Source organism: Pezoporus flaviventris, unplaced genomic scaffold (genome assembly GCF_033815535.1).
Source record: "Pezoporus flaviventris isolate CSIRO_AGI_PZ_B2104156 unplaced genomic scaffold, CSIRO_AGI_Pfla_v1 ptg000037l, whole genome shotgun sequence".
In the NCBI taxonomy this organism is placed as follows: domain Eukaryota; kingdom Metazoa; phylum Chordata; class Aves; order Psittaciformes; family Psittacidae; genus Pezoporus; species Pezoporus flaviventris.
The window spans coordinates 5,805,345-5,949,523 of NW_026892585.1; the positions used below are offsets into that span (position 1 = coordinate 5,805,345).

At 38.8% G+C, this 144,179-nt stretch overlaps 2 long non-coding RNA genes across 2 annotated transcripts; both read left to right on the top strand.

The window, feature by feature from the left end:
* The first annotated feature begins 19,320 nt into the window (after window positions 1-19,320).
* LOC133274960 (uncharacterized) lies at window positions 19,321-104,383 on the top strand. The gene is made up of 3 exons (XR_009745342.1): window positions 19,321-19,374; window positions 99,968-100,051; window positions 102,653-104,383. It is a non-coding gene; the product is annotated as an uncharacterized LOC133274960 (long non-coding RNA).
* Window positions 53,557-81,861, top strand: LOC133274961 (uncharacterized). Its single transcript, XR_009745343.1, has 2 exons — window positions 53,557-53,736; window positions 79,571-81,861. It is a non-coding gene; the product is annotated as an uncharacterized LOC133274961 (long non-coding RNA).
* Window positions 104,384-144,179: the final 39,796 nt, after the last annotated feature.

Consider the following 144,179-nt stretch of genomic DNA (forward strand, 5'->3'; position numbering starts at 1 on the left):
ACAGAAGAGGTCTACTTTTACTTTATAAGAGCATCAAATTAATTCCTCCAGTGGTAAAGCAAGACCCATGTGCATACAGAGCTATCATGAAGTCAGCCACGTTACATAGCCAGCCACGTGCTTACCACCAACTCACTGGTGGTTCCACCCAAACACGCACCCACAGTGACATTATTGAACGCACATGTTCCCCGTAAGCCTCCACAAAACGAACAGGTGCATTAAACCAACAAACAATACCATCTGTGATGCAAGTTACAAGACAGAAAGAGACATAATGATAGAAAAATTAAGGGAAGAGGTTTGAACAAGAAAGAAACTCATGTGCTGATCAGTTTCTGAGCTACTCTTCTGCTTGCCACAACATTTCTGTCAAAGATTTGCTTCCAAGTGTGGTGGTTGACTCCACACAGCTGCCAAACATGCACCCAGCTGCTCTCACTCCTCCTCAGGAGGCCAGGGGGAGAAAGTAAAGTTAAGCAACCTGTGGGTCTAGGTGAAACCAGGGCTATCACTTACCAACCACCATCACTGGCAAAACAGACTACACTTGTGGATTATTAATTTAATTTATCTCCTATTAATAAATAGATGGGGAAACAAAACCTAAACCACCTTTTTCGCACCCACGCCACCTCTTCAATTCCCGATTCCTTTACCTGTCCCCCCCCGTTCCGAGGGGTGCCAGAACATGGCGGCTGTGGTGTTCCCCGATGCCTCCTGTCCTCTCCCGCCGCTCCATCGCGGGCTCCGCGCAGGCCGCAGCTCCCTCGGGAGCTCTCCACCCGTTCCCTCCGGCAGGGAATCTCCGCAGAGCCCGTCCTGCCGCTCTGCCCTCGGGGCTGGCCGGGCCGTTCCTCACCCTTGTCCCCTCAGCGCCTACCCGTCTTCAGCCGCGGGCGAACGCCTCGAGCGCAGCGCCCTTGGCTGAGGGGCTAGGCGGTGCCCCGCTGAGGGGCCGTTGGAGCCGTTAGAGCCGGCTGGAGCCAGCTGGGACCGGACTGGGGCAGGCCGGATTCGACCTGCCTCGCCTTAGGGGGATAGGGCTCACGGACGCTGAGGACGGCATCTGAGCAGCGGCTTCGGGTACAACAATAACAGGTACATGATGGTATAATTAAGAATGATAAAGACATGTTAAAATGACAACTGTTAAGCGTCGTGTACCTTAGCTTTTGTTCTGTTTGTACGCCTAATCTAAACGTTTGTGAAGCTTCCATGAATGTTAAATTCCAGGAGCCTTCACTGGAGATTAAAAGTAAACGAGCTAAACTGTGTGTTTAATTTCTGGTAGGGCTGGTGAAACATTTCTTAACAGTTTTTAATCAGAAAATGTCTGACACATTTTTCACAGTAAATGTTACAGAAATGCTTTTGATAACATTAGAATGAACTTGAAATCCTGTCTTGTAGTAATGTTACTTTTACCTTCCTGAAGTAATGGTTTATGATTTGTGAGATCTTTTTACTTTTGATTTTGACTAAAAGAAAAAAATTTAGAGGAGAAATTCAGAGTTTCACTTTGCTCTACCTTCCACCATCAGTCTTTAGGGTAAGTCAGGACAGCAGCTCCAGGTTCACAAAAGTCTTGGGTGTACTGACCACATTGCAAATCATATGGCTTAGAAGTCAACCCTTCTGACCTTGTGCAAGGTTCATAGTAGAAGAAAACTGGCTCATTTGATTTAATAAATGCCAACATGTAGCCCTTTGCCGTGAACGTTCATAATCTGTGTAGTATGGAGTACTCCAACTCTTGAGATCCACAAGGCTTTTTTTCTGAGTTGGCTTCTGTGCACTATGTGCAGCACCAGCAGATTGGCCCTGCTTGTAGCCTAACACCTATGTTCTATCTGAACAGTTCCTCAGTCACAGCTTTGTTCTGTGAATTGCTTGTACTCACACCAGCATATGTGGTAGGTGAATTTAGTTACCTCACAGGAGTACAATATGAAAATGGCAATTTGCCCCCCAGTGTTTTATTCAGGTGTTATAACTGATGGAATTCCTATCAGAACCTTACAGAATTTCCAGTTTGCAAGCATTCCTTTACCCACTGTGTTTGGTTAGATACCTAATATTAGGCAGCTAGTTGAATCACTAGATAAAAGTAGAACTGTAACTTATACCTGCTGATTTAAATGCATAATTATTGTACGTGGTTACTAATTACATAGTTTTAGTGCTAGTTTTATCAGTGCCAAGTTACCTCTCATGAAGAAAATGTGATGTAAATAGTCTTTATATAATTCTAGAATATTATAATATTAAAAATCTGCTGAAAAAATCAATTTTGCAATGAAGATTTACAAGCTGTAGAGAAAATCTTCTTAATATACATACGCTTCAACAGAGATGGACATGGAGTTAACTCTAAAAATAACAATTTCTTAGAGGAAATACCTTTCTCATATTAGTGTTTATATGTGTGAGCATTACTTAAAGTAGATTTTAGCACAGATTCGGGTACAATACTTCTGTCTAGAATTCTGTTCATAAATACAGATGCAGACCTTGACCGTTGCTCTCCTCAGAGAACAGATGTACAGCTCTTTGCAGTACTACTGCAATGCCTATGGAGAACAGATGTCTAGATGTTAAGGATTATGATAGAAAGCAAATCACTGCATTCTAGTGCAACATTATGAATCAAATACTGAAACTGGCAGGAAAAAATAAAATAAAGGATCTTCCAAAGTAGGGTGGTTTTGTGTTATATGAATCGGTTTTTATGTACAGTGTCACACTGGCCTACCAGGAATGTTTAGTAACCTCAACAAAACTGGAAAATTAATCACATTTTTTATAACTAACCATGATAAAACTGAGGTCACAAGACCATTGTACACTTTGAAGGGGCCAAGAATTAGTGTTATATAAAACAGTAATTTTTAGAAATGGGAGTACACATAAGCTTCCAGCTGCTTCATGTTGGGAAGATCGTATTTTTGTGCCTTATTGTGCTTAATGATTTCTCTGGACACTTTAAACTAGTTAATCGGCTTACTCATGTTACTTTTTACCAATTCCACCTGTGCCACTGAGATACAAAAATCCTTGTAAACCTAATTCTGGTGTAGAAAATTCAATTTCTAGCCACTCCTTGTAGGCTAAATCTTTGCAGATAGTACATACTGCAAGAAGAATTAAGAGCAAAAGGCATGTTGCAAAGAGGGGAAGGGAACATGGACCAAAGATCTGGGAGGATTGCCAGAAGTTAAAACAGCTGCTATACAACAAAGGTTCACTGCAGCATTGTGTTCTGCATATATTGAAGGCATGGCCACAATGCCATGAAACTAATCCTGTAACTCAATCTGCAGTTAATCCATGTAACTCATTTGCATTTGTTGGCTACATTTATACTAGCAAATTAAAGATCTGTGGACTGTTTTCTGAGGTTAGGGCTCATGCCTGTATTACAAGAATCTTAGCTTCCAAAACAGGCTGTCTGTATACAAACTATCCATTGGGAATACTTCTTGTCTGCTAAATGGTAGATTGGATTTGTTTGAGAGAGTGCTAGTTGGCATAAAATCATGCAAATGATTTTTCTAACAATAAGTAATTAATAATTAGCAGCCTGTCTTGATGTTTTATTTGTGGAGATTTAGTGAGTTTAAATGATGTTTGAATTAGTGAGCTTTAGAAAGGTAGTAAGATGAATATACATTAAACAAACTCAAGGGCCTCAGTCTTCAAAGGGGCTAGGTTCCTTTGAAGTATGATTCCTTAGCTGCAATTTAGCAATGGAAATGCCTAATTTGTAACTAGTTGAGTCACTTAAGTACCTGTGTTCCAGTTGTGAGAGAACTGAAAACCACCAAATTGGTCAGTGATGGTACTAAATTGCTGTACATAAAAAAATCTTCAACATTCTTGGTTTGACATCCGTGTACTATTCTTTCTGTAAGAAAGTCAAAATCTTGAGACTGTCATGGGAATAGCCTAGCAGCTGTGTTATACATTCATTTTAATTTGCGTTATAGATTAAGAAGTACATGATTATTTGATATAAACTTGAATTGCTTCAGTAACAAGAGTTTATAAAAGTCCTGTAGCTGTCACATATTTGTGACCAGTGAAGAGTCAAGATGACAGAAGGATTTTAGATAATATGTATTGTGTTTCATTTGGGTATGTTAAGCGCTGGGACACTGGCTGTAAAGCAGCAGGCACCCGAGTTGCTCTTTTCAGGCTGTTTGGTTTCTTCAGCTAGGCTAGGTATAGTTTTAACACATCTCAAGTAGATGTTTGAGATTGTGTATTCTGCGCATATGAATCTGAAGTGATTGAGGTTGTGGGTTAGTTCAGGTGACTTTGCACTTTGTGTACTGGGCTTTGTGAATCCCATTCTCACATGTTCTTACACGTTTTGTAGAGAATCTGGACATCTGACTTGGAGTTTTATTTTCCATTATAACAGATCAATTACAAGTTAGGCGTCACAATGCTGAAAATAATTTCTACTTTACTAATTTAATCCCAGATCACAGAAACCACTATTTTCAACTATTACAAGTGCAACTTAATGTAAATCAGTAATATTTGCACTTCCTCATATTTCTATGTTGGTATTGTAATCACCTTGAGCTTTATAGTTATTTACAATTTAGCATTTTCTAATCCTTAAGGGCTTTCATGCCAAGCTATGCTAGGAGTTAACATGAGCATACTCTAATGGAAGTTGTAGAAGTATTTGAAAATACCCCTTAATACTAACTTTGCAAGATTACAGCACAGCCATTATGTTGATACATGCATTTTATATGTCTGAAACCCATTTTATAAAATGTATTGCTAACCTATTTTAGGTACTAGAATATCTATGACTTTGTTAATACAAAATGTAAAGAAAGCAGATGGTAGAATTATTTTAAGAACATATTGTAAGAACATTTAGATAATGACCACCAATATTTACAGAAAAGTTAAATGTAAGCAGAAGATCATAGATACTGATGATATAATTTTACTTGTTGCATCCATTGTCCTGTGAAGTGACGATTTTAAGTCTCGTATGTTGTCCTTGTAATCATCACACATATAGGGGTGTATAAATGTATTACAAATGCAGTAAACAAGATAAAAATAGTGGACTTATGTATGTTCATTCTGAGGAAGCTGTATTGATAGCATATGAATTTAACTCAAGGCTTAATTTGAAATATTTTGAAAGCCACTGCAGTAAACGTATGGTAGAGTATTTTGTGTGCACACAGTTTATTGGACTTGGATGAGGATTATTTTTTCCTTAGAAGCCTTTGGAAACAGACATCATTTCGTATGACAGTAGTTTTATTAAACCTCTGGCATCCAGCACAAAATACTTGTAACTTCTAGTTAAAAAATAACAAAATACAAGGTTTCATAGGGAGTTGCAGACTCAAAAGTGTTTATTCACTAATCAAAATGTATTTTTAACACATTGCTTTTCTCTTTTCCCCTAGTTATGATAATGACCCATTTCATATCTGCCTACTGTAGTGTAATATTTGATTATCAACTTTCAAAGACCACAGCAAGTACTATTTTTGTCTTGTCTGTAGGCTGCTTGGTGGCTCTGGAGGTCACTGCAACTTAGTAAAGGTTTTTCTCAGACACCACCTGCTAGATCAAGTGGTAAATCCATAGAGGGATCAAAGATCCACAAATGGTTTGTCAGTGTTTTTGAAGCTCCTGTCATAAACTGGGTACTGCAGGAATAGAAAATTCTTCTGGTTTGTCTCAGAGATCATACAGCAGTTTGCTCATTTCAGCTATCACAGATGCTTTTTGGAGGTGAATACTTGTGAATGATCCTCCATCTCTGATGCTGTCTGTCTTAAACCTTGCTACTTTGTAGAGTGTGCATAAATGGTAGCTGATAATTAAGGTGTTCTAAATGTCTTGAACAATAGTAGGATTTTAAAATTTAGATTCAAGCTGTGACCATCCAGATTTGTAAGCATCTTTGAATTCCAAGAAGGAATACTAGTAAAAGCAATGAGAATGTTTTGTTGTGTTTGGATTTTATTTTTTTATTAGTCATATTTTAATCTAATCCACCATCCCAGTATTACTCAACCTAATATAGCCTCATGTCATTTCATGTTATCTCCTAACATAATGTGAATCTAATTGCATCAGTGTGTCTTCACTATGTAAGTGCTGGGACGTTGCTGAAAAGTAACGAAATAGAAACATAACGGAATTCATCATAAGGCTTTGTCACCAAGACTAAATGGTGAAAATCTTAGTTTCACCCTGAAAACTCAGGGTTACCAAGACCCTGAGCCAGACAGGGAACAAATAAGTGTTTGTGAAAGAAGTAACCAAGAAACACCCAGCATCTAAGCAAAACTGTTGAGGCATTTTTTACAGAGCAGGAATGCAGTGAGAAGGTTTGTACATTTTTCTGCCAGATTTCTTGCCTCATTAAAATAAACGGTTTGCCAGTATGTGCTCTAGCAGTAGATCTTGTTGTGAAGAGGCATATACCACAAAACACGAGCAGTCTGATTTTCATCATGGGCACACTACTGTTGAAAAGCACTCTTTACATGTGGCAGAAATTAACATTGCAGAGTGTAGGTGCTTCTGGTAGCTTTAAACAGATCCACTAATGTACTGGAAAAGACTAGCCTATCTATGCTGTGCTTCTTAATGGCTTTCACTTAAGAAACACAGTAACATAGCACCGCTATATCAGCTAAGCCTATTTCTGAAATTGGCTCAGATAGCCTTATATTTACAACACAGTTCTGTCTAGCTGTATTGCCTGGCTGTTGCAGGAATGCTGGTGGGAGTGCTGTTGTTACTGAATTTGTATTTAATGTTTTCACCAGTGAGAAATCACACTAAGTTTTGGTTTAGGGTTGTTCTGGGTTTTTTGTTTTGGTTTTTTTTTGCTTTTAATAATTTTCTCATATTCTAATCTCTTCTTCGTACCTTGAAGCTTTGTCTACATGCAGTAATATTTGGTATACATTTCTTTAGGAGTGTGACCTGTGCACCAGATTTGATATACTGATTTCAGTACTGTGGTTACAGTTGTCCTTGTCTGTAATGTGATCAGTGACTCACAGCACTGAAAGTGCTGGCTCATGATGGTTAATCTTGATCTCATTGTAGGAGTGTGCAGTCAGTGTGAGCCAGACTTTTGACAGGGAGGAGGAATTATTTTTGAAAATAAAGCTTGTGCCTGGAGGCTTCTAGAAGATTGTTACTGTTATCTTCTGTGGAGTGCTGTGAGGTTGTGTACTTTGTCACACATGCTTTTTCTAAATAAAGCCAGTTAATGGCGTTGATTTAATGCAGTTTCAGACCTTATGCAATTTTTCCAGTTGTTTTTTTTTGCTTCTGGCGTTTTATCAGTTTTAAATACAGAAATATATGTGAATATTTTTTAGTCTCTAATGGTACAGAATATGCACTATTTAAACACGGACATGTAATTTTGAGTATATATTTAGTTGACTTTAGGACTAATGGAAAAAATTATTTGATGGTTTTCCATTAGGAAAATTTGTTTTCTCTATCCAGAATTGTCTTTCTCTGGGGTCTCTTTCAGGAGCTGTCTGCCTCTGCTGCTTCTGTTGGAGATCTTCTGTTAGGGCTATTTGATCGCTTTCACTGCGGGCTATAATTATGAAAATCTGGCTGTTCCATGTTTTTTTGTGCACAAAAAAAAGAGTAAAGCAACCCACAGTGCATCATCTTTCCCAACAGTGAAAGAAGAACGTCTGGTGCCTCATGAGAGACAGTGTGTTCCAGCTTGTGTCTGTAGCACAAAGGGGGGGTCACCTGGCATATAAACTACTAATACAGTGTGAAAAAATGCAGTGCTGTGGTAGAAATGTATGGTTTTAAATCAAAGGGGTTTGGGGTATTTTTAGTTAAAAAATACAAATGTGATGATGTGATGAAAATATTCCCTTGCCCTGTTCATTCTTGTGCTGACACAGTTCTGAGGAAAACAAAAAATATATCTCCTCACTGGGGTGAGGCAACTGCTGTCTGCTGTTATGATGGGGGTTGGAAAGAAAGAGTGGTCTGTGAGATTGACACACCTGTAAAGCTGTCAGGCTGCTCCATGGTGTAAACAAAGTGCCCCAAGATGGGACTGATAAGACTAGCTTCAGAAAAACACTCCTGATCCACTTGTGAGTGTAACAAAATAAATTCAGGGAATCAAAGTTCTTATAAATTTGGGTAAAAGAGCTGTGTGTGGTATAGAGTGTATTACTTTTCAGTGTAATGTCTCTGCCAAAGACTTAAAACAGTATGAAGCAGTTATGTGCTTTACCAGGATTTTGGTTGTGGCATTGCAGCTCTGCTATGTTTGAAGTTAGGAACAGAATCAAGGTGTGACAAATTAATGTCCCAGTTCTGGAACAGGACTTGGTGTGCTTAAATGCTTAAAACATGCTAAGTGCAAGGTCCTACATCTGGGTTGGAGCAATCCCAGGCACAGCTACAGGTTGGGCAGAGAAGAGATTCAGAGCAGCCCTGTGGAGAAGGACTTCGGGGTGTTGGTCGACGAGAAACTTAACATGAGCTGGCAGTGTGCACTCGCGGCCCAGAAAGCCAACCGTGTCCTGGGCTGCATCGAAAAAAGTGTGACCAGCAAGTTGAATGTCCTGCCCCTCTACTCTGCTCTCATGAGACCTCACTTGGAGTATTGTGTATAGTTCTGGTGTCCTCAACATAAAAAGGACATGGAACTGTTGGAACAAGTCCAGAGAAGAGCCACGAGGATGATCAGGGGACTGGAGCACCTCCCGTATGAAGACAGGCTGAGGAAGTTGGGGCTGTTCAGCCTGGAGAAGAGAAGGCTGCGTGGAAAACTCATAGCAGCCTTCCAGTATCTGCAGGGGGCTTGTAAGGATGCTGGGGAGGGACTCTTCATTAGGGACTATAGTGAGGTAATGGGTTAAAACTTAAACAGGGGAAGTTTAGATTGGATTTAAGGAAAAAGTTCTTTACTGTAAGGGTGGTGAGGCACTGGAATGGGTTGCCCAGGGAAGTTGTGAATGCTCCATCCCTGGATATTTTCAAGGTCAGGTTGAACAGAGCCTTGGGTGAGATGGTTTAGTGTGAGGTGTCCCTGCCCATGGCAGGGGGGTTGGAACTGCATGATCTTAAGGTCCTTTCCAACCCTAACTATTTTAGGATTCTATGATTCTAAGTATCTTGGAAGGCTCTGTGCAGTGCCCTTTGCAAGACTGGGGCATGTGGGGAGACATTGCATGATATTGCTTGTCATTTAGAGATGTTCTTCTTTTCCAGTAAGCACACCAGTGCAGGGTATGACATGTATTTTGACTGTAGTAGCAACTTGATCATAAATAGCATTTATTGTAAGAATAGAAACAAACTATGAAGAGAAATGATTCATCTAGTGAATGACTCATAATATAGTCTTCCTCTACAGATTTATGGTTGAAAATATGTTGAAATAAGTTATAAAAAGAAAAAGGTTGCTTATAGCCCTGCAAGTCACAACATGAAACATTGTAGGTATTAAGGTTAAAGCAGTTCATGATCTGATCCTTCTTCTGTTTGAAGCATAAGATTGCTTCATCAATATTAAATGCATGCTAAAATGGCGAAAGTCAATATGATAATGATTTAGCACACAGTAAGTCATAAAAGCTCTGATCCAGGTAAAATATGGCTGCTTGCAGGTTGAAACTTATCAAGATCTTCATATTTTGCTTTTGGTTGGAAGAGACTGCTGGAGGCCACCTAGTCCAACCTCCTGCTCAAAGAAAGGCCCATGTAAACTGTTTCATCTTGCTCAGAGTCTTGTCTGGTTGAGTTTCGAAAATATGCAAGGGTGAACATTCCATATCTTTGAGCTTAGTCACTGTCTCTCCTTGTGTCACGTACTACAGGTCCTGACTGTCTTGTTGAACTTGATGTAGTTGTTCAGGGACTTTCTTGTGCTTGAGAGTTGCAAACTATACATTGCATTCACATGAGACTTGGTGACGAATAAAGGGGCTTAATCAGTTCCCTTCATCCAATGGTTACACTCTTGTTAATATGCATAATCTTCATTGCAACAATGGCACATTGCTTGTATATGTCCATTGGGAGTGCCCATCAGGACCATCAAGTTCTTTTCTGCAAAGTTGCTTTGTAGCCAGTCAGTCATCTGCTGATACTGTTACACGGGATTTTTTGAGCCTTTGCGTCTATCTGTTCAGCTTCAGTAATTTCCTTTTGGCTCACTACTAGAAGCCTGTCTCCTGGATGGCAGCTTTGCACTCCAGGGTACGAAGCACCTCTTCAAATTTGGTATCATTCATAAACTTTCTGAGGATTCATTCTGAATCTTGTTGATTTCAGTCAGTTTTGAATTAATCCTAATCTGCAGATGGTCTTGGATGTTATTTAGAAAATGCAGTAGTTAGTATAGAAGACTTAGTAGCTAGTATTTATTTATAAAGTGTAACTCCTGGAGAGATTCTGTATTCCTCAGCACCTGTAGTTTTAATGAAGTACTTGTACTACCTTCAATGGATAAGTAATGTCAAAAAACCCAAACAAGTGTGCCTTTATGCAAGATGAGTAAAGCCTGGTCAAATAACAGATACAGCAGAAGTAAAATAAGTTGTCTTACCTGTTGGTCTTCCTGAATAAGGCTTCTACAGATGCTAAATTCAAGTAAACTTTCATTAATATTGTTCTCAGACATGGAAACTTTATTAACTAAAGTTACACATGTGTTTCAGACATATCTTTTCTGATAGAAAACCAAAGTGAAGTCATTGATCTTAAGGCCCTTTCCAACCCTAACCATCAAATTATAGGATTTTGTTTGAGGTTTGTTTGCAGTTTCCCACATTTCCTGCAGTAGTTTGCAAAGCTGCATGAAGTTGGGAAAAAATATATATAGGTTTCTTGTAGAAAATGTAATCTTAGAAATGCTAGTAAGAAAACAGTAAAAATTCAGTGCTAAAAGAAAAATCATCCTTGCAACAATTCATGACAGGTGATAGGAGAAACAGCGCAAAGTATTAGTTAAACCTTTAAACGTGTAAGATGCAGAGATAAAAATGTTGTATATTGGTTATGTAATTAAGAAATAAAAAGGAAATGTGGCAAGAATCCTGTGGGTAGGAAAATACTCTTCCTCCAAGAGAAAAAAACTCAATATGTAAAATTTACCATTGTGTCGTTTATGCCTCTGTATCCCTTTAGTAATTGGTGAAATTCTTGGCCCTATAGATTTTAAAACATGAAGACCTGTGGTTAATAAACTCACAAGCTGAGTTAGATTCACATACCCTTCGGAGACAAAAGCATGAGTTGCACAAACAGGTTTAAGTAGTTACTTCTTAGAAGTGCAAATGTACGTTAGCCATTAAAATGTTTTCCAGAGTAGTCCTGTTACTTAGGAGTTGAAATCTCAATTTCAGAAGTGGTCACAATTCTTTTTAAGTCTTTATGAATTATAAAATTTGGATTCCTGCGAGTGAAATCTTCAAGCATACTTTATAGTTGTAATGCATAAATTTATGGTGGCTGCTTTCAGAAACAGTAGACTAGTTTCTCTGGAAAATGAGGATCTCTCTTCACTGTTTTCTCACTCCAGAATGTAAGGGGATAGTTTTTAATCTCAAAACTTCGTAGGTCAGGAAAGGTGTTCCTAGATCTTCTAGTAACATCAATGAATTTCTCTAACCTGCTGCCCAACGCAAATGTGTGTTTACTCTGGCAATCAGTTTTAAAATCTTTTGCTTTGGACTAGCTCTGTTTAAACTTCATTAGTTTATGACTGTGGAAGTTTTGTGAGAAGGGTCTACTTGATGGTTCAAGTATGATAGTTAAAGGATCTGTGACTTGAGATTAGACCACAAAGGTGATTTGAAATGCCTGGTGTTAAACTTGATTGATGTGGAAGAGACTGGGGGAAAGAATTCTTGGCTGTGTGTTTTTCTAAGAAATATTAAATCATTGTTGTAGATCAAGTTAGGAAAGAAAAATACCACTATGGTTGCACAGTGTGTCTAAGAAGCAGACCCCAAAAAAAGTCCAGCTGAGATAAATGTGAATTTTACTCCAGGACTAAGGTCTACTAGGAAAAGCTGTCTTCTATACTGGGTGTGTCTTCCGTTTATCCTAGCCTTAAAACCAGATATTCCCAGAGATCTTTCTACTTTTCATTTGTCTGCCTTTCCCTCCCCATATGTGACTTAACAGAATGATCTCACTGTGGGTGGTCTCACCAACTCAAAGGAATTATTAATGGGGAAAGGAAAAACATACTATAGCCATACAAATTATCCAGGTTTGTGAATATCTGTTTTAGCTTTTATGTTGAATTATTAGCTGACTTGAGCAGTTCCTCGGCAACCCCACAAAAATGTGTTTGCTGACCATTTTGTTGATCAAAAATAAGCATTTAAAATTCTAGGTGCTTTATTATGAGCTTTCCCATAAAATATTGTGACTTTTTTTCCTGTACCAGGACAGAGATTTCAGCTGCAGTGTTTGAAGTAGTGATATGTTTAAAGGTTATTTAGTTCTTTTCCATTTCCATTGGAAAGGAATATATGGCAATGATTTAACAGTGATTTTTGCTTTTTAAATGAAAAGGTTGCAGTTAGCATCCTCAAAGAACTACACCTATTTAGTCACTGTGAGAGTCAGATCCCTAACTGATGTAAATTAGCATTGAATTGAGTAAAATGCTGCATATTTATACCATCTGAGAATGTCTTTCTACTTTCTGTAGACACCAAATAATTCATAAATAGCAAAACTAAACTACTCACTTGAGAGGATAGTCTCCATATTATATTCACCATAATCATAAATTCTAGCTCCATTGTTAAATATTTTCTAATTTTGTTTTGTTACTTTTTAAAACCTACAAAACTCTACTCCTAAAGAAAAAAATACCCCAACAAACCATTTCTTAAGATATCTTTCCAAATGCAGCTAATTTTGTCAACAGAAGAGATGAGCAGATTTTCTCTTGTATCATAATTTTTTATAGGGGATTCTTATTTATAGAGAAATAGAAGTATCTATCTTGCTTTTCTAATTACTGGGTAATTTATTTTGATTACATAATTATTTTTAATTTAATTTGGACATTCTGAAATACCAGTGTGTATTTCAGGATTTTATATTCCTTTCATTTTGAAAAAAAATAATCTTGCAGCAGTCTCTGTTTTCCTCATGTGAAGTACATGCATAAACTTTCATACATGTATTCTTCCAATACCTAAAGGGGACCTACATGAAATCTGGAGAGGGACTTTTTACAAGAACATGTAGTGATAGGACAAGGGGGAATGGGTTTAAACTGAAACGGGGGAGATATCAATTAGGTATAAGTAAGAGATTCTTTACTGTGAGGGTCGTGGTATGGGCACAGGTTGCCCAGAGAAGCTGTGGCTGCCCCATCCCTGGCAGTGTTCAAGGCCAGGTTGGACAGGGCTTGGAGCAACCTGGTTTAGTGGAAGGTGTCCCTGCCTGTGCCAGGGGGGTGGAACTGCATGTCTTTAGAGTCCCTTCCAACTCTAATGATTCAATGATTACCTGAAGGGGATTTGCACTAAGTAATTGTATTTTGCTACTTATATTCATTTTGTACCTGATCTAACTAAAGCTGAGGTTGCACCATATATAACTACTGGAAGTATTTTTCAGACTACTTGTGTGAGAAAATAACAGATAATCTCTTCAGCATTGTCAAAGGAAAAGAAAGTGTATAGTTTGAGTTTGAACTTTGGTAAGCCCTGCCAGTACAGGTTGTGAAAGGACTGGAAGAAATCTGAGTTAACAGATATACTAAACTGCCCAGATGTCTTTGCTTAAAAAGCAAAATACTTGGGAGTTTTGCTAATAAAGGGTGAAATGTTTAACTTATGCAGGATTGTCTACCACCAGTAGGACAAACCATCCACAGCGTATTACAAGATAAGTCTTAAAGAAACTTAGAACCTGTTGAAAAAACAATTTCTAATCTTGCTTTCTATGTTAAGGTTATCAAGCAGCAGCAACTCAATGCCTTTTCACTTGGTTTCAGACCTCTTTATAGTGTAAGAGGCAGCGGCCATTGTGCTGATGGATAGCAAGCTGGTGAGAGGGTTCAGCTTGCGAGATTAATGCTATTACATCCATCTGTAACTAGTCTGCAGTCTTTGGCTATGGTGATGTTAAGACTTCAAAGAAAAGCTGATAACTTAATATTTGCATAGTTAAAGACAATTGTTTACATTAAATAAACTCTTTTGAAGTTAGAGAATAAATAGATAATTTAACAAATTTACCCTCAAGCTATGGCTGTACTTTTTGTATCAATGGAATTATCAGAGCAAATAAATATTTATATCAGAAATATCCTATTGACCTTAGAAAAAAGTAGTATGTAGTTCTATTTGAAATACCTATCTAGATGACAGAGATATCCAACTGCTATTATGACATGCACAGAATGTTGTAGAAGTATGACCAAAGATGAATGTCCTGTTTCAAATAACAGGAGACGCAGGCCAAAATTTCCATGAAAACTAAACAAAGTTCTTTATTGAGTCCCAGAATCTTTCACATTTGTTATTTTTTCAGTGCCATTGCACCTTGTTTGGCATATGGTAGGGAGCATGTGGCAAGAGAGGAAAAAATCTGTTAATTCTACGTCATCCAAGAGTTTATTTTTATATTGCTTTGCTGTAGGTTTGTAGACAGTGGGTTGAAACAAATTCTGATTACTAAGTTGAACTACTACTAGGCTAATGTTTTTAAGGTTTTAAGGTTTGTCTGACAAATTCTGAAGAAAAAAATCGCTGGTAGTAAAACAAGGGTAGAAAATCAAAATATTCTGAGTACTAATAGGATAGAGCATGTTGAAAATGTAATTCTTTTAACATCCCTATCCTTAAACATGGCTTCACACTTTCAATCTGTACTCATTTTAGACATTGAGGCATCTGATCCATATCATGACATCAATGCGAGTTTAGCCACCTATGCATCTTCAGAGCTTTTTACAATCAGCATCTTGTAGGAAGATACAAGAATCTTACACTGTTTGCTGTACATTGTTAGCCATTCCTAAAAAAGTTTCTTTGCCACAGTTTAGATTTTGCCCTTCTAAATAGCACTGAATAAATTTTTTTAGGTTTGTTAGGAGTAGCATAACCCCATTCATAAAAAAGTTCTCCTTGGTTTCTTCATTGACCTTGAGTTTGATGTTTTTATAAAAATCAGGAACAGATTAGGACCCTATTCTTAAACTATCTCAGCTCTTTTAAAACAATCAGACTACACACAATTTTTCTGCTTGTCTTTATGTAGGGGATATAATTTATCTGGAGATCATTGGCCAAGTGACAACTCAAGTCACTTGAATTGGTAGCCATAGCTGTGTTGAACTAGAGAATTATAACCAAATTAAACTGTCCTAAGGTTTTTAATAGACTTATACATTATAAACACTGAATTTAAAATAATAAAAAAATCAAGGAAACTTTAACAACACTTAGGACAGTTTGGACCAGATGAGTATAATCTGTAGACTAAGGCACTGTTAGTATATTTTGGAGGATGGATATTACTGTGAATCATGTATGTAACCGCCAGTCTGAACTTCACACAAAATATGGAACATTGTTCCTGATAACAGTTTGAAGGAAATTGTCTGGGCTAATATTGCTCTATATCATGGCTTGGCTTAGGTTTTATTCTTCTTAACTGTAATTTTCTTTGTGAACACTAGATGAAGCCCTGATGCTTCCACACAATAGGAAGAAGAGAGCTCAATGATCTGTTCTGGGTTGTGGATCCCGAAGTCCTGACTTCAGCTAAGCCAAAACAAGTAGAGGGATTTTCTTTTGTGGTCTCTTGTTCTGTTCCACAGGCAAATCCCTCTAAGCTGAGAGTATTCCCTGTCAGGGTAGCTGAACAACCAGATAAGGTAAAACAGGCCTTATGCTTCCTTTAACTTTCACACTGTTCTTTAAAAGGTATTTCCTTAATCTGTTTTTTGCTTGTCTGTTTTTACAAGTGGTGTAAGTACTTTTCATAGTCTACCTTCAAAATGGTGTTTAAACTTCTGTTCTAAAAAAGCATCCATGTTGTTTCCTGACCCTTGTGTCTCCAAACCTTGTCTCATTTCAGTGTCTGAAAGCAGCTGAGATGCTGAATGTTCTTTTCTGCTGTTTTCTCTTCTCCTGCATGGCTAAGATCAAAGAGAAAACAAGGCACAAAAAGAACAGAGGGACTAATGGGGAGCCAGAGGCAGAACCCACATTGTAGTCCCACAGGTGTTAAGGAAAAGGAATCAAAGTGATGGGGATGTAGGAAATGACCGTTGGGTTTGGGTTTGGTTTTTATTTTTCATTAATAAAAGCTTTACCACCTGTGTTGTGATGCTCTGAGGAGCATTAATAGAATAAAGCTGTTTGGTTGGCCTTGAACTTGGGAAAAAAATCACAGCCTGAAGAGAACATATTTCCATTAAGAGAACTTGTCCTCAGTCGATTGCATGTGTTGTGAGAACATACATGAATGAGTAACATATAACTTAAAATTCCTCTTGGCTACAGTTTATGGCTAACCTGTAGGAGTTTCTGCACAGTTCATTGGATTCACTCTAAATATGTAAATTCTTTTCTGGCTGCAGATCCAAGATTAATTGTAACAAGCTCCTAGTCTGTTCCGAAGCTGTGTTATGGGACAGCAGGACAGCACTAAAATGGTAAAACATTGCCTCAAAGATCTTTGAACTCAAAGAGCTCAAGGCTACCTCTCCGCAACATGCGAATGTGTCTTTGAGAGTTGGTAGAAGTCTGAGGAAGCAGACTGAATCTGCCATGTAGGACCAGCTTCTTGCTCTTTCTGTAACAAAGTATTTAGTTACTGGTTTCCTGACCCACTGCCGTGACACTAGTGCCTGTCACTAGAATTAATCACAGTGGTGTTAAATTTTTTCATGAATCTCAACAACTTATTCAGCTGTTTGGATCATAGATTCTGCAAAGTGCTTAACAGAGGTATTTTTCTGCCTAAATTTGATTGAATACTACTAGTAAAATTAACCACCAGGTGACAGTATTGTTCCACTCCAATACAGAGCATGGTATATTTTATCAGGCAGAAAAGGAGTATAAACTCTCAGAGGGGGAAGTTTAACAAAATTAAAAATTCAGTTTTCACACTTACGCTCTGTCTGGCTTTGTTCATTTTTTCCCCTAGTCCCATCTTGAGGCTCAAGTAACTTGTTGCAACAAAGCTTAGATATATCAGTTTTAAAAGTGTATTACCTCATTTTAACCCTTCAAAGCAAACTGCCAACAGTTTTCCTCTCCTCTTAGAAAGAATTTCTCTCAGCAGCTTGCCTTTTAGTTTTCTATTAGGCATGATCTCTGGTTTTCTAGTGACATGCAATTTTATATATGAATGTTCGGTAAATAATATTCTTCCTGAGGGGAGAGAGGAAGATGGGTGAGTAATTGATATTAGATCTGTGTCATTCCCTCAAGCAAAGCAATACAAACTATTCTATGCCACACTGCAAGAAAAAAAAAGAACATAAAATGTGCAAATTGTACCACTTCCTCTCCCTATGTAGAATTTTGTCTAAGAAACATCAAATATCTCGAGTTGAAAGGAACTCGTAAGGATCAAGTCCAATTCCCTGTTCCTCACAGGACTACCTAAAACTAAACCAATATGACTAAGAGCTTCTTGAACTCTGATAGTCTTGGTTCCATTACCCTTCTCTGGGGAGCCCATTCCAGGGACCAACCACCCTCTCGGTGAAAAACCTTTTCCTAATGTCCAGTTAGAACTTCTCCTGATGCAGCTTCATTCCATTTGCTCATGTCCTGTCCCTGGTCACTAGACAGAGACCATACACCTCCCTCTCTGCAACCCCCATAAGCAAGTTACAGACTCCATCAGAGTCACCCCTCAGCCTTCTCTAAACTGAACAAACCCAGTTAACTCACCTGCTTCTTGCCCTTGAGACCCTTCACCATCTTGGCCACCCTCCTGTGGACCTGCTCTAATAGTTCGATATCTTTCTTATACTGAGGTGCCCAAGGCTGAACATGGTTGAGGTGGGGTTGCACCGGTGCAGTGTAGAGTGGGCCCTCAACCAGCTAGTTATGTTGTGCTTGATGCACCCTGATCATAGCAGTTAAAATAATTGCTGACCTTGTTAAGCAGCTGGATGGGCAGTAAAACTTCCTTAAATTGGAATCAATAAACCTTTACCTAAAGATACAACAATGAACACATTTATGTGTAATGAATATTTCTATGACTGATACTTATATTCATAGCTCCAATGCAATGGAAATATACATACCTTGCATGTATTTCATGGTGGTAATTGTTCTGTAGAAAGTTATTCCATGAGCTTCATGATGTAAGTCTGGGTTCAGAGAGTTAGCTCGTTTGTCCTAATTTTCACTTATGCATTACAAATGTGGCTTCTGCATGTATTTCATTCTGCATCCAAGTGCCAGCAAGATAAGTGGATGCAAATGGTAATGAAAAGCAAGCAGCAAGAAAAGCCAGTGGGAGCTGAATTCCAAACATGCAGTAGTATATATTGCTTTGAAGCAGTGTACTGCAGACATCTTCATTTGGGAATACAATTACTGGATTATATACATGTATATCTCAATCCTTGTACATGTGTAAAATGAGAATAATAGTGCTCTCTTTCACTGCAGAAGTTCAGAAGATTAATGCTGGAAAAGTACTCAGCTGTTACAACAAGGCACTGTATAAAATTTCTAAGAGGAGTTCTGTTAGATTCAAATATTCTCTTCCAGTTCCAGTGTTCAGTAAATAATGTCTGGAGATGTCCTGGATAAGAAAGAGGACAGAAAGAAATAGCTTCTCACCCAAGAAATACTGGCTAGCCTTATACCCTGAATGAGTCAAGGATCCTTAATGGTAAATTGTATGTTATCATACAAGTAATGATTGTCTCTTCCTGCATGTGCACATCCAAGGGCAAATTACACTGTGTAAGCCTTTGTTCTCAGAAATAACTGAACCAGTCTAGTTGAAAAGTTCATCCTGAGGCAGGGGAATTTCAGCCAAGGTGATAGATATTTGGCATAGTTATAAATAACTGAAAAAAAACCCAGTAATGAATGATGGAAACTTGGGAGTAATTGTAATAGATGTTGCTACTTCTAACTACCTGAAAATATCAGGCTTTATTGCAATGTTAATTTGAGGAGTTTTATTTAAACAATTCTCAGAAGTAAAGAATTTCATCATTAAATGGGAAATATATATTTTTTTTGTTTATACTATCTTTTTAACTGATTTTGACATATAATTCTGAAATTTCTTGTAGGAGAAAGAAAAGTATTTTGGAATTGGCCTGGAATACAGGAGACCTTTGTTCAGGTAAGCTACAGTTTTCCTTTGTTACTTTGATGAATTCATACTTTGATGAATGTTCAGTGCATTCTTATGTTATGCTGTGGTGTTGGCAATGAGGAAGTATGAAGCTGCTATGCATCATAGGTTTTGGGGAGAGGTTGGTTTGATTATTTACCAAGTTCTGTCAATTTGCTGTATGTAGCTAGACACAACTACATCATTTAACTCACACTGGGTTCATTGTAATCATATATTGTAGAATAAACAGTAAGGGTTAGCCATAAGTACATGCCACCAGAGGAAAACTTTAATTAGGAAAGATTGAGGTTGACCGGTAATTACAGAGGTAACAGTTCACGCCTCTATAGTTAAAGGTTGAGTCAGTGTTTCCAATATAAACCATTATTTTCTGGGGTTTCTACTCGCTTATTCAGAAACTATGTGGTCACATCCTAAGGACTTTTTTTTTTATAGGCTGTAGGTAAATTCCAGTTGCAGCAACGAAAAGAAATATACATTCAACAAAACAATAATCTTTCAGAAACTGAAAAGATTCCTTAACTGATTGGTGTGAAATGTTTGGGCTCAGATGCAAAAACAGTGTTGCATGAGAAAATCTGTGTGAAGATATCGAAGTATTCAAAATAAATGTGTTCTTGTGGTATCCTAGAATGTGAGTTAGGCTGATTAGTCCCAGCTCACCTGACTTTATTGCGTTACCTTTGATGTACTAATAGCATTCCAGTAACTCCTACTCTTAACTAGATTACAGTAATTAATATACTATGGGTGATGTAGTTTGAAAATATGTCCCTAACACAGCAGAATGTTTCAGGATGAAGTGGTTGCCTTGATTTTTAGCTAAATTATTCCATTCGAAAGTTGCTCCCATAAATTACATTTTCAATTATTATGACTTTATGTATTAATTTTAAAGCAGTGGTAAGGAAGGCTGGAGTATTTGAAATCTTACTCAGGCTCAAAAAATGGTCTGAAAGTTGGTATTTATTTGATTTGTGTGCATAGTGTACTCTTCACAAGTGTGTGATTCTATGATCATTGAACCTCTGTTCTGCTTGGTGGAGTGCTGAAGTAGGAATCACATATATTAAGCGTATTTTAGTACCAACAGTTTCTTATCCTGATAATAAAAAATAAAGCAGTATCTTCTATGTGTGTAAGACAAACAAGTGGAAGAAACTAGCTCTGGGGAGCGTGGGGTGGTAGCAATAACATGAACAAACTAAACTCAAAAAGTTTAATTTATACACAGACAGTGGGATTTTTTTACTTTAAAAGCTTCATGGGATTTAGTGGAAAGGATTATCACAGAAGTGAATTAGGAAAAGAGTTACCAGGTTTGTATATTGTTCACTACTTTATAGCATTTGTTGTGTTAATTCAATTTTTTATACTTCTCAGAACTGTTTTAGGCCCATTATGGAATGGAGGAAATAAATTACCCATACCTTAAAGAGCTTCTAATTTTATATATGACACAATGAAAGGATAATAAACTGTGCAGAGATGGGGAAGTTGAAGAGAACAAGGCTTGCAGCAATATGTTCAGGCAATGATTTGGTTTTGGCATTGAGAGACACGGTGACTCAGTTTCAGATTGGTGAAGTGTTTATTGTTGCACATTAGTTTAAGAAGGGAGTGCTCGGAGATGCTTGAATGAAAAGTAGAGATTTTGCAAGCCAGAAGTTGAAGTGAGCTGATGCTCCTGGATGCCAATAGACATGGAGAGGCTGTGGGAGAAACAGGAGATTAAAACACTGGTATAACTGCCACTCAGGCTGACAAGACCCTGAAATAGGAGTATATTTATTTGTGTTCATCACTCTGTATTAAAGGTGTAAGCCTATAAAATGCAAAACATTTTCAGCCAATTTACCAGTGTATGTAAGTGTAGTTAAGCATGTACTTTAGTATTAAGGGTATGCTATTATAGATCAATTTATCTTATGTGCTTGATTTTTGTCTTGGCAAATGTTAGCTGTTGGTTTTTCCTGTAAGCTCTAAACATGTTATTTCATTTACTCTGGCTTTGTCTCCCTTTCCTCTTCTTTGTGCTCAAGTGTTCGAGGCCAGGTTGAAAGGGCTTTGAGCAACCTGGTCTAATGCAAGGTGTCCCTGCCTGTGGCAGGGGGTTATAGCTAGATGACCTTGAAGGCTATTTCCAACCCAAACCAGTCTATGGTTCTGCAATTTTTCTTACTGTATTTACATTTTTCATGACTGTTACTCTATGGTAAATTTGCTTATTAAAGAGCAACACATGAATTTTATCTGATACGGTGCTAGCTGTATATGCATGTTTGTTATCTCTTTGAACTGCTCTCCCTTCTGCATTAAAATGGTTATTAGAATAGGAACACTGTTGTTTAATTGTCAGCTCTTCTCCTTTAACCAAGTGACCAACTCTCACTTCCAATTGAGAATGCCATAAGCATGCACATACTGACTAGTGTGGGAAATGCCCCCTTAGTAAAGCCAACAGAAACTTTGCAAGGGGTGTGGAAAAGATGCTAATGCTCAAAGCCCCTGCGGAGCAGTTTAGGATGAATCAGATGGTATCCGCTAAGGCTGTGCCCTCCAGAACAGCAACCTCAGTGACCTTGGAGGAAAGGTGCAGCCTAGTTCCTCATCCAGGCTGTGGCACCTGCACAGTGAAGCAGGCATGGAGGATACGGGCCAACACTCACCTCACCCACTTCAAAGCCCTGCAGAAGGGGTATTTGATCCCCTAAAGGAGTCTTACTAAAAAAAGCAAAGACCTTTCATATATATATATATATATATATATAGTTGTAATAGTTATAGATATAATGAACTGTGTGTGGCTACAATCCATCCATAAGGGAGTGCAGTGTTCTGTGGGTGTTACATTTCTTGTGGATTATCATCCTTAATACAAGGCAGGGATATAGGTATCGGTGCTGTGGCTCTATTGAATAACTTACTAGAAAAAGGTGAATCTGTGTACAGGCTAAGAATTGGAATTTAGACATCTAAAAGGCATATGTAAGGGAAGGGATTACAGACTAGAATCATCCTGCATCTCTCATTTATTATGCTGCACAACTCTCAACATGTCACTAGAAAAGAGAACTCTCTCAACACTGGCTTATATAACAGAGCCCAGTTAAAGACCATAAAAATGACATTCTCACAGGCAGTAAACTGTAACTGATAAAATTTCAGAGGAGGCCATCACTTTAACAAAATCAAGTAGAAAACAAATCTCTGCTACTGCATTGAATCTAATGAGTGTGAGGGATGAACATGCAGTAAAGCTGGCAGGAACACTTAGTGGGCTCTAATCAACTAAAAATTTGGAAATGATTCAGGCGCCAGGGAGGCATGTAAAGAGGAATTTCAACATTTAGCTTCACATAATAGCATGCAAGACCCAACTGTAACTAACATATCTTTCTTTATGATGAAAAAAATCAAATGTGCTGTGTGAGGGATTTTTTTTTTTTTAATACAGGTAATATTAAGCCCAAAGATAATTCAGAAACCTCTTATTCTATGAAAAGCAATAGTCTTAACTTGGTCTGAGTTACTGGGTGGCTTCTGCCAACTCCGTTGTCTCGGAAGTCATTGAGACCCTACGTTTTCACATCAAGACAATTACAGTGCAGAAGTCTGTTGGGTTTTATTCCGTAGCTTATGGCTAGAGTTTCATCTATCTGGGGTATGGAGAGTTTGCACAACAACTCCACCATCTTAGATTATGTCATTATTTTCAGGCTGATGGGTCAATACAGAAATTTGTTTTACTGGTGTACAGAAGGATGAGGAAGATTATCAAGTTACATCTGAGCCTATAAGATTTGCCTCAAATATTTGATCGCTGTTTTCAGTAAAAATAAAAATCATGTGAAAAGCTCATAGGAGCAGTGAAGCATATATTTGTGAGTCCCGAGTTTGTAAGGTGAACATAGTTTACTTAAAAACTGCTGAAGTTTAGGTTTTACTAGTGGTTTTAGAAACAAAATTTAAATAAATTTGTTAATCACCCTGGTGATTTTATAGATCCTAATAAATTGCCATAGAGAAATCGGAAACCCTACCTGAACTGAGATCTCCCCAATGAACTTTCAGAACAGATCAGTTCTTTTTGAGACTCTTTTCTTCCCATTGTTGTGTAAGTGCATCCTTTTTCTTTACACATTAACTGCATGAGTTTATAAATAGCTGTGGCAATTCTAATTTAATGCAAGAACCTTTTCCTTCTAGAGAAGCGAGTACTGGTTTGGCCTGGGCAATTAGGAACTGAGGGGTACGTTGGAGAAATGTAGAATCTCAGGCTGGTCAAAATGGAAGGGCATAAACCAGTTCCGTGTCTAAGTCGCTGTTTGCTGCTGGAAAAAGCTTTGGTCGACTTTACCCCAGTGTAAACAGACTACAGGCACTTAAGGCTGTGGACATAAGTCAATGTTTGTATGATCAGAATTTACTGTTTGGACACTCAGCAAAATTTACCTGATCCAGTTAACTAACATCAGAATTGTATTAAGTATTTCATAAAATGCAAGGCCTTTTTCATCACAAAGGCTGCAATAATTGCTGTAAAATGATAACTGTAAGAAAAAACTTGTAATAGAAATTTGAAGTTTTACTGACAGTTCTAGTTTATATCAACTAGTGTTTGCATATTAATATATAGTGATATATATATCTAAAATATCAATTATCATAGTGAGAACTGCAGTATCAAAATCTGCTTTTATAAGATAACACTCTCATTTCTATCCATGTCACAAACTGCCTTCCAGCCAGCAGCTACCTGGACTGTGCCTTTTCACCTGATTTGTGGCTTCCACAGTTCTCAAACTCTGCCTCTGCTGTACTTTGTTTTAGAATAATGTTGGTGTAAGCAGCTCTCATAGTCTCAGGTTTTAAAGGACAAATTTTCGAGGGAGACATAGTATTTGTGTTAGATCTTGTGATTGCACCTGCGGAAACAAGCACAACTACTTTTTGAGCCTCCTTGGTTTTATTGTTTTGGTTTGGTTTTTTTTTAAACTAAATTGCTAGACAGCTTCTTCAGTTGTACAGGAAGGAATCTGTGCAAAAAAAAAAGGAGGTATTTTCTCCATTTAATTCTTGCAGCACCTTCTGTGGTACCACAAGCAGCGTTCACAGAATGCTGTTTGTGTTCCTTTTGAGTTTCCTCCTTGAGACCCATAACTTGCATTAATGAGCTGATGATATTAAGCTGGTAGGGAAATGGGGAGGCTCCAGCTTATATTATCTATTTGTATGCTTGCATAAGATATAAATCTGGTACATATGTTGTGTGTAACATAGACCCCAAGTGTCTGTGTTCTTTCTTTTGTTTCTTCCTTTTCAGACTGTCACATTAGGACAGGATGCCTTGGCTAGAACATCAGCTGGGCTTTGCTGCTTCTTTTCTTTCTCCATTCTGTTTCATTCCAAGATGCTTTTGTATATGAATTGCAGTATCCAATCTCTACAAACATCACTGTAGTTTGTAAAGAATTTTCTGGCATAATCCAAACTGTAGGAAAGTCTGTTGTTTATATCAAGAAATAGTATTTAGTGGATATAGGAAAGTGAGAAGTGCCACAAGTAAAATCTGTCTTCACACTAACATAGTTTACTACAAAATTAGTTATAATGAACTACAGTTTTGCAATACAATAACAAAGAGAAATTCCAAATTCAGTTGCCAGTATGGATTCATAGACAGGCATGGATGCATGCACTCAGCATCATGAAGTGCAAGCCAAGGAGGCATGTAAATGTTTGGTTCACTGCTGTGATACAGAGCAGAAGGCAGACTTCAAAGACATCATACACTATGTTGAAATTGGTTCCCTGCTGACTTTCCTAAAAGTGATTCATCCAGAAATGGAACAAAAAATATTTCATGTATAACAAAGAGCAAACAGCAGGAACTGGCTGTCCTTTCTTCACCATGTGACTGGCAAATAAAGTTTGGAAGAGTTTATAAGTTATATCCATAACTCCTAGACATGGCCAATAGCCCTTCTATCTGGAAAAAACTGTATTGGTAATAGAAAACATTTCAGTTCTTGCTGACATGGAAAAGTTCTCTACTTGCTTTGCTTGTCAAATTAGGTCAGGTGGAGTTGGGGAGGGTCAGTGCTTTATGAATGCAATGCCGAAAAAGAACTAATTGCACATTAACATTTAATTGCCTACATGAAGTGATTTAGAGTATAGAGGGCATGTTATGTTGTTTTTTTTTCTCAGTACCGATTTTCTCAATATATACCATAGTTACTTCACAGGCTTTCAGATTTAAAGGCCAGAAGAAGTGTTTAAAGAATTTGCTACTTCTTCCTTTTAGGCATCTAAATGACATGGCTGAATTTTCACAGCTCTTGGTTAGAGAAGAATCCACAGAGCTTCAGGGTGCTGAACCCATCTAAAGACTTTGATTTGTATTCCTAAAGGGACTTGGACTCATGAAAATTTGCTTGTTAAGGGTATTTTCTTTTTAAGTCATCATCTTATCACAGGAAAACAAGGTCTTTCTGACAGAGTTTGTCAAATTTCAGTTTCTAATGGCAAATTGTGCAATGTAGCTTCAGCATTAACCTTCAGAAGAGGTGCAGTCCTCATTTAACTCTTTTGAGAATGATTTCCAAAGATGCAAGGACGTGAGGTGCATAACTCATATTGAGTTGGGAGGAAATAATAAACACAAGGCTCTAATAGGAGGCTTGTTTAATTACTCCAGATTACATTGAGATTTTTCAGATGAAAGGTACTGTAATGTATCTGTTAGCAAATTAACTGCTCTCTGTTCTCTGAGAGAAACGGTTACGTTTTGGTTGTTTGTTTACAAGATTTGGGTAAATGTAACCAACAGGCAGACAAAACTGTGTTGAAACTTGCTGCCTGTGATAAAGAGTTCTGTTATGTAATAAATATTGACACAGGTTGTATCCTGTTTATTGTTTGTTTCTATTTTATTTACTTTGAGTGAGTTTTGTGATGCAGCATTTTGATCCAGGAGCCCATCCCTATTCAAGTATATGCCATAGTGTGAAAAGATTTGCTGATACCTTGGCAGGATGTTTCACACAGCTGTGAAGGTGCTCTGCCCAGAGACAGCCAGTTTTCAGCTCACTCTTTACAGTTCTCTCTGCATGCCAGCACTGGTCTACAAAGGAAATTTTAAAGTCTTTATGAAAATCAAAGAACAGAAACATCTAAGAACGGCGTATAATCTCAGTGTGATTGAGAGCAATGATGTAAGCTCATGCCTGTTGCTTTCAGTTGTTTCTTCTCTAAAAGACTTGGTGCAAAGTACCTAAGAGGAATTCTGTTTTATTGCTCATTATCAGGCACTTTAGTTTTAAATATTAGACAGAATGATATTCTATAAAGCAGTCATAGCCTAAAAAGGACAAAACAACCATGTCTGGTTCTTGGTGGAGGCACACTCAAGGCTGGAATTCACCAGTTTTAGGAAAGGCTCACTTGGCCTCTATCCCTTTCTGTGCAGACCCTCTGTTATTTAGAGATGTTGCTGTATACTGCTCATCATTAGGAAATTAAGAGCTCAACCCCTTAAGGAAATTTATTTCTTCTCATCTTCATATCCTGGACTTTTCAAGACTCAACTGCAATCATGACACTAAGACTTTGTTCACAGTGACAGGCTTTATTGTAGCACTGTGCTGGGTTTATATTTTCCTCCTGGTTTACCATCACCAGACCTGTAAGTAAATATGTATGTTGTGATTTAAATGAGAAGTGAGATATAATGAAGCAGGCTAATTTTGCTTGCTCATATATGTAATCTTATTGCTTTCATTGTGATTAAAGACTGCACAGTGAGGCTCCTCATGAGGCTTATTGCATAGGAACTGGAGACAATAGTTTAGAAATGATGTCTGCTTGTTTATAAGTGATTTAACCTTTCAGGTGAAGCAGGGAAAACAGGAATCAAAATGATATACAACTTCATACAGAAGTATATGTATTCAATGGTTCTCTCAGCTACACTTTGGAATATTTTAAAGCAGAAGATATGGTAGCTCTGCTGCTCTCAAATTCTTCAAATGCCTAAACACTCCAAAACCCCATTCAGCTCTTCTGTGGAGGTAGGTATGAATGGTGCACAATAGTCTTCCAGGCTTGTTTCAAAAAACCTTCTACATGTTATTCCAAGCAGTGGAATAAGCCTCACTTATGTGATTATTATTATGCTTTAGAAAATTTAGAGTTTGGGTTGTAACCAAATAACCAGCATTATGCCATGTTTATGCTTTCCCTTGACTCTGTGGCATGCTTCTAGATGCTAACAAATGGCGGTTCTATCCATTTGTGTAGATTTACACATTTTAAATCCCCTGCTGACGCAGTTGTCTTCCTTGAGTGAGCAAAACTACCAAAGCCAAAAGTCCTTCCCAGCATTTTATTGGCATATCATAATTTATGATGATTCATTACACATTAAGTGCTGTGTTTTCCAGCCTTTTGGGCATATGGTGTGGCACAGTCAAGTATCAACAATATTATGATTCTTTTGTGATTAAAGATCTGGCAAGAAATTTGAGCCACTTGATAGTTTGCTTATTAGCTAGATAGTGCCATAGGGGCACCTCACTCTTTACACTCGTTAGTTGCTAAAGATGTGGTGGGAAGACAGGTTGTTAACTAAGATTCTCATAATAAAAAAATTTGCATAAAGGATTCAGTAATGAGTTAGCAGAACATAACACCAAATCATCAGGAATGGGAGCTGAGTAGAATTTTTAAGACGCATTTTCTTGATGATATATAATTAGTCATGTAATCCTGGGATTGCATTTGAAATCTATGGAGCTGTATGTGAGCAGGTTTTAACAAAGTAGTCATCTGGAATAATGATGACCAAGTTAAAGGAAGTTTTCCAGCATTCAATTTCTTAGAGCTTCAGACCATAAGAAACATTCAAAAATTTTAGTACGTACAGTTCAACATGATTCACCTGTCTTACCAGAAAGCACATAAATCATTGGAATAGTTTTTGAGAAATGCAGTAAACAATTTTCAAAGGGTAGAGTATTCAGCTTAGTCAAGGGTAGAGAAGAGTTCATTTCAGTCTATTGAAATGCATAATGTTATTGTCTGCTTTGAGGGAAGTAAGCTAATATCTGATGTGTCTGGTTATAGTTCAAAATACCACCCATTTAGTGAAATATAATCAAAAAAATCACCTGATTGTCTTTGCACCTAGAAATTATATCTTAAAATGTTGGTCTATGACAGGGCTTTGGGCAACATGGTCTAGTGTGAAGCGTCTTTGCTGTGGCAGGGCATTGGAACTGGATGATCTTAAGGTCCTTTCCAACCCAAACCATTCTATGATTCTACGAAATGTTTTTAGATTGTGAATATTTTGAGTTTCACACCCTTTTTTAAAAACAAAGTATGATTTATTATTACTAGTAACACTGTATTTATCCACAATTGTGGTGTCCCAAGTTACTTGCCCTCCAGGAACTGGATCATTGCAGAAACAACAATGCACAACTCTGTTCTCTTGAGTTTCACTATTGTGAAGCTGTCTCCAGAAAAGAATGACACTTGTTCATCTGGAATCATAGGGTTGCCTCCCGACATCAATCTTCTGCCATGTGATAGAAATTCTCTCCTGTAAAAGTTAAGAGTAAATGTCTCATTTACTATTGAAATATGTGTTTAGTTTAATTTTAGAGAGGGCAATAGAGAGGAAAGTGCTGGAAGGGTGAGAAGGCAATAGAGATGAAAGTGCTAGAAGGGTGAGAAATTTCCTAGATTGAAATTCAAATGAGTGCTTGAAGACTGTATATCACTGAAGCTTTTTTGTCCTGTTACAGCAAGGCCAGTCCTGAGTAGCAAACAGATACAGATAAAAGTCTTTAGCTTCAGCAAAGAGGTAGATTTGCAAACATTTTTTTCTTCAGCATTGAAAATATACAATGGAAGACCTGAGATGAAGCCATGACTTTCCTCTGCAGTTTGAATTCCTGATGATACCTAAGGCGCTGCAAGTTTAGAGTGACTTGGAGGATTTCACTGCGCTTACGCATTGGTCTGTCACAACAGCAACACTAATGGCAGAATGTATTGGTGATTCAGAGTTTCTCATTTACACCCAGGCTTGCGTCATGTACCATGTTGCATATTTCCTTTCTTTTCAAGTATGCTTTTTTCGGACTGGTTTATTGTTGACTGGGAAGCGGAGCTGTTCCCAATGCATTCCTAAGGAAACATCCTGTACAGGAAGAGAGATTTGTTTTATTTTACATACAGCTGCCAATATACTTTAAAGTGGATGGTCTCTCTCCTCAGGGTTTGTTTTTTTTCTGTCTCTCCTAACCTAAATTGAAGTTTAAGATCAGCCTGTAAATCAGGCCTGCTTGAAGAAGGCTAGCTGAGGCTCACAGAAATTACTGCAAACATAAGAGTTTAAAGACCTCTTAATAAAGAGGTTATGGCCTCTATTTGTTAATCCTTATGCAGCTAAAATGTATGAAGGACCCAAATGCGTACAATCTGTGCTCTTCCTAATTTGGTAATATAAACAGCTACTTTGCAGCATAAGAAGTAAGTGTATTTTTAAAGGTGACTTCAAAGCTCTTAAAGACAAGAGTTGCTGTTCACGAGCAAAGGATAGGACTCACAAATGTATCACAATACTGTTACCAGACTGCTAGTGTTACAAAGAGGGCACTTGTGTGACTCTTCACATCTGTTAAAGGGCTTTCTTGCTAGTATGTGATTCTTCTCTTGCTATTTGTGAGACCAGTAAAAAGAGGCTTAAGTCTCTATCTTAAAACATGGTGATGAAATAGGTAAGTATGAGGTTACTGATGCCATACATGCTGTACCTAAAAACTTTATCAGAAAGTCTTTTGCTATTGGTGATACACTCTCTGAAAACATTAGTGTCGCATTCAAGAATTCTGATTCTTCAGGGTTATACACAACTCATTTAAAATGTGAGTGTGACTTTGATGAAGATGCAGAACAGGTATATCTCATCAGCACCAATGCAATATGCTCAGCGTTGTCCCAGTACAGAAACTGCTTGTCAGAGTGGGGTTTGAATTCAAAGAATTTCCCGGACCTGTTACATCTTGTACACTTTCCTGAAACTGTGAACAAGAATGTTGGTTATGTTGGTTTTTTTTTCTGGCTTGAATATGTGTCCAGTGGGAACTGGACCAGAGACCACACAAATTAGTAACAATCAGCTACTAGTTCCTAGACTTGGATTTGGAATCGTTACCTGAATCACAGAATCATAGAATGGTTAGGGTGGGAAAGGACCTTAAGATCATCTAGCTGCAACCCCCCTGCCATGGGCAGGGATGCCTCACACTAGTGTTCCTTCTTTGTAATCAGTGCTTATATTGCTCAGTGTTCCTTAGGAGTACTGTGACTTCTGGTTAGCAGAAACTGTTGAATTGGAAAAGCTCTCTTTAGATTACAAATGTTGCATCTGGCTGAAGTAGGACTACTGAGCTGAAAAAAATATAAATAATTTTTGTGCATAACTGCTCCCATCTTTTGGCATTTTGCAGTTTTCTGTATCTTTTTGCAGATTCATGGTTCTTCTTGTAGTCTGCTACAAGCAAAAGTGCCCACTGTCTTCTGAAAATAATCTTTAGATGTGTATAATGAGCAATACTGCATTTCCATTAAGCTTGAAAAGAGCAGTTGGTATATGTATGTGTGTGTGTGTATGTATATATATATATATGCAAAAGGCAGGACACAGCTTCCCTTTTCTTAGGGCATTTTCTAGGGAGAGTATATTTTCTTGCTACGAAAAATAGAGGAGGTAGTTGTCAAATTCTATGCATTAGAAAAGAGAAGAAAAGGAGTTTGTAAGTATTATCTTTCCAGATAATCGTATATGCATTTCAGTGAAGCGCTTTCAAGACTCCATTTCTGATAGGTTTTGTTTGTTTGTTTTTAAGATGAGCTTTTGAAAGCTCCTCCAGATCTACTTTTAATTAGAGCTGATTATTCTGCTCTCTTTCTCTCAACTTTCTGCCAAAACCCTGTCATATTAATGACCTCCATGATTTAGTTCAAAATGAAACAACCAGTGTTATTATTACATAATGGCTTTTCCCTCTGCGTTATTACGGAAGGCATTCTAGAAGAGAGGGAGACCACAGCTATTATCTCTGCATGCAAACTTTGAGGAAAATTCTTGAAGAAACATTTGTTCAGAAATCCAAAGGGAAAAGCTTTACTTAGCATAATTGACAAATGTTCCAGCAAACTTATCTCAGCCTCTTTGAAGTAAACTGAACTAGTCTTCAGACTGATTTAAGACTAAGCCATTTCAGCACTGTGTTTAAGGCCTGTATTTTTTTTGTTTCCTGATGCAAAAATTATGAACTTCAATTTCCAATGGCTTTTGGTTCACTTCTGTTATGCTTCATGAAGGAAAACCAAGCTTCACTCCAGTGTGGTTTTACCTTCAGTTGTCATAGCTAGTAGAGCGTCCAGTATATTCATTCCTCAATAGAACAAGGAGCAGGAGTAATTTAGAGCTATGGTGTCTTTCTCCAGTGGATTTTGTTTGAACTGAGACAGTAAACTCAATCCAGAAAGGGCAAGAAGGTGATAATTACTTCCTTTTTTCTGGCATAAAGAAGTTAAATAGATGAGAGAAATGGTGTGTTGTGACTCATTACAAATCTCTTAAGCAAAACACTCCCTGCAAAGTAGGCAGAGAATTAAAGGTCACAATGAAAGCTGAAGAGTTTTTTCTGTAACTTGACTGGCATATGCTGTGAGTGGGTTTTGGTTTCTTGGTTTGTGGATTTTTTTGGTTTCATTGCATGAGCTCAGTTGAGTTATCATAACACAATTGAAAAACTCCGTTAATATGCAGGCCAAAACTTGTGTGGCTGTGTCAACTGTCTTTGCTAAAGTCTGAATTCCCTTTAGGCTGTACACACCCTGTGAGCAGGACTTCAGTTGTCATGTGCAACTTTATTGTGGCTTTTCACAGTCAGCTAACATGAATGACCTGAAGTATTTTTGTGAAAAAAGCTGGCTGTCCATGAGCAAAACTTAATAATCCCTGTGTACCCTGTCCTTAAAGTAGTATATTCCGAGAGTCTCTCAAAAAGTCAGTATGCCTCTCCCGGGTGGCAGATTAGGTCACATGCCATGATGCACAGGACAGCAGGGAGTAGTTCAGTATGTTGTCTGCGCCTTCATGCTCAAGTGAAGTTTGGATGGAGAGCATGGCAGCTCAAAAATGGGAGCAAATGAATACAGTGGTTAATGGCTACGTAGTTTTACACATTCGCTGTTCTGAGAGAATGTTTCAACCACAAATAGGGCTTGTGCTGCAGGCTTGCTTATCATCCCACTGAGTGGGGTTCATTTTCAGATCTCCATCATGCCTAGAGCATGTTGAGGACAAAGGGAAAGCTGGTACTAAGTACGCACTGTTCATATCTGCTCCAATGTGTTAGCTATTCTCATATGGTGTGGCAGCACACTCCCTTGCTGAAGGACACAGTGAGTCATATAAAGGAGCAAAGTGAGGATTTTTAACCGAAATACTCTGTCACCTGTGATGGTCAACCAGCTTATAAGGCTTGAAAGATTTTGACAGTGTTCTTTCACAGGTGGACTAGTGGTTACCTTTGTAAACTGAATTAAGGTAATTTGATGTTTAGCAGGTTACAGTTAGTAATACTTTCCTCTCTGGACCATAGTTACTTAGAAATCTGCCTATCATAAAAGCACAGAAGAATCAATCCAAAAAAAAATCATCTGGGATAGCTGACTGTGGCTTACTGGGATGTTACATATGGGACAGGCACAGAAGTGAAGATATTTATTCAAGGTGAAATGATATGCATTATCTGAAGGGGGCCTACAAGGATGCTGAAGAGGGGCCCTTCATCAGGGATTGTAGCAATAGAACAAGAGGCAGTGATTTCAAACTGAAACGGGAAGTTCAGGTTAGATATAAGGAAGAAGCTCTTTACTGTGAGGGTGGTGAGGCACTGGCACAGGTTGCCCAGAGAAGTGGTGAATGCTCCATCCCTGGCAGTGTTCAAGGCCAGGTTGGGCAGAGCATGGGGTGACATGGTCTGGTGTGGGGTGTCCCTGCCCATGGCAGGGTTTGCAACTGGATGATTTCGAGGTCCTTTCCAACCTAAACCATTCTGTCATTCTATGGTATTTAGTATTAGGAATAAAAAAATAAATTGAATAGTTAAGGAATCTCTAAAAATTGCTTCTAACCACTGTTTTGCATCTGCTACTTAGATAATTAAAACCTTTTCCTCACTGCAGTATGGAACAGCATGTCTGATCCAGGGATGAAAAGGGTTGGTTTTTTTTTTTTTTTGCAGCGTGCAATTTATGGCTTGAATCAGGAAGAGCCTTATAAGTGTTGCTATTTTCCTTCAAATAAATGAAAAAATACAATATGTTTCACCATTCAAGTAAATGTAACTTACAGTAACCTGTCTGCAGGTATAATCAGCCATGTCATCTTTCACCTTGATTTTTGAGGTTTTTTTCCCAATTGTTGTTGAGAAGGTATTATGAAGTGGAGGATACCAAAAACTGGATTACTTGGGTTCAGAAATGACTGCCATTCACCACTGGTCTCACAGCCATGTAGCCTGTAGTTACATTACTGCCACCTTGGTTTAAAAAGACAGAGTTAATCAGGTTTAATTACTTGTTCAAAATGGAAATTATTTTTATTATTAATTGACCTATTGTTGTTATTAATTGTTGCAGGAAGTACAAATCAAAACTTTTTGGGCTTCTTGTATATCTCAGTGATGATTTATCGTAATTCTTTCCATCTTCCATGCGTTTAAAATTCCTGTTGTGTAAATGAATTGAGGCTTCGCTTTAAAGTTTATCAGTGAATTGTAATAAACTTTTGTGCTGAAAATTGAAGAGCAATCCACCTGAAACTTCTGCTGTGCCATGTCTTTTCTCCAATCTTGAACCAAATATGGCTGAAATGCTTTAAAACTGTTTAAACACAAGGTAGGTCCACCTGTGAGTAATATTGTCAGTTTTACTCTGCCACAAGATGGAAAAGGATGCTTTGTAATGTCTCAGGACATGTTCTCATTCCCACTGATTGCTCACAGCTTGGGGATGAGAATAAAGACCTTCAGGAAAAATTCTCAAAATACCCTAAAATACCCAACTCTGCAAAAATGTCCTGAGATATTTTTGGCTTAATGGGAAGTAGAGTCCCATAAATTGGCTTGACTCATTCATTTGTACAAGACATAAGTGAATAAATCCCGTGACTTTTTTCAAAATCTCAAAGGAAAAGTTCATTCTGTTCAGATAAACATCCACCTTTGAACACTGTTGTACTTAACCTTCTAATGTTGTGAGTTTCAACTATAGAAAGTCACGGGAGTCTCCTGTCCTTTTGTTTTTGTTTATTAGTTTTTTCTTAACTCCATGTTAACTTTGGGAAGGGAAACCAAAAACCCATCAGCTACATGCATGTTACTAGAAAACTGCTGGTGTTTGCAGTGAACTGGTTGCTGAACCTGAACCGGCAAAGTACTGCTGTCAGGTCACCATGCAGGCGCTCCCTACCTCAAGCAATGCATTGCTCCCTCCTTCCAAAGTACTGCCCCAGTACACACTGATGGGACACAGGACCATGCCCAGGCTACTTTAGAGTTGGTGTTACTGGCTTGGGTTGCTTTTTTGGTAGTATGATGAGTGTACAGGATGTGTGTATATTATTAGGTCTTTGACAATCCTGTGTGATATAAACAGCTGAAGCTATCACTGCCTCAAACTGTCTGCCTTACCCACTTCTGGGCATTGCCATTCCTGCACCAGTTATGTCTGATCCCATCATGAACCTGTAATAAACCAGGATGAAGTGTGCAGCAGCTGACTGACAGAAGGCTCAGATATCCATGCCTCAGGGGCAACCACCTCTCTCAAAGGGGCAAGGGAGATGCTGAGAGCCATGAGTGTTTCAGACTTCCTGTTGTATCTTGTCCCAAACTGTGTGGCAAGCTCCTTAAAGTATCATAGTAGATGTTTGCTTCAGTAGAGGAAAATTGAAGTATTTAGTAAACTGAAATGTACTGAAATTCCAGCAAGTAACATGCTACCCATTGACTGGTAAGATAGTATATGAATATGTTGTTCATATTGCATTTTTTTGCTCTTGTTTTTTATCATTGTAGAAGAAAGAAAGGGTTCTTGGCATAGCTGGGATTCTCCAACATCACAAGCATTCATAAGATTTCTTTCCTGAATATAATCTACAGCTCCCTGCAGTTTCCAATTAAAATACTTATCTTTGATGAATTAAGGTTTATTTTTCTTTAACTGATTTTAGCCTAGAATGGAACAATGCAAGACTGTACTCTTTACTGCTGCTTTTCAAATCTTTCCTATGGTAGTGATACAACAAGGACTTTGTCAGGTTAGTGGATATAAAAAGCAGTCAACTTGGTTTACGATGCTTTGCTGTGATAAGTATTCTTCCATTTCTTGATACAGGGAAAAATCCAAACCATCAAATTTAATTCATTGCAGAAAAAACAACCAAAAGCAATGTAGCCATTGAGGGACTAAAGCCAGGATTGAGAGAAAAGTTCTTCAGAAATGAAAACACTTGGTACTTGCTTGGCTTCAGATTTAATTTTAAATAAGGAATTACATCACAAGGGTTGGCTTGTTGCAGTTTCTTGACTTTTACCTAGGTTGGCTCACATATTTAAACTATGAGGACTTGATTTAACAGAGACTAGAGTGGTAGGACAAGGGGTAATGGGTTCAAACTGAAACAGGGGAAGTTCAGGTTAGATATGAGGAAAAAGCTCTTCCCTGTGAGGGTGCTGAGGCGCTGGCACAGGTTGCCCAGAGAAGCTGTGGCTGCACCATCCCTGGCAGTGTTCAAGGCCAGGCTGGACAGAGCCTTGGGCAACATGGTCTAGTGTGAAGTGTCCCTGCCCATGGTAGGGTGTTGGAACAGGATGATCTCAAGGTCCATTCCAAGCTTAACTATTTTATGATTCTGTGTAAGTGAAGGGTATTTATATTAATGGACTAAATCCTGGGCCTTAGAAATTGGAAGGACAAATCCTGAAATCTCAGAGGTGTTGTGACTTCCCCCGGTGGTTGTCTGTGTGGATGGATTAAAGCATGGCTTTATGTTGGCTGTTCTTGAGCTATGTCCCCTTTCTTGAAAAACAAAATGCAAGAACTTGTCTTTAAGAAAATTTGTAATTCTCTGTGTGTCTTTGTTTGGATTAAAATAGTTTAAAAGGTAATTTCAATAGTAACTCCAGCATAATTTGTTTAAAATCAGAGTAATCTGCATGTACGTTTTACTGTTTACATCACTATTCTCCAATAGGTGTATTTGTTCCAGAAAGTTTGTTCAGAATTCCTATATCTCTAAACATACGTTTTGTGAAGAAAAATATAATGTCATATGTTAGCTGTTAATCTTCTAGCTTTCTAAACTATCACATTGGTACTCAAGGATTTGAATTCTGTACATCTCCTATCCATTGCACTTGGACTATGTGGAAGTATGCTCCCAGATTCTCATCTGTGTAGGAAGGCAGTGATTTGTCACCACAGACATAGTCTAACATTGCTGACTTTTTTGGCTGGGTATACGGTAAGGCTGCAGCCTACAGAGCCTGTGTTCCCATTTCACAGGCATCGCCTGTTGTGCATGGACTTTTCAGACACTTGACAGTCAGTCTCTACTTCTGTATCGGTTTTTGGCAGTTGCGGATTTATTGCATGTGAGCCAACCAACATGCAGTGAGCATGTCCTAGGGACAAAAGAATTTACATTTTTTAGCAAAGAGAGCTTTAGTGATACCATAATTGTCTGTGCAGTGGTTGTGGCCATGTAGCCCTCATTTCAGGAAGGAATAATCTTACAGTTGGTTAACATTAAAGATACTATGGGTGTACAGATTCCAAAGCACAAACAGCAAGGGTTATAACAGAGAATAAAACCAAACCCACATATTAATATTCATACAAATATAACAGCCACACTAAACACAACCCCACGCCCCCCCCAAAAGCACCTAAGCCCATCAACATCTAGTTTCATCCTTTAGTATTTAATTTGTTCAGTGTCTTCATGTCTGCAAGCCCCAGTCAGCAGTATTGATGGGCTTTTCTGGATTTGTAGTGTGGATAGTACTTTCTTTGTGTGTTTTGGTTTTTGTTTTCTTCTGTTATACCTCAGTCCAGTAATGCCCCTCATGAAACCTAGGGCAATACTTATAAGCTTTAGAAATGTACTGAGCTTCTAAATAATGTTTTGTCTTGCCAGTACCTAAGCCAACTAAGTACAGACTTCACATTCACAGAATGGAGAATTTAGAGGGGACCCATAAGGATCACTGAATCAAATTGTTCTGACACACAGTATCCTAATGATGCAAAAATGAGCCTAAATGGCATTTAAATTTAAACATACTCCAGCAGCTGAGAAAATCAAGGGTGGCTTTTCCAAGAATCTCTAAAACTCATATAATGTGTCTCTTTTTGCACCCCTGTCTCCCCCCAAACATAACCATCAAACAGCAAAGTTGGTGATGAGTGTGACAGATTTACAAGAGATTAACATTATAGAATCATAGAATTGTAGAATAGTTAGGGTTGGAAAGGACCTTAAGATCATCTAGTTCCAACCCCCCTGCCATGGGAAGGGGCACCTTACGCTAAACCATATCACCCAAGGTCTTGTCCAACCTGGTCTTGAACACTGCCAGGGAAAGGAAAAGATTTTGTTGAAAACCTGTAAAACAGGAGTGTGAGAAAGGGAGATTAAAAATAAAAAGGCTGTTTGTGCGAGGTTTTGCACAGATTAGAAGTTCTCATGGGACAGTTTTGTCATTTTGACTTGATCTTCCTATTTGATGGGAACCTTTGTGTTTAAGAGCATTACATGGTCTAGGTTTTACTCTATTTAAGTTTCTATAGCTGTGAAGGAAAAGATTTATCGAGCGTACGTAGGTATCATGGAGCTTAATCTCTGAACGCTCATAAATCCCCAAAGCTGTGTTAAAAGCATACTTACTGTCTATTTCTTGAAGTTCCTCACTGCTTCCACAATCCTCATTTCATCCAAGTCATGAATGCCGAAACTGATTTACTGACTTGATGTAGTGCTATTGCGCAGAAGCTTTCTCCATTATTGTATGGGAGGAGCAGGTAGCAAGAAAAAAGGAATTTTGCCTTTGGCAAGTAGCCAGTAATTTTATATTTTTTTTTTCCCTAATTTATATTTACAGGCCCTGGAGGGAAACTTTGGTTAATGTGTATGTATGAAACACCCACTCAGTAAATACTTTAACATTGCACAATGAGCTAATTTGTTGGGTTTTCTTATTTGCATCTTTTCATCACAGACAATTGGATTTTAAGTAAATACTTAAATGTGATCTTATCATGCAGTATAGAAAAACTGTCTATAAGTAATTCAGATTCAACTCACAAATTGCTGCACGCAAGTACTCCCACAAATACAGTATATATTATAGGTTCAGGTGCCTGATGCTTAAATTGCATCATAGTTTCTATGTTAATATTTGCATGCTTCATATTGCCCAACCTGTGGACAGGAAGCTGATTGTACTGTATATTTGAATAAGTTTTCTCAAGATCTGCTGCAAATTACATTACCAAGCCTGTCTTTAAATTCTCTCTTTCCAAACAAGGAGTCTGTGCAGTTACTTGCTTGATTAAATTTGGCTTTCTGGATGGATCAGCTCAGTGTATTTGCTGGATTGGTTATTTGAGTGGTTGGAAATCACTTTCACAGCATGAAAATAAGGTTAATAGCCATTCACGCACTGATAGCTTTAATTCTATCTCTATCCATTTTATAGTATTTATATGTAGAGAATATGTATGTTTAGAGCAGCCCTCCAGTATCTGAAGGGGGTCTACAAGAATGCTTGAGAGACTCTTCATTAGGGACTGTAGTGATAGGACAAGGGGTAACGGGTTCAAACTGAAACAGGGGAAGTTCAGGTTAGATATAAGGAAGAAGTTCTTCCCTGGGAGAGTGGTGAGGCAGTGGCACAAGCTGCCCAGAGAAGTGGCGAATGCTCCATCCCTGTCCGTGTTCAAGGCCAGTCTGGACAGAGCCTTGGGCAACATGGTCTAGTGTGAGATGTCCCTGCCCATGGCAGGGGGTTGAAACTGGATGATCTCAAGGTCCATTCCAAGCCTTAACTATTCTATGATTCTGTGTAAGTGAAGGGTATTTATATTAATGGACTAAATCCTGGGCCTTAGAAATTGGAAGGAAAAATCCTGAAATCTCAGAGGTGTTGTGACTTCCCCCGGTGGTTGTGTGGATTAAAATGTGTCTTTGTGCTGGATGTGCTTATATGTCCCCTTTCTTGAAAAACAGAATGCAAGAACTTCTTTTTAAGAAAATTTTTAATTTTCTGCATGTGGTTTAGATTTATTTAGTTTAAATGTAATTTCAATAGTTCATGCATAGTTTTTATTAATGCAGACTTCAGATATATTCAGGAATAAAGAAATAAAGATTACATTTTTTTTTCCCTAAAATAGATCATATTATCACCAGAATTTTATATTTTTAGCTGGAAAATGCTTTTTATTTAAAAATCATCTTTTTGTGCAAACATGCAGTATAATGCTATATGTATATAAATATATATATAAAATATATGCTATCTATTTATATTTGAAGAGATTTGATTCTATTAGGGTAATTTAAACTTCTTTCATTTCCAGATGTTTTTTGTAGAAAAACCATCTCTCCTATGTGACACTGCAGCTACTGTAATGAATTCTAGGGTTTTGGTATTATTTTAGTTCAAAAATTAATGTAATGCTTTTATGCCCCTTATAACTCAGGTCTGTATGGACTCAAGCAGAGGCCCAGCAAAAAATTTTCCTCTGACCTGAGTTCCCAGTGATGTAATGTTTTTCTATCTCATTTCAAGGAGATTAGGTGATGCCATCTGCTACTCTTTATTTTCATCTTTTCATTCTCTCTCCTAACACAAAACTATGAGATCTTCTCACACCCAAGATGCCTTATCAAAACAGACAATTGTTGAGAACACAGCGTAAGGAAAGTAATCTCTGGGAAGTAATCCAAAGACTTGATTTTCCTCTTCTTTTCCCGAATATAAATCGGGATCAGCTTCACTGAAGTGGATACAGAGTAGGAAGGATGAAGCCCTAAGATTGAAAGTCTGTGGAAATAATTGTAGGGATTTTATCAGACAGTGCCACAGTGAAGATCTTCATAGGGAGAAAGAACAAAAAAGAAGTGTTCTAGATAAATTATGTCTTCTTTGAAAGACATTGAGCTGCTTTCATCCTTACTTTTCATAAATCATTGTCTCCTATGGGCATACAAGTTATATGGGCAAAAGAATCTTAGCCTTGAGATTGGAAGCAGAGTGTACTGAATTCAGCAAGGAAGTAATTCAGAAAGCTGGTCTTTCTCTTATGCTGTTAGACTGCTGTAATGTTCCTATTACAGTTAAGAAGGTGGGTTGTGCTAAATAACTCATGATGAAAATGCAGTCTTGAGTTCATAGTTGTTCTTTTTGCCTTTTTGTCTGATGAGCTTTCATCCTATAGTAAATATAATAGATATAAGAATCTCAAATTAATTTAAAATGGGTGATCTGAAATTTACTCTGTTATTTCTTGAATTCAGGTCATAAACTGAATCTTCCTTCCAAGCTCCTGCAGGTTTATTTAGACATTTTACTGTTTGAAGAAGCATTTTTGGAAAACAGTTATTCAGTGAGGAAAATTGCACAGGCTGGGCTGCATTGACAAGACAGAGCTAGAACAGGTAGAAATGGGATCATTTCACTCATACAGTGCTTGTCAGGCCATAACTGGTCTCCACAGTTACAAAAAAAAAAGACACAGCCAGACCTGAATGAGTCCAAAGAAGGGCAATGAAGATAATCAGAGGGCTGGAGAATTTGTCCTATAAGGAAACACTGAAGGAGTTAGGCCTTTTCTATGCTTAAAAGGCTTAGGGTGAACCTCACCATAGTTTTCCAGTACATCAAGGGCATCTACAAAGAGGACAGAGGCTCTTTCTTCACAAGGAACTACATAGAGAGGAAAAGGGGCAGGGGTTACAAGTTCCCGCAGGAGAAGTTTCATCTTGCTATGAAAAAATATTTTACACTGAGAACAATCAGTCACTAGAACAACCTCCCCAGGGATGTGATGGAGTTCCAATCACTGGAGGTTTTCAGAATGCCAAAGGACGGGGTTCTAGATAATCTCATCCAGGCTTCTTGCTCTATGAAAGGTTGAACCAGATCTTTACTAGATCACTTCCAGCCTGGGCTGTTCTGTGATTCTGTGATTTGTGATGTGCCAATTGCAACGGCTGCCTGTTGCTACACCAGAAATGACCAAATGTCTACTTCTTATGCTCTTTCATATTCTCTTTTAACATATTCTAGAATTTACCTAGATTAACTCTATTGAATTTAGTAGCCTCAGTCATATCCAGGGCAGTATTTACAGTCCAGTAATGTCTTTATATTTGCACCTAGTACTTTTCCTCTACATCTTCATACATGATTTATACTGTAGTGAATAAGTCTACATATGTACAAGTATATAAGATAATAGTAAAGGATCTGATTTAATATGATAGTTAAGCCAAGAGGTAAATGTATGGTCTGTTGTAAGATTTAAAATACTATGAATTGTAGCTTGGATTTAGATCATTGATTACTGTTCTTGGAACTGTTCAGCTGTGGAAGTCTGCACCTACTCCAAGACAAGATTCATGTAGTTTTAAATTGATTTCTTTATTTTTAAATAATGCACTTACTCCTGTAAGTATTTGTCTAAAATAATTGAGTTGTTTTGGTAACCAGTATCCAAAGCAGCATGTTTCACCATGGAAAAATGCTGTGTTTAGAAGGTCTTTAATCAACAATTCAGGAGTCTAGAAGTTCCCTGAGTCACAATGAAGTATAAGCTGAGTAAGGCTTTGACTGTTCCTTTTGGAAAGCTTTCCTTATCATTGTTCTTTTTTTCATAGAACTATTTATAATGCAGGAATGAGACTAGGTGTGGCAAAATGTAGTAAGCTTCACAATTTTAAAAGGAAATAAAGATTGGTAAAAGACATGTATGACTCACCATTATGAGCTGTCATTCCAATAAGAGTCTGTCTACAAAATCTCAGTATCTGAAAAAGTTAATATTTTAAATGAAGCGAATTTTAACATTGAGAATGGGTTTATGAGTAAAATAATGGTTTCTTATTGGATTCTTTTAAATTCTCACTAGTACATAACAAATACTTATGCCTTAAAATATTTATTTAAAAATTTTACTTACAACATCAAATGAAAAGACTATTAAATATGCACAGTGTAGCATAGAATTTACCTCAGCGTTATGATCTTCCAGAATTCTCATACAGTCCAGTTTCTCAAAACATGACTTAGATGGTTCCAAGACAATATTAACTAATGCCTAAAAGAGAAGGGAGACAACTACAAATGGATATGCAAGAATAGCTGTCAGTGAGAGTATTTTGTATATACTGGACTATTCTCTGGTTACCTGAAGGTAAAAAAGAATACCTTGCTCATATTTCTTGATCATTGAAAATTCAGTTTCTTCTCTTCACCACAAACATGACTAAAATATGTACCCCATTTACCTCTGCAATATTTAGATTTTTGCACCTTAAAATAACCTTGTTTCTTTCCCCCAGAAACTGTTTCCAGAGCTATCTTTTTATATCATCATACGGACTGCAACTGAGCAAGAACTTTATAGTGGTGTATTTTTAGATGGGAAGATGCTTGGACTCAGACTGGGAGGCTTGGGTTCTTTGCCTGGAGCTATCACTGAGCAGTATGGCTGTGAGCAAGAAGAGGTTTTGCTTTTCAACACTTTCGTTTTACTTCTCTTCATCTTTCATTTCTGATCATCTTTTGTTCATGACCTTTAAGTTCTTCAAGATTCTTATTGCATATCTTAAGAAGACTATCTTCAATGGAAACACAGCTGTCAGGAGACTTCTTTGCAACTGTTTATTAAAAAATATGGGTATGTGTTTTGTCCAGATTTCTATAAATTTGATGAGTAAGAAAAATGGGAAAACAAATATATCAAACATTTTAGTGAAAGTATAATGAATTTTGCAAATTATTTAATCAAATGAAAGCTTTTTCTTTTCTTTATATAGTACCCATTCTAATAGCAGTGGGGCTCTTCCCTAACCTTTAAGCATGTAGATTCGTGTTCATAGCATGGAAGTTACAATTAGGCAGAACTGAAAGACTAAGCCACCTTGAATTTGTGTCCAGATCTACAGCCCATGGGCTGAAACTACTAGATCTTGCTTTTTAGTATGCCTGTAGACAGCACTGGTGCTTTTATGTTTTCTTTTAGTGTAATGCTGAGATTGTAAAAAAGACAGACACAGCTTTTAAACATGTTCACTATCTTGCTTCCTTAACTTAAACTTACTGTACCTGCTTAGGGCTGTTCTGTTAATGGTCATGATCTGAGTGATGGCTGTGAGACAGACCTTTGAAAGACTTAGTTGTGACTCGCCTACTTGGAGATTATATTGCTGTAATAGCATTATACTGCCCTCTTTTGGGATTTGCTGCCGATCTGAAGTACAAGTGGAGAACTTCTGTCTAGTTTCACAGTGATGTTTAGTGAACTTCAGAAACCTTAAGTAAGACTGGGGTTTTAGCAAAGGCAAGCAAACTGAAGACCTCAATTAGGCTGACATTGATTTATATGCTACTGTGTTTGTTTGATCTTGTGTTGGAACCAGAATACGTGAACTGAAGTCACACAATTCTTCTGAGTACTAACCATGGATAATGCTATGTTGGTGTCCTCTTAATCATAGTAACTGAAAGAACGTTCACCTCTATTTCCATTTCTGAATACTCTCTACAGAGTAATGCTAATTCTAAGTCCATAATAATATAAATACATCTAAAATACTAAAAAATGAAGCAGGCTTTTTCAAAACAAAATGCATCAGTGAGCTGAGATTCACATGGATAGTACTTTCTGCCTCTTCAGTGACAGATGGATCAGATGTCAAAACCAGCTAATGAATATAGGTTAGGTTCAAATGAAGTTCTGACTTAGAGTAGTTGACAGCCTGGGTATTGACAAATAAGACCCATACATCAGTGAATATATTATTCATATTGAGATATCTCTGTCCTACTTAATATGTTTATATGGTCAAATTCCAAGAAAATTCATAAATGCTTTGAAAAAAAAAAAATAGATAAAAGTGTAAAACTATAATGCCATGATAGTGTTCATCTACCATTAGGATCAAACATTTGCTATAAATAAGGCCTCTAAAGTGAAGAGTAATTGCATTTTCTGTTGAATATCAGAAGTAAAGATAGGATGAGTTTCCTTTCATTGAAAAGGAGTACCAAAATGAATATTAGATTTACCAAAAAAGAAACCTAAACACTCTCTTCAAGTTAAAGTAATACCTTTATATATGTGTGTGTATATATATATATTTTTTTATTATAGTAAAAAGTCGTTGTTGGAATTTTTCATTTTAAGACAAGGAACCCAAATTCTTCTGAAGCTTATGCTAATGTACTGGGGTTCATTTCTGCAAAGCATATATGTTTCATAGAATGTGACTTGTGAACTGCAGGTATTCCATCCTAAGGAACCACTGTAGAAATCAGGCGCTGAAGACCTTGCGTTTAAGGATGACAGAAATTGTAGTGGAATTTAAATTTATCATCGTTTGCCTAAGAATTAAAAGAATTAATTACTTTTGGTCAGCCTGAAAAAAAATAACTTGATGCTTATTTTCAATAAGCTAAAAAAAATAATTATGAATACTAATTTTTGTCAAACAAAAAGCGTAATCCAGCCCTAAGGAAAAAGTATTTCCAATGCAGAAGTGATTTCTTAAATACTTTTTATTGATTACCGCTTTCATGATGTGGGAAACCAAAACAAAAAAGAACAACTTTTACACTGCAAGTTATTTTGAATCAAGAAATCGGACTGTTTTCCTTAAAACTCAAACTAAAATTTGAACTCTGTTGGATCTCTTTCCCCCAGTAAAACCAGTTCCTTTGAAATTCATTTGAAGGCCAGAGAGGGCCCATAGCATTATGTATTCTGATAAGTTTAATTTTTTTTTTTAATGAAAAAAGCATTGGAAGAGCAGTCAGATGGACTTCTTTTGTTACTACCTGCCAGCAAACAAAGAAGATACGCAGCCAAAATGATGTCGAGTCTCCTTTTCACCTTAAACAGAATGGGAGGCTTGTAGGTGAAGGAAAAGTAGGAGATATTATGTGTCTTGTCTTTATTACAGGTTATTTTTTTCCTTTTTTAAAAAATGATGTTATTATAAGAAAACTAAATAATAATTGTTTAACAGTAATCTTTATATGTAAGTAGTTAGCAATAGTTTGCTTTCCACTTGGGTCTGTCCTTTGTCCACACTCTTCAATAATTAGTAGCTGGAGAGTGAGCTAGAGAGTAGGTTCATGGAAATTGTTTCTGATAGTTGTTTACGGAAGGAACTGCAGAGAGAGTCAAGGACAAGAAAGCCTTATAATCAAACTCCCACATACTGGAGGAGATGAGAAAATACAATGCAATTCAACAGGGAAAACTGCAACACACTTAGGGCAGATGATGTTCATTACGTTTCCAAGTCCAGCTTTGGCAGCAAACCTCCAGGAAGATGTGCACCCAATGGAGAGAAATCAGAAAAGTGCTACCAGAAAAACCCCAGAAGACAAAGTATGAAATACAGCCTACAAGGAAACATTGAATAAAGGAAGTGTAAAAGGTTAAGTTGCAGAAACTTAAAAACATGCGGAGTAGCCAAGAGAAGAGAAGTTTGACAGTTAAGGAGTGGTTTTGTGAAGATGAAGGATAGGAATATATTGCTTGAAATGGCTGTGGTGCCTCCATCATTAGACATCTTTAACAGTAGGATAAACAAGCTTCTGTTAAGGGTAACATACATGTAGGTGATCCGTGTCTTCATAAGGAAGTGACTAAGTAATCTCTTACAATATAATCCTAATTCTTTGTACTTTATTGAGCCTGCAGAAACCTTTTATTTCACTGCATTTTTCTGCAATCCTTGTTTTTGTCTGCAACTTTTGTCTACCTCTAAAGATTGCCCTCAGCGACTCTATCCACTCTTGTGCTAACTCGTAACATAATGGCTGTCACGTTCTCCTGGTGAAGCTAATTCCTTCTTTTAGTTTATGTACTGCCATTCTTCTGATGCACAAACTGGGATGTTTGTGACAGGACCTTCCCTGTGAGCATTTCCTTGGGGGAAAGCTTTTCTGAGACTCTTCTCACAGCTGAAGGAGGCTTTAGCAAGGCCTGCTCAGTGTCATGAAGTACTGTTTACTGCATTTGGAAATGCTGAAAGCTAACATATTTTTCAGTCTGTGTCTTCCCCTCCACCCCCTACAGTCAACATGATAGTTAACAAGAATATAGAAGATCAGCTATCAAGTTCAGCCCCTGGTGTTTTGAATGCTCATCGTAATGTTGCAGTACTTTATTTACCTAGGAGGGTAAATGTTTTTAGTCATGTAGGTCAGGTCTTGATAGGCAGGCAAATTTCTTAGTACAGGCATGAGCTAGATGAAGGTGTCCTACGAACAGACCTTCAGCTTGGCAAGAGGGGAGAAGGAGACAATTCACTGCAATAATTTTAGTCTTTGCTTTCAGCACTGTAAATTACTAAGAAATACCAGGAACTTAACATGGAAAATGATTGTGTCGACTCTCTCAAAAAACAATACAAATATTTATGTTCTTATGTTTCAGATATTTTAAATCTGGGGTGGAGAAGCAGCTCATTTTCACTGACCATAGTGCCAATTTATGAACATCCCTTCTTACTATTTGCTTCCATATAACATTTATGTGTTTTGCTACTATCTATATTTGTACCAATATTCTAGAAAACATACTTAGCCATAAATTCCTTCCAACTGTCCTACATGGTGGTCTACTCTTGTGCATGGTTTCAACCGTATCTTGAACTACATATGTTTCATATGAGACCTTTATAAGTTGGGATGAGAGAAACTGTCCATCATTTTATGCAAAATCAAACGTTTTGTAGTCTTAATTTCTCAGTATTAATATTTCTGTTGTTGGCCAGTACATGAAAAAGTAAAAAAAAAAACAACCAACCTAAGCCTAACTGTAAAATTACTCTTAGAATTATGGCTTTACCCAATGACAGTGGAGTACTGGGGGTAGGATCTGTCTTATGGACTTGAAAGAAGAAGATAACGTGCACATGTGAAGCTGGGTTTGTGAAATGTTTGTGGAATTGGCACCTTCTTAAGGGCATCCCTTGACTTTTCCAGTAGAGATGATGAACTAATCTTGAAAAAAAAAACATTTACTGATATATTTCCAAGTTAGTATTCTATTTTGGATACTGTTACAAGTTGCTTTTGCTATTCATTGGTCTTAAGCATTTGGGTGGCCCACATGATTCATGAAGCATTTACAAACACTGGAAAATCCTTAAATGTTGAAGATGAACAATTTCTGACATTGAGATGAAGGATTCCAGCTTGTTTCCTCTGGGGGCTAAACTGATTTTTGATCTAACCAGATCCTGTCTCTTTACTCAAGGAAAATTCCGTTTGTGTCAGTGGAAATTCTTATTTCTGAGTGCAGCTGGACTTGACTAATTGAGAGGAAACAATTGTCCTCTTTTTTTTTTTTGTGCTACGGCTTGATGAGAGCCCTTGCTCATGCTTACTTAGGCGTTGTGGGGTTCCATCAAATTCAGAGAGGTCGTTTATTGAGTTGGGAGTTTGTGTTTGCCATAAGCATGAGTAACCAGACATAGTCCTCATATAGGAGGTAACCACTGTGTCTAGTCATCCAGATCTCCTTTGACATTTCAGTTAATACCAGTTACAAATTGAACACAGAATTAAGTTGTTTTCTAAGGTAAACTAAGTACGTCACTATCTTGTATTTGTTCAGACGCCTTTTATATGACATCTTTATCTTGTTGGGTAGTTGCTAATTTGTTAGCATGGTTAATCCAACTACTTTCTCCAAGTTTCAGAAATAGAGTCAACTAGGATCAGTTGTGGAGAGGCCTGCAGCACATTTGGACACCAGCCATTAAAAGCTAGCACTAAAATTGACACTAAGAAATTGTACAGATAAAGGGTAGGACAAAAACTAATATTGCAATTACTACTACAGTGCATGTAGAAGAAAGGGTTAGCCCTGGAGCCCTTAGTCACACAAAACCACATTGATATTACCTCACAGTGAGGGCTTGTAGGAATTATGATCTGTGAGAATTACTCTTGAGAACCAATTATACAAGAGAGACTATTTCTATGGTAGCCTACACACTTTCATCTTCCAATGTAGAAACAGGCTGATTTATGAACCTTGTACAGACCTGTTGAAACCTATTTGTGTTCCCCTGGTTGAATGCTGAATCACTGCCCTAACATAATAGAAATCTTGGCTACTATGCAACATTTACCCGTTTTAGATGTGTATCTCCTATAACAGATATTTTTTAGACACACCTAACAACTATTTTTTGACTGTGCTGCAAACCAGATTTTGCTCTTTGGCTTATACATTTTTCCTGCAAATCACAGAATGCTGTATTTATAAAGTAACCTGTACTTCACACAGTCACTGCTCTTAGTAGCATGGTAAATTAACTATTTGACTTCAAATGCATTTTAAGGATTTCAATGCATTTGAAAAAAATTTATGCTCATACTGTGTATTTCTCGATGCTTTCCATAGCTACCAACTATCAATTGAAATGCCATAGAGCAAATGGGGAAGGGACATACAATAAGCTTTGGAACATTAAACGTGTATAATTTTATGTGCAAATTCCTTCCACTCTTCCTTCCCTCATCCCCCCTCAAACTTTTAATTGTGACTCTTATCAAGCTTGTAATGTGACTTGTCCTTAAAAACATTGTCTCCAACAAAGCTGTGCCAGTTTACAGGAGCTGATGATCCAGCCCGTGGGTGATTCATTATAGAATCATAGAATGGTTTGGGTTGGAAAGGACCTGAAAGATCATCTAGTTCCAACCCCCTGTCATAGGCAAGGATGCCTCACGCTAGACCATGTTGCATAAGGCCCATCCAGCCTGGCCTTGAACACTGCCAGAGATGAAGCATTTACAACTTGTCTGGGTAATCTGTGCCAGCGCCTCGGCATCCTCACAGGGAAGAACTTCTTCCTTATACCTAACCTGAACTTCCCCTGTTTCAGCTTGAACCCATCACCCCTTGTCCTATCGCTACAGTCCCTAGTGAAAAGTCCCTCTCCAGCATCCTTATTGCCCCCTTCAGGTATGATCCATCTTATTTTGAGATTTGAGTTTGAAGGCATTTTGGAGGTGTCTACTTCATTAAAATCCAATGGCCGAGATGGTATTGAGGCTTAGCTTAGCCTTGTTGTTCTTATTATTCATAAAGCTACATTTTTCTTACCCATGGAACACCGCCCTGCCTTCACACTGACCAGCTTATTTCACTTCTAATCTGCATTGTGTGCAGATCAATTTTAGAATCATAGAATAGTTAGGGTTGGAAAGGACCTTAAGATCATCCAGTTCCAACCCCCCTGCTATGGGCATGGACACCTGCCACTAAACCATGTCATCCAAGGTTCTGTGCAGCCTGGCCTTGAACACCGCCAGGGGTGGAGCATTCCCAGCTTCCCTGGGCAACCCATTCCAGTGCCTCACCACCCTTACAGTAAAGAACTTCCTCCTTATATCCAATCTAAACTTCCCCTGTTTAAGTTTTAACCTGTTACCCTTTGTCCTGTCACTGCAGTCCCTAATGAAGAGTCCCTCCCCAGCATCCTTATAAGCCCCCTGCAGATACTGGAAGGCTGCTATGTAGGTCTCCACGCAGCCTTCTCTTCTCTAGGCTGAACAGCCCCAACTTTCTCAGTGTGTCTTCATATGGGAGGTGCTCCACTCCCCTGATTGTCCTTGTGGCCCTCCTCTGGACTTGTTTTATGCTTTCTACACTTACAATATCACACTGAGTTACAGTGGTTATTAATTGGTTGCACTGGGATTTTTGAAGCTGAATGTGCTCCACAGTCCATAGATGTTTTCAAGCAGGAGGAAACCAAGGAGCATGTTTAGTGTGTGTCTTTGGAAATATATTATTAGAATAAGGTTTGAAATTATGTGCTTTTTTTTTTCCATTCATAAGCTTGCTATTCATTCTCATTTACTAATGTGCATTCCTTTTCAAGCAGCTTCCCTGGCAAATAAAAAAGATTGCCCCACACAAACCAATACATTATTAATATTGGTCTAGTTGGGCTTGTGTCAGCAGACCTATACTACTGCAAATAGAGCTGTAGAGAGAATAAACTACAGTAGATCTGTTAATGGATTTTTAAAGTGTTTTTGTAGTGGACAAGGCATACGAAAGTACTGAATAGTGTGTGTCACACACTTCATATTAATGTGTTTCTTTTCCAGCTTTCACCACCTTTGGAACAATTGGAACCACCCACATACTTGCTCTTTTATTTAAAATTATCTGACATTATACCCTAAAATACAATGTAAGTTGTTCAGTGAAATATATTTATACAAGTTGCACATATAAACTTGAATCAAATTGATTGGAGGACTTTTGACTCCTCCTGACTTGATACCACATTAAATCAAAGGATTAAACCTTCTCTCCAGACATGGCTTCAGGCTATTGCATCTGTGAAAAGACAGCTTGTGAGTGTTGAAAGCCTAACAAATCTATCATAGCTATATACTTGACTCCACCCAGAAGTGGATTAAGCCAGAGAATTCAAACTAGGTAGGTTTATGGATAATCTTATTTAGACAAGTAAAGTCGGAGACAGGCTTCTGTCAGTTCCTATTATGAACCTACTTTAAATCTCTTGTTTTCTGGAGGCGCATATGATTTCTGCTTTGCTAGTTACTGATCATTAGAGCTCTGTGAAGCTTGAAAAGGTTATGGCATGAGGGGTTTCAGGACCTACACTTAGCATTTTCTATTCACATATTCTTGCAGTGCATGTTTTTTTTGCATTCAATTTGAGGTTTTTGATTTTTCAGTCTTGGGTTAGGGTGAGAAGATTAAGTGTAAGAAATATGAAGTATTTATGTTTCCAAAGCTTTCCCAGTAATCAGCAATCTGAACATGCTGCACAATGCCAAGAATGCAGAGATTAGCCATCATTTAAGACTGACATAAGCTTTTTTGAATTAAGAAAAGCTGTTCCAAATGATTATCCTTCTTCAGATATGTTGTTCAAGACATATTGCTTAGCCTAAATATCTTTTTTAGATTTTGGGGATAAAATCAAAACTGATTTTCTTAATTTTGGGGCGGGGGAAGGTTTTCTTATAATCTTGATATAAGAGTGGATAATATGTATTTAGGTTCCTTTATATAATACGGGGTACATAAAACTGCACAATAGTGGGAAGAATTACAGCTCACAGTCATGCAGCCACAGCTCCTTCCCTGTAGTTTTTCCTAATGTGCATTTGGAAGGTAGAGGTAAGGACATGGTGTCATTTTCTGACTGTTCTATGCAGGCAGTAAGTCTGACCCACTGCTGACTGGTGGACTGCATAAAGATAGGAGTAGTAAATGATAAGTAGTAGAGAAATTAATAAAAGCAACTTGCATAGTTCTGTTCATCGTGAAAGATCTCAATTATTTCACATGTATGCGAAGACGTACAAACTACTTGCACTAGTAATTATTTGGAAACAACTTTTAGAACAGCTTTGTAAAATATTGCTGTAATAAGTAAATATGCATGCAAAAATTTTAGTAGTCTTGTTAATGTTTATACAAGTTTACTACAATACAGTATTTAACGGGTGCATGCTCTGAATCTTTTCGCTTTCTGTGAAGGCAATTGCAAACCTTAGAGAAAAAAAGCAAACTGACGTGTGCAGGAATTCTGGCTTGTCCATCACACCATGTAACATGTGGCTGGAGAAACTAATTAAAAAGGTGAGTAGTGATATGAGTTCACTGCCACAGGGGCTACTTGATTACTGCTGGGTTTATTTGGAGGAAGATGAGTGGAAGGGAAGTACCTAAATGATGTGGAAAATGCCAGGATGGCTCTTAGCTCTCCCTTTTCTTATACACGCCAGAAGGACTGATCTCTATCCAAGTAGGTGTTTGACCCTAAAGCCTGAATACAAATTCTCTCTGTTACTTGCAGAAGGTATGGCCTGCATTAATCATGAAGGTAGGCAGGATTACTCTAGGAAAAGAAAAAAAAAGATGGTGCTGCTCATAGAAGCCTTTCCTAGATAAGGAAATAAGTGAAACTATTCTCTTGGAAGAGCTGTCCTCTTGGGAACAGCCTGCCTTGAACTAAAATTCAGAACCTTACAAAAAAGTTCTATTCAGATCCATCACAAATATCTGTAATAACATTAGGAAAAGACTGAAATCTGGACAGTACTGAAAAAAAACATTCTTGAAGTTAAACTATACTTAGTCCATCCTTCAGTCAGGATAGAACACATTCTTCAGTGGTGTGCATCGTGATCATCATCATCACTTAAACAGCTTGGGGCCTGTTTGCAAACACTGGCTGCACATTGACACAGGCAAGGGCATATCAAAATCTGCACAGATCTGAAACTTGAAATGTTTTCAGAGTTCTGCCTTTGCAAAGAACTGCAGGTGATGCAATGTGTTTTACACCAGTAAGGGTTGCTGTGGTTAGTAATGTATGGGTATGTGGAAGGGGAGAGAATCTGCTATGTTAAGATTATCCAGTCAAGGATTTTTAAATGCAGAGGGGATTATAAGTAAAGGGGTGTGTGATAAACAAGAATACACAGAATCACAGGTCTTGTATACAATGCCAGAGTCATTGACTGATGGGCCATTAAGAAATTCCAGGTACAGCTTTGGAGGAGATCACCTGGACCTTCTAACTGATACAAAGGGAGAAACAAAAGAAACATGAAGATTTGGGACATTAGAAGGGAAATCTATGGGACTTTGGAAAACTTATGAGGCAGTGTTTAAAGGAAGGGGATTGGTGAGGAGCAAAGGGGGCAGTAAGGAAATGCTTTTTTACTGTGAGGTTGCTTGGGCACTGGAACCGGTCGCCCAAGGAAGTTATGGTCTCTGAAGATACTCAGAAGCTGTCTGGACATGGTCCTGGGCAAACAGGCTTTGCATGTCCCTGTTTGAATAAGGGGAAGCTGGACCACGTGACCTCCAGAGGTCCCTCCCAGCCCCAGCCATTCTGTGATAGACATGAAGGAGTATAAAAGAGGCTGGATGCATGTAAGAAGTGGGGGCAGCAGGCACCTCTAAGTTTCTTTACCCTGTAATAGTCTTGTTATGGTGCACATGATTAATTTTAAAACATATGAATGTGATCTTCATGTGACAAACAGCTGCACATCTGTGCATAGTAACCTGCAGTCATTGGATGCTGAGGGCCTTCTGAGTTCATGTGTTGGTAAGCAGACAAAATTATTCAGGAAACTGCATATTCCTGAATTTTGGCAGGGGTTTTGTTGTTCTAGGTGTTTCTGATGGTCAAAGGTTAGAAAAAGTTTATAATGGAAAGTAATTTGGTTAATGACAAGCAGTTTTGCTACCCTAGTTCAGGAAGCAACAAGAGCAACCTCAGGAAGGCAAGAGCTATACAGCAAACAACTGAAAAAGATCATAGAAGAGTTAAGGGTATGATGAATGGCATCATACTACTCTGAGCGCACTAATAAGCCTTAATGTCCCTGCTCAGCCTCACCTTTGGCTTCCATTCACACCTATCAGCCCAGGAGCTTTATTTAAATAAACCCCGAGGCCTCAGTCTATGGGCTATATTTCAAGGCTGAGATCAGAACTGAGGCCAGGACTGCAGGTCTCCAGCCCTGTTTAGATATGATGCTTCTCAGTGCAGATCTCAACCAGTGGGTAGGGCTCCTGGCTTGACCTCAGACCTGTGTGGTCACTGTGAACCTGACCGGTGATCACTGGACCTGATCTTAAGCCTGATCTATGGATTAACTTCCTGCCTTGGCCTAGGACGTGCCTCGTCGCCATGATTTTGTCTTGCAGCCTATCCTCTTGGTTGGACCTGGCCACTAGCTCCAGCTCCCGTTTGCCTCACTGATCCTGCTGGCTGTGCTGTTGTTCTGGTGGAGCCCAGTGACAGCACCAGATGCAGTGGACACAAACTGTAATACAGGAGATTCCCTCTGAGCATAAGGAAAGAGGGCTTTTATCTGTGAGGGTGACCAAAGACTGGCACAGGTAGCCCAGGGAGGTTAAACATCCTTGAAGATTTTTAATCTGGATACAGTCCTGGGCAATTGGTTTCAGGTAGTCCAAGGAAAGGAAAGGATCCTGAAAGGACCAGAGTTTTGCACATGAGGCCGCAACAGTCCATCAATGGAGGGCCTCATACACTTGGTCTTCCTGATCGAGTGACCCCCACTGCAGCGTCCTCTGCCCCTGCCCTCCCTTTAATTCTGACCCACGAGCTATCAGTCAGCTCCTCATCCATTCCCAGGGAGAGCTCTGCATACGCCAGCTGGTCACTGGCACAGAGTGACACCCCCTCCACTTCTTCCCTGAGATCCATTACTCACTAGGAAAGAATATGAAATGCTGGATATATTCACAAGGTAGATGTGGCCCATTCTTTTGGGTTTTGGGTTTTAGGTTTTTTTTTTGCTTTTGCCTTTGCACATTGAAAAGAGAGGTATATAGACTTCTAACGCTTCCCAGAGTAAATCTCTGGAGCATGCTTAAACAAGTCAATGTAATTTGGAAACCTTCGTAAATACCTTTGTGGCTAACAGAGGATTAATGTGGTCACAGATAACTGGTAAAAGCAAATACAGTATTCATTTTTAAAAGAGAGAAAGAAATAAAAGCAACCAGGGAGTAATAACTGGGCCAGACTCACTTTGATAAAATATACTAGAGCAAACAGTTAAATGAGCAACTTGAAATTATCCAAAAGAAATGCTAAAATTTACTTAGGATTGTAAAGTGTAATTCATGTCAAATCAATCTATATTCCAGTGTTATACAGATTACCTTGCTTTGTGAATGAAAGATACATAGATTTGATATACTGCAACTTAAATAATACACTGAGCTTTTACTTATCCATTCTAATACAGCAGACCTACTCAAAACTGGGCCAAAGACTTTACTATTCTGCCCAGCAGTAGCTAAGAGGTGTTGCATACTGTGTGATCTCGGCAGCTCCTGCGGTGCAGAGCATGTCTAACTTAGTAGCAGGGGTACTCAGTGAGCTAACTGCAAAGTTCACATTCCTCATGCAGAAGGTAATCATGTGATAAGCAGTTGGCTGCATGTGGGACACGTGTGCTGCCCAGCTATAAGGCATACTTCGTGATTAAATTGTCAGTGACAGCAGCTATGAAGGCTTATACATCCACCTACAGGAATTATTACTGCTATGGAGAGTGGCCTGAATGTTACAGGAGGGATCCAGGAGACAGCAGATAATGTTGACTAGGGTAGTATGACAGAAGAGATGCTGGCAGGGCATGATGGTGTATGGGTAGACAATGCTATGTTATGTAGTTTACTGCAGCATCAAGTAGGAATCGGATCTTAGTATTGAAAGCTGGATTCTTCAGTGACCTTCCTGCTCCTCTGGTTTGATGGTGCATGCCATAGGCAAACTAGGGAAGTATAATCTATGTATAATTGCAACAAAATAACTGCACACTTTATCTCTCTTTCTCCTAAAGAGTACTTGTCAACACTTTTTATCAAGCGGGCAGGTCATACTAACGGGCAAGGTTCTGTCCTGAACTCAACTCTGTTTTAGTTAACAGTTGCAATGATGGATTGAAGGCTGTTTTTCAGTCTTTTATAGGTATCATTATGCAAGGAGAGGAGATGTCAAGAACAGTGACAGACATGACAGATGCTAAATGCATTGCTGACTAATTGGAAAGAATTCAGAATTAGTTAAGTAAATAAAATTAGAAAGAATACTATATGTATCTAGGAGAATTCAAATGTAAAAATCACAAGGAGGAAAGACTGGCTGGGCAGAAAGCTGTGCTTATATGAATTAAAAACCTGTGAGCTAACGAGAACATTTCATTATGGAATGCATATTAGCAAAAGACTGTTATTAGATGCAATAACAGTCAGTGTTATTTCAGAGAAAAGGATTCCCCAAAATCTCTTGATACAAACTTGATAGCAAAAAGTGGTTCCTGATGTTTTCAAGTTCATTGATTTGCATGTGTGGAACAGAATTCTGACTGTATAAACTGGGTACCATGTGTTTCTCCAAGATAAATACATTAACATTTTAATCCCTTTTTCTGGAATTACATTTGATGGGAAAGAAATATCCAATATGATGTCCGTTATTACCAGTGAGCCGTTCCTGCATGTAAACGTGACAATTATGTATTCACACAAAAACCCTGCATTTAATAGTATTACCAACACTTCTTTCACAGTCACTTGTATAAGCCAGTCTTTGGTGACATTTAGAGACTACCCAGAAAAGACATTTGTCCATTTTTGAGTATAACTCACAGCAGAAGTATAACAGAAGTACATCTATTTATTTGATGGAAGGTTGTAGACTCAGATAATCTTGCCCCATATAGTGTAAGTTGCTTTGTTTGCAACCTATAAATAAGAAGAAGGGTAAAGCCTATCAGAGTTTGGAAAGAGTATAGATTAGCCAGTAAAATTCAATTTTGACCATATCCATTTTAAGATCTTCAATGAATTCATATCTGATCAAACAGCACTGAAGATCTGGGATCATTATCTCACACATCCTTTTGTTTCTCCTGTTACATTTATTCTTGTCAATGTTTTCACTCTGCTCAGTTTCATTATGTGTCCCAAGTTTACAGTCAGTGATCTCTTTAACTTTGGGATTAATCAGCATTATTTTTCTTCAGATTGCAACAGACTAGAAGACGATAAAGCCATCGTCTCTTTCTCAGATAAGAAATAGTGATTTCTTAACTCTGTAGGCCAAGTGTTTGAACATCTGCACAGATACTCCTACCCTTCATTTGGGCCAGTTAAAAAGTAGAAGCACTACTGTTAAATACTATCACTAGAACTGTCTTCTCTCTTTGATTTAAAGGATGACCTAACAGCAGTGATTCATACCCATCACAGAGTTTAAGATATGAAGGGATTAGAGGCCTGGTAACCTAGCACTAAACATCAGGTCTTCCAAATGCCAAGGGCATATGCACTGAAAAGCCCTCCGTTAGGCAGATGCAAACTGAAGACCATTTTGTTGAGACTTGTATATTTTGGCATTGCTGGGTGGAACTCTCTGGCTTTGGTAGTTTCACAGGGTTTTGCTTTGGTTTGGTTTTGCTTGCAAGGAAAATGACGGGAAGAAAACCAGAAAGAAAAGTTGTGTTAAATGTACCATTAAATTGCATTGCAAGACTACTGATCCTCAAGAATGGCACACTGCCTAGCTGGGCTCTAATGAAGGAATCTAATTCAGAAGTTACAAGCCAGACTTTTAAGAATGTAAAAATATACCTAAACAGACCTAATATATTTGTTTTGTCCACTGCTCTGTAAAATGAGAATTGTTTCGTAAAGTTTATGGCCTTGCATTGAAGTCATATCTTCCACTAGTAAATGCTTCAAAGCCACTTCAACAGTGGCTGAAAAACAGTTGTCATTTTATAAAACCAAAATGGAAGGAAGGAGGCTGGACATCAGCAACTCTTTCTTCCCCTAGTAGAAGTAGACAATGTAATTTCTCGATAGCAGAACTGCGTTTAGAAAAATGTCAAATGCAACACTTGAGAAATCTCATTTCCTACGTGAGAAATTCATGCTGATGTTTTGCTTTAACAAGACCGAGTTAATTGAACAGATGTACAGAATATCACATCGAAGGCAGACAAGGAAGTAAAAGAGGAAAAGGAATCACTGTTTCAGTATAAGCCGTCTAATTTTCTGGAAGTTTTTTGTCACATTCACAGTGTATTTTTAATGCTCATATTAAGTTAGGACCCACCACCCAGACAATGGAAATGTGACAAATGTGCTTTCCTCCAGGGTTACATCAGGCTAGCTGAATGCTGCTGTACTTCAGTCAGACATGACGTTACATCAGTCTGTTTGGGGTAACATTATGTGGGAAAAAGCAAGCTTCATTTGAGACAACACAGAATGTGTGCCTTTGGCAAATTTCTTAAAGGTCACATAAACCCATTTTGATGTAATTATAGATCTGGATACTGGGAAGAATTAGTTCTTTCAGTAATCACTCCCAGGGCTCTATATATTTTTCATGATTTGTATATATGTATGTGTGTGTGTATACATATATATCTCTATAGCACAAGAAGAAAATTGAAAGTGTAATTTGGCTAGTTCGGTAAATAAGTGAATAAGTAAATGACTAAATCTGTAGTCTGAAAACATATTTGCTATAGGAATCCGATAACTAATTGCAGAAGAGTTTGAGAAGCAACAATGATGTGATATCTAAATAAGTCCAGGCATAAGTGGGAAAAAGTATCAGTTTCTTTTCATCCTGCCTTGCCACATCCTCCTTTCACAGCCTGTTTATCTGGTCTGGTGAATTCAGTCAGGAATTCTCTGTTTGGATTGAACTTGGTTTTGATATCTTCAGGTGCTACATAACCCAGTCTGTCATATTTCTTAATGCGTGCCCAAGCTTGGGTTTGATTTATGAGTTTTGTGTTAAGTTACTGTTTAATTTTAACTTTACTCTGGCCTTGCCAGGCTCCCAGGCTACTTTCTAAATGAGCAAATGACCTATGGTTTTTCTGGCTGTGAGGTTTCTTTATATCTGGAGTCATTCATGGACTTCAATCTTTCTTACCCCATGCTATGTTTGGTAAAGAATGCTGGAACATTCGTTCTTATATACTGCTAGGAAGGCAACATGTAATTCTTGACCATCGAGCATTTGGCTGCATCTGTGGGATGTACGTCATCACTATTTTGTTGAAAGAATCACTAAATACACTCTATTCAGTGACAGAATTTTGGCCTAACAAATCTGTAAATATGCGGGAGTGCCCATTTAAAGCCAGGGGAACCTAGTGTGTTTTCAAGTTGGATAAGAGGGACAATTGCATGCCAGTTGCCTGGAAGAGGAATTATTATATTCTTGTAATATTTCTTTTGTGAAAGTCATTGCAAGCAAACCTCTCCAGAAATGGAGGAGAGGGGAAGGAACTGGGGAAATGGAAGGGAAAAGGGAAGGAATTTCTTCTAGATTGGATGTCACTGTGGTTGTTGTTAACTGTACATAGCAGAAAGTAGCTTTGTTCAGCAGGACATTTCCAGGAAAGTAGAATGAGTATCTACATGTCACAGGTGGAAAGCCATGGAAGACAAATTCAGTGCCTCAATGAAGATGACAGAGCATATTTGTAGCAAAGGTAGAAGTTAAAGCCGGGTTTATGGTGTCCTTTTCTAGCTGTATCCCAGTGAGTTTCTTCTTCATTTTTATGATTCTCATTTCCACAAAACACTATCCTAGCCTTATGGAAGGCACTAGAAAAACTGAGAGGAAAAGAAAGAGGCATGACTGCAAGAGTAGAAGGAATGTTCTTTGTGGTGTGTTTTGGGAAAAGAATCCAAGAAGGACAAATATAAACAGTCATTTAAAAAACAGGCCTTCTGCTTTTTTTTCCTTTGTTCTGATTCCTCCCACTGATCAGTAAAATGAAAATAATATACAAAAAAATTCCAAGAAAGTGATTTCAAGGCAAAAAAGAACTAGTTGGCAACTTCTATAAATAGACTATTTTATTTCTTTCAGCTTCTCTGCTTTGTGCTCAGTGCTTCTCCCCCATCAAACAGGTTTGTTTTCCTCATGCAGTCTGCTTTAAGTATATTAGAATTAATATTCTAAGGCAGATTGTTTAAGGACTTCACTGTGTTTAAAGTTTTCCTACAGTTTAGTTGGCGTCGGTCTAGATAATTCCTATCTAAACCAGGCTTAATATTCGGACACATGATAGAAGGCAACTGTTAACAGCAGCCTGATAGAGTACCGCTTGCCGGCAGAGTGTCTGTAGGATCTGAGGGTTGTGACCGCTGCTCCCTGAAGCAAACAGCTGCTTGCTGAAGATGTGAATGACCTCAGCTGTCTGGCCCTCCTGCCAGACTCTACTGCTGTCCTCGCAAAGCTAGCAGGAACTGATGTTTGCTTCCTCTGCACTCTTTCCCAGGTCAGACACTACTCTTCAGCACCCAATTTCCATGGCAGTTTGTGTGAATGCAGCACAATATGAAAGGGTGCAGCTAAAGTGTGTCTCAGATTCCCTTCTGCTGCTCTTTTACCTTAGATGTGACCCATAGCAGAGGTTCAGGCAGGCAGCCTGTGGAGCTGGTACTTTCAAGTGGTACAGTCAGGCAGAGTGTAGCCCACCTAGGAGGACCCTTGGCTGAGTTCAGTTATGAACTTTAAGATGCAAAGATTTGTTAAGATACTTTTTTTCCCTTCATAAACTGAAATAGGGTTGCTAGTTTAAAAATTGAAACAAAATGAAGGTGAGAAAGTGTAAAGAAATCCAAAATATTGCGTTCTGTAAGATGCTATAATTACCTTAAAAAAATAAGCATAGTAAATTGGACACTTCAAATTACTTAGTTTATCCTAGGGCACAAGCTTATTATAATTCAGTTAATTCAAATTATAAAAGCATTCAACTGGTAAAATTTGTTACCATTTTTTTTCTGCTGTTTATCAAAATGAAATATCAAATAAACTGTAAAATGAGGTTCACATCAAACATGTTCTTCATAGTTATAAAATTAAAGGTAAGGAGAAAAAAACAAAGCCTCCCAATAAAAAGCAGGAGTAAAAGAATATACTTTAAGTAATAATCTTTGCTTATTTGCTAGATTCAGTTGTGAGTAGAAGTGGTCATTTATTTCCCTTTGATTCAAAGCAGTGGTTTCAAAATAAGGTCCACATATTTTAGGTAATCTCCAGATTATTTCTACCAGGCTTCAATGAGAATTGAGAAAAGAAATCACTAGTAGACTTAAATTTACATTTTGGGCGTCTGTACTCATGGGGAATTTGAAATCATGGGACTGGTTAAACTAAGGACTGAAACTAAGTCTCTGGGCCTAGTGCTGGAAAACTAAAGCATTGTTCCAGGAGAGCTGGTGCAGACTCATGAAAATGTGTTTGGAGGTGCACATAAGACCTGAGGGGAAATTAATAGCTGAAATTTGATGACTTTTCATGTTGGAATTGTGATAGTGTTACAGAATTTGAAGATAGCACTGCAATTTGTACTGGGAAAAGAAGACTCATGCTGATTTACATCTGACTTACATTACATTACCACTCTAATTCCACAAAGTACTGCATTTACTTCTGGTTTCCATGACTGTAGGTGACACAGGAATTTAGCTAACTCAATGAAATGGTTTCTAGCTATACGGTTTCAATAAGGTTTTGTTTGTATTGTATCTCTTTTTTTGGCTGCTGGCTTTAAATTATTTTGAAAAAAGAATTGTCCAACACGTTAATAGATATTACCTGTGGAGACTCCACAGCTGCTCAAGGAAATCCTTCCAGTGCTTCCAGAGGAGGCTATGAGGATGATCGGGGCTGGAGCACCTCTTGTATAAAGACAAGCTGAGAAAATCGGGGCTGTTCAGCCTGGAGAAGAGAAGCTGTGTGGAGACCTCAGAGCAGCTTCCAGTGTCTGAAGGGGGCTGCAAGGGTGCTGGAGAGGGACTCTTCATCAGGGACTGTAGCGGTAGGACAAGGGGTGATGGGTTCAAACTGAAACAGGGGAAGTTCAGGTTAGATAGAAGGAAGAAGTTCTTCCCTGTGAGGGTGGTGAGGCACTGGCACAGGTTGCCCAGAGAATTGGTAAATGCTCCACCCGTGGCAGTGTTCAAGGCCAGGCTGGACAGAGCCTTGGTCGACATGGTCTTGTGCAAGGTGTCCGTGCCCATGGCAGGGGGTTGAAGCTGAATGATCTTAGGGTCCTTTCCAATCCAAACAATGTATTTTCTACCAGGCACTTCACTCTTATATATCTCCTTAATGTACTTGGGAATAAGTTAGGCCATTATATCTTTGCTTATACACCAGCTACAAAAACCAGATTATTGCTTCATTTTTGTGGCATCATGTTACCACTTCCACTGTAAATTTCCAATTCCTTCAGTTAACTAGCCACAATTTTATACATCTTTCCTTGTAACTAATTTTCTTAAATGAACAATTTTTGTGGCTTTCCTCTGAGCTCTCTCCCTTAAAAATACAGTGTCAAAACTTGAATGCTGGATTTCTTACTGATGCCACATCACTTCTGCACAAATTTTGCATCTATCTTCTAATAGGTATGTAACTATGTATGGGTTTTGTCAGTAGTTTGTTTTACTCCTGTTTAGCTTCTGATCATACAGAATAACACATCATCCTTTCCTGCAGGAATGCTACCTACTCTCTTGTTTTCTGTTCTGTATTTGTGCTGGTACTGCCATAATGCAATATTCTGTTGTTTCATCCTTTTCTGCAGCTGTCGCACCAAGCTGGCAGGAACACTTTAAATTGTCTAAAAGTAGGTATTTTTTCCTTAAAATTGAAAAAGGTATATTATTGCAGTTCAACTTTGTCGCAGTAATTGACTACAATTGCATTTGATAGATTTCTTGCTATAATGAACAGACTCTCATTATCTACAACCAATACAAAAAACTCCTGTGGAACAGAGCAGCATTAAGAAAATAACCTAAATCAGATCCAAGGATTTGTTTAAAAGCATGTTTTCCATTTTGATAAGGATAGAAAAGAAAATAAATAAAGCTCAGTCTTTCCCTCCATAATTTGAAGAAAGAAGTGCTTCTAAATGTGATTAAGATAATTCTCCAGAATACCTGTTCCTGGATAGCTTCCTGGCTAGGAGACATTCTCCCACTACTCAGAGGCATTTCAGGCTCTCCTAAATGCCAGCTCTTGGGGTTGCTTTTCTACTTTCTGGGAAACAGCTGTCAGTTAGAGCTTGCTGTGAAAAGAACGCTAAGGTCTTCATCTGCCTCTCAGCAGCTTCCACAAAGTCCTCAAATGAAGGCCTTTTTCATCCATTCTCCTTTCCATTGTATAAAATCTAAGGTGGCTGATTTCAGCCCTTTCTTCTGCTTCTCTATGGCTTTGGAACTAGACAGGAGAAAATCAGATTCAGCTGATCCTTTCCTAAGGTGGAGGGGAGATAAGGGAAAAGCTAGTACAGCTCCTAAGGGAGCAGAAGTAACTGCTTATGGATGGAAGGCAGAAAAGTGCATAAACATGTGATGTTGAAGTTGAACTCAAGTGAGTACTGGGTTGATTTGAGAGTTGGAGTATGAAGTGGCTTCCTGAGTGGAGGAATGGATAGCCAGAATGGCTGGGTACACACAGCCTTTCTGTTAAGTAACTATTGAACTCTTAGAGCTTCAGAAAGAGATTTTCATATCTTTCAGATTTGAAAAACTTTAAATTACAATTTTGGAAAGCTTTTAAGTATCTGCGAGCAATAGGCTATTCTACTGATGTCATGGAAACTTGAGCAGACGTGTAATTAGAAGGTCAATGAAAAATTGCTTCATCCTTTCAATTGTAATTCTAGTTTATTCTAAAGAATTACTTGCAATTTGGGAACAATGCTAGAGAGCTTCCCTACGTAAGTGTTTATTTCAGGGGAAAAAGTTTAATTGAAAAGCAGTAATACAATTTTTTTCATGCATTTAGTTTTTCTTTTTTTTTTTTTCTTTGTGACTGTTCTAAGGTTCTCCAGGTTTCTTTTCTCTATGAATATGAGCATTGACATCACTGTGTGATGTGAACATTAACCTGGAACACTTCAAATTTATATCGTTTCAGTTTAACGATCAAATAAATACACAAAACAGGCAAAGTTCCCAAATTTTCTATGCACTTTAGGGGTTTTTATTCCAAACAAAATGTTCATAATGTCTCGGATGTTCCCAGTTATTGTGTGTATCATGGCTTGGTGAAGAGCACCTCTCCTGTGAGGAAAGACTGAAAGAGCTGGGGTTGTTCAGGTTGGAGAAGCCTCCGGGAAGACCTTATTGCAGCCTGTCAGTTCTTAAAAGGGGCCTGTAAGAAAGATGGGAGACATTTTAGCCCTGTTGCAACAGGACGAGGGGTGATGTTTTTAAACTAAAAGTGGGAGATTCAGGTTGTTTGCGAGGAAGAAATTCTTTACAATGAGGGTGTTGAAACACTGGCACAGGTTGCCCACAGAGGTGGGGGATGAACCATCCCTGGAGACATTCCAGGCCAAGCTGAATGTGGTTTTGAGCAACCTGATCTGGTTGAAGATGTCCCTGCTCATTGCACAGTGTGGGACTGGATGAGCTTTGGAGGTCCCTTCCAACCCAACTATTCTATGATTCTATAGACATCTTCTTTCTCAGCAGAAATCAAGATACAAGTTTTTCTTTACTATATTAATCCTGCACACTTACAGTCACATACAGAGACTAGTAATAAAAACTGAGTAAGAGTAGGATGCAGTTATGCAGACATTGTGAGTTATGCTTCTTACTACGAATTCCTTTGGGTGTTGGACTAGATGACCTTTGAAGGTCCCTTTCAACACAAGCTATTCTATGATTTAGGAATCCTTCTAGGAGCAGAAAGGTGCAGACATCAGTATTTTTTATACAAAAATGTCTGTATTTCACCTGAATTTAACTCATAACCCGCAAGTTCTAGGAGTGTTCTTATACCATATTCCTACTCTTTCATTGATTATGCCTGTTCAGGTTGCAGAACCTTGTGACAGACTACATACGAACTGATGCAACAGAAGTCATGAGGATTAACCTGTAGAGCTATCTCCCTTGCAAAGCTAGGTAGAGTGGAAAAAAAAATTTTCCAGTGCTCTAACATGAAGAAGGGAATTTCCTGGTGCCAGGTGAAGAGTGAAAACCCAGGAGCATTCACCCAGCATTTTGCCTTTGGCAAGAGTAATGTTAGAAAAATACAGTGCCTTTTTCACCTTGAGTGCAAGACTGGCATAGGTGAACCATCTGAAAATTACCACTGCAAGAATACATTCTCAGCAGATCCTCAGCGTTCTAGCTGTACATTTAATGTTGTGGTGAGATTCTTTAAACTTTGGAATGTCCTACACAAAGGATATATGATTGTGATTTTTTTTTTTTTTTCCCACTAATTGTACTTTAGGTTTTATTTAATGATGGGACCAAATTAAAACCTGATTTTGTACAGGGTAATTGCAGCAGATGAATGAAATATGTTTACTGAGCATGAGGTAATGGAAATTGCTATGGTGTTTTTGAGAGAAAGGCCTCCTTTGAGAGGAAGAAAAGAATCACAAAGGCTCTCAAGACCAAATTGTTCTGACACAAAACATCCCACATTTATATGGTAATACAGCGAAGTCAGAGGTGGCAAATTCAGTGTTAAGAGGAGGAGGAGAGTTTCAGAGAATCAATGAGAGCCAGTTTTGAGAGATGTGGATTTGTGTCTGAAAGTTGAGCTCCAGCTTGAAGTCTCTGATACCTGTGGTACAAGGTTTTAATGTTGCCATTCCCTCCATGTGGGCACTGGGAGAGAAACTCTAGTTTTCACGTAATCTGATGGAACATGGTATTCCAGGGGGTTCCATATCCTCAGTAAAACCTGTCTGACATTGGTTCAGCAGTTCAACATGTTAAGAAGAGCCTGACTGACATAGAAGGGAAATATCAGTGCTGACATTAATCTACATTTCATTAATAAGTGAGGCTAAAAATAGGTTGGAAAGCTTTAACACCTGAATCGCGAACCACCCATATTTTACACAATGTAGAAAGGCCTGAAAGCCAGTGGCATAAGACAAATAAAAGACAGAATTTCTTTCAGATTGAGAAGAAAAAATCAGCCTTCAGAAATCTTTTTTGAGGTACAAGTATGTATACTGCCCAATGTGGTGAGAAGAGTGCATGTGTTGTCAAGTAGATTGTGATCTCATTATCACTGTGCAGTGAGAACCAGCTAGATACTTTGAAATTGAAGGAATTACTGGGAAAAGCAGCATGGAGAAGGAAGAAGTTACTTACAGCTACTGAAAAGCATCTCTTAAGCTCTTCTGTTAACTTCAGGATAGCGAATCTGTTGTGATGAATTTTATTTCCTATAGAAAGGAATGGTCTAAATGCATATAACAGCACAAATTAATGAAGGTAGCTTTGCTAAGAGGTAATCCCGAATATAGTAACTCTTAAGGAAGTAATCTCCTTTACAGAATTTTGCTGAAATTCTTCATTTCCTCTTTGTAATTCTGTTTACAAAAAAGGCAAGCTCAAGATAGTCAGCATGACTATCATTCTGTGCTGTATTCTTCACTCTGATGGTGGTGAGACATTGGAACATGTTGGCCAGAGAAGCTGTGGCTGCCCCATCCCTGGCAGTGTTCAAGGCCTTACATTATCGTGAAATACTTTCCTTCTCTATGCACAGATGCAGGTTTAGAATTGGTGACGTACTTTTTAAAAGGGAAATTAATCACTTGACATGTCTCTTTTTCCATCTGCTAAATGCAATACCTCATTCGCTATGTAGCTACTTTGGAATTTTTGGGTTGTTCAGTCAGTCAATATTTGGGAGCTTCCAAAAAGAAGGCTTTCCTGTTTTGTGACGTATTTGTTTTCTTTATATTAACAGTATCCTGTCATAGCTTTTCCTAATCTTGGGTTTGCAGAAACAATAATTTTTTGTGAAGGTACTTTTACTTTGCTTTTCTTCTGTTGTAAAATCTTGGGGGGAGGTTATGTCTTTGCTTGAGTAATTACTTCTTCCAGCCTTTTAGTATAGGCTATCATAGTATTTATTGAAAAAGATGTATTTGGAAACAGTACACTTTCCCCCTTCCCTATTCATTTAAAAAAAAAGAAAAAACAAAAAACAGTAAAGAATTCCAAGTATCCTAAATAAGATGTAACCCATAATTCTTTCTTTTTGGCAAATAATAAATGAGCCATTCAAGATTAATGAGTACTCTCCTTAAGCTTGGCACAGCCTAAATGAAAATGCTGTGACACATAAGTGAAATATTTAATTATTGAATTTTGAGAGCTCTTGGAAGCATGAGGTGCATTGCAAAAAGATCTTTGTTTCCCAGGCCTGTTACCTACCAGTCTGAGATAGGTACTATTTGAAAAGACAGACATTTGAAGCAGTGTCTATTCTTCTAAACAAATCCAAACCAACAACTATGAAAACAAACAAGTGAATGTTCCAAGATATAATTTGAGGAAGGGGAAGTTTCCTTGCTTTATGAATTTACAGCTGTAGATGCTAACAGAAGGGCAATGAAAGCACTGGAAAAACAAAGGTAAAGCTTTTCCATCACTGATGGTCTGACCGTCTGCTTTAACACGCCGTTCTCCAAGTCCTAGATGGTTCAGGTATGCCAGTCTCTCCCAAGAGAGTCCTCATTACCTCTCATATAGATTTGAGGAGGAAGTCTAGAAACCCCATACTGGTTTAAGGCAAAGATACAACTCAGTTCTTGTGTGTAGCTTTGTCAGAATAAGAAGCTTTGCCTTGTATGTAGCGTCATCTACAGCTGCTGTTCACTTCTTTCCCTCTACTCCAGCCCCTTCTCAGCACTTGTAGTTTTTACATCCTCAGTTTTGCATAAAGGATGGAGATCTGTTCCTGTTGTGACATTCTCCTGGTTCATCACCTGATTCCAAAGACTGAATATTGTAGGAAAAAAATAAAATGAGAAACCCAAAAAACGTGATGATGGTGATCTATCTAGGTGCCAAATACAGCCTATTGCATTTGGGAAGCTCTGTTACGGTACTCCAGAAGGTAGTGACTGTTGCCCTTGCCTTTTGCTTAATCTAATGTTTCATACTTAACCAGGAAATGGAAACTCTAAGAAAGAACTGGAGTTCTCAGAAGAGAAACCTAATTGCCAAGCTATTGGCAAGACTTTCTTCTTTTCTGGCACAAATTTAATGAAAGCCACAAGAGAAGCACTGGAATCCATTGCATAGTTGTTAGGACACTCTGCTGAGAGAAGAAAACCAGAGCTCAGTTCCAAATCCTGAAACAAAATATTCCTTTTTATCAAATTTTATAAATTAAAAATATTTTTTCTCAAATATAATGTAAAAGCCACCCATTGAATTTACAGGAGAATCCCTCTTAAGTGAACTCATAAGGAACCCTTCTTTCTTCTCCTGTTGGTTGGCATATTTAGTCTTTACTGGGAAGGACCATCATCTTGAAGTATCTCATTCTTCCCGTTCCTTGTGGTAAGTAACTACCTCCTAAAATTCCTTACTCAAAACTGTTGGGGACCTAACCAAATCTTCATGTAACAGAGAATTTTTTCCTTAGGTGAGAAGCACATTTCCCTTGGTTGCTTTAGAAATAGAGGAAGACAAATATTTATTTTTTCAGTAACATTTTCACTCAGATACTAAAATGGATTTTCCAGAGACTAGAGGGATTATACCCTTGTCATCCCCCAGATCAGTCTGCAGTTCAGCATGCACTCCATGTTGCACGGGGGCGGGAGGAGCTGGCTTCTTAGTCTCTCCCCATCAACACATGACTGGATGCAGCAATGCACATTTTCCCTAAAAATCAGTTGAGAACATTAGGAAGCACACTAGGCCTAGTCTGGCATAAGTTAATATTTCCAAGGACAGGCTGAACTCTAAAGCCATATGGGTTATGGTCCCTAAAATCTGAAAGTGGTGACAGAAGAGGTTGTCAGCTCACTAACAGAGATGTTTTTAATAGCTTCTCAAGAAATAAGCAGAGGCATTAGAGGACTAGAGGAAAATAAGTATAAATTCATTGTTTAAGTAAGGGATTAGCAAGGAGACAAGAAACCAGAGACGAATAAATCTGAGTAATAGCCATGCTTCTAATGGCATCAATAAGCTTCTAATGAAAAATAAATAGTGCTAAAATAAACCAAAATAAATATTGTTAGTCCCGTTGTCTGCAGCAATAGTTTCGGGGGGGGGGGGGGGGGTTGGGGGGGGAAGGGCTTGTGACATTCTGTTGCAGCTGATTGGATAAATGAATGCTGATCTTGGGATCAGGGTCATCTTGCTAAGCCATAAAACAATAAATTTCCTGAGTAACATCCTTTCCTCTCACCCTGTCTTCCAAATGTCATCGTATTTCTGGCAGATGACACTGAACTTCCTGTGGTCTCTCCATCTCAGCGGGAGTCATACGCATGGACACACTGGACAATAAGACGTTATTTTTCTGACCAGCTTTCATAGACAATACTTCAAAGAATGCATTGCAGAATTCACCTAAATCAAGTCATTGGGAGATTAAGGCATGGTTTCACTGAGTAATTTAACTAAGAAGTAGCTCAATATTATGAAGGAAAGTTAGAAGGAAAACATAGGGCTTACTGTTAAATCATCCCATAGCTGTAGAGTGATAACTCCATAACCGCAGTGGAAGAGGGAACTCTGATCTACAGAAGATATTGTGTAATGTACAATCCCTGTATTTGTACAAATTCTTAATTTAAACTTAAGATGCTTTATGTTGCATTTGCTTCAGTGGGGATATATTTTTTGCTCTTTTTATCAATATTTTTGTTATTTCTTTATAAACTTAATAGATGGTCTGGGGAGAGTTATAAAATACCTAAACCAAAGAATCCTATTTAATGACTCACAGTCCTTTTTTCATAAGGATATTTAGGGCAAGCTTCATTTGGGCTTATCATGTTTATTCAGCAAAGTACAAACTGATTTTTAAGTCAGGAAGTTTTTATGTGTGTTTAGAGTTGAGCATTGCTTGCATCTTTAGATGAATCAATGCTTAGACATGAACTGTGTGATTAAAAAGGTTAGAAAAGCACCGTGAAAGGCATATTCCCTTTTCCCTAACCCACCTAGTATACCCTAGTTTAGTAATACATCGGGTTAAAGCAAGTACTTATTTTCTGCATGTTGTTAAGTGTATGGCTGATTGTATTGGAAGCAGAATGATGGAATGTTTCATTTAAAATTCATTGTTTTGATGTATGGTGTTGAATCATATAATTACAGCTTGGTTTTGGTTGGAAAGGACCTGGTGATTGTTCAGTTTCAACCCCCTGCCACTGGCAGTGACACTTCACACTAGACCGTGTTGCCCAAGGTTCTGTCCAGTCTGGCCTTGAACACTCCCAGGGAGGGAGCATTTACCACTTCTTTAGGCAACCTTTTCCATTGCCTCACCACCCTCACAGTAAAGAATTTCTTCCTTATATCTAACCTGAACTTCGCCTGTTGAAGTTTAAATCCATCACCCCTTGTCCTGTCGCTACCTATGGTTGATATTTCAAATAATTATTCTTGTCAATGCAATTAACTGGCTGGTAGGGTGTCTGAAATATGCATGACTGTCATTGCCCACTGGTCAGGACTTCTTAGAAGAGGTGAGCCTCATATAAAGGATGATAGGGGGTTTTCATTCATTCAAACGTTGCTTAGAGTGTCTCTTGGTTGTTACCTGACTGTTGGCACAGAAACGGCACTACTAGATGTAGCTATTTTCTTGCTCAACCTAATGACTTTATCACCTCTCCTTTGTGAGACGTAGTTAGTAGTAAACTATTAGAACAAGGAGATCTGGTTACTGGTGATGTTTTTCGTATTTTCTGTTCTGGTGGCTGCATTCCCCATATGTTCCAGCAGTCACACAAACTGCGCAGCACAAGACTCTTAAGGCAGACATGTCTTGAGACAAGGTTCTATGCAAGGGGCAAACTGGCTGGGTGTTGGCTACCCTTAATTCAGCCAAAAGTCTGGCAAATTATTTTTCATCATTGCATGGCAGCATATAGTTATGTACAGATCAGGGGAATATTTGCTAGAGGAGAGGTCTGTCCAGCCCAGCATCCTGTCTCCAATGCCAGCTATCAGCCTGTTAAAGAGCAAAACCAGTGCACATGCATACAACAGTACTTTGGATTATTAACCCAGCATTTAATCCCAGGCACAGCTACAGGTTGGGCAGAGAAGAGATTCAGAGCAGCCCTGTGGAGAAGGACTTGGGGGTGTTGGTTGATGAGAAAATGAACATGAGCTGGCAGTGTGCACTTGCAGCCCAGAAAGCCAACCGTATCCTGGGCTGCATCAAAAGGAGCGTGACCAGCAGGTCGAAGGAGGTGATCCTGCCCCTCTACTCTGCTCTTGTGAGACCTCACCTGGAGTATTGTGTGCAGTTCTGGTGTCCTCAACATAAAAAGGACATGGAACTGTTGGAACAAGTCCAGAGAAGGGCCACGAGGATGATCAGGGGACTGGAGCACCTCCTATATGAAGACAGGCTGAGCAAGTTGGGGCTGTTCAGCCTGGAGAAGAGAATACAGATCTGTATGCTGTGGCAAAAACACTTTCATCTGTTTGAATTTAGCTCTTCCTGGCTTTATGTGATATTCCTGGAGTGCTGGAGAAGAAGCTCTCATCTCTCTACTGCACAGAGCATAATTGCTTTAGGGGAAAATCAGAAATGCTTGTAGAAATATCTAGATAAAAATAGTTTATATCTCATGAAGCTTACTGCCCAAGTCTAATTATACTAGGTCTTCCTGTATAAAGACAGGCTGAGAAAATCGGGGCTGTTCAGCCTGGAGAAGAGAAGCTGTGTGGAGACCTCAGAGCAGCTTCCTGTGTCTGAAGGGGGCTACAGGGATGCTGGAGAGGGACTCTTCATCAGGGGCTGTAGTGATAGGACAAGGGTGATTGGTTCAAACTTAAACAGGGGAAGTTTAGATTGGATATAAGGAGGAAGTTCTTTACTGTAAGGGTGGTGGGACACTGGCACAGGTTGCCCAAAGAAGTGGAAATGCTCCATCCCTGGCAGTGTTCAAGGCCAGGCTGGACAGAGCCTTGGGTGATGTGGTCTACTGTGAGGCATCTCTGCCCATGGCAGAGGGTTGGAACTAGATGAGCTTTTGGTCTATTTCCCTGGAAGCATAGATGTTTTAAAATCTAAGCCTTGGTTTGAAAAATCAGGCACAGTTTGAGAACTTAGTTGAGAACATAGTCATATTTAAGCATGTGTGATAGCTATTCTTAATCTCGGGTACAGGATTCCTCTGAAGCAGGGCTTTCCACATCTGTCAAAAAGGTTCATTAAACAAAGCCTAGTATCCCCACTGAACTCAGAGCTGATGGCTGTTGTACTTGTGAGGTTTTTGGAGCAGGCCCTTAGGATTTAGGAAATTCAGTGCAGAACAACTCAAATAACAGCCATTGATACAAATAAATCAGAGTCTTGGTATATTTTTATTGCAGCAAAAGAATTCACTATCTTTGTGCTTCATATTCTGAACCCATTTTCAACTGTGTACTGTTAACAATTAACTCCAGTTACAGACATTCAGTTTTGGCGCTGGCAGGACTTCAGTCTCCATTTACCTCCTCCTTTACCATAGAATATAGTTTTATGTTCTATGGCATGGTTTACAATTTACCATCTGAGAACTTTTCAAAGCACTAACTTAATGTTACAACTCTTAGAAAAAGCTCAAAAGGCAGTAATAGTGCACTCAGTTGTTTGTTTGTTTGTTTCCCTGTAACATAATGACTGCCCTTTTTCCTCTTTATTCAAGAATAAAGTAGCAGCTTAAGAATCTGCTACCTTATCTGGATATAGGTAACAATAAATAAACAGAAACATTCACCAATCCAAAAAAAAGAAACACAGTTGTTATTCAAACACAAAGTACTCTCTGGAGAGCTCTTACTGGCAAATGTTTTCTCTTTACTTAAAATGGATTAAAATTGCTCCATGAAATGAATGCTTAACAAATACTAGTCTTAGATTTTATTTTCTTCTTTTATTTTTTGTATATGGAAAGTTCTGATTTTTGTAATTTTATACGACCTTCCCTGAAATCCTCTTTCCCCATGTGTTTTTCATGGAACTAGTCCTTGTGTAGACTTTAGGTCTAAATGGTCTCACATTAAGAGACCAGTTCTTCTATTGCCATGACATACACAAGTAATGAAATTCATCCATTATACTTTTTATACCTGTTGTCATAGGCCACAGGCTTCCAGAACCTTTGATGGAATGTGTGCATCCCTGTTCTATATGCATCACACTGATTTCTAAGTTTCATGAGCAAGAGTCCATTTTTGTAAGTGCCTGGATCCTACATATCTAAAATTTTCTTTTTCCATTTTCTTTGCATTCATTTTGGCTGATTCTCTTATTATTCATTATTTCTTTCACCTGGATTATTACTATGAAGGTTATACAAAGGGGTCACTCAAATTCCGTTGCGCTCCGGAGCATGGTTTTGCACACCTTGATTCCAGTTAAAGAAACCATCCCTCTTCAGAAGCAGTCAGGCACACAATGAAAATGCCTAAATCTGTTTTTTTTATGGATGCATTATTGTGTTTTTTTCTGTACCTGGAATTAAAACAGAAAGGATCAAAGGGTGAAGTCCTGTTCTCTTAGTAACAAAGCTCCTAATGACTTAACAGGACCATTATTTTATAGCTGAGCCATCTCTATTGGTAGTGGTATTCAAGGCTGATGTATTTATCCCTTCTATGGCTATCTCTTTAATGTCTGTTTTATTTAGTTTTAATGCTGAAATATTTATTGTTGAAATTAAAATTGTCCTAAAACTGGAATGTACACAAGTGTATGTGTGTAAGGTTCTAGCTTTCATTTGCCTTTGTTCCTCAGTAGTGAAAGGAAAAAATCCCATCAAACTAATCTCATGTGTGAATGAATTCTTGTGTATGTTTTTGGTATCCAGGAAACTGTTGAGAAACAGACTTCTTGCATCATTGGGCAGAAAAATGTATGTTTTATAATACATCTCCATCAGTAAATCAGATATAGCTAACATACATACTTTTGCATGTAAGGATCTGTTCTTGACAATATCCAAAACTGAAACTCTAGAAACAAGCACATGTAATACCAGATTTCTTTTTCCTTCTTTTTCCTCACTAATTCACTGCCACTCATCATCACAGAACATAGTTTTCTTCTCTATTCTGAATGTGATTATGAAGATTAAAAATGGAGCAAGTACAGCACTGGACATGCTGGCAGGCAGTTTAAGCATTCTTCTGAGTGCTTCCATTAACCTACTTCTTGCTCCTGGACACAGAGCAAGATTTTCTCCAGGCCTCTATTTTCCTTCCTATTCACATTCTATTTTATATCACAAAACCTTTAAAGCCTATCTCTTACTGTGTTTGCGTAGTGAAAAAAACCAATGTGGTTCTGATTTTAAAGCCGTCCTTAAGCATCAGTGTTCTAGAATTGCTTTCCTATAAAATCAGTGATTACCTAAATTTGTGCTGATGCTGATTCCTGAAGCTTTTGTAGAGTAGGATTAAGTTGCACTGTGCTCCACAATCACTTTGTCAGTTTAACACATATTCACACAGATATCATTGGCTTCTGCATTTTTGTATAAAGCACATTTTTACCATGCTTTTCAGAACCTTACTTTTATGGATTTCTCTGAGACAGCTTCTTAAGATAATTTTAGCCATTTAAAAAATATATTACGTTTTAAAAATTATATTTCAAGTGTAGCTTGCTTCCTCTTGGATTGTTCCTATCCTTATTATGGAGATACTATATGCTCTTTCAGTTGTTTTGAAATCAGCGATTAAAACATTGATTTTTAATTCTTTTTAAACTGAACTTTTTTTTTATTTCAGACACAGTTTCAGATTGCAGATTTCATTCTAATAAGTGTGCTGTAGCCACCATTCATGTCTGTTCTAAGTTTAAACTCTTGCTTAGTATTAAACAGGTTTGCAGCCTGTAGCCGTTTCTCAGCTTTGGCTTTTATTTGCGCTGTTATTTGGTAAGGCATGCAGTTCACTGCTCCGGTGCCATCAGAAATCTTCATTTTTCCTTCTTTGGAAAATATAAGTCATGATAATGCTTTCATACAAAACTCCCATACAACTCTTTCATCACTTGTCTTTCATCCTTTCTCTCATGTGCACTGCTTTTGTTAGGTGAAAGGCTTCACGTAAGGCTTCTGTGAAAGGTCAGTACAGCAGCTCAGATGCAGACTCATTTTCTAGCAGATGTACTGAGCTTTTACCAGTTTACAGGAAATGATCTACTATTCCTTTCTCTTTGTCTCTTGGGAACTATGGATGTAATCCAAAGTACATTGAAAGTCAATGCCCCCTCTGTGAGGCAATTTCAAGGAATGAACCCAGTGATCTAATAGGTCTTTTCCATCTCTAATTATCATGCTCCTATGAAACTCCAGTCCCATGGTGAGGTCTACCAGGTAATCTCTAAATGGCCTAAATAGCTGTAAGCTATTATTTTTCTTGAAAACAAGAGCTTGGGACATTTAAACTCTCAGCAGTATATTATGACAACACTGGCACGTTATCTTCACTGTATCTAAGCATCAGTGAAACAAATAGATCAAAAACTGGCACTGATTTATTTACTTAATTAGTCAGTGCTACATTATCGTGACCCGTACTGAGAGGCTTCTGCATACTCTCTTAATCTCAAATGGGGATGGCCCTTTGTCTGTTTGTCAGTTGTGCAACTTTCATCCTCCTAGTAAGATCAGCACTTCATGAGAAAAGTGCTTCAGTGTTTTCTGAAAGGCTAGGAAAGGTATTTCTAATGTTGCCTGTTTGCTCTTGCCAGCATGTAAATAATTTCACAGCACACAAGAGTCTTAATAATCCCTCCTGGCTCTTCAGAGATCCTTTGTATAAATAATTAATTTGGGGCTTTTAACGCTCTTGTCCTCTCTGTAATGAGAAGAACAAACAAGGACAATGCAATGACAGCTAAAATTTGCAAAGTCTGTTCTGTAGTGTAGAAGCCAAATAGTTCTCTTCAGTCTGGAAAAGAAAGAGGAGATACCCAAAAATCAAATATTCTTTCATTCAGGCCAGATACAGTCCAGGGAGAGCTAAAGCAAGGGGATTTATGTAATAAAATATTGGTATATTAATAACATGATTGAAACTTTTACATATAAAGTTGATGATTATCTTTCCCCTGTTCAAAAATATATTATCAGTGCAAGCAAGAGAACTGTGAAAAGTGCACATTGAAGTGCTTGCATTTTTTCTTTCCCTACAAGAGTGTTCACAGTGGGCTTGATGTTTTTTGGATGCTGACTTTCATGGCTTGCTCCTGCTACAGGGAATAAAATGCCTAAGGCTACACTGGCAGTTCTGAAAGGAAAATACAATGTCTGTTCTATTCAACCAGTTTTATTAATAGACATCTGTCAAATAAACAGTATTTGAAATTGGGATATAATTTTAATGGATTAAGAGAAGTTAGTACATCACAAGATGAAACTAATTCTTTGTGCAGATGACAGTCATCTGAACCAGAGGAGTCTGAATTTGTTGATCAAGTCTTGATTATGTGTAAATCTGTTAGCTGTCCTCCGTATAAAATTACTCTCTGTGAACCTGTATAGTCTTCTTGTGGTGGTTTGGTAGTCTAAAGAGGGATATGGGTGTCGTGGTTTAAACCCAGTCAGGTAATTCGTTCGCTCACTTCCCCCCCTTTCTTGCCCTCCCCCTACTCCCAGAGGGACGGAGAGGAGAATCAAAAGAATGCAACTCCCACGGGTTGAGATAAGAACAGTTTAGTAACTAAGGTATAACACAAATCACTACTGCTACCACCAATGATAATAATGATAAAGGAAATAACAAGGAAACAGAATACAACACCTCACCACCCACTGACCTATAACTCGTCCCCCAAGCCCGACCAAGCTCCGACCGATACCTCCTCCAACCCTGCAGTCTCCCAGCCCTTCCAGCTAACTCCCAGTTACCTCCTGGGCATGACGTGCTGTGGTATGGAATACCTCTTTGGTCAGTTTGGGTCAGGTGTCCTGTCTCTGCTTCCTCCCAGCTTCCCCTCCTCCCTGGCAGAGCATGAGGCTCACAAAGTCCTTGGCCAAACCAAAACATCTCTATCAGCTCTGTTCCCGAGCCGAAAGTCAAAACACTGCACTGCACCAGCTACCAAGGAGGAGAAACATGACTGCTACTGCTGAACCCAGGACAATGGGTTATGTTACCTATTTACAATACCATTTCAGAACACTAAAGGACCCTTTATCTTCTATTGAAAGTTTAATGTCGGGGGATACATCTTGTCAGATGCAGATGCTCAAGTCTTAGGGTCCAAGGCAGAACTGTTCAGGCTGAAGAACTGTAATTGTTCATGGGCGAGAGTAGTCTCTTTTCTCATACTTAATGAGTGAATCATCAAAGCTGGTGCATTTGCGCCTGTGGGACAGCTGGATCACGAGACCCCCTTGCAGCCCTATGTTCCGCTCTGCGGCCCTCAACACAAGAGGGACATGGAGCTGTTGGAGTGAGTCCAGAGGAAGCCTGGAGATGCTGTGAGGGCTGGAGCAGCTCTGCTCTGGAGCCAGGCTGAGAGAACTGGGCTGGTTCAGCCTGGAGAAGAGAAGGCTCCATAAGGGAAGACCTTACAGCAGCTCCTGTACCTGAAGGGGCTACAAGAAACCAGGAGACGGGCTTTGGACAAGAGCCTGTAGGGACAGGACAAGGGGAATGGCTTTAACCTGCCAGAGGGGAGATCTACATTAGACATTAGGCAGAAGTTCTTCCCTGTGAGAGTGCTGAGGCACTGGCACAGGTTGCCCATAGAAGCTGTGGCTGCCCCATCCCTGGCAGTGTTCAAGGCCAGGTTGGACAGGGCTTGGAGCAGCCTGGTGTAGTGTGAGGTGTCCCTGCCCGTGGCAAGGGATTGGAAGCTTTAAGGTCCTCTCCGACCCAAACCAGTCTGTGATTCTATGATTCTATGATATGTTCCACATCCTAGTCCTTGAGTCATCCACACTGCAGTTGTGTTTAATGCTTCTTCTCCACTGGATATATGCAGTTATTCTTTGTCTATTCTGTTTCCCCTGTCTCCAACAAATGAAGCAGAATGTTGTTCCTATTGCAGTGCTAGTATGTCTTTGATGGTTCCAGCAGGACTACATGCAGCAGAGATGGAACTCGAGTCACTTGCCATCGCTGTTGTAAATTTTCCATAAGTCAAAGTAACCCTTTTTCACCAATATCCATTTACTAACAGTGTCTGTATTAACTACCTGTTCTCACCATAATTAATGAATCATAGAATCACAGAATGGTTTGGGTTGGAAAGGACCATAAAATCATCCAGTTTTAACCCCCCACCATGGGCAGGGATACATCATACTAGACCATGTTGTCCAAGGCTCTGTCCAGCTTGGCCTTGAGCACACTGCCAGGGATGGAGCATTCATCACTTTGGACAACCTGTTCCAGCACCTCAGCACCCTCACAGGGAAGAACTTCTGCCTTATATCTAACATGAATCCTGCCTAAATAACAAAGTAATTGAAAAATGCATGGGAAATAGTATGTTTTACCAACTTTTCATACCAGATCTTTTGTGAACAGATGACTCTAAGCTCATGGAAGTACTGAACCCTTCAGAAGAAGATATATGGAAGAGCTAAATGGTTGAGAAAAACTCAAAAGGCTCAGACCCAAGAAGAACAACACTCAAAGGCCTCACTCACTGTAAACTGATTTTAAGTTTACTGACTTTTCTAATGGTAGCATTACTTGTTGTTACTTGTTGATGCTAATGGACAGTCAGACTACTGAGTTTTGTAAAATGCAGTCTGGGTTGTATAGTTTCTATACGTCCTTGTGTAGGGAGCTGGTTTGCTTTTGGGGAAAATAGTCTTCTGTTGATGCTTGGTCTATATGGCACACCTTTGTTATGCATCAGCTAGCAGAATACCACTGATTGTACTTAGTGATAAGGGCTACTTTAACAACTCCTTTCTCATTGCCAAGTGAGTTGCTTCACAGAGAGTTGAAAAGAGCAACTTTCTTTCTTCCAACAACTGTTGGAGAATAAATATGAAGGACTTGTAGCTGAGGCTGGTTGCTGTTAGGATTGTAAATGGAAGGATTGTAAACTTTACACTGGCCTTGCACTGGCTCAAGGGGGAAATTACCCATTTAACTTCAAATGTGTTTCACAATTTGTATAGGATGAACTTACCAAGTAACTTTCAACAGAACAAAATGTGTTCTGTTTTCCTAGAATGGCACAGACTTCCTGGAATGCTGGAAGAACTGGAAGAACTCTTTATAAATCTGCTACCACTGCTGAAAATCAGCAACTGAAAATCTGTATGAAGTATATGTTTGGTTTTCATACTATCTGTGTAAAAGAAACCATGTTGAATGACTCTAGCATGTCTTAAATGTTCAGTAACAATGGAAGCAGCCAAGTGGGATCCCCCTTGAAATAAATCACAGTCCCTTCTCAAATATAAAAATATACTTGGAGAGAATTGTCATGCATTCCTTCCAAAGCAGGACTTCTAAGGGTAAAACATATTCAGTCCAAGTGTCATTCCAACTGCTTTTTTAGACTGTTTTGTTGCAGTATCCAAGGAAAAGCAAAGATAGATACGGTACTATTTTGCCACCTAATATCCTGTAGTTTATTCAATCCAAACATAAACATTTGCTCTGGACTGATGTCCTGGCAACATTTGCTGACTGGCCCAAATAAGACACGCTTGCTAATGGTTCAGACTCAGGTTATTTTGCCCATTCATTCCACTTCAAGGTGGCTCTTCTACACCAGGGAGGCTCTTTTACTCGCTACCACCTGCTGTCTCTTACAAGCCAATAAATCAATGCAGTCCCACCACCCCTTCTTTGGGTTTCTTTTTTCTTTCTTTTAACTTGTTGCCCAAAATAGATAGCTAAGCAGTTCCCTTTCACAGGCCAGACTCATGCACAAAAAAGGCTTGCAAGACATGGAATTCAGTTCATCAGAAACTGGCACTTCTAACACAACAAACCAAGTCTTGTTCACATAGATGGGAGGCAGTACTGTGTGGAATCTTAAGCACCTACTCTTAGGAAAGCTGAGGGTGCTTAGCTCTTTGCCTTTCAAAAAATCCTTAAGTGATTCCATTAGCTTCAGTCAAGTTGCTGTATTTATATCACTAACAAACTGGAGTCAATAAGGCTCCAGTCCAAAGCCCACTTAAGTAATTGTTAATGTTACCATTGAATTTAATTGGATTTGGTCTAATGCCTAAGAGAGGAATCCACAAAAATATGCTCATTTTAAATGTATTTTCCAGCTGTCCATTTTCATTTTATCCTTTGTTCATATGTCAAAAGTTTAGCCCTTGAACTCTCTGTGTTTTTAGAAATGATCTATTATAACTTAATCAGTTGTTTATGGGTGGTTTTATATTCATTTTTATTCTGTCTTAGTGGGCCAAATTGTGTTCATGACTTCTTTTGAGTTTTTGACCTGATGGGACTGAATGAGTGACCACACTTTAGTTCACCCATGGTCATTTTTAAACTGTGCTCAGTAGGGAGGTAAGAATGTGTTATCTTAAACCTTGTAGGCTGGAGCTTACAGTTTTCCTTAACTCCCACACTCAGTCCCAGCTTCTGTGAAGTAGTTTAACCGTCGGGATTGGAAACACCAGCAGCTAAAACATAGAGTCCCTATTAAAATCTGCTTTATTTAATTAAAAAAATAAAATTCCTAGATTTTTTTTGTCATAATTCAGATGCTAATAAATTAGTTTGTGACTAGAATGTTTGTCTAGAGTACTCTAAGATGCTAGTGGATATTTTTTAGACTGAATCCTAGGAATAAAGATGATAAGATCAATGCCAGATATACATGATACCTCAGCATGTACATGAAACCAGATCTGAGTTCTAGCCTAATCTTTTTATTTCTTTCAGTTCCCTTTAGAAGTTAATATGGAGGAGAAATTTTCTGGTTTCTGCCTTACTTATGGCCTGTTGGAGAACTATTAAATCTTTGCTGTATCCCATCCAATTCTGAGGTGATACTTTGCATGATTTTTCCTGTGAAACTGCTGTATAGTTTGCAAGATCTATGTTCTATAGAAGCACTGTAATTCTGCTGCAGCAGCAACAGCCATTAACAACCCTGTTGTTGCAAAACCGTGTCAGTGCTGAGCTGGTGATTATATCTTAGGGCATCCTTCTGCCATTTTTAAATTCCAGAAATTCTCCTAACAGGCCTATGCAAGATCGAGACTCTTAAAAGTAAGCACCCCATATAGTCTATAAAAAAGATCAAAGCTCTCTTCTCTTCACCCTATCTTTTCCACAAGAAACAGGTGCAGGGAAATTTTTTCAAAGCATTCATGGATTCAGGCATGAAAATGAAGTATGACACCTTTTCAAATATGTCAGTAATTCGCACGTTGTCTAAAGGCTTGGGGTTGTTAGAACTGGTTTAAGAAGCATAAAGATGAAATAGAATTATCAAGTTTTCTTGTAGAGCTGTTTCTCTTCTGAGAATAAAATATCTAAATGTGTTGGATGCCTTGTTTATTGGGGTTGCTTTGAGAGAGAGAAGGAAATTTTGCTTGGGAGAATTCTGTGCTTTGTTATGAGACACAAATTAAGCAACTGGGAGTGAAAAAACTGTGTTGTCTAATAGAAATTATGCACCCTTCTATGGATTCTTTTTTTTTTTCCCTGTAAAGGCTGTGTCCAGCATGAGCACACGCGGCTGCAGGGGATACAGTTGGGAATAGGTGTTGAAATCAAGCTGATGGCATTAAGCAGCAAGCAGCTGACACCAAACAGCAGATACACTCCCTCTGTTCTCCCCAACTGAGCCCATCTGTCAGTTCTGCTTTGCAGCACTCCTTTCAAATGTTTCAGGAATCACCTGAATAAACAACTTTCCCACTTTCATCTTGACATATCCACATTGGTCTACTAAACTGTCTCGGTCGCAGACTTCAAGGTTATGTCATTCCACCCAATAACTTTGCTGACGTTAAAAGACATCCAACATCAGAGCAGAAGGCGGCACTGGCTTTCCAGACAGACTAGCTGGCCTGCTGTTATTCCCCTCCCTGATCCCACTGAGCACTCTGTGTGTATTTTTGTAGTACGGACCAAACCAAACCAACTTTCTGTTTGTTTTAGAGTAATCCTCTGTTTCACCTATTTGAACTCTTCTCCACGGTGACATTTCAGATGTTTAGGCTCACCGGTTGCCGAGTAGCTCCAGCCCGTCCTTTTTGTGTGTCTTGGTGAGCGTGGTAGGTTCTGTGTGGTAATGCTGTGTGGAGAACAAAATCCTGCAATTAAAATAACAGATTTACCCTTTGGATGTTATTACTAGAAAATAGGGTTCTGGACATCAGAATTGAGGCCCAAGAGCTTGTTGCTCCCATTGTGTCTCTTAATTACAAATAGTCTGGCTCACATAACCCCAGGCAGAAAGCAGAGGGCATCTTCCTTGTGGTTCAGTTTAATCTCAGCTCTAGTGCCTAGTTTTATAAAAAAGGGTGAATGAAAATACTCATAGTTAGGCCACTCACATAGTAGACGCTTACAGTAAAACTCACCTGCAAAATAAGAGATCTTGCATTCTTTCCTGCTTCTGTAGCTGCTGCTGACAGGAGGCAATCCCTCAGATGGAGTTCTGAGATGATTACTGGACTTCTTTTGAAGAATGAGCTGCATTTTAGCAACTTACTTCCAGATAGGAGCTTCCACCTCAGTAACTAGAGTGTTGGCTGTAGTATCAAGCCAAGACGTTCCATGTGTGAGCAGTGGCATCCTGTAGATTACTAATAGTGGAAGGGCTTAAAGCTAAAATTCTTAACACAAATTTGTATGAAAATTCTAGGTTTTAGTAAGTTGCTTACTTTCAATGAGCACTAGTTACCAGAAGTAAAGCTTAGTCAATAGCCAAAATTACTAGATCTAATGAAATAACTTTTTTTTCTTTTTGTGGCAGAAAATGCTGGTTTTAGCAAAGTCAGATGATTGCTTTTGCAGTGCTGAAATATTCATTTGAAAGTGTATGTGTGGGGGGGGAATGGAAATTTAAAGTTTTATCCAGTCATTCGAAGTTGAAATCTGAAATACAGTCTTTCAAATGCATCAAAAAACCCTAAACTTGTCCCAGATTATACACATTCACACTTCTGAAGCAGTTGCTTTTTCAGGAGATTCATAATTCCATTTGAAATCAAAAGGCAAACCACTGATTTTCCATAGCCGTGCCATTCCTTACTGTCATGCACATCCGTTGAAATGCAGATGCTACAGATTTGATATGAGAAACTTCTTTGGGAAAACAAAGTAACTCTGTTTAAATACAGGTTATATAGGCCCAAAATTCAAGATAGGTTTAAGAAAGCCGTAAACCTCTTCAGACAGTAACTTAGTCATTTCTGGTTTGACTGAAGAATCAAGTGAATCTGGTATTTTTTTGGCAATGTTTAGTATGTGAAAATTATTAAAACGGAAACATCAAAGTGAAATGGAAATGAAAAGGGCACTTATGAAGTTGATTCAGTAATGACCACTGCAGTCCGCTCAAGTCTCAACCTGCTGAATCATGCTGGACATCTGCACAGCCGTATCAGATGTTAGATTCTGCAGCACCAATTCATAACATAATTCAGAATGTGTTATGTTGTGACACACTAGCCAAAACGTTTTTCAGGGTGAGGAAACAGAGTCAAAAACCTTATTTAGCAGATGTTAAAAGAATATATAAAAAGTAGTGTCATTTTAGTCAGGTTCTAAAGCTACTTTGTTCTATATAGAATCGTAGAATGGTTAGGGTTGGAAAGGACCTTAAAGATCATCTAGTTCCAACCCCTTGCCATGGGCACAGACACACTAGACCATGTTACCCAGGGCTCTGTCCAGCCTGGCCTTGAACACTGCCAGGGATGGAGCATTTACCGCTTCTTTGGGAAACCTGTGCCAGCACCCCACCACCTTCACATGGAAGAACTTCGTCCTCATATCTAACCTGAACTTCCCCTGTTTCAGTTTGAGCCCATCACCCCTTGTCCTGTCACTGGAGAGTCCCTCTCTGGCATCCTTTTAGGCCCCCTTCAGACACTGGAAGCTGCTCTGAAGTCTTCATGCAGCTTCTTTTCTCCAGGATGAACAGCCCCAATGTTCTCAGCCTGTCTTTGTATGGGAGGTGCTGCAGCCTCTGATCATCCTGGTGGCCTCCTCTGGACTTGCTCCAACAGCTCCATGTCCTCCTTATGTTGAGGACACCAGAACTGCACACAGTGCTGCAAGTGGGATCTCACAAGAGCAGAACATAGGGTCAGGATCACCTCCCGTGACCTGCTGGTCACACTGGTTTTGATGCAGCCCGGTATACAGCTGGCTTTCTGGACTGCGAGTGCATACAGCACACTATATAAGTATTCTGTGTTGGTGCATATGCTCTTAGAGCAAAATCAGTTGAATGTGCTTTTGGCTGTGCCAAGTTCTTTGCTGTGATTTTGCCCAAATGAAAAAATAGAAGAAGGAGAAACATGTAGCAAGAATTGATTTGAGTGAGGTGGAAGAAAAGCTCCTCTGGATTTACACCTGCTGCACTAGAACTTTCCAGCTGTTCCCCGTTTAACTCTTGCATCTTGAATAATTTAGTTTGCAGCGTTTCAGCTCATAGATTCATGAGGATTTCCATTTGCTCTACTTTTGCTAGGTTATTCTTTCCCATGAAACATTTAAAACTGAATCATCTTTTCTTAGGAGAGTGACATGGTTTAGTGGTGATCTTGGCAGTCCTGGAGGGATGGTTGGACTTAACCTTAAAGGTCTTTTCCAACCTCATTGATTCTGATTCTAATATGCCTGATTTCATTAGGAGATGTATACCTTTGCTCCTTCAGTAGATGAAATATTCTTTCCTTATTACTGAGAAGAACGCATACTCTAAACCAGTTGACCTTTTACATGCAAAGTAATTCCTCAAATAAACCCCAAACTGCTTTTTTATGCAGGTCCATATCAAGTATTCCAAGTTGCAGTGTCTTCATTTCAATGTACTTTTTGCATAATTTACTGTTTTTACATAATAGATATCTGTCAAGCTGAACACTAGCTGCAAATCTGTCCTTTTTGTCATTTTGTCATTTTCTGGCTGCTAAGTCTGAAAGTGACTGGTAAAATTATTTACTAGGAGAACTACTATGAAAGCACAAAAGAGAAAATTTAGCAATTAACTTACCCAGTTCGTATTTTAGATGGGTTTTATTTTCACTAGAATATTGAAGTACTTCTCTATTCTAATCAATACTAACTACTGGTACCTGTTTGTAATATTTATGTTTAGCAGTTCAGTTCACTGTCAAAGCTCAAGACTGTACCCACAACATAAATATAGCTTGGAGTTGTTTTAAATTCAGACTTAGATGTTCCTCATCGGCACTTTGTCCACGTCTCACAAGTTGTTGATAAATTCTGGTGGAATCTTCTGTCCATATAGGCACTTCCATCCTCAAATGATGATTGGCCTAGATTTGTAAACATCTTCAGAATTACCCTCTTCAGAATTCCTTCTGAATAGGGTAAAATCTCACGAAGGTCTTGAAGGATCGACAAATCTATACTCAGTTATATGCAGGCTTCTATGGCCAACTATTCCAGCTGCCTGTTCATGCTGTGCTTTGTACTGCCTTTGCTCTTCCTGGTTCTGACCAGGCTGGAAAAGCAGCATGAAAATATTGAAAAATAGACTGTTTCCATGGCAATTTGAAGCCCAAGAAGAACAAGATGTTCAAAATGTACAGGGCATTTTCTGGAAAATTGAGAGATTTAATTAAGTTACACTAGTCACCTAAACAGCTCCAGCTGCACTGGCTCCTATTATGACATAGGAGCCACAGCTGGTAGGTGTTCATGTATTAATTGTTGTAAGTGCCATAACATTGTGCTGCAAGCTAAATAATCATATGAAAGAGAGTATGCAGTATGCAAAAAGAGGAAGATAAAGACCTAGACACTATGTTTATGTCATTATTCATAAGGTATTTTGATTATTGCTTATTAATAGAGGCACATTTCTCTACCTTAACTCTGTCACAGTCTCAAGAGTTCTCCCATTGCTCTGGCCTTGAAAGACAATCTGAAGGAAAGGAAAAAAGTATCTTGCAGATAATTTGAAGGAATGTGCTTAACTTCAAAATAGTATAGATAGGTGAATAAACTGCATGCTTCGTTATGGGGGTACATGTATGTATGTGGAGCAGTGCCTGTCTTTATTGGCATTGGGGAATCAGCCCGGCAAATAGCTGTTGGTTTTTTAAAGTGTATTAACTAATTCTGATACTTTATATGCAAAAAAAATCCCCATGTACGTATCAATAGTCTGTGTATTAAATGCATATTCAGAAACTGTTGTTAGGACTGAAGGATGCTAAAAACAGCACTAAAAGATGTCTAGGGAAATATAAAGGGTAGCTTTGTCTGTCTGTAATTTTGTGGACAGTATAATGATAAAATCCTGAACTGCTCTCATAGATTAGGGATTTCTGCAGGACCTCTCAATCACCAACTGTTAAAGATTTGTGTTTTCCCGTTCACCCCTGCTCTGTAGTCATCCCCCAGTTTAGCAAAGGAGTTACTAGTTTCCAGACAGGTTTTTCTGTCACACCTATCTCAGTATTTTAGTGCTTCATAACTATTTCTTTCTTTTCACAATGATTCTTCAAATAAGGCAGTAGTAATATCCCCCAGTTAGAAATGGGAAGCTGAGTCAGGAAGAGATTATGGTCAAATTATTCATTAATTCAGAATGTCTAAATGAAATGTGAAGAACCTTAGCTCTTACAGTGGTTGCTACATAGCTCCTTATGTATTCAAGAACAACTTCAGTTGCAAATATGACAGCATATCACTTCTGAAAATAATTGTGCTCAGTTAATGACTACATGTAAAATGTTTGATTTCCATTTGGTTCTGAAGAAAGTCATAGAATCACAGAATCACAGAACGGTTTGGGTTGGAAAGGACCTTAAGATCATCCAGTTCCAACCCCCTGCTATGGGCAGGGACACCTCATGCTAAACCATGTTACCCAAGGCTCTGCCCAGCCTGGCCTTGAATGCTGCCAGGGATGGAGCATTTGTTACTTAAATAAAATGTAAATAGGGAATGCAAGGCTCAAGGATATTATTGTTTTAACCAGGAACCTGTGCTTTCTTTAGCTTCCTTTACTCTTTATTCACGAAACAGTCTTGAACTTCTGCAACTGATTACCGTTCCTTTTTACACAACCAATATTTATCCCTGTAACAAATGTTATCCTGTGATCTGAAAGATGTACAGAATCCATGGGCAGAATTAATGGATATTGCAGAAAAATTAAAATGAATAGTGGAAGAATGAATTAGGAATGTAAAGACATCTTTAACACTGACATCCCTTGAATGATGTGTGCATGGCTTTGAACACTTAACAGAATGTTACTGTATAGGTCATTTCCTAGTAAACTCAGAGGACTCGGCAAGGCTGTTAGCATGACACCGTCTTTGCACCCATACTGATCATCCCTGATATTAGGACCCCATCCATTGCCCAGGACTCTGTCACTTGAACAGGCTGCATAAGGGTCACCTGAGTAAGGAATGGTCGTATCTCCTATGTGCAATGCTAGAAAAGAATGTGAATCGTTCCTCTCAGATTTTACACGTAGTGGGTGACAACATAATTGGGAGGTGTCGGGCCTGGAGTTTAAATGCAGACCTTAAGGGTAGTGTTCACTTTAGTGATTCAGCCTGTTCCCTTCACTTTTTTCAAGAGAGGTTTCATCTACCCCAGCCAGTTTATTCACGATTTTTCCCTATCTATCTCTGCCTCACCTCTGTTTCTGATCTCTGTCCAACCGTTCTTCCACCTACACAATCTCCACTGTTTTTCCAATGTAGTGTATGGCTTATGGCTCGTCAGGTCCTAGTCTCCTCTCTCCAGACTCCCCATTACCTTTTCTTGTGCTTTACATGCAACCCCAAGCAAAGAAGTTTTCTTTCAGTCTTTGGTTTTCCCTTTCATTTCTGTTGGTTCACAGAGTCCTGTTCCCCATTTCCTTGGATTTTGTCAAATGCTTCCTACATCTCCAAGCCTCCGTGGTTTATTCTATTCCTGAAAAATGCATCTTTAGCCCAAACCATGTCTGCAGAGGCTGCTTCTGCCTCTTGGTTACTTGAAGTCCGAAAAGAAGAAAGATTGCTTTTCAGCAAGTCTCAGCTCCACCCATCCAGAGGTAATAACACTCCAGAGGTACAAATGCAAGAACAGACTGTGAGAACATCAGTTCACAAAGTTCTGTAGGTTAATTTCATTTGAGAAATGTAATATTTACTTGTTTTGCTGGGTTTAACTCTCTGCTCCCTGCACATTAGAACTGTTGTCTTGTTCCTTTGCTTTTCTGGCTGCATAGAATCCAGCCCCATGACCCAGATCTAGTGTGGGTAGGTAAAGCTTAGGCATGCAAGGCCCACCTGTGACAGGAACAACTCAGTTGAGCCTTGCCCATGCAGATCTGTCCTTCTGGAATCACTTTTTGTTCTGTCACAAGTTTGAGGAAATAGAAAAGGTAATTATTCAGAGGCTTAGAGCCTGCAGAGGTGTAAGTTTACTAGTTTTCAAAAGGAGTAAGTTATATTCTTGGCCCAGAAGCCATCATTCTGTAGCATGTCAAGTCCCTGCTCCAAAGACCAAGGACTCTAGTAAAAAAAATATAGACTTTTCACACATGGGCAAAACCTTATGTTTGTCACTGGACTCATTCTTGGAAACAGCTGAGCTGGTTTTGCTGAGATTTTCCAAAAAAAAAAAACAAAAAAGGGTCATCCCAAGGCTAAAGCTCAGCATGGAAAAATTCTGTTCAAAAGATTTCGGTTTTTCCAAGTTCTTAACAACTGAAAACTCAGCCTTACACAATGGAGTACCAGGCAATTCTAGCATATAATATATTACTTATCTTTTGCGTAGATGCTTTTCCACATGCATATGTAACCTCTGGAAATTGCTCAGTTCTTCCCTGCACTGAAACCAGCTCAAGTAGGACCTTTGGTTTTTATGGAGCATGTGTAGGCAACTGCCAAAAAACTGAGAACTCGTCAATTTGTTCAGTATTTGCCAATGCTTTGCAGTACTTTTGATGGAAAATGTTAAAACTAACAGTTTAAGGAAGTATACTTATTTCCTTCAGTTGGGCTCTGGTCTAGTGTATTGAATATTACTGTTACAGTATAGATAGGGGTGGTATTTGGTTTGCATCTTTAAACACATGTAATTAGAGAGCAAGCAGATATCTGTGCAGAGCTGTGGCAAACAATTAATTGTTCAGTACTTACTTGTTTTGCTGTAGGTAACAGTATTTCAGACTGGGAAAGATGTTTTGGAGAGTTGATCAGGGACATCCTGAGATACAGCAGAAGGATTTACATGGCAGTGTTTACTGGGAAAGGAGGTTAGGCAATCCTCCTATTAGAAAAGATAAAGGAATTTTGAGTTAGATCCTTTTCCCTTGTAAATCCCTATGCTATATCTGGCCTTGCATCTCATTAATAAAGGTACTGCGTGTGGTAAACTCTATCCCACCTTTCTCAGCATGATTTACAAAATGCCACTCAGCTGCACTCATTGCTACCAAAAATGAGGTTCTGTGTATAGTCATATTTTTCCAATATAATGGAGAGAAGCTTGGAAGTGGAAAAGGTGTTTCATGAGAAATACAAATTTCAGTGTAAAACATTCACTTCTACATAGAATCCCAGACTGGTTTGGGTTGGAAAGGACCTTAAGATCACCCAGTTCCAACCCCCTGCCATGGGCAGAGACATCTAACCCTAGACCATGTCTCCCAAGGCTCTGTCCAACCTGGCCTTGAACATTGCCAGGGGTGGGGCATGTACTACTTCTCTGGGCAGCCTGTGCCAGTGCCGCAGCTTTCCTCACAGGGAAAAATTGCTTCCAAGGCTATCTAGCCTGAACTTCCCCTGTTTGAGTTTAAACTCATCACCCCTTGTCCTGGCACTACAATCTCTGATGAAGAGTCCCTCTCCAGCATCCTTGTAGGCCCCCTTCAGATATTGGAAGGCTGCTATGACGTTTCCAGTCAGTGAAGAAGAGAAAATTTTCACACCCCCATGCTTTTCCTCATTTATAATGAATTAAGATGGCCAGAATTTTTGTTTTTATAAATTCTGACCTTTTAATGTGCTATAAAGAAGCATGCACAAAAATCCTATACTTCATAACCACAATTGGGTATTTTTTATAGAAATCAGAAGAGAAAACCAGTCATGTAATTATGCAGAGTCCAATATAATGAAGGAAGACTTAGCCATTATTCAACATTTGTACATTCAGCTAATCAGTTTTTTATCTTGAAAACTGCAGTGGGGTTTGCTCCCTAAATCGAATAGTCATCTCAATTTTAACCCTTTGTAGTTCTGCCCATTATTTTCCAGTGTTTGCAAATCAAGTAACTCACAAACCACAAAGTGTTTTAAACTTTTTTGCTGTCATGCTATGATAGCAGTCATCATAACTACTGAACTGGTGGAATATTTGAACCTCATATTTGAAGCACTGGCCCAGGTTGCCCAGAGATGCTTATCCCTGGCAGTGTTTCAGGCCAGGCTGGACAGGGCTTGGAGCAACCTGCTCTAGTGGAAGCTGTCCCTGCCCATGGCAGGGGGTTGGAACTGGATGAGCTTTAAGGTCCCTTCCAACCCAAACAAGTCTGTGATTTATGATGAATTTGCTAGACCTTCATCCTGCGAACACACGTTACAGTTGCACTCACCCTTAACTTCCTTCATATAAATAGCCCCATTAGATCAATGCTCAATGGTTATGCTTTGCTTTAGTTTATGTAGCCCCGTTGCATACATTCTCACAAGATTAGGGTCTGAAGCAGTAGAACATACCTTTTGTAGTTGCTATTTAGCTTAATTTCAAACTTGCTTTAAACTAGACATGAAGCTTTCTCATGAGGGCATTATGAACAGCAAGAATCAAATCAAATGCTCAGTAATACAAAATACTTTAGTTCAGATTTTGACTTTGTTATTCCAAGTTTGCTGGATGTGGCATAAAATAAGAGAGAGCAGAGGAAAAGGGGGATTGAAATCCGCAAGTTCCCAAACCAAAAGAATTATCATAAATTTTATTTGTTTGAAAACCTTCTGGGTGGTACGTAACAAAACTCAGTATGGTCACAATACATCCAAGTAGAGAATTTGAGAAGTTTAGTTGTGCTATCATTAATCTTAATCAGCATGATGCAGCAGTCAATTGGCAGTGCAAATACCATAAACCATTCACATATCAGGGTTCCATGAATGTAAGAGTCTCTTCTGTATAAATATTTGGATAACATGCTGTACTTTACTCCTTGATAACCAAATGGAGCAATTTCAAACAAGAGCAAACTACAAATACTATTCCTTGAGCATTTTCTGTAAGGAAGGAGGAGAGAAGGAGGGAAATGTGCTAAGTGCATTAAACAAACTAAAACATTCTAATTATTGACACAAAGTACAACAGAAGACCCAGATTCTTCATCTATGTGCTACAAAGACTCTAATTTTAAAGCATATCTCTAATTTTAAAGCATATTTTCAGAATACTAAGAAAAAAAAAAGAACAAGTTTTAGTCTTATCTCAGATTTTGTGCACACAAACAGGTTTACTGTCTGAAAAGATTGAAACTAAATTGATTTTGAGCTAAAATAGTAACATATGAAGCCCATGTAGTTGTGGTTCTAGGGCGGAAGCTCTGAGGAGCTTGCACACCTGCACACTGTAATGTTCAATTTCCAGGTACTCCATTCCCTAAGGAAATCAGCTGTTCAGGGTGTATAAGACACAAGGTGAGCAAGGACAGGCTACAGGCATGCAGCTCAAAATAATCCCTGAATCTGTTTTCACCCACAGAATATGTGGGAAAGTTTTAAGCTTGCACATGAGACAAAAATGCTTCAATTGTACTCGATTAATTTTTGTAGAGCAGATACTTACATGGTAGTTTAGATTGGGGACTGGCACACCTTGGGGTCTGAGAAGCTATAGGGGGCTACCTATATGACCATAGGAAGTTCCAAGAAAACTCAGATGGCAGGTGGCAAGATGTGGTTCCTGCTTTCATCGAGCCTGCCAGGAATGCTTTCTGATCACCAATTTACGGCAGAGCCGAGTAGTAGCTCTCAAACTCTGCTGTTGGAGCTACTGCACTGAACGAGTAACTAAACATTCAGCTTGCTCAAAAAACTGCTGTGTAGGGTCACTCTGACTTTGTGGGGCAGCAGTTGCTTTTCCCATGAAACTGTTTCCATGCACATTTTCTAGCATGTGAGCCTTTAGCAATTCTCCCCATTTTTACTCATAGTTCTGTCCTGAAGTACAATACTGCCGCTGACAAAAACAGCAAAAGATTCTTTATGATTGATTATCTTCATTTAGCTGAGCTTTGCATCTCTTCAATGGCCTTCAGAGTGTAGTATGTGTTTGTTTAATTTCTTCATAAATCACGCTGACTCTAACCGAAGGGACTGAGCATGTGTGTCTACCCAAAAAGGTCAATGGAAGACTTTGCACAAAGTTCGCTGTGCAGCGCTTTGGATATGTTTCTGGAATTCGTATAATCAGTATTGCCATTAATGGATTCAGTACCTCTATCTACCTTTTCCTGTCCTTCATCAATCTGTTTTGATTTACATTAGGACCTGGTCATGCAAAACAATAGTTATGTGCCCAGTTGCTTTCAGGATCAAGATGTAACTTATGCAAGATGAAACAAGTAGGAGCGATAAGAGTCACAAAATAAGTAAGGAAAAATGAGGTATTGGATAAACTAGTTTAAAAGTACCTCTGTCTTAATTCCTAATCTACAAAGTGAATTTTAATGTAGAATATAGAAGAGATTGGATATTGAGCACAGAATATAGATTTTTTTTTTTTTTCATGAGCAAAAAATATATGAATCTCTACTGAGTATCTAATTGGGTTTTAAGCAAACATTTAAACTAATACACAACCTAGGATGTCATCAATGCTTTCAACACCTGGAATTCTCCCTAACATATACATCAATGCAGTTTCAATTCTATTTGCTTATAGAAACAGTTAATGCAATCTATTCATACCATTCATTTGCTTTAGAAGTGCAGTATATATCACACAGTGAGACCTTAGCTTCCACATGGGATCTTTCCCCAGTATTTCTTACACTGTAACACCCATCTAGTAGAGGTGCTGAAATAAGGTTTACTAAACTTGATAACCTTTGGTGAAGGGAAAACCCTGCTGTTTTTCAGGTTTCTGCAGTCTGAAAGTGAAAAATGAATGTTCTCTGTCTCTTTTATTTGGTTTCATACCATGGTTAAGTAAGTGCGACCTCTGTCCTGTTTGCAGACTTTTACCAAGAGGCAGAGTTTTAATGGTTTTAATTATTTTTTTTTTTATCTCTTTATAACTCAAACATAAATAAAATAGCATAAAAAATGCATTAAATTACTTCTATGGAAAACACGAACAGACACAAACTACAGTGCTTTCTGTGACAATGTGCTTGAAAAGTATAGAATTACAGAATAGAATCATAGAATCAGCTGGGTTGGAAGAGACCTGTGAGATCATCAAGTCCAGCCATTACCCCAGCGCTGCTAAGGTCACCACTAAACCATGTCACTAAGGACCTCATCTACACAGTTTGTGAACACTTCCAGGGACAAGTAGGGTATTTCAAAGACTTCACACTGGAGTCCCTCAGGGCTAGATCACTTTCATCCAGAAACCGTAAGCTGTTACATTCCATTTGTATAGTGTATGTAGCCTTCCAGTGTCTGCAGGGGGCCTATAGGGATGCTGGGAAGGGACTGTAATGACAGGACAAGGGGTAACGGGTTAAAACTTAAACAGGGGAAGTTTAGATTGGATATAAGGAGGAAATTCTTTACTGTAAGGGTGGTGAGGCACTGGAATGGGTTGCCCAGGGAGGTTGTGAATGCTCCATCCCTGGCAGTGTTCAAGGCCAGGTTGGATGAAGCCTTGGGTGATATGGTTTAGTGTGAGGTGTCCCTGCCCATGGCAGGGGGGTTGGAACTGGATGATCTTAAGATCCTTTCCAACCCTAACCATTCTATGATTCTATGATTTTAGCGGAACAAGGCCACCAGTTTGTAACTTGGTTTTCTGTCTTCTTTCTATCTGCTTGTAAACTTGGCTGAGCATGCACACACCTTTCCTGAAGTTGGCAGAACTTTCCTGAAGCATGCACACAACTTTCCTGAAGTTGGCAGAAGATAGAACGCAACTGATAGATGCGTTCTATCTTCAGTAGTTCAGAATGTAGAAAGAAAGTACATTCCCAACCCTCAAAAACATGTACTCCTGAAACGAGGCTGAGCTTTTATAAAGAGTTTGCATCTAAGGCATGTAGCTCCCACAACTGTGCAGCACAGCTGGCAGTAAAATTATTCCTGAAGAACAATCACAGCATACAGCATAACTTCAGTGATTGGAACTTTTAGTATGGAGCTATAATATTTCCAGGTTTCAGGTTCTTTGAAGCAGACTTTTTCATTATATCAGCTCATTGTATGGATTAGACACCTTAAGCACAGTACAAATTCCGGCATGAGACATTTATGGTAAGTAGGGCAATGGATATAGTTGCCTAAATACTTACATGTCTGTATAAAATGCATGCATGTAGGTCTCAAATACTGTTAAGAAAACAGTAAATACTGAATCTGCTGCTTTTACAAGAACACCTATGCATAGAAATATACATGCCTAGTTTTACTAGTGTAAGCAGTGTCCTGATATATTGGTTTTTTAACTTTCATGTACTCTTAAGTAACTGATGCTGGGGCATCAGTTCTTGAAGAAGCTGAGTCATGACTGCTTGTTTTCTACAAGTGTCTGAGTGGTCTAGGTTAGAATTAGCTGGCAATGACCAGATAATCAAACACATGTTTTAATGTTCACTAAAGCCTAAGCCAGCTCTTGGAACTCCATGAATCCCCAACTTCACATTGTGGCTGGACATTATCCTAGCAAAAAGCTATTTTCCAGCTTCAGTAGGATGCAACTGCTTTTTTTCCTTTCAGCGTGTTTTACCACTCACATAGGTCTCAGATGGTTAGCTGAGAAGAGAAGGAAGAAAGCTCTTAGTAAGCCACAGAAAAAGAACGTTAAAGGAATGCTGAGTGTTTAGTGCTTAGCGACAAATCGTATGTGTGGAAGATGGCCACTGCCACTCTAGGGAATTGCTGACAAAAAGTAATGTTCCACCAAGACAAGAGAGAATTGGAGGGCAGGGATGTTCAGAGAAAAGGCCATTAAATAAATTTTCCTTTTATGTACCAGAATAGACTCAGATGAGACTATCATAATTCAGTTATCCCCCACTGTGCCTTATCAGTACCTGCAGCAATTACTTTTGATGACCAAAATGAAGTTTATTTTCCACATTCATTCAGTCCTCCATTGAGTTTCCAGGTGTGCCTGAAAGACAAGAAATTCCAGATAGAAAGGACAAAGCATCTTTGGTATCTACTTTTGTCTCTAGATATGTGGTGGAAACTCATATCTTACTTCTAATGTTCCATTGTGCTGCTTTGAGATAGGACGGATTTTGTTGGTCTTTTGAACTTGACAAAAGTCAAACCATTGGCCTCCCTTGGGAATGTTTGTAATGCACATACTGAAATATGTATATCTTGACAAGAGTGTTGTTGAACTCCATAAATTACATTAAACCAACGAGAACAGAAAGGTAACAATCAGGCTGTTACATTGCCATACAACATTGTCTAATAACCCTATGAAAAAACCCTGCAGAATTGGAGCATTTGTACCCTATATATCTTGGAAACAATCTTTTCCAATTATAGTACTTTGACCTTTTAATGTTCTGTTTGCATTGTTGATCAGTCTTAATCTCTCTTGTTTACAGCAATATTCAGTAAGGAAAATACAGAGCAGACAACAAACAGTAGTGAGAAATATAAAAGATAAAAGCTGAGGTTTGTAAATCTAATCATATTTACAGTCTTTTGTAAGGTATATACAATTTCTGTATCTCAGTGCCTTACTCCCTCGAAGGCAGTTTATAACAAGGCCATGAATTCAACATTTTTATTTCAGTTTTAAGTGTACAACAATACCATTCACTAATTATTCCTCACTATATGTCTTTAAATTCATTTCCCTGGGGGGAAGGAAAGGGGAAATCATGACTATGTGGTGTAAATTCCTTAGATCCACAACTAGAACTTTAGTGTCTGCAGTCCCATTATTTCATCAAAATATTCTTTTGACTGTCATCACACTATAACAGGGCCTGCTTTGCCACTTCGGTCTTTCCTGGTTAGGGAACAGGAATCCCCACAGTGCGGGTTTTGGATAGTGTGGAGGCAGAAACAGAGTTTCAGATCACCCACAGCCACTTTGGAGAGGGGCGTAATGAGCAATCTGAGACAGAAAGGGGAAGCATTTTGCTGAAGTCTGTGGACAGTCAATGTCCCAGATGGAATGAAAACTTGAGAAGTCCGAATTTCCAGCCTCTAATTGGTTCATCCAGGCTGCATCTCCTTAGATGGAATCATAGATTACTGTGGAAAAGATTGCAAGAAGGGTAAGAAATGAGAACCAGAGAAAAAAAAGTCAGAAATCTACATTTTCCTGATGCTCCGCACAAGCAAAAATGTAAGAGTGATGAGCAGTGTTGATAGTCAGACTTTTTGGGGCCTCTGTGTTGATTTTAAGCTGCTTTCTTGCCCTTTTTGTTTTCATACAGAATAGACAAATGAACAAATAAATCCTTATTAAGACTATCTATCCAGCCTCTTGCCTTCTTTGCAATGTGCTGTGCTGCCAGTGTTTTAAGAGGGGAGTCCTCCACAATGTTTTCCTCTTACCAGATGTGCATATCCTTGCAAAAAGAAAAGGCGAGAGACTGGTTTTCCATTTCTTTCTGCTCCTACTAAAGAAAACATGGGTATTTTTGGACCTTGAAATCAAAATCACTAGGCAAATAAACTGAGCTCCACTGTGTTGGAAATGTTAGTCTGTGTTTTTGAAGTCTGAAACCAACTATGCTGATGACAATATGTGATACCACCATATAAACTTAGACAGGAAAAACCCTTTGAAAGGTTGAGAGGGGACTCATCTCTAAGAAATATTTCACAGACAGTTATTTGGAAAGCCCTGCTCTCTGAAAGCAAACCTTTTCACATCCAGAGACTGGCGAGGGGCAGCATTGGTTTGCTTTCTCTTTAGAATAGCTTCCCAACTGATGCTGGGAGCTTGAGTCTCTGGCTAACTGGTTTATATGTAGTCCTCACTGATATGGGGGTCTGAAGCCCAGGTTTGTCTTTAGTGATGTGAATGTCTTATGTGCTTTATCACTGAGTCACGATTCTATTCACATTCTGCCCTCCTGGTGTAATAATAATCATCGTAAAGATCAGAAAAATCCAAGGTTACCACATATTTTATGACTACAGCTAAGTATTTACCAAGGTGCTAAAAACTGTCAAATCTTTGCAAGCAGGCCAGCAATCAGAAATTAGTTTTCTAACCACTGGCAGAGTGTGCTGTCTGGGATTTAAGATACAAAGGAGAAGAAGCAATTCTTGCTTTGGCTACCTTATGGGGAAGGTTTCACATAAAGATTGAACTACAGATGACAGTCTGTCCTGGGTTCAGCAGTAGCAGTCATGTTTCTCCTCCTTGGTAGCTGGTGCAGTGCAGTGTTTTGACTTTCAGCTCGGGAACAGAGCTGATAGAGATGTTTTGGTTTGGCCAAGGACTTTGTGAGCCTCATGCTCTGCCAGGGAGGAGGGGAAGCCGGGAGGAAGCAGAGACAGGACACCTGACCCAAACTGACCAAAGAGCTATTCCATACCACAGCACGTCATGCCCAGGATGTAACTGGGTGTGAGCCGGAAGGGCTGGGAGACTGCAGGGTTGGAGGAGGTATCGGTCGGAGCTTGGTCGGGCCTGGGGGGGCGAGTTATCGGTCAGCGGGTGCTGAGGTGTTGTATTCTGTTCCCTTGTTATTTCCTTTATCATTATTATCATTGGTGGTAGCAGTAGTGATCTGTGTTATACCTTAGTTACTAAACTGTTCTTATCTCAACCCGTGGGAGTTGCATTCTTTTGATTCTCCTCTCCGTCCCTCCGAGAGCAGGGGGAGGGCAAGAAAGGGGGGGAAGTGAGCGAACGAATTACCTGACTGGGTTTAAACCACAGTCCAGGATACTTTTTGATTCAGGTCCTCTTCTGAGCATTTTCTGTGCCTAATGTAGGCATCTTCTTGCTCGGCATTCTTCTCCCTTTTACGTCCCTATAAAGTGGAGATTTGTTAGGAGACTGATATTAGCCCCACTTTCACTAGGTCTAAGTCTTTTTCACCTCTTAGACTATTTTTCAGTAGCTGAAATTCCTTCTTTTTACCTCAGCATAGGCAAACCCATAATCCTGCTGCTGTTTCTTTTCCTGCAGCTAAACATGCTCTACAGTAGCAGAAGCCAGAAACAGCTTCCTGTCAAATCTTTGATCTTTCCTTAGTGAGGAAAATAGCTATATGTGCTGATATCTAATCCTTTTTCAGTCCAACGTCTCATGGCAACATGGCAGCATGACATAAGCCAGTGTGGCAGATGGGTTGACAGACCTGTTAGAAACTGAAAATGTGAGTTCCACCTATGGAAGCTGGAAAGAACTGAGGTGTGCCTAGCACTGCAGTATTCCACACCAGATCTTGTATAATGTCATTAGTCACTGAAGTGACTGTCACTGCACTCATTTGAATTGGGTATTTTGGCTTATGCAAGCCCAATTGGAGTCCTGGCTCATAGAACCATACTCTGTTACTGTTCTGTGCAGCTTTATTGGGATACTTTTGGCATTTAATTAGGAAACAATAGATTTTTTTTTTTAACTTACTGCCATTTGGAATTTCCAACACAAGATCCTGTGCAGCAAAACCACAAGAGTTTGTGCCCAATTGTTATTGACTGATAAAGGAGCATGCAAGAATTTTGCCACTGGGTTTGTTTTTTCTTTCTGCAAATTCAGCAGTTAGTTTAATGAGTACTTGAATGATGTGTGAACGTCACACCTGTACAGCTATACAGTTGTTTCTGTATATACTGTATATATATACACTAGACAAGGTGTTTGCTCTTCAGAATAATTGCATATGTTCAAAATCACATCAGGTTAAGCAGGAAAAGTTCCACCTTTCACAGTTAAAGCCTACCACCTGCTCATTACATTACTGAAGATTTTGCCTTTTAAGGTCCAGAGCTATTGACAGAATGCTACTCAGGGTGATTCCTAGTTTTTGAAATATCTGAATCACTACTGCTTTGCTGAAGGGAAAGAAAATTAATAAATACTTACTTGTTTACATAACATCTAGGAGAATCACTGAGTGGGAAATTCCCAGAGGATAGGGCTACATGGTGTAGTGTGGACAATTTTCAGTTGCCTGTATGTTACCTCTGTGTCCTGTCATCTGTCCTGTGCTTCTCAACATGGTGTCAGAGTATCCCTACGTGTTACAGTTACATGAATTTTACCATTGCAATCTCCTTCGTTCCTTTCCCTCTTTTAGGTTATGATGATAGCATTGTACAAGTATGCCAGCCTACCCAGCTGCTGCTCATTTCACTATACTCTCTGAAATATGAAAGAGAAGGTTAATGTGCTCTTTAATGTAATTGAACAAGATAGGAATTAATTTCACTATCTCAGATGATACAAGGAACATATTGACAGTGATATCTAAAGCAGAAGTGGTGCAAAAGCATGGTAAACACTGCCACCGCTTCCAAGTGATCTGGCCTTGTAAAGCAGTACGCTGCTAAAGGATGCTTTCTAAAACCACTATTAAACTTTAGTCAGACTGATTCCTTTGGTGTTGCATGATCTGCACTGCAGCCAACCTGGTTTACTTCACTTCCATGTCAACTAACTGATTGATGAAGGAACCTCTGGTTACTTCATCTGAATAACTACGGTTCATGTGGCAACAATGAAAAATAATTGTTCATGAATTCTAATGCAGCACATTTGGTGTTGAACAGCTGGTGTAATGTCTCACTGGGATACCCATTCTGGTGAGAGAACTTCCTTGTAGAGTAAACTTACTACAGCTGAGTATTTCATGTTATCAAAAACTTTTCTCAACTAAGCAATTTTGAATTTTGTCCTATCAAGACCACATGCTTGAAGGTTCTTGCATGTAGAAACGACTGGATAGCAGCTTAGAGAAGTCTCTTTCTGACAGTAGATACCTGTCATAATGGGGTATGCCATCTAATAGGCCATATTCTGATTTTTTCTGGTAGAAGAATATAAAAATATATTTTAAAAATTCCTTGCAAAGCTACTTTTTTTCTTTTTCCTTACAAATGAAGATACCACCTGTCGTGGTTTAAACCCAGTCAGGTAACTCATTCACTCACTCCCCCCCTTTCTTTCCCTCCCCCTACTCCCAGAGGGACGGAGAGGAGAATCGAAAAGCATGCAACTCCCACGGGTTGAGATAAGAACAGTTTAGTAACTAAGGTATAACACAAATCACTACTGCTACCACCAATGATAATAATGATAAAGGAAATAACAAGGAAAGGAAATACAACACCTCAGCACCAGCTGACCGATAACTCGCCCCCCCCAGCCCCGACCAAGCACGGACCAATACCTCCTCCAACCCTGCAGTCCCCCAGCCCTTCCGGCTAGCTCCCAGTTACCTCCTGGGCATGACGTGCTGTGGTATGGAATACCTCTTTGGTCAGTTTGGGTCAGGTGTCCTGTCTCTGCTTCCTCCCAGCTTCCCCTCCTCCCTGGCAGAGCATGAGGCTCACAAAGTCCTTGGCCAAACCAAAACGTCGCTATCAGCTCTGTTCCCAGGCCGAAAGTCAAAACACTGCACTGCACCAGCTACCAAGAAGGAGAAACATGACTGCTACTGCTGAACCCAGGACACCACCGTGCTTGTTATTTAGTGCAGTACTATTAGAGGCATGAAAAGAAAAATGTGCACAGGTATGAAGAGAGCCATATGACCAGTTTTGATTTAATATCTGAATTTAAAGCTTTGATTTAAATGCAGAGGTACAAAAGCTGAGGGAGGAGTATTGTTTTTATATCAAAATGAAGCTTCAGGACAATCTGCTACTTGTCTATTCATAATGCAAATTATAGAACATGCAAGCAAAATGTTTCCTTTATACATTATATGTCTAAGTGACATGCTATCCCTGAACAGGCGTCTGCTGAGCGAGGAGTTGGGATGTTAAACATGCTATTAGGTTCAGCAAGGATTTTCTTGGTATGAAGAAACAATGCATTCCTGCATAACATCTTTGTTGGCATTAGTCCCCTAGAAGAAATTAATTAGTCCTAATGAAAAACATCTGTAGAGGACATGGTTTTGATTTGATAGATGAAGTGATTCACAAAGAAATTATTGCACACAATGATAAGCCAAAGATCTCAAAGGCTGAACAAGGTCTTACAGGTTCTAGAAAAAGGAGACATCATCAGAGCAGGAAATTCCTCAAGTTCATCTAGTTGCACTCAGGGCTTTTATCTACATTCCACAATATGTGAATTAGGTCCAAAACACTGGTGTGATTATCACTATATATTTAACTGTTGCCTAGGTTTGCTTTCAGTGTTTTGCTTTCAATTTTGGCTTTTTAAAAATTTATGCTCTCTCTGCATGGGGGAATTCCTAAGTCTTGGGCCACCTTCTCAGCTGGCCTCAAGTGCCACTGCTGGGGTTGTGGTTCCTTCTCCTCCCTTTTCATATCTTTACTTGAAGAGCGGTAGTGAAGCTTCTCAATTTCCAGCTGGAAACAACAGATTTCTCTGGATAAGGTTTCAAAGTAGGTTTTTAGCCTTCTCATGCCATGCTTGCTCATGCACAACTACCCCTTCAAGGGAGATCAATACATTTTATCAACCAAGGCACAACAGTTTTATGCACAGATTGGTAAGCAATGTTATCCTTCACAATTTTGAACACTTACACATGCAAAATCCAAGCCCACCCCACCCCCCCATTTAATCAAATTCCTCATAAAGATCAGTAAAGTTAATACAAATCTGTGTTGCTTTTAGCTGTAGATTAGCAAATGACCTTCAAAGTGAAGTAACATTTTTTATTAACCAGAAAACTTGAACATTACAGAATTGTTTAATTGAAGTTTTCGATTCAGCTTGTGACATTTTGAGATAAACATGTTTTAACTCAGTTTTGGGGTTTGTAGCAAAGTTATCTTCTTCCTAGCCATTTCAAATGCATCTTTCTGAAGCCAGAAGATGTGTCTTCTGTGCTTCATTCCCTGATCTGAGAGGAGAAGACTGACATGAGAATTTGTTGCAATTGTTGCTTTATATTGACCAGAGATACCACTGCTGAGCCTCACAAAGGAATGTCTCCCTACAGTAGTATCTTCAGTTTGTATCAGCCCCTGGAAAGAAAACGGAGCTGTAATTCAGTAAAGTACTGAGAACTTGGATAACATTTGGTAGCTCTTAGTCCCAGCAGAGTATGTATTTAGGAATTGTTCAGTGCTTAAAAAGTAAGTATTAGTGAACTTAGGTCAATAAGAACTGCTAAACAGTATATCAAGCATTGTTCTGCTGCTTATTTTATGTGACCTTGTTGTCCTTCCTTTCACTGAGGAAACTTGAAGATAAGAAAAAAGTCAATTGAGACTATTCCAGTGTTCAGTGCCAGAAGTTCGTGATTTGCTGTTCATCATAAGTTTCTGGACGGATACCCAGTGCTGACCAGCCAATGTCATAAATGTAACACTGCTAAAGTGGAACGTGTCTGCTTTTGCAACTTCTAACTATCTATCTGTATTGCATGATAGAAATACATAAGCTGGAAACTTCTGGTTACTGAAGAATTGCAACGCACTGCTTTGAGAAATACACAAAGCAACTCCACCTCTTGGGCAAAGTATCTTTCAAGGACAGAACTTCTGAGTATTGTGTCCATGATTTTGACAAATGGACTAGTTTACAGTGGTTATTTTCAACACAGCATAAGTAGTAAATAAAAATTGTATACCTGAGCATGAAACAATCATTTTTTTTTTTCTCAGCTGTAAGAGGTAACCTGGCTTCCAAGAAAGAGCTATTAAAGAATAGTAAAATGATCATGCAGTGAGTGTAGCATTATAAAGATTACTGACTGGCCATTTAGAGCTATCTTAGAGCTCCTTTGGTTGGGGACCTCCTCAACTGGAAGCAGAAAGTCTGTGCTTCAGTATGGTTGCAAAGACCTGAAGTTGACAGGTTAGCTACAGCCGGATAGATACTGGTGGATATGTGGTAGGTGTTCTTCTAGAATTGTCAGAAATTATGCCCTGAAGACGTCCTTTTTATCCCTGGGGCCACTTTCATTATTTTCCAGAGGAGATTCTTCCCTTCCCCCTCCCACCCACCCTCTGCCTTTAATTCTGTCATTCCTTTCATTCACTTTCTTTTGGCAAAGCAGAACATAGCTGTGTCGTAAAAACCTAGAAGTTGCCACTTCTGGGGGTTCACTGCATGATGGAGGACTCGGAAGCCCTGAAAGATGAGCACTGGCATCTCCAAAATGGATGATTTTGCTGACAGAGTCAGTGAAGTAGTTATGATTAATGGGCATTGGATTTTCATTATTCTGTCAATGGAATAACATGTCCCTTTGGGTCTCTGTGCTTGTGTCTAGTGACCACGATGAGAAAGAGTTTTATAGGCTGGTAACAAAGAAATACAATGCTCTTTCAAGGTCTGTTTTACTAATACTGAATTGGCTTTTAGTTTCTCTAGGCTTCTCACATGTGGCAGTAATCAACCCCCAAATATAGCTCAGAAGCATCTTGGTTATCTGTAAGACAATCTTGCTCTAAAAAGAATTTTGCTTAAACCAGCTAGAGAGCAGTGAACTCACTGCTTTATCTTATCAGTGTTTATCTTATTTTGTATGGCTTCTATTAGAAAATGAAAAAGAAAGTTACTTTGAGTTTGAAGCTCTCTTTGCTTCACAAATAGGCTCTGTTTGCATGAATCATGATGGTGTGGGCTAAGAACACAGGAAATGTTGTGGAGTAAAATCAAAGGGGACTTCTGCACCTAAATAAATGGGGAGAAAAGGAAAAAAAACACTTGGAAAAATTATCTTCAGCTGGACCCTGCCTAGCTTGAAAAAGCCTTCCACATGTCCCAAGCCTTCCACATGTCCCAAGCCTTCCACGTGTCCTAGACCATGAACATAGGTGTCAGATCCCTCCTTGACCACATTCTCCCTTACCAAGAATATATGAGTTTCTTCTCCACTGTGAGCAAGCAGAGAACTGTAAGACTTTGCTGCAGCCTTCAGCAGGGACTTCATGCTGTAAGTTTAGTTTTGTAAACTAGCAGTTTTCCTGTCATACAAAAAAGAACAGAGGTCTTTTAGCAGAGCCCTCTTTCCTACTTGTATCTGACTGTATTCCCTATTCTCATTTAAATGGGAACAAAATGAGACCCATATAGCAATCTCTCTTATGTTTTAAATGCATGATGAGCTAAGAGATGAAGCAACTGTACCAAAACAACACGTGCAAGACTCTGTTGATAACCGAGATTTATTTCTTGCCCTGTATTTCTTGACACTATTCACAGTATGAATTGTTCTACAGCATACCCATTCCGAGTACACTTAGTTCGAAAAAGTGCTCTTGCTGTGTAACATGTGCACATAATAAATCCAGCTGCCAAATTTAAATTTTCTACGAAATTTCTTGTTTTTCTTTTCTCTATGGAAATATTCTGGAAAATATTCTTTTTTTTTTTTTTTTTCCTTTTGATCCAATGGATCTTTCAATACATTGGTCATTGTTTCTTTTATTGAATTTCCCTAAGGTTTCATAATATAGGCTTCCAGAACAAGTATTCCACTGCAAAATAATTCTGTGTTTTGATTCACTTTGTATTCATTATTACTGGTTAATTTTGCACAATCATGCAAAATAGAAAGGAAAAAGTTGGGATTTGGGAAAAAACCCAGAATAGTTCAATGCAGTATCATGTATGCAGTAATTATGCTTGTCAAAGCTAACATACGGAATGCTGCAGAATAGGAAGTTAAGTACTGCAGTGATTTTATGTCTACTGTCCAGGGTTAGAATAGTTAGAAAACCAAACAATTTCTCAAAACTTTGCCTAATGTGATTAGTTTAGCTATTTTTGCAGTAGGTTCCGGTTGAGAAACTTAAAGCGCTGAGGGAGTCCTCTGATTTTGATACAATTTACTAGGTCTTGTAATGGGGACTGTGATTAGTTGTAGCGTGCTTTCTTCTGACAATACCTGTTATCACATACGCATGACTGAGTAGCTTCCCTCAGCCTTACCTAAATTATCTGCAACTTCAGATTTTATCCTGAAAATTGAGTAGTAGACAATACATGTCCAGTTTGTGAATGATGTTATTTATAAGGTCACATACATCGTGTTATTTAGAAGAACTACATAAAACATAGCATTTTTGCAGTAGTGAATTTCTGATACTGAGCACTCCAGAAACAGGTAAATTCTAAGAAATCATTATTCTTCACTAGTACTGACTCAGTGATTTTACATATTGGTTCTTCTCTATGGGGAACAATGTGTGAAAATTTATATTTAACAAAATGGAAAGGTAAAAGAATAGGCTGTGAACCTGCTATACAAAACAAAGAAACAACTTCCTGATTCAGACATCCTCTGAAGAATGGGTTGCTCAGTTTTAAAGGAGCTATTTTTTTTTCCAGAAGGCATTCCTAGACCTTACTTAGAGAGTTATTACACACTTGGCAATTGCTTCTTCCTGATAAAGAAAAAATTGATCAGTGACTTCCCATATCTATCTTACTTCTTTGACACCATGTGCTGACAATGAGTGGCAAGACATACTGCTTCAGAATTTCCAGATCCTTGAATACATAATGTCATAATATTCATGATAGGACCTTGTATTTTTTTTCTCAGGAGTGTGCCTGGGGACCTTTATTTTTACTTTAGAAAAAGGAGAAAAAAGAGGATAAATGTTAAAAACGTCTGTATTAATTAACTTATAAAAGCTGGTCATTAACTCAATATCTGTGTTTCTCAATTTCTGCAAAATCTTCTCAAACAGATTAAAACACTTAGTGGTTCCATTTTTTCTCTTTTTTTTAATTGCAATAGCTATTTTCTGATATATATCACATATATTTATATATATATATTACATATATGTGAAATATACATATTTTATATATATTATTTTCTGGTGTTGATTCATGTGTGACCATTCCTCACAGTTTCTACCTGAGTTTTAAAATCTTGTGAAGCCCATGTTTCTGATGAAGTTCAAATGTTACAGTAAGATCTTACCTGCTACCAACATTCCCTTCCTTTGAGCTTCAAGCTTTTATCAACCTACAGAGGAAAGACTGATTTGAAGTCTAATGTTTCTATGTTGCCTGAGCTGAGATGGGCCCTTCTTTGGGTTTGGTGATCCATCCAAGATTCTGCAAACTAGCAATTCTATTGCTTCCGGAAGTGCAGAAGTAGCTGGAAGCTTTTCTCTTTCACATGGTGAAGTGCAAACTTAATTCCTTCTCAGCTATCACCAGGGACAGAACTAGAGTTATTTAGGAGCCATACCAATTTGTCAGCTGCTCCCAGACTGTCATATGCCATACTGCACTAGCTGATCCAATAACTAGCTGATCCAATAAAAAGTAGCACTAGCTGATCCAATAACTAGCTGATCCAATAAAATGTAGCACTAGCTGATCCAATAACTAGCTGATCCAATAAAATGTAGCAAAAAGTTCCGGTACTGCAAAAAGTATAGAGCAAGTAAGCAGGAGGCTTAACTGAACTGCAACAGAATCTAGAGGCCCCTATGAAATGATATGGTAGATCTACAGACAAGTCGCTGAGCCAGTACATTATTGGACCCCATATATTTCATATATCACTCATCACTAAATTCCTTACCACCAAGTTGCAATCTGTCTCACCCTGTTACTTCAGTCAAATTCAGTATTTGTCTATGCAGAACTAAACAGATTCAGTAGCAGACTGTTTTATCTTCAGATTAATCCAGGATTGATTGCCCATCTTATCATTATAGACCTCTTGATTAGAGAATATGCTCAGGAAGTGGGAAGCCAGTCCCAGTGCCATTGTGCATCAGAGGTTCCTCTTTTCCAAATGATGGTGTAGCATCAGCAGGAGTCATCTCTCCCCTAGTGCTGACTTGAGATATGGCTTTGATATTCTTGTTCATTTTGCAAGCAGAGGAAGGAACTTAACTATTTCTGAATGAGTCTTCCAAGGAATATTTTATTGTAATAGAAGAGGATTCCTCTAAAAGAAAGCTGTTCTTACACTCATGGAGGATCCAACAGGACAGAGAAGTCCCTCAGTGGGCTGGTTGCAAACAGGAGATACTTAAGCTGAGTTACTCAGCCTGCAGCAGTTCCTAATATGCCCAGAAGAAGAAAACTTCAGAAATTTTAAATCCAACAAGGTAGTACATAGGAAATGTACATACCATTGGGATGGAGTAGCAGCTGAGCAGTTCTGACTGTTCTGGAAGACAGGCACCTAAATTCTTTGCTGAATTCAGCCACAAGACTACATTGTCTGTGTCCTTTTTCAATATCTTAACCAGAAATCTGCCCTTCCTTATGAAATATCATCTTAGAACTGGTTATGGCTGTCTCGTAGGGGAGTGGAAACTATTTACAGGAATAGGATTTTTAAATGCTTAAGTGTTTCATACTTAAATATTTTCCCCATACTTAAAAAGTTAGTTTGCTATTGATGGCATTTTTTTGTCCTAGATCAATGTTTTTCCTCTTTTGTAACTTTTTCACCATAGTTTTGACTCTAAAGACTTAAACTGCTATGGTTTGGAAACAAAATAATGTGAAAAGTTCAGTGTGGAGAAAGAATATTACACAATGCAGATCCTGATAGTGCTAAGGAAATTTAAATGGGAAAGTTTCTGATGTGACCGTATGTGGTGGTGCATCCTCCCCTCCCATCCTCTGGGCTGCTCCACAATCTCAGGAATTCCCATCACGCCTGGGCCTTTGTGTAATGAGTTGGGTGGTGAAGCATCCCTTGACTGCACCAGGAACTCTTGCATGGCTAAGTAGGGAAGCACTGATTGTACCAGAGACGTAGCTATGGTGGGAATGAGAGCAGGGAAAATCAGTCATTCCCTGGCAGCCTCAGAAGACTCCTTCCCTTGATCGTAGCCTGAGTGGAATGGTACCATTTGTTACTGGAGTTCTGAATAATTTCCAGTAATCACTGACTCCAGTTGCATCCAGGATGGAAATTTACTAATAACTAAAGCCAATCACCTTGTGACCTTATAAATAGTAGTCTAAGTGAGGCCCTTTGAGCTCTCTAGAAGAATGCTGTGGGAAATGGTGTCAAAGGCTTTACTAAAGTCCAGGTAAACAACATCCACAGCCTTTCCCTTGTTCACTAGGCAGGTCATCTGCTCATAAAGGGAGATCAGGTTAATCAAGCAGGACCTGCCTTTCATAAACCCATGGTGACTGGGCCTCATCACCTAGTTGTCCTCTAAGTGCTCAAGATGATCAATGTGTTCCACTGTAGATAACAATTTGGCCATCTGGATAACTAAAGCTTCCGCTCATGTTGTATAATGACTTCAGAACAGACTGGAAAGAGATTTCAGAGGCAAAAGTAACAGCTCCATAGATAGAATTTTAAAAGTGTTATCAATGAAGGGTGGAGAGAAGCTTATTGTGAACATCCACGTATTGTCTGCAGTTCAGTGTTATTGAGATATTGATACATTAAGAACAGACATAGCATTTGACATGCTAGAAGGAAGCCTCCTTGGGCACCTGAGTCACTACCCATCTGTAGTCACGAGAGCTATGAGCGTTGCTGACATAAAAATTTCATTTATTCATCTCTTACTGAAAATTATAGGAAATTTTTGTTGTAAAATATCAAGAAAATGGGTGGAATCCTTAAAAAAGAAAAAAAAAGTTAAAATGGTGAATGTCCATAACATGCACAAGAAAAATAAACTTCTCTAAAGGATTAACTTCTGAAAGAATGGGACTAAACAGTGTCTGCTTCATAGAGTTTTCCAGTTGGCTTTTCCACTGGAAATGATAAAATGTTACAGCAGAGAATCAGAAAAGTATTTTAAAAAGGGTGCGTGTGGAAAATGTATGTCTGTCCTGTGAAGAGGCTGCTTTGTCCTTGTTAATTGTATTTGACACACTTCTAACGAGATCTTGCAGTTCTTTTTTAAAAGGCTAACGGAGTTATGCTATGCACGTATACCACAGTAACCACCTACTTGACTTCAACTAAAATACCACAATAAAGCAGTCTCTGGCAATGTTTCCACTTAAATACCACAGAAATGCTCCTCCCTGTTGTATTTTGGTTTTTGTAAAAGTGGAGTGGCCAGAAGTGTCCTACTTTTGGAGAAAGAAGGATTTTTCCATTCATTCTGATAAGTCACTAGAGGCTACTGCAGAAGATAGCATAAACTCTGATTTTGTTTAAGAGTCGAAACTTCCCTTTTGTTCTGTAATATGTGTACATGGCAGTTCTAGTACAGAGGTTATGCCATAAGAAATTGTACAACGCGTGTTTCATGGTGCTGTGAGTTGCTGTGAATCCACTGAAAACCTGAGGTCAAACGATCAATCCTTAAATTTGTTAGGAAGCAATGATTTTAACTGCTTGTTGCAACCCCACCATGAGGACTCAACAGAGACTCAGCAGCCTTTCTTATCCTGAAATAATTAAATAAGAAAAGGAAATATCTGTGTGCACTCTTTGCAACACAAACATCTGGGCTTGGGAGCTTGCTTGGTGTTTGCGCTCAGTAGTACAGATGAGACAGTTAAGTGTTAACAGTTATATTAATGTCCATTTACTGGGATAAGGAGGCCAGAACTTGCAGCTGTACTCTATCACAAGAGTGATATTCCCATGCGCTTCATCATCTCCAGCATTGATAAAGTATCTAAACCCTGCTGACCCATGATGAGACTTCGCTTTTGCCTTTAGATACTTTGTCATCCTGCAGGGATAGAAAGTCAGGAGAAAGAGATGCAATAAAAGATGACTTGAGTAGGAGAATAGTAAATTCTATGTTTATATGCTACCTAGCTTGCAGAGGCTCTTGTCCTAATCAGTACTGATTACTGCATCTAAGATAAAGGCTTAACATTGATCATAGAATGAAGGAAAGGATTCGGAGACCTTGGGAAAAGATTTTAAATTGGAAAAGAAATAGATGAATAACTTGGGACAGGCACAGAAAAGGGGATTTGTAAGACATAAACAGATGATAGTCATCCATAAGAGGTCTTTCAGAATTTAGCTGGATGAAGACTCCAAGACTTTTCAAAACTTAAAAGTTGGTATGGAAGCATGTAGACATGAGAATCTGCCACACTAACAAGTTAAACTGAGGTTGGTACTACATTGGTGTGGGAGGAGGAAACTGCAAAAGAGCTTCTCCTCATCTTCTGATCCTTCCCAGACACAGGACATAATCCATGTGGATAGACAGCCTTCAAACTACAGAGGGAAATGTGCTGGGGAGGGGGCTGAAGCTAGTGGTTTTCATACCCATCAACAGAGCAGGCTGGTATGGAGGGGGAAGGCACTTCTGACAGCTCCCTGTAAATGATTAACTGACATTATAAAGATATTTTTTAATTAGAAAAACTGCTTTATTAATGCATCTTTGAATAAGAACTGGCAAAAGATACTGTGATTTCAGGCCCATTACTGTTTTTCCATCTATTTGCATTTTATTCATTACAGATAACGTGCTACAAACAAAGGACTTCTGGAATAGCTTTCCTCGTATGGTTTTTTCTGTTCTATTTATTTGTGTGGTCTCTTTGCTATTTGCCTACAGTACCTACCTACCTAGCTATCAATAAAACATCTGGTAATCATTGGAACACTTGCATCATTCAATTTTCCATCAAAGCAACTGCTACAAATTTGTATTGGAAGATTCCCAATGTGTAACTTAAAACAGACATCTGTAGCAAGAAGAGTGCCAAAATGTGTTGTAATTGAATTAACATTTTTACTCACCCAATTTCAAATACTCTTTGATGTGCTTTAATTTCTAATACATAGTTTTGAAACGGCGTGGCTTGGTGTATTTGAGAAATGATAGTATGCAGATACCATAGCTAAAAATTCAGGGGTGCTGTATCGCACAAACTTTTCTCACCTTTACTCCTAGAAGACTACCTCGTAGGGCAAGTCAGTGCCTTCTGAACAGTGTATCATGGAACACAGGAGGGGAAAGTGTTACAAATTGTAATGATTGTTTGATTAAAATTCACATTAGGTCACTCCAAGGTGTGGTTGGAGAGACTGTTAAGTCCTTTTTGAGATGCCACAGAAGAGAGGACAACTTCAGTTTGGGAGGTTTGGACTACATGGTCTTAAGGTCCTTTCCAGCACAAAGCATTTTATGAGTCTATGATTCTATTTGTATCTCTGAGAATGAAGCTTCTAAGTTTCAACTGTTAAATACTGGGTAGCAAGCCACAGTTCTTGAGTATGCTGGATAGAAATGATCCAGGCATTTTCCTCAGAACATTTGGTCAGTATAAGCCCTTTGTTAAAATCCTGCATGGGAAGGATCATCTCAACAACAAAAGAGTAGAAATTGCAAAATACTAGTTTTGATTATTTGAAATGTTTTCACTTTACATTCCACACCACATTCTTCACTCAAACTTTTAAGTTATGCTTAAGGAACTTAAAGAGAAGGATATAGTTGATCTGATTTATAATTTTTCCAGGTGATCTGTTTGCAACACTATCAAGTTGTCTTTTCAATTTCTTTGCAGCCTTTGACTTCATGTTTAGTCCATGGGTAGAATAGCTCCTCTTGAGTGTTTGTATCTTTTATGTTAAATAGTTTGATGCAGATATTTAAATACTTGCAGGATGCTGACAATTCCAGTGAGCTGTGTGTTTAAAGGAAAGTGTTCTGTGGGAGTTTACCAGCAAACATTTTCTTGTCTCTTCTCTTTCAAACAACTGAGACAAATTTAGCTGGAAAAAAAAAAAGTGAAATCATTTTTATCTGAGATATGAAATTGAAAATTCTTCACAGACCTGTCTAAAAACAGCCTGTAAAGGTGCATGCAAAGATGTAACCACGGCTTAACAACCAAACGCAACTTGAACTTTTTATTACTAGTATTCATGTGCTTATAACATCTCCTGCCAAGTCAAAATCTGGTGGGATTGGAATGATCCAAGATATTTGCACCTTAAAAATGCAACCTTAAAAATTACTTAAAACTGCCCAGAAAAATCAATTGCATTGTGAAGATATTGTCTGGAAAACACAGTGTCTGATATTACCCAAAATCATTTGGCATAATCTAATAATGTACCATGTTACTAGCTACTTAAAACCTCTGTCACTGCAGAGGTTAAAAAACTCATAATATATGCCAAAATTTTACAACAAATCCCCCCCCAAATAAGTGACTTTTAACCATTTTCTTTTTTCTTTAAAGCCAGTCCTCTAAACAGAAAGCACTTCCTTTGAACCGTGAGGTAAGTCTCTAGACACCAACCACCACTATTAAAGAGCTTTAAGGGCAGATTCAAACACTTCTGAAAATGAAAACAAAAATCATATTGAGTATCAAATACTCCATCTAAACTCTGCTGTAACTGTGCTATAGATAGAACATCAGAGCAGTCACCCGATTTGCTATTACTTGCTGTCACCATATCTGAAATGATAACAGGAGAGCTAAATGAGTGTTTTGATGTAGATAAGAAGAGTTGGTTTTTTTCTGTAGTCAGGCCACTACTTGTTATTTAAGAAAGCCAGAAAAAATTCTGTGCTGCATTTAGGCAGTTTCTCAATCATTAAAATAGTAGGGTTTGGATTAAATACTATACAATCAAGGGTCATTCCTTACTGGATAAAAACACTCAGAGACATATGCTAACAACTACTTTTGCATCACAGTTTTCAGACAGATGGGGATCAAATTCAGCCTAATGTAGCTACAGACTGCTCCTTAATCACCAAATAATGAAGTTAACAGTCAAGAGTGGTGAAAACTTTTTGTGTAGCTACTGTCATGCTTTGTGAACATGGTTGAACACAGTTGTCATTTCTTTCTGGAAAGTAGTGAGATGGGATTGTACAAGGTATCAAAGGTTGGAGCATGGACTATGGAAAGATCAAATTAATGCCCAACTTAATTTACTTTGTGTTTTCTAGTGGTTGAAACAGCACATTTTAGCCATCAGCAATGTGCCGATATGCTTTCCAAAGAACCACGTCCCATCTTAGAGAATTCTGCAATGCAGCTTTAACTCCCAAGTCACCAACGTGGCGTTTTCTGTGAGTGACATCTATTTCCAGTACAAATCAATCTTGTGTAATACAATTCTGTCATGTGAGATGAAGCACTCCAAAAGAGACAGTTCATCTGTGGATACTAATAATGGTTATTTATGATTTGGAGGGATGAGCAGTATGTTCTTTCCGAATGAAAGAGAATAAAGGAGACATGTGCCTTCACAGACAGTTTTAGATCTCTTGGGTACACATTGATTGTGTTTGACTTAGAATTTAAATGTGTGTTTTAGTCTTGCATTTTTTCTTGCCAGTTGTATGCAAGTGTTATGTAGATAATCTTATTTCCAGAATTTCCTATTGTCTGAGCCTTCTTTGCTCTTCACGCTTAAACAACCTTTTTTTCATGCGTGTGTGCAATGCGTTGTATGTTATGCTCAAATATGCCTTCCTGCTGCTTTTTATAACAACCTCACGCTGACCGACAGTATAAGAAGCCACATATAATTATTCTGAACTAAAAGAATCTGTGTTCTACACAACAATTTCTAACCTTTGAAGAGGATTGTGAAATGCTAATAAATCTTTCTTTCTTTGAAAATCATTAATATCTAGCATAAATCTATGCTGAATTACCTCATGGACAAATATATGGGTCTTCTGACTGCCTGACTGATGGTCTCTGATGTCATGACAGCTGGGGTCAGAGATGCAATCATGTAAGGAATATAACAGTATTAAATGGAGTCAGATGATCCACAGGATAATTGCCATCATTCCACAAAGTAGTAGAGGTGCAAGTAGACCACCAAAGATCTTTAGAAACTCCTTTTTGATGCTAGATGTAGATCCTGTGTTGTGGTTTTATTTGCCTGTTAGTTAAAATGCACTGCAGAATTCTGGTTTTCAGTCAATTGACTTACAAAGTCAACGTATTAAATCATACATTCTATTGCCTTGGAGTAAATTATATGCATACTTGACTGAACTGATGCTCAGTGTGCATCAGTCCCTGCCACTGATTGAAGATTAGGGACTATAGGGACATCACTTACAGGACAGAACTGCGGTGTTCTGCTTGTATCTTTTCTTTAAGGTGGTGGCTTGCTGGCAACAGGATTTATATGACAAGGGAAGTTTCCTAGGCTTCTCACTTCACAGTTCTCTTTTTAGCTAACAGAGCAGAGTGGGAATTGTTTCTCAAAATGGTCCCCTTGATTTCTGTATGTAGGTTTGTACTTCAGGCTCCCATTGGTCAGGTTTGGAGAAAGATGGAGCTTTTGTGTGACACAGGTAGTGCCCTAAGGAATGTGTCTGAGAGACTGGACACTAGGACTACAGACAAGTACCAGTAAACTCATATGCTAGTACATTGTTTGGGCGTATCCTTGTGCTGCAGAATATTATGCATAGCACTGTGAGCTTCTGTCATGTTGTGCTTGTTGATTATTATGGGAACTGATCATAGTATTGGGAAGAATGTATGTGGAGAAGCAGAGGGTCTAATCACTGCCTGTTTCTCTCTCCCACTTAATGCTTGTGGAACAGTGAGGAAAGAAGTGGTCTGAATGCATCACCTTACTTAGTTCTTCATAGTTTCTGCAGAGAAATAGGAAGGTTTCACAAAGATTTCTCTTCTCCGTCAGCATTTCTGTATAACAGCATGATGCAGGCCATGATTTAGCTTCACATGAGTATTAGAACAAAATTGCTTCGCTACAGATTATAGCAGTGCATTTAAATGGCGGCATGAAACTTTTAATTAGGAGGTCAGCTGCTCAGCTTCTTACTCTCTCCAGGCAGTGTGAATACTGTTCAGGACTAAAACTGTCAGAGACCTACTAAGTAAGAAAGGTTTTATGCAGAAGTGCACCTGCCTGTACTTGCTCTGACCAAAAGCTGGTAAAGCAATTTACCACTGGGGGGGGGGGGAAGTCTTCCTAGAAATCTGTTTCCACTGAAACTTTTCCATATTTTGTATATTGGACAGTATACTGCATGAGTGAACCAGCTGGAGACAATGTACTAGTGTCTTTCCACTGTGACCGAAATGTACCTTTTAAGGTGTATCTGATGAACATGATTTTTTCCAGACAATACATTTCTTTTATTTCCACAAATCATGAAAGTCTGAAATTGTATTGCCAGGTTTACAAATCAAATCCAAAACGTTACAAGCTCCTTTGGAACAGCAAAGTAAATTCTTCATTGCATGTAATTTTTAAGTACCTCTGCTGGGCAAACTTGAATTTCCAGCATGACAGAAGTGTAGCTCTGAAAATCTCTGGTGAAAATTTCTGGCTGCATGCTCAGTACACTAGAGCCTTTGGGCCATGGCTGTTGGGGAATTCCCATAAACACCACTAATTGCTGTGGAATAAAAGAGGATTGCTTTGGTGTTATTCCCTACAAATAATGTTGGAGTAGGTTTAGACACAGCTACAAACAACAGCATGAGAACAAACTCAGCCTTGGCAGAGGTTTCATAGAAAGGTATTAGGATGCAGGACTGCCAGGGAATCTTATTCAAGACTCCTCTCTCCTGTGAGGCTGGAAGTTGCCCTACGCAATAATGCTCTTATTATCAAATATAGAAAATCAAGCCCAGATCTGATGCCGTCCACTGGCTGGGATAGTTTGTACATCATATCCTGCTTCCCCAGTCAGCCCCTTCCATGTCAATGATATTTTCTAACACAGATCTCCAGCTATCTGTACTTACCTACAACTAAACTTCACTCTAGCCTCAAGTACCCTATGGAGGATTTGGTGAAATAAGAGTACTCAGCTGGCTGAAAATGAGAGCTTTATAATAATAAGTCTCCTTATTTTAATGAAAAATGAAGCAGGGGGTACAGGTATAATTTGTTGACAAAATCTTGATTCAGTCAATACTTTCAGTTTCTAGTTCTTGGGTTTTGAAAAACTAAATTCAGTCTTTTTCCCCAGAATAGCCAAATTGCAGTTTCCAGTTTTGGAAGGCACAGATACCTTCCAAAAAATTGTTTGGAAAATACTGGAAATAAAGGTGGTAGGCAGCAATGCTTGCTATAGTTGCACAGAATAATGAAATACATATGTATGGATTAGGTTTACAGAATCATAGAATAGTTTGGGTTGGAAGGGACCCCCCGAAGGTCATCTAGTCCAACACCCCTGTAATGAGCAGGGACATCTTCATCTAGATCAGGTTGCCCAAAACCACATCCACCTTGGCCTTTAATATGTCCAGGGATGGTGCATCCACCACCCCAATCCTATTTTAAACTCTGTTACCAACTTCTTAGTTTGCCTGGATGTATCATTTTATTCTTTCAAAACCTTTCAAATCTGTTGTACTATTGTGCATGTTAGGACACTTGGTTTAATCACCAGTTGGTACAACTCAAGCTCTCATTGCAACATCAAGATATGTTGCTACCAAAATTCTACCAGTGAAAATAAAAACATTTGAAGGTTTTTTTCATACTTGGTTCCCACCTCAATTTTTAACTGAAATATAGTTCAGAAAACGTAAAGTCATCCATCTGCTTGGACAACAAGCTTTAAATTAACTTACCTATTGGAGCTTACAGTTTTTGCTCAACACTGGCACTCATTAGCCGTTCCTGGGTAGAGTTTGAGAGATTTATGTATCTGTCTGGGATTAGTAGCTCTCACCAAAGAGTTGGATGTTGTGACAACCTAAACATAAGCAGATCCACCTCTGTTGTCCGTACCCGGTAGATGCACTGTCCAGAATTATTTATTTATATGTTGAAATCTGATCTGAAATTCAATATTACTGTGCTAGACAGAGCAAGGAAATTACAGTCAGAATAGTACAAGCATACAGGCTGTGTGTATTGCCCACAATGTACAACTTCAGCAACACAGAAGCTTGTGGGGGAACTCAAGTTCCTGACCCAACCTCTATCCCTTTCTCTTACCACATCCAGTTGTTCAAGCAAACACCCAAACGTCTTTGGACACCAGACAACAATTAGGTTTGTGCCTCTTGCTATTATTAATGGAATTTCACTAGATCTGCTGGAGAAATCTCTCCAATCTGCAAAATTCTGTGGTGATTTTGTTGTTGTTGTTGTTTTAACTTTTTTTCATTCTTTTGTTTAATCTCCGATGACTCGGATGTTTTCCATGTTAGTGACGTTTGGTGGTTCCTTTGGGTGCTGCCAATATAAAGTAGATTCATTTCATTTTCAGCATGTACAATTTGGGCAGTGGAGTCACACTGTGAAATCCTTTGTCATTGTTTTTAAACATGCAAAAGGCTTTTAAAATGCATAACACTCCCTTGCCTTCACACTAGCTTCCAGTCATCTGGAAGCATGTTGTGTAAAGAAAAATGTAGCAATTGCTTTGGAAACAATAGTTATTGTCATCTGCAAATACAGATAGGCCACTAGCGAGATATCTAGTACCCCAGGCACAGAAAGTTCCTAGAAATGTTTCCATCTGAGAATGATAGATTGGTGGATCATGGCATGAATTTTGCAAATTGGACTAAGAAAGCTGTAGCCTCATGGAAGTGGTGTTTGTTGGAGGAAGGAGCCCCCACAATGACAGATAGCAGCCTGGCCTGGCCCTCTGGGAATCACCCATGCTTTAGGGTATCCAGACAAAGCCCAGCATCTCAGCCTTGATGAATTAATTCATTTCCTTTCAGACACCTAAACATGGAATGTGTCTGGCCTTTACTGCATCCAGGTGTCAGATGTGCTTTCACATTTGAGCATGGGCCTGAGCTTACAACGTTATAGGCTTTTGTTTGAGAGCTGTGCATATGGGGGCATTATCCCTATAGCAGGTGTGCAGTGTTAGTGCCTGAGTGTATTCAGAAAGACCCTTGCACTCTTCCAGAACAGAACATGCTGGGCTCATGAGTGTCTCATCTCTGCCATCAGCCAACCCACTCATGTACTGCAGAGGATAGAAGTCAGGTCTAGTAGTTCCCAAGGGAAAGGCCTTTGCCATTTGAACTAAAAGAGAATTAGAGGCTGCTATTGAATAAGGATTTTTTTTTGTTTTGTTTGGGTTTTTTGGTTTGTTTTGATTCACTGACCAAATGAGTAAACTTGGAAGAAAATTAATCAAACCAAAAGGTTGCGTTCATTGGTTTATGACATTCTTCTCTCAAGGATTCAGCTCAGTATTACTACAGATTTCAGTCCTTTGTTTTAAGGAGCCGTTGGTGCCCAAAAGACATTTAAAGATTGATTGTCTTGCTCTGAGGTCAAATTTTTACATCCTGAGGCCATACTATGATCATCTCTTACAGGCTGCCCAGTCTCTAATGTCAAGTCCCAACACTGACCAGTGATACTGGTGTTGAAGCTCTCTCCAAAAGCCAGGACAAAAAGAAAAGACAGGGGGAGTCAGTGTTTTACACCCCTCACAGTGGCCTGGCTAACCAAGAAATAAATTCACCCCACTCTCTGCTTCCATGTTTTCTTTTATTTGCAAAGGACTACTTCAGCTACAAAATTGGTAGTTTGCAGATGTGGCTGAATCAGGGAAATAAGTGAAGAGTCGGAGGTTTAGACAGGGTGATAGGCTCAGGGAACCATCTAGATCTTGTAAATACAAGAGAATTAGCAAAGCCCAAAGAACCCTTGAAGGTTTGCAGGGCACCGAGGGAAAGTTGGAGGGAAAGCAGTATGCCTGTGTATTAGCTACGGAGAGGGTGATGATGAAACTAGAAACTGATGTCTAGGTGAATGCTAAACACCTTCAGAGAAAAAGGCAAAATCTGATACACTTACCACCAAGATCCTTCTTGGGTTAAACAGAACTGATGGCACTCCTTTTTTATTCTTCATGTACCTTAAATCTTTTATCTGTAGACAGCAAGTAGCCTTATCACAAAGAAGTTTTTGAAGGGTTAATCAATAACCAAGGGATGTTACTACCAACTTTTTCGACTTACAGAAACAGGTGAGAGACAAATTCCATTCCACAATATCTAATGCTATATTTAAGACAAAATCATTTATAATTCACTATCTCAGGTCAGGGAAATCCATACTGAGGAGAGGAAATCAATTTTGTGGTCACCAAGCTATTTTTACAGAACTAGCCCTCTCAAAATAGCCAACACTTTAACAGCAATTCATTATTTTTAGATACTTATAGACAGAGTCTTCCTATTTTCACTCTTCTCACAATTCTTGCTGTTGCAAGCTTCCTTCCCATTTTCCACAAATAATATATTAGAATTCAAGGAAACACCTTACTGATTCCTTTTTTCTTTCATATACTGGCTTAGTGATTCAACATCTGCCGTGTTGGTATTACGGAAGGAGCCCTCAGATGGGTATTGTCATACATGGTCCTGCAGCATTCCAGGGCATGCAACATAGGATAGTTATAGGCAGTTACAGCCAACATCAGCAGATTTTTTTCTGCTTTCATCTCAATAACTCATTTGCTCTCTGGGGTGCAAGAGTTTGTTTGGTCTGGGATTCCTGGAGAAGGTTTGTCTATGCAATTTGTGACCAGCTCTGTTCAAGGTTATTGAATGCAGTGTAAATAAACAAGTTAAATCAGCCAGGTTGTACTTCACACACATTTATCTTCCACCAGATGCTCTGTTCTGAGCAGCTGGAAAGGAGCCAAAGCTCACAATAATCCATTGGTCTAACACTGGTAACCCAGCAACATTCCCTTCACTTCCTTTTTATCAGGTTGAGACACATGAAGAGATAGAGTAAGTCCTATTCAGTGTTTGCAACCCTAGCTGCACTATGCTTGAGGATTGTCAGTATTCATTTGGCACACACAAGTACCCCAAATTAATATTCTAACCCAAAAGAATTGCTGAGAAAGGCACATGTACTTTACTGTTCAAGGTCTCCATTAGAGATTAGGAAAATCCGGTGGGATTGCCAACCTGGAGGTTGGATGAAGGAAGGAACAGAAAAGGAGCAAGGCCGGTAGCTGGCATTCAACCAAAGTTTGGGTTTTTTTCCCAGGACTTGTGGTAGATGGAAAAATACAAAATTCTTACATTTTATTTAGATTGCATTTTCACTCTGGTTTCCAAAAAGTAGGATTAAAAACCAGTCAACATTTCACTTTTGGAAAACTCCTTTATTTTAATACTTAGTCAGTGCTTTCTTCTCTGAAGTTCTGTGCTATACTTTCCTTCTGTTCACAACTGAACTATGGCTAAACGTGGCCTAGATTCATGTATGTATTTGATCCCATTTACCCAGTTCTGTGTTACAATATTACACCAAATTACAATACATTTTTGATTCATTGTTCCTCTGACTTCAGAGCAGTGACCACTACTGTCAAAAATCAATTCCAATAGCCTGTACATACACTTATCTCAAATTTTATGAACAAGGTGAAGATAACTTATACAGTTTACATCAATTTTCAGCTAACAATAGAGAAATACATTAGCAATATAAATTTGGTAGCACTGGGGAAAGCTAGACAAGTAAAATCCGTCTTGAATTTATCCAAGTTGCTGACTACCTAAAGTATGACCCTTTGAACGTTCTACATTGTGGAATAACAAAGCAAATTTTTGCTGGCTCAGATTACACCCTAATCAGATTGTACTTTAACTAAATGCTGTATGACAAAAGGCATATTTTAAGTCCACAGTCACCACAATTTCTTAGAAATTGTACTGTCCCAACTTTACCTTGAAATAAATATGCAAACAATTTAGATGTCTCACAGGCATTTTTAGCAACCGCAGTAAACCATGATCAGATATTTCTTTTAATTCACAGCTAAAGGCTTTTCAGCTTTGTTATTGAAGCACTTGAATAGCTCACTGTTATTCAGAACGCAATGTTCTTTACCAAAAAGACTAGGACCACTATGTTTTGAAAAGTAGAGTGAATGTCTTCACCCATTGCACTTATTTGCTGGCCCGATGTTCTGTCTAGAGAGCTGTGTTGCCTACTAGGGGCTTGTATCAGGGGTGCCACTGAGATACCACCAAGCCTCATACAGTCCACAGACTTTTATCCACTGCTGTTGTTTCATGTGGGCACCACAGATACAGCCAGGAACAGTCTGAGAAGTATGAAGAAGGTTGACAGAGCCCTGGGAGCAACGGTAAAGGACTCTGGAGTGCAGGTAGTTTTCTCATCAGTCTTCTGAGTCAAAGGAAAGGGGTTGGAAAGGGCCATCAAATCTGGTGAATCAATGGATAGGATAGGTGCTACCGCCAGGGGTTCACCTACTTCGACCCTGGGACTCACTCTGAGAAACCTGGTCTGCGCTGGGTATGATGGGGTCCACCTCTCAGAGAAGGGGCAGAACATCTTCAGGCACAGGCTTGCCAAGCTGGTGAAGAGGACTTTAAATGAAAGTTTCTGGGGAAGAAGAACCTCAATCCATCCTACTCCTACCAGTTTGTTGGTGGTGCCAGCAGGAGGTGCCCAGAGCCTGGAGATGAGTTGCAGGCCAGCAAGGGAGTACCCAAAGAGCAGCGCACAAGAATTCCAGCCACTCCAGCCAGTAAATCAGCTTCATCAGGGGCCCAAATTAATGCCAGGGATCAGGTTAGAAAAGCAAAAGTCCTGACAAAATTAAATCTGGACAGAGATGTCACGGGCAACATGAAAAGCATCTATAGATGCATAGGGGATAAAAGGAAGACAAAGGAAAATGTGGACCCTCGCCAGAAGAAAAAGGGAAATGTTAGACCTGGTCACCCAGGACATGGAGAAGACCAAGGCACTCAATGACTTTTTGCCTTGGTCTTCACAGGCAAGAGCTCCAGCCATGCTGCCCAAGTCACAGGAGGCAATGGTAGGGACTGTCTTTGGAAGAGGGAGAATGAGGAACCTGCTGTAGGGGAAGGTCAGATTTGAGATCATGTAAGGAACCTGAAGGTGCACAAGCCTATGGGACCTGATAAGATGCATCCATGGATCCTGAAGGAACTGGCAGGTGAAATGGCTGATCCATTATCCATCATATCTTAGCCATTATCCATCATATTGGAGAAGTTTCACCAGTGTCAGTCTGGTGAATTTCCTCTGGGATTCTGGGTGAATTCTGGGACTGGAAAAGGGGAAATACAGCTCCCATTTTTAAAAAGAGGAAGACCCAGGGAGCAGCAGGCCAGTCAGTCTCGCCTCAATGCCCAGCAAGAGCATGGAGCAGATCCTCCTGGAAACTCTGCTAAGGGGCATGTACAATAAGGGGGTGATTGGTGCCAGCCAGTGTGGTTTCACTAAGGGAAAATCGTGCCTGACAAATCTGGTGTCCTTCTATGATGGGGCTGCAGCATTGGTGGATAAGGGAAGAGCAACTGATGCCATCTACCTGGATTTTATAAAGCATTTGACACTGTACCACATGACGTCCTTGTCTCTAAACTGGAGAGGCATCGGCTTGATGGATGGACCACTTGGTGGATAAGGAACTGGCTGGATGGTCACGCTCAAAGAGTTGTGGTCAATATCTCAATGTCCAGGAGGAGACCAAAGATAAGTGGAGTTCCTCAGGGGCTGGTATTGGGGCCAAACCATTCTATGATTCTGATTCTGTGATTCCATTTCTTGGCATACAGGCAACTCCAGACTGTGTGTCTTGGACTCTGCAGGATTTAAAAGAAGTACCAACACCATCTTCTATTCCCCTGAAATTTCTTTTCACCTCATCTCTAAGAAAATAACTTTTGATTTGTAACTGTCACTTGACCTGTGAATATGTACCCAGGTACACGTGCTATGGAATGGTACTTAGAAAAAGGAAGAGTAGGGCTTATTGCTGAAAGCTTCAGCAATTTCTGCATGCATTAGAATTTGATCTCTGTCTCTTAGGCACTCATACGACTTCCAGTCTTTTGGTATTTGAGAACCTGACAATTTACCATGTGTATGCTGGTAGGAAAGCACTTTAATCCCCAGGGTACAACTCAAAAGCTAAGGCACAAAGAGGTTAAGTGACTTGCACATATGTTAGGGTCTTAAATTAATTATGGGCTCCTTAAATTAAGAGAAAATTGCACAGCTAAACACACTAATAGTGTATTTAATCACTAACACATTATTGTAATCCAGAACCCACAAGATAATTTTAGCTGTACAATGTCTATTCCATATGGAATTTAGCAGCAGGCTGTCAATGTGGAAAGCTGATTGAGAGCAGAATAGGAGGTACTCCTGTCACTTGAAAAGGGCGGCAATTTGCCACAGCATAACTTGACATAAAGTATTTTTCAGGCTTCCAAGAAAGCCAGTACTGAAAATGGTCATGTTAGTTCCAAGTGTAACTTAATAGCTTACTAAAACTCCTTCTCCTGTTGTGGAGGGGAGGCAGTGAAGTTATGTTTGCACTTGTTTAACAAAACCTTTTACAGCCATGACCCATGTCAAAAGCCAAGTGTGTGGTGTCATTTCAGTTTCAAATGAAATCTTTCCATCTTTGGTTATTTACCCATGTCTCAGCTGAGACTTTCAAACACTGGTTCAAAAAGAAAAGAAGATTGTATACCTCCCCAAACCTGTGGGGCTCTGAAATAACACAGCACATTTGTACCGTGCTCAAAGCACCCCACTTCAACTCACCTCGGGGGTAAATCCTTCCGTCAACTCGAAGTGACCTTTACTAGCGCCTTTCAGCTGTGGGCACCATCCCGGAAACTGTGAAGTTATGGTACATATCTGTATTTTATTGAGTGTTAGATCATTGCTATTATAATAAAGATTCCTCTGCTCTGAAGCAGCCAACTGGCAAAATGTTTTCTAACATAAGTAAAGGCAGAATTTGGCCCTTCAAATGATTTCGTTCTTTTTTATTAGGGATAAAAAAGCACTGAATTTAAGCACTTGACTTTTTGTTCTAAAATGTATAAACATATCTGTGGAAAGAAAATATGCATATTTGTCCTCAAGTAACCAGGAAAAGAATTGTTGAGGAGGAAGACGTTCTTTGTACTTGTATATTGTCAGCTTTCTAACTCTCAGCACATTCTTCGAGGAAAACTTAACATTCAGGAATGAAATTCTCTTTTGATGGTCGCATCAGGATTAAGACTGAAGTTTATAAATGATGCAGAAAGCCAAAAACTGAGAGAAGTGGTTATAGCTTTCTATTATGGGACACAAACAATAGGAACCAATGTAGCTTTAGACAGCTTATCACAAGTTTATTTGCAGTGCTTGGTGACAGCAGGAGTATTAGCTATTTTTTGTCAAAAGCTCAGGATATAAACTGAAGTGCTTAACATGTAGAACAAATTTCCTGAGAGAAAAAGTATTTTTAAAGCCTTTTTTCTTTCTTCAATTACATTCTGAAGTCTTAGATTTAGATGGCTTCTAATGCAGTAGTAACAACAGCTCCCCAAAATTCCCTGTAAATGGGGATCACTTGCAAGCAGAAAGTGTACACCAATAAGTATCCTCTTTGTGTGAAAGTCCTCCATAAAGTGTAGCCTGGATATGTTAAAGGATACTGCAGCTTTAGTTTAGACAAAACCGATGGCAGCAGGAGAGAAGCACAGTTCCTTAAGAGACCCCCTGACCAATGGAGGCAACGTTTCTACCTCAGTCCATAAATAGGACAGTAAGATAGACAGGGGTAACACGGTAGGTGAAAAAGCAATCTTAAAATAAAGGCCTAGGGTTGCAACCTTGCAGGGTGTTCAAACACCTCAGCTCTCAGGAGCTGAAACTGCAGAGCAGTTATTTAAGAACCAGAACATCATGCAAAGTGGTAAATTACCAGCATTCTTTCTGCAAGTACTCTGTCCCTCTGTCTCTTTTGCTGCTGTATAGACTTTATTTCCACATAATCTGCTTTTCTGGGCAGCAGTCATGAGAATGAGAGCAAAAGGTTTTGAAGACTGCTGAGCTGCAGGCTTTATTTTTTTATCTTCTTTTTTTCCTTGACAAGGAAAAACAGCAGAAGTACATAGAGATGTGAAACAGCTTCGAAGTTTATCACAGTTCATGCTGAAGCATATCTCAGAGTCTCATGGGCTAAGACAGCCTCATTGCCAAGGCCTTTGGAGTCTCATCCCCCTTGGGGTAGAACATCTCTGGGCATACCTCATGGAAATGCTTAGGTCTCTAAGTCCAACACTTGTTCTTCTTCCTGTATGTGGGTGGGTATTTTCCGCACATATAAACTGGATAACTTATCACATACCCTGTGATGTTTCACTGACCACAGAATAAAGAGGGAGCTGGAATATATTTATTTAACTCTATGCTTACAGAAGTCACTGAATTCCAGTCATGCCAACACAGATCATGATCTCCAGAATAGCTAGTTCTGGAAATGCAGGGAAAGGCAGGAAGCAAAGCATAGAAGATAGGGAAGAAATAAAAGGCACTTCAAACTCACACACAACATATAACATGATGAGAGGGAAAAATTCAATACAATATAGAGTAGGTAGCTTCATATTTTTACAGGGGATTTGCTGAAAAGTTCTGTACAAACATGATAAACTTGCATAAACTGGTTCAGTCCTGTGTATATTTTGAGCAGTGAAAACTGTGCTTATTCACAGTATCTAATCTGGCTCCATGCGAAACATGATTCAGGTTTGATCTGCCTGTTCTTTAAGTCCATGGAAAGTTGTCATTGACTTTTGTTTTAGGCCAGATTCTTGTTTTCCTGTATAATCCCAATTAAATTGGAAAACAACCAATATCATGAGCTATAAACCCCCAAAATCTGAGTAGTCACTTCAAAAATTACTGTATGGGAATTCCACCACATAGTGTGTATTTACTGTATACACAATGTCACAGAACCTGAAGGGTTTATATCGCACCTTTGTTTTCATCTCTCTTGCAGAGAAATGCAAGGTGATGAGAGATCTTTAACAATACTTCAAATCATTTGGCAGTCAGAGCCTCCTGTGAAGAAAAAACAAAGGGGAAAAAAGAATTAATCACTTTATCACTCTTGTCATTCTACCACCTGAAATTTCAATCACTGGTACATAAGCCCCGTCAGTTCTAGTCTGGTCATTATGGGTCACATCCTTAGTTGGTGAAAGCTGGAAGATCTTCACTGAATTCATAGATTTATAGCAGTTAAAGATCCGATTCTTGCCTACTTTAATCCAAACCTTTCTGGTTTGGTTTTGGAGGATTCAGGGCGGGGGGAAGGGTTAACTCAGCATATCATTGAATTCAAAATGATGGTTAACTGATTTTGCCCAGGTGCATACTTCTTCATGCAGGCTGCCTCTGCCACTTACTTGCTGGAAAACAGTGCTCCTGATCTGTCAGCACAGATAATCTTGCTCCTTAAAACCAAGACCCCTTTGAGGCTTTTCCAATTTAACACCCTTTCATTCCACTTGCATGCAGTTACGCATTTTTCGAAAGGGAACAATCCCCATCTGTAATCTCAAGGGTGTCATTATTCTACCACATTTTCTTCCAAATCTCTGTTATTCAAACAAATGAAATGTAAAATCCTCAGGCATTATTTTAGGTTCCTTATGTAGTAGTTGGATTTTCTGAATATTTACATCAACAGGATTAACTGACTTTAAAATACCAGTACTCCTTTTAAAACACCTTGCTTAGGATGATTTTGAATGAGGACATGCATTTTCTGCTTACAGTATATCCTTCAACAGTATATTACAAGACTTCTGGGTAGTGAAACAGTCCTGTGGAGCCGGTTCCTGAGGCACAACTTTGTCGATGCATTGGGTAAGACGATGTCTCAGTGCTCTCTGGCTCTGTACAGATTGCTACACGAGTAAACCACTGATTTCAAAATCAGTGAAGCCATTTTCTGTGCCAAACAAATGAGGGATGATGCAGATTTCACGTGTTTGTCTCTGTAAATCTGTATTCTATTGGTTTGGAACATACTTAATGGTATTCAGCTCCTGACATTGCTCTATCTAAAGTAACCTCCATCCTGTTGAAAATTATGTAATGAAAAAGAGAAAAGAAAGTTTTTTATATATATATTTCAGTTAACTTTGGCTCTTGAGCCTTTTGTGCCCATTAAAAATTGTCTGCAATTTTCTCTGGAAAATACAACAGGGAAGGTTTGGATATTTGCGTCCTTGTGCCGTGATGTTTGTTGAAACTGATTGGAAAATACCATCTTTGATAAATTTGCCTTCTTATTTGATATGGCATGCATAATAGCTTCGAAGTGCCTTTCATTCCATTCTTCCATTGTCAGAAATTACAGAACAAGGAAATGAAGTGGAAATTTCTGTAGTAGGTAGTATTTACAAGTAATATCTTATTTGTGTTTCATTCCATTCAAACAAGGTGAATGAGTCATTCAAAGGTTTCCTTTGGTTTTCCAAAAGAAAACAGAACAAGTTAATTGACCAGGTTTAGAGTGTAAACCAGTATTGAATCAGGGATACAACCAATGGCTCGTGAGTCACATATTTGTGCTTGACAATCTAACTCTCTATGGACCATGACTGTGACATTCTAGCGGCTCCAAATGTACTCTTTTAATCAGTAGCTGTGTAAATCAAAGGATAGTTTATTAGTTATGAAGAGAGAAGCAGGCTAAGGTTATTAAAGTTATATTCAATCTCAGAGACAGTCTAATGCCACTTTCGACACGCACTTTTTCATATATTCTCCCATTGGTAATAGATAGAGCCTGCAATTAACAGTGAAACCGAAATTCATTCAAATTCAGTATGAACATAGTTTTGCCACCATGTTCCCTATTTTTTAAACAATTGTGGAATTGCTATTGACATTCAGTTTCTGAATAGTTCTGTCAATCTGGGGCTAAATCTTGAATGGCAATGTAGGTACAAGGAAGCATAAGGGAATTATTTCTCCTATACTGGATGTGACAGTTATGAGATATCACAGCTGCACCAGGAACATCAAGTAGCCTAAAAATAGGTGTAACAGAGTCTAACATACTGAGAAAGGAGGCATAAAGGTGGAGACTGAGAAGAAAAAGCAGACAGGCAATTTATATCCAGCAAACATAGTTAGGCACCTAGTACTGTCTTATGGGTCCTCAAGTCATGAACAGCTTCTGGAGTCAGCTAAGAGCCTACAGCCCCTCTCCTAGGATACTGGAGGGCAGTGCTCTGTCTGATGTAGAAGAGGGTAAGAAGTTTCTGCATCCTGGGTGAAGGCTGTAAATTTGTATTTGTAAAGCAGTAACTATCAGCCACTCTTTAGCTGCCCTTCTGTGAAGTCTGATCTAGGCACATATGTTCTGAGGTGAGATGAACGAGAGAATAGTTCATTTGAAGAGCCATATGTTGGTGCAATTAACTCTTGATTTTAGTGCACCTCATAGCAGAAATTAGGAAGCTGACAGAGCACAAACCTATTGGAATTAAGTTTTGAGATTCAGAGCAGGGTAGCATTTGAGTAGCAGTACACACATCTGAAGATCATGCTCTTGAATATATATATATATTGCATGAATATGTCCTTTCCAATATATCAGTCCTGTCCCTCTTTAAACATTCCACTAATATCAGTATTGAAACCCATGGTAATCATCTAAACTTTAGCATATATGTCATGTTTCTAGTTTCAACTGAAATGCTTGCTGTAGCAGATTAGTGTTTGAACAAACCTTAAATTTATTGCATTTCAATTGAGCCACTCCTTATACATATTTCTCAAAGCTTCATGGGTCACATAATTGATAAAACATTAGAAGAGAGCCCAATGAATCAAAAGAATCCTGCCTAAATGTCTTTTACCAACAAATCAAAGTTTGAATTGTAGCCCACAGGTAGATCCATAGGATCTGAGATAATCTCATGGCACTTTTCCCCTTCCTCCCTGTGAAAATACACAAGTAATCAATCCGGATAAGTTGAAACACACATTGCTAGTGAAAATGCACATACTGATCCTCTTTGTACCATGAGGGTTCTACGCCACTTCAAATTCCCTGCTGCTGAGCAGAATATTATCTTAAAAGCAGGTCTCCCATGCAGTAACTGTGCATTTAACGGTAGAAAAAGTAATTACCAAAGTTACCGATTGAAATACCCTAAACTGAGATGCTTGTGGTTAAATTAACGTCATGACCCCCTCATAAGAAACCATGAAGCACAAAAAAATTTCTTCTCTGGACTGTCCTTTTCTAAAAAATAAAGTTATTCTGCTTGCTAACTTGAGGCAAATTGTGCTATTACAGCCGCTAATCCTGATCTACTGAGTCTACTGATTTGCCCCCCATTTCTGCTTATTTCTGCCGAACTGCTTATAAATGAAGACTGAATGGGTATGTGAGGATGAAATCGTCTGTTCTTACTGATTACCAGCCTGGCCTTTGTCTGCTAAAGAGGCCATTACTGTAAACAAAACACCGTATCTATGAAGATCTTCAGTTCAGCTTAATCTTATTGTTATTTGTGAAATTGCGGACAGTTTGCTTGGCCCTGTATAAGAGACATCATACAAGACACATGCTGCCTGGAAAAACTCACAGGGTAAACAAGATAAGATTTCTAGCTATTCAGCACATTATTACTTATTTTCCTTTTAGGTTTTCTCCCGAGCTTGATAAAATGGTTATTAATTACATAGGAGTTGCCTTGCTGTTGGTTATGATTATTTAATATATTTACCGCTTTTACTCCCCAAATGTCAGCTTAAGCAAACTGCCAGACATTTGTGGGTTACAGCTGACAGAAAGGCCTATTCTGTAGTGTTCTTTGGAAGGGCTTCCATTGGTTTTAGAGTGACATTTTGGAATCTGCTTATCTAACTTGCTTTTATAACTCTCCTGATAAAAAAAGATTATGATAAGAAAAGCATCAGTAGATTTCCTTTTTCACAAAGTACTGCAGACTAGGTCACCGTCCTCTGGTTTTTCAAGTAAAATAAAGAAGTTATGGGGTTTTCTTCCTTTCACTTTTTCTCCTGCTTTTTTTTAAACTCTGTATTTTTCTCTTTCCTAGGATTAAAGCAGGGTAGCATTTCCCTTCCCTTTCTCTACCACTCGCAACTAGCTCTTTGTTGTGCAGAGGACGCTAAGCCCACTCCAAAACCTACCAATGTCTGAGTTTGCACACTTGCTTAAAAGGCTGTTTTACACCAGCATTTCCTTCTATTTTCTCCCTTTCAGCTACCCTGCTGATTTTGTATGTTGTGTTATATATTAGTGCATGGAAATGTCATCCTTAGTGAAGTCAAGTTCCAAAAAGCAAGGAGGAAAAAGATGGATGACATGCCAAGTCCAAGCTGAAGTTATTACTACCTCAGCATTTACAGAAACATATGAACTTAATTCAGATAAAGGACCTGTAAAACACATGTTCTTTTCCTGCATTTAAGAGTAGCAAGTTTTCTTCTAGCTCTGGTGTTTTAACACTATATAGGGAACACAAGACCAGGAATGGAATAAGACTAAAACAAAAAAATTAAGTTGCTGTGCTTGAAACCTCAAGCAGCTCTTCCTTTTCTCCTTCAATTATTTTATGCGTGTACATGTAACTTTTTATCATTGCTATGAAAACTCCAGCACATAAAGAGCAGCTCTTTCAATAACCTCAGAGCAAGGATTTTCTAACAAGTTTTCAGAAGAAAATAAACCAGAAAAAATTGAAAGGCAGGATTGAAATCTCTTAGATGGAAAAATTCTAGTTGGCATGATTCCCTTTTTATATGAACAAGTAGGTATCTGAAAGCAGGCTCACCATTAATATCTGGTACATTTCATTATATCGTATATAGAATACTAATAAGCTCTCATTGTTTACTGTTAAATACAGAAAGGATACTATTGATTCTGTGATACGAATCTGATGGAGACTGGAGTCACTCCACGAAGTCTTCTAAGCCTTCAGCCTATAGTCAGTTGTTAAGTATGTACTGAACAAAGTGCACAGATGTGTATTTTTGAACAAAGCTACCTATGACCTGTAAATTGCACTAGGACTGAATAATTCAGTGGCTCTAAAAGCAGGCAGTAGGTTTAGAAATCTTAAACCTGTATTTGAAGAACCTACTTCTAGGTTGCAAGCTTGAAAATTATGGAATCATACAGTCATAGAATCACAGAATCAACTGGGTTGAAAAAGACCTTTAAGATCATCAAGTCCAAAAATGCTGACTATGAACAATGTGAGACCTGCGATATGATTAGGTGACACCCTGAACTCAATGGATTACAAAAGGAAAAATGCTTACTTATGTAAAATGTAGCTATCCCCACATTATTATTTTAACAAACAGAGGCAAGACTGATTGGAGCCTTCGACATACAAATACAGAATGAAGGGATTAGTAGACTTAACCTATGGTTCAGTGTAGGACATGCACCGGATTAGGTGTAGATTTTAAACTCTCTGATAAACAGTATTTGAAAATGAATGTGTCCAGTTTGTTGTATGTTAAATTCTTTTATGTTTTAGCTGGACGAAACTCTCCTGACGGTGCATTTCTGGCAGAGCTTATATGTTCCATGAGCTGTGTCTTCCCATTTTTGCCAAGCACAGGAACGTTACCCAGGGAAGAACCACTAAAATGTAGGTCAACTGCTGGGTTATCTTGCCCTGTCACTTAGGGAAAGCTCTGAAAAGAGTATGGGGGTGGGATGGAAAGGATGCAAAGGGAGGACAATCTGAAGGCCAGCTTTCTCTCTGTGAAGGCAACATGGATAATGTCTCCCTCTAATACATACTCCCAGTATGTATTGCAGAGTACATACTGCAGGTATGTATTCTGGAAAGGTCCCTGCAGGCAGCAGTTTCACCAAAGAATATTTCAGTAAAAAATAATCTTCACTGTGTTCAGATGGTGTTGAAAGGCATCTTTCAGCAGGGCCTGTCACAGCTCACTTGTTTGGAAAAATTGGATGAGAGAGCAAAAGGCAGGATAGAAATGGAAGTGTTCAGGGCCAGGTTGGACAGGGCTTTTGAGCAGCCTGGTCTAGTGGAAGGTGTCCCTGCCCATGGCAGAGGGTTGGAACTGGATGAACTTTAAGGTTCCTTCCAACTTAAACCATTCTATGATTCTCCGAAATCTTCACATGCAAAATTGAAAAATAAACAAAAGGAAGCACTGAGTATAAAAGTTTGGGTTGGTTTGGCTTTTTTTTTTTTCTCTTTTGCAAGTGCCTGCCTTTAAAAAATTCTTGGCACCTTCTTGGACACTGAATGTTCTGGTCATCCAGTACTAGAGAAATGAGGGTAGCAGTAGTTCAGTTGGTTTGCACCCTGGAGCTGGAAGTGCTACACACAGGTTGAGTGGCTTCTTATATCATACAAGTTTTTCAAGAAGAATCACTTCTACCTTCCTGAGCTGTAACTGAATGAGTGAAAAGCCAGTATCAGCATCAATCTTAGTTAAAAACATTGACTTCTTTGATTTCAATTCCCTTCTTTGAACACTCCTCATTCTTCTTGCATCACTTTTCCAATGCATTTAAAAAATTCATCGGTTTCACTGTTATGTGCTCTGTGTCAGGAAAAGCTCTCAAACTGCTGGTGCTAGGCAGCTGTAGGTAAGAAATGCCTCTTCCTTACCACAGAAAGCTTACATTGAGGTGTTGAATATAATGCTGTTTTGATAGATGCAGGAATGTAAAGCTACTTCTATGAGACCTATTGGGTAGAGAGTGATTTAAAGGAAATATACGGAAGTCTGTCAAGTCCCTCTTGGATTCTGGAGAAGAAAATAGACTTTAGAATAGTAATAAATAAAAATCAAGGCATGTATGGCATGTATATAAAATATCAGTGTTAGTCCTTTCAGAATAAGGCAATGGCCTGAAAACTATTACTTAAATTAAGATTATCATTAAGAATTACACACTGTCCACGCAACCTCTCAGTTTTCAGTTCTTTTTCAGTTCTAGCTCAGTTCTTTATACTGGAATTAGTTCTATTTTATGCCATTTTGCATGCCTAAGTATGTGTGCTGTGAGCACAATTATCTTCTAGCATGCAGGAGTGCTTTTGTGTGTGAATTTTGTGGCCATAACCAGGAGGCCAAACTTTAGAAAATCCAGCTCTAAATGTCACATTGATAACATTAAGGAAAACGTTACCAGATGGCCTTTTTGAATCGGTGGCCATGAGAGTAAAATGATAATTGTTCCCCTCTCAACTTCTCGCTCATCTTGCTTTTAGAGAAAATGATTAATGACTCTTCGCATCAGTTTGATGCCAAAATAAACTACCTAGAATGAATGCAGTTAACCAGTTCAGAAGCTAAAATAAATGGGAGAATCAGTTTACTGGCTATAATCAGCTACCACACGACGTGTATGTTGTGCTGCATGTTGCTGTAGTATATTGCTATACTTTGATCATTATATTATCTGTTATTTTCAGCATAATAAACCCACATTGATGAAAATTTGATCAGTGAATGTGCTCCATGGTTATTTAGAGAGACTAAAGGCTACCATTCAGCACACAAGTATTAATGACACTCTGAGGTAACCATTTTATAGGATCTCACCTGCAGGAATGCAAGTGCTTCGAAAAGGAGCTTTGCACTTCATAGCTGAAGGAACAGCGTACAGCCCCAACACCACAGAAAGGAAAGGTTTCTTTACAGGTAAAACCAGATTGGAGATCTTTCTGAAAAGACAAGAAGAATGACTCTGGGATCTGGAAATTATGCCTTGTAGTGATCAACTAAAGCTCAGTCTCCTTGAATTAGCCAAGGAGAAATTGAGAAAGAGAGGTTTCTTTGTTACCAATTTGAAGTGTCTGCATGTGTAAGGATTTCTGATAGCAAACAATACTTTATTTTGCCATAAAAAAGACATAACAAGACCAATGTTTGGAGATGCATTCAGAGAAGAAATGAGGTGTCAATTTTAGATAGTGTCGTTTAATTATGAGACCAGCGTTACTAGAATTGATACATTTCTGAAAAGATATTACTTGCCTCCTATTCAAACAAAGAAACAATGAAGAAAACACTGATCTGTGTGTACCACAACACAGGAAGTTCTGATTGCCTTTTGGACTAAAAAATGATCAGACTTCCCATTCTCTACCCATAGCATTTCCCTGCAATCTAACCTCCCCAGTGTGATTGGACTGCACGTGTAGTGATTTACATTCAGGCTAGAGTGCAAGTGTTCAATGCCATCTTTCTGTGAAGAGAAACTATGCTGAAAATAATACTTCTCTTAAAAAAAAAACAAAACACACAAGTAAAAAAAGAGAATGAGAAAGGAATATTAAAAAAAAAAGGAGAAAATAAATAGAAAAAAAAAGAGAAAATAATAAAAAGAGGAAAAGGAAATGGAAAAGGAAAAGCAGATTATTAGAAATCCGATTAATTTAGGCCAGGGACTGACTCCCAATGCTTCCTTTTTTAAATTTATTGTATGTAACCAGCCAAAAACATCACACAAAGTTGAAGTGGACACAGAACTTAATCTGGCTAAATTTTAACCTGGAAAGTCAGCCATGTGTAGAGAAAATAAAATATATGATCTATTGTGAAATATTTCAAAGTACTCTAAGTGGACTTACAATAAGGATTGTGTTATTTTATACGGTTTTAAACATCATGAGTAACCCTAAATTGAAGGGGTTTTCTACTTGCTGGGCAATCCTAATAGATAAAGGCCAGAAGAGCTGATACATGGTAGTAGGAGAAGTAACGTAGATCATTTGGCCACAAGTTTGTGTTTTGAAGTGCAAACATTACCAAAGATCTCACTGGAATCAAAACATGACCAGATAAAAGACCTACAACCGGACTAACTTAGTATCACAGATGTGGGGTACTTGGAACTTCAGCATCTCCTCATAGCAGCTTTCCAGTATCTGAAGGAGGCCTATAGGGATGCTGGGAAGGAACTCTTCATTAGAGACTGTAGTGACAGGACAAGGGGTAACGGGTTAAAACTTAAACAGGAGAAGTTTAGATTGGATATAAGGAGGAAATTCTTTCCTGTTAGGGTGGTGAGGCACTGGAATGGGTTGCCCAGGGAGGTTGTGAATGCTCCATCCCTGGCAGTGTTCAAGGCCAGGTTGGACGAGGCCTTGGGTGATATGGTTTAGCGTGAGGTGTCCCTGCCCAGGGTAGGGGGGTTGGAACTGGATGATCTTAAGGTCCTTTCCAACCCTAACTATTCTATGAGTCTATGATTCGGTGATCTGTACAGGTAGGAACAGGAGGAAGAGTGGGAAAAAGAGGAGTAGGAGGGTCACTAGCCCATAGGTTGGTTTGGGTTTTGTTGCTGGCCGTGGTAGGCAGTGGTGTTGATTCCTTTTACAGATTTTCCCGTTCTTTGCACCCTTTTCACCTCAGCAGAAATGGAATAAACTGTGTTTTATAGTGTCTTCTGTACAGGGATGGCAAAATGCCCGACAGCTAATAATTAATCTGAACTCACAAGAACCCTGTGAGAAAGTAAAGCATTATTTACAGATGAGGCTTAGAGAGGTGAAGTGTCATGGTCAAGGTCACAGGGATGTCTGTGGCGGAGCTGGGAACTGTACCCAAGGCTCCTGGCCCTTTACCCTGTCTCAGCCACAACAACATTTTCTCTTCCAGGCATCGTATGGCTTGTATCATGCGCGTTGCTGCTTCTCCCTGGCAGGTGCATGAACAGCAGCACAATGTAATGTCTGTAGATGCCTCTATGTGCCTTTTAATTCAGATTGATCTAAGAAAAAACATATTGGAGTTTGAAGAGTTAAACAGATTAAACTGACACCCCCCCCCCCCAAAGTGCACGCCCTTTAACCGCTCTTTTTAATGCATCCAAAGTACATTGCTACGCATGCCAAAATCACATAAATTCCAAAGGTTTTTTTTCAGTTTTGAGCCACCTCACTTGTGCTCCCAAGGAATGTGCTGGCCACAATATAGGAATGTGAAATTCTTTCTTTCTTTCTTTCTTCCCCACTCCCTTTTTTTTTTCCCCTGTTGGTTATTTGTGTGCTAGATAGACATCAAAAGCAAAAAAAGGAAGGGTGAGGAGGTTAAATTCAGCCTTACAAAAGTCTGGATGTTTGTTCAGATTTTATTTCCAAGGTAGCCAAACTCCCCATTGCTTAAAAATATCTGTACTGGAAATCCCATGAGAAAAACGTTCCTTGTAAAAACACTAATGCAGTCTTCTTCCATTCCCACTGGAAATATTATTAATGTTGTCTTAGTCACAGTATTTTTGCACTGTGTCTTCTGGTCCCAGACTGAGGAATTAGTGGAGATATGCATGAAACTGAAGAAAAGATTGAAATTAACTGTATGCATTCAATTATCATGAAATCTCCGTCTCCTTTTTTAGTGAAAGTTTGGGTTTCTCCCTATGTTATCTTAACTATTTCATCCATCTCTAATATTTGTCCACGTTGTCGAGATCTGTCTCTCTCATTTGGACTCTGGTAAAACTTGAAGCTTTAAATTCTTTGTGGATTAAAGAAAATGAAGAAAACCTCTGTAAAACGGGCCTGACTGATTGACTAGACTTGATTTTGGCTTCTATATCAAACTAGAATTTCCACATAAAAGGATTTAAATGTCTTTTATGCCTTAGCGATTTGGTGTGCTTTTAACACTAAGTTCTCCCCACCATTTTTAACATATTTTCCTCAGTCTTACGATGTATATGATACATCTCCCATTTCTCTGTAGGCATTTTAATAGGGCTTAAGCTTGCATAAAAGATCTTACTCAAAAAGGCCAAAATACAGCAATTCATGAGGTCTTTTTGTTCATAGTAGATTGAGTCTTGGTCTCGGCAGAATGCGATTTTCCAAGCCTGTGTGCCATATCCAAAACACCATGGTGTGGGGAGAGTCACTAAACATGATGACTGTCTCGCTCCACTTGCCCTTCTAGGAACTTCATCTCACCAGATAGTGATGCTGTTCAGTTGACCTCAGAGTCCAGGGTGTGAGCCTTTCTCATACATTTACTTATGGTTCTGGCACAGATTATGTTGGCAGAAAGCTGCAAGGAGTTAATTCAAGCCTTTAGACTGCATTGGTTTTAGGATATGCATTTGTGTCCCCTTTCTGGATTCAGTAAGACAAAATCAGCAGTCGAATTACTTGTTACTGAAGAAAATGTGACTATAGTAGTCACATTAAGACTTAAGACTGAAACCTTAAGACAAGGTTTTAGTCTTAAGATACTCTTAAGACTGAAACCTGGGAAAGACTCAATCAGCAATCATAGAATCTTAGAATAGTTAGGGTTGGAAAGGACCTTAAGATCCTCTAGTTCCAAGCCCCTTGCCGTGGGCAGGGATATAGTTGTATATAAATTGTATACAAGCAATAGTTGTATATAAACTGTTTCTGAGTGGGTCAGTTTTCTACTCAAACAATATTACTAGGTTTCACTTTTTTCTGACATCCCACTCCCTTTTTTCATCTTTGTTTTCAAATCTTCATAAAGCCTCTTTGTTGCCTGTGTTGTCTTCTAGGTTTATTTGGATGGGCTTAGAATGTCCTTCCCTCTGCCCATTCTGGTCTCTTTATGTAGAGATTTACCCTTCATCACATACCTCATTTCTTAAATGTAGAGTTTCTCACAGGGATTCTATCAGCTATAAAGAATTATTTCTTTGTACCTTTTCCTCCATCAAATACCTTTATCAGGAATATTCTATTATTGAAGTGGAAATGCTTGCTTTTCTACTATCTACACTCTTTCCTAATTTCAGACATTTTTAAGGTGTTGCTGAGACATCTAAGTCTGAAACACACAAGGCTCTTCTTAAGCACATGCAGACAGAGGTGCAGATGAATTTAAACTTATCCTAGGTATCAAACATGGGCATCACTTAAATCTTAATATTTAAGTAAGAAGATAACTCAGACCAGCTGAATCTAACCTTCCACTATGGTTTTCATGTTTATAGTATTCTTTTTATAGAGCTGAGGAATAGAATTAGTTTTGTCTGTTTGAAATCAACCAAATTAAGGAACTGTTACTTATTCTAGTGACTCATTAAGAACTTATAACCTTACAAAATAATGTGTTTTTAAAAATGGCTTAATTTTTCATATGATATACAATAGCAACTAAACGTTTATATCCATAAGATATACTTCAGGAAGTACATTTTAAGGTAGTTAAGCACATGAGAAGAAAAAAAAAAGCAAGGAAAACAATAAAGTGACTTATCACTTAGTTCAATTGTAGATAACCATGTCCAGTGATTAAGTTGTTGCTTAAGGTCTGACTGAAGCTGAGTGCTGTGAAGCCTTTGCATCAGCCTGGCTGGACTGAAACTATAAATTCTGAATTCATTTGTTAATGAGCAAATTATTGACTCAGGCTAACAAATCAGGTGAAATCTCAGTTTTAATGGCCTCCACAGGTTCATTACATGTTTCATTTCAATATTTTAGCTCACATATGGATATATCTTTTCCCATTTTGGAGCTTTTGTGTGGCAGGATAGGTGCATTGGCTTCAGAGCTTTCGCCAAAGTCCAAAATATGCAGCTGTTCACTGGCATCTAGTCAAGCTCTGACTGACACTGTACTTGGCTATGGATTTCAAATGTGGCCTGGTGCCTGGGATATTTTTAACCATGTAAGGGAATGGCATAAACTGTAGGACAGACTTGACACTTTCTGCTCTAGCCATCCACCAAGAAACAGATGAAAGGGGTAGTTCCCTTGCCCTGGTTACAAACCTATCTGAAAGCTCTGTCACTAGAAAGCTGTCATTAAACCCACTGCTTCTGATACGTGGACCTTGTAAGCCATGCTCACCTTCCCAGCTTCAGCTTCCCAAGCAAAAAGGGGGGACTTTGGCCACGTTAGTGATGGTGCAGACCCTTACATCCTGAAAGCAGGAGTTCAGTTTATTCTGTCTTAATTAAACATGCTCATGTTAAGAAAAAAAAAAAGGAACAAGATGGGAATAAATGATGATGAAAATCACATACATAGTTAAGAAACTGGTGAAATGATTCAAAGCAGCTCATCTTCTGTGAGAGATTTGTGTCATCTTGTTGATGTAGCCATTACATCAATATGGGCAATGGACCATGGCCCAATGCCTAGTAAAGCCAGAGCAGGCAGTCTGTGGAAAGAGTTTCACTCAGGTCAGGAGCTGGCAGTATAGTCTTTCAACACCCTTTGGTGATGCAAAATTGCAGCTACTCCAGTTGCCCTTTCTCTGCTTCACTGAAGAGGTGAAGGAGGTGGACATCCGTATTCACAGGCTCAGTGATCAGCTATATTCCTGTATTGTGTTTGTTGGGGTTTTGCTCGTGCTGTAATGAATGGAAGTCCCGTATATCCCTGCTCCAAGAGGTGCTTTTGCCTTCTTACAATGCAGCAACATTCTCACTTTTCACTTGAATCAGGTGTTTGGGCAAATCCATACAGTGGAGTGATATGTTCAAAATAAACCCTTAACTGATCGAAAACAAGTAAATTCCTGAGTCAAAAAGGCAGAACTCCAACTAAATGTCAGCAATTAATGTGTCTGCATAAAGTGATTTACTTGCAATCTGTTGAAGCAGAGATGTTAAGCAAACCACGCTTAACCTTTAAACTGAAGAAATAAAATGAAATTAAAATAAAATTAAAATAAAATTGGGGGAAAAAAAGCACAAACCCCACACATAATTTTTTTTCTTTAGAAACACAGCCTAACTCTTTGGTGTTAAGTTCTCAGACTGAAAAGAAAGTTTTTTATACATTCAACACCCATGTTCTGATGGAAATTGAGTAAGTTAGTTGCAAAGGCCTAGCAGGCCTTTATTTTTAATCTTGTCCATAGTACACAGAGACAAGGATGGGCATGCAAGGAAAGCTAATGGTGAAATAAGGATGGTGAAATTTTGAAACATGGTAGTTTTATTCTTACTTGCTGTTGTAATAGAATGAAAATGTTGGCTGTATTTAAACAAGTAACACATAACCAAAAATAATTTAATGTAGAAATAGAAAGGAAAGGGGCAGTGAAGCAAAGTGAATGGCTCAGAAGCTATGATGGAGGTTAAAACTATATAACAAGATGGAGTCCTAGATGTAGTCTGCCCAAGGTACCAACTTAGGGAAGTCAGCGGTAGCATCAGGAGACACACGGGTGGATAAAAAAAAGGAAATCTCTCCTTAGTTTCTAGGGCAAAAGATCTGCTGTAGCATTATAAAACAGACGATGGAACTGATGAAACAAGGAGCTGCTGCTGTGGGTAAGAGGAATTAGCTTTGTGCTTTTTCCAAGTTGTCTGCAAGAAAAAATATCAAATTATCTTGTAGGTAAGGAACAGTGATGGAATATAAATGTGCATGAGATGCCTGTACAGACAGTTATGTGGAAGCTGTGATTTGTTGTTTTTTTTTCTCTTAATACCATTATTCTGTTTATTATGAACCTCTCCAGACTGCTAAGGTTTGGGGAAAGGACAAGTTATTTTTCAGAAAGTGAAATAGCATTTAACCAGTCAAAAATATCTGGACCTTACTTCATTATCTGCACATTTATAAATACTTAGGGTTTTTTCAGGACTGTTCAGACTGCATAAAATTTCTTCTTGAATACCAAATGAGAAGATATAAGGAGGAACACAGAAAAAAAAAAAAAGGGTTCTGATGTTCATCGAGTTTTACAAAGCAGGAATGCTAGAGGGTTTGGTACAATACAGCCTATCCGTAGCTCTTTCCCCCAGCTCTTCAGTTTAAGTAATGAAACATCTCATTATGGTTTTGCAGAAATTATGTAGGATATGAGGCAGCATCAGTGTTCCTTGCGTCCCAGGGAATTAATTGGGCATGAGTATCTCCTAAGTGCTGTTGTACTGTAAACACTGTATCTTACAAGTAGAGGATTTATCTACTTTGTTTTATGACACACACCTTTGAAAGGATGACTCAGGTTATTCACCCTTTGTATTGCTTTGTTTAGCATTAATTCTTCCTTATCTATCAGCTTGCTTATTGTTCTTATCATTTAAGATATGTTGTAGGAAAGCTTAGGTAGCCTGATCAAGATTGGGGCCTTACTATGATGACTACAAGGCAAATGCAGTTTTAGAATGAATTCTGCCCTGAAGAGCTAAAGTGATAAATATCATGTATGGGTATTTATGGACAATAGCTGAGAAGAAAGTATACATATGATAGACAGCTGATGCACAAATAGGCATGTTTCCCTCCTTGATTTTCTGTATTAGAAATGCTCAAAGCTCGTTTTTAACACAATGCCCCTAAAACTGTTATAAACTTTCAGAACATAGAGCAGACAAGGATACGATCCGAACTGTTACTTCTGGAACAAAATTCCAACACAAAGTGAATGCAATTAATATATCAATAACCTGAAGAGAATGCCTCAAGTGATGTTTAAAAACCGTAGATCTGCCAATGGTGGGGAGCCAGATAGCATTGTCCTGCTTTGCTCACTGAAGTCATCGTTGTTGCTAGGGGTTTTTGGTTTTGTTTCTCTGGTGAGTTATTGGTTTGTTGTTTCTTCTTTGTGTAATAATGGTATAACCAGGCTCCTTAGAATTCAAAGGCCAACTGGTGAAATCCGAGTAAAGAGGCTCTCTTGATACCATTTCAGAAACATCCCTGTCTACTCTAAAACCAATGGCAGCATTGGGAAGATGGGTGCAAATCATCAGTAACACTGTACTGAGATTCCAAAACTTATTCTTTCTTTGGGGAATATGCTGCCTGTAATAGTTTATTTGGGGCGACAAAGGAGCAGTAAAACCTACTCAGGTAACCAGTGTGAACTGTGTAAAAACCCAGTAGAAGCCCAGCTAGATGGAGTTCTTAAAAAGGGACTCACATGCCATTGAAACAAGAAAACATGGATATGCATACTGAACCAAATATGTCTGATACAATATGTCACTATCAATCAGTGCAATAGCAGTGGAAAGGAAGGTGATAATTCCTACTTATATACTTGCTCGTCTTTCTTTCTGAATTACTGACTTCAGAAGGTTCAGAGGAGTTATAAAATCCTATGGAACTTTCATGTATTCTTCCTATGACCTGATCTGAAAACTGACTTTTTTCCACTCTAAATACTCCATGACTGTTTTCCTGAAATGAGCTGTTAGAAACATATTGTACCTATAACTAACTGCTCCTAACAGCTGCTGTGTATCTGAATCTGAGCACCACGTGGCCAGGACCAGCACATAAGAAATCAATAGGTCACCAAGATATATGTAACCAGACTGGCAGAGCATTTAAAAGAATTTCATTGGAAGGCAATGCAGAGAATGTAATATGGGAAAATACTGTGAGCTATTATCACACTGAAAAGAAAGAAATTGGAGCTCATGGTTGCTCTTTGCAAGAACAGAACAAACTGATGATTAAAAAAATATGGCAATTTATCTTTTTTTTTAGTCATTTTTTGGCTCTTCAAGGTAGAGGCCAGAATCTGTAATGGAGTGTTGTTGACAAAATGTGTGCTGATGCAGAAGATGGAAATATTTTAGTCAACTCATACAGAGAATCACACTCCCTGTTAAGTTGTAGATATATGTGCAGCATTCCCTGAAACAATTAACTGGTACAAATGTAAGAAAAGATGCATCAGCTCTCAACATGTGTTCAATTGAGAGCCAGAAAAAACATGTTCATGCCAGTGTGAACCATAGTTCAAAGAGCTGGAAAATTCAAAAGACCTTGTCTGAAACTTTCCACTATTGTTTTTGCTAAAAATACTTTTCTTTAAACTAGAAGTATACCTTATTATAAGGTACACCATTCCGTTTTTTTCTTTCTTTACTTCTTTTGATTTAAGAAAACAGATTTAAATGTCATATTCTTCTGCACAACATTAACATGCAGTAAAATAGCCAGTTAGATAAAAGATCATATTTGACATCAGTCTTTTTTCTTGAGTTTACTAGTCTATCTTTAAGCCATTAAATATGTATTCACCCTCATTATTTTGAACCATATCTCAGCTATGGAAGCTAAATAGAAGAGCAACATGATTTCTAAATTAGCAAGAGTTTTTCCTGTTTTCAGCGATGCTGAGAAAGAGCTAAAATTGATTCCCCCTACAACCATAATCAAAGAAATCATAGAATCGTAGAATAGTTAAGGTTGGAAAGAACCTTAAGATCATCTAGTTCCAACCCCTCTGCCATGGGCATGGTTGAATGAGGTTGAATTTTTGTGCTAAACTGCATGGCTCTTGCTAAAGGCTAAAGGCCACTTGGTAAAGTAGCTAAAGGCCACTGGTATTGTAATGTATTGTAATTAGAAAACTATTTTGTTCAAAGCTTCCTTTAGCATATTCTTCAGTACAGCTGAAAGAGGTGAACCTTCAGATCTCATTCTTTTCTGCACACGACTGTGTACTGAGGATTTTTATCAAACATGCACATTTCGTAGGAAATAATCCAGATATGCAGTGCACTCCATGCATTTTCAGACACTGTCTCCCATGAACATTAGAAATTGAACTGTCTGATTAATACAGCTTAGCATTCAGTGCACTCCACAAGGTACGGAGGGAGTTAAAGGAGGTAATTCTCAACAAAGGGGGGAGATACTCACTTCTCCCATCTCCATTGTCCCTTATTGTCACCCTCCTC